Below are 144,179 nucleotides of genomic sequence, written 5' to 3' on the forward strand. Positions count from 1 at the left end.
TTCATATACAAAAATCCTCCCTTCACTTGCATTTGGCTCGAAAGAAATCACAATCTGTTTCCTGTGGATTCGACTCTGCTCACCATTACACTAATTTTATTTAAAGAGTAGGAATTTAAGTTTGGTGGCACAACGACAGCACACCAAATTTTGGCGCCGTTGCCAGGGAATGGTGCAAGGTTAGATTTTTTTCGAGTTTTGTTATTATTTTTTTATGTCTAATTCTTTTTGTACAGGTGATTAATCAAGAAAAGAAAAATTTGAGAAATTTTTGTTGTGAAATACTTCGAGATGTTTCATCGACAAGTATTCACAAGTTTTTCCCAACAAATCGAAGAGCCATTCTACGCAGCATGGGAGAGATTCAATAATTTAGCAACAACATTCTGGAATCATGATTTTCTAACTATGTTTTATTCGAATTTTTCTTAAAGGTTTGGATGCAGTTACACGAAGATGGTTATTTAATGGAGCTCTAACAACTGGTAGTCCACTACTTAATCGACGTGAAGACAATGTGATATATTTGCTAAATGATATGGCCGACTTTGACTACTATCAGTATTGGGATCTTTCGCTGCAGAATTGGAGCCACCAATACACTCCAGAAATTAGCCAATCTGATTTTACAGACCAAACTTTCGAGCATCAAGAAGATGAGGGATATAGTCTTGAAATAATCATAAGTCGATTGAATGATATGGTAAACAAGCGTGTGGCATTGAATGAGGAAATTGTTGAGCCCCAGTCTGAAGAAAATTGGAAGAAATATCAAACGAAGATGAGGCACCAATGAAGTTGAGAGATGAACAAGCTCCTGAGACTATCGATTTTAGCTCGTCGATAATATTATCATACATACATCTAGGAGATCCTTGTCTTCTCCATTGCTGATTTCTACAGATTTTGTTCTTCAAGAGCCAACGATGATACTCTCATCTCATGCCTATTATTTAAAGTCACGTTTCGTTAAGGAGACGAGCTTACATTGCATACATCAAACCAAACTCGAGGGCACATGGAACCAAGACCCATATATGGTGTCATATGACACGTACTTTGGGCGTCAGCCGCTCTTTGAATAAGTGCTTTTGAGGGTCAAGATGACGACTAAAAATCAAGTGTTTTTGGGAGGCCACCCAAATTTTTTGTTCTTATTATTTTTAATTTTTTATTTTTATTTTTTCAAATAGTACAATTTTTGTTATCTTTGTGCAGAAGATGTCTTCTAACAAGGCGTGATCATGCCTTATAAGAATATCACTTCTGCACCCAAAAAAAATTTCCCTAAACGCAGTAGATGTTTTTTAACAAGGCGTGATCACACCTTGTGAGAAAACATTTTTTGATTTTGAAACAAAAAACAGAATTTACGTTTCTTTTATCTAACCCTATTTGTTATCACCTTTTTCACATCTTCTCTCAACAACTTCCATCATCAATCCACCATTTCCCCCGCCACAACAATAGGAAGCCTTACTCTACGATGCCCAACAAATTTCAGGGGATTTCTCTAACTTCTCTTTCGTTTTTGCTGTCTACGTTGTGCATTTACTTTTTGTGTCATTGAGGACACTACCACATATAGGTGTGGGAGGGGGTATACAGCTTTATTTCTAGTTTCAATTTCTGCTTTTTCAATTTTTTGCATGTTAATTCGGAAAAAAATTTTGAAAAAAAAAAAGGAAGAGAGAGTATGGCAGAGTGAAGTTGATTGATCTATAAAGCATTTAGTGTTTATTCGTTATCTCTCTCATTTGAATCTTGAATGTCTTTGATGCGAGTCTATGAAAAAATTGATGCTTTATTTGTGTGCAACTGATTTTGCATTCTTACTGCTACATTTATGGGTAGTTGCTCTTGATGGTGTGTTGAAATGACAAGTATATGGGGTCTAACACACATACCATTCTTCTTTGGTGAGCTTTGAGCCTATGACCAAACACTATATCATGCTCCAATTTATTTTATTGTGTGTTGGTCATGCATTGTTGATTTTTCTAGAACTTGCATTGTTATACATGTCTTTGTTGACACCTTGTGATGGATTAGAGGCATAAACAAAGTAAAGGGCATTAGGTTCAAACCGTTTTCTTTCGCATCATCTGTGTCGTTCTTTTGAGCCTACGCTGATTCAGTTACCCCTAGTGAGCTAAGTTTGAACCTGAGCCTATTCATTGGAAAATAACCACATTACAAGCCATGATAAATCTTTCTTTTGGTTATTCTTCTATTTGAACCCTGAATTGGAGAATCATACAAACTTTTGCATTTAGCATCGGTTTGAGCTAAGAAAGTGCAAATTGTTGTGATCGAGTGATTAATACTCGAAGTCATTGTCTCAAAAAAAAAAAAACTTCTTACGCAAAAAAAAATAGAAAAGAAAAAAATAATAAAAGAAAAAAATGAGAAAGAGAAAATGAAAAGGCGGAATGAGAAGGAAAATAAGAGCAACGAAGAAAAAAAAATTCTCTTGGATGTTATATTGAGATTGAAGATGTTATTATTAGTTGGATGCAATTTTCTTTTTGAAAAGTGCATATGATTTCTTCAATTCCATAAACCCATTGTGCCTTCTTTCATACCTAACATCTAGCCATGGTACAACCCATTTACAGCCCTTGTTTGTGCATTTTAATTCATTCATTTGGTGGAGGATGTGATATATTTGCAAGTTTATGGTAAAAATTTTCAGTATTTTGACATTACAGCTCCTTGATACAAATATAGACACTTATTAGTGAAATGAGCGAATCATGTGAGAAGTGTTTGGACCCTATGCATTTTTTATTTCTACACATTCGGATGGAAGAAGTTGTTCATAATGTTGATATGTCAGATGCTCAACAATTAAATTTCTTTGGTGCATGAAATTTTTTTTTACGGATAAGCAGATGAAGGGGAAGGATGATAAAGAGTCGAGATAATGAATTGAGCTCTTTAATGCTTGAGGACAAGCATGGTTTAGGTGTGTGCTCATAATAGTTTGCATTTTTGTTGTCGTATCTCTTATTGTTACCATTTCCAACGTGCTTAATTGTAACATTTTTGTGTGATTTTATTGTAGGATGAAGTTTTCTGTTCATAGCGATAAATCTGGGCTAAAAAGGGTGATTTTATGTCACAATTAAAGTTTCCGATATGACCTTAGTGGAGACTTAAATCGAAAAATTCAGAAGTGGTTTTTGGATAAGGCGTGATCATGCCTTGTGACTGCTCATCTGCTGCTTAGTGAGAATTGAGGAATTTTCATATCAAGGAATAAATAAAAAATAGAGTTTTTTATGGAATAAACTCTATATTTTGGAGGATAATTTTTAATTATCTTTTAGTTTTAGTTATTAGGTTATTGTTTTAGATTATTGGGCTTTCATACGTGTTGGACCCAATATTTCCTTGTTGCCACTACTTACCTCACGTACATGACATATTTTTTTGTTCTTTTGTTGCTTTGACTACCATTCACGAAAAGAGTGAGGCGGCAAGATAAGATTCACAAGAAAAAATTCTCCCAACCTTCTCCAAAGAAAATTCACGTGAAGAGCAGAAAAGAAAGACGCAAGGATTTTCTCCACAACTCTAGGCTGAGTTTTATTTCTGATTTAAGGGTTGTTTTTACTGTTTAATTTATCATTGTGAGTTATTCGTTCTTAGATTTAATATTCTTGTTATTACAAGTATTTGTCGATTTATGATTTAATTATATGAATATTGTATATCGGTTAATCTGACAATTTAATTCGATATAGGATTTTCTACTGCTAACCATGAATTCAGTGATCCGTAATTGTCATGAATGATTGGTACATGAGTAACATAGATTAGATGTGTTGTGCTATCATAATATATTTAATCTAAAGAAATCAACGAAACTCGATTTATCAATTGCAGATATCTTGATTGCTAGATTTTAGGATTAACTGTTTTCACAAACCGGAAATGCTTTTTTTAATTATATGGAACGCTATCGTGCTCAGTTAATTATTAATAAATTTTGACTGGATGCTGGGTTCGGTCATTATTTTAGGAAAACACAAGAATTTTAGCGGCTATCCCTATAATTCTAAGGTTAATTGCTTGAAACAACTTGAATAGATTATTTGTTTGCCGATGAACAGTGATATAATTAAATAGCAGAACTCCTTTGAATCAGATCTTTCTCATATTAAATTCTTCATTTTATTTAGTTGATTAATTATCATTTTAATTTATTATTTTCCTTTCTTGGATAAATTTAGTTTATTATTTTATTTAATTTATATACAAAAATCCCCCTTTTACTTGCATTTGGCTCGAAAGAAATCACCATATGTTCCATGTCGATTCGACTCTGTTCACCATTACACTAATTTTATTTAAAGAGTAGGAGTTTAATTTTGGTGGCACAACGACAGCATACCAAGCACCCTCGAGCCAAGTCCAAATTTCATTGAGCCAAGCCCGAGCCACCCTGAGCCAACTTCTGACCAGACCTCCCCTGGACCCTACTGAACCCACTCGACCTCTAGGACTCGACCCTAACCCGCACTGAAGCCATCTGCACGAAACAAGCGATGCAGTCGATAATCCTAGAACCATTAGGACTCTTGTAACTCGGCTAGGACTCTAACCATCGAGCCAACACCTAACCCAGCCCCTCATGGACCCTCACAGAACCCTAGAGATCTAGCCTAGCCCGACCATAACCACCCTGCCGAGCCCAGTCACTTACGCACAGCTGCACCACGCGAATAGCCTCAGATCTAGGACTCCTTCCCAGCCCCTGTGCTCGAGTCTTAGCGTGGCTAAGACTCCTATCCTGACCCAACCATGTCCCATCCCAGCCCTGGTCATGCCAAAGCCCAGCCATGCATGGTTATTCCCTCAAAACCGAGCCCTTGACAATAAAACGTGTATCCATGTTCCAGCTTGTTTCAATCCATGTGCAGCCTAGAACCCTTAACTAGTGTAAAACGTTCCATAAACAGTCTCTAATCATGGCAACCTTCACGCAAGTAAACATCATGTTTTGGTGCAAAAATCATACTTTAAACACATGTATATGCATAAAAACGAAATAAATTAAAAGGAAAACTTGTTTTTCATGCAAATGATAATTAAATACATATTAGGGTGTGATAGATGAGAAAATAAAGAATTATGGCGTGCCTTTGCGTATATAACGCACAGAATTACGTTGACGATGCGAAGAACGGCAACGAGAACTCTAGGCTGAATTTTCCTCACAAAACCGAATCCTTTTCCTAGCAAAATATTTGTGTGTGCGTGTGTTTAGGGGATGCTAGGAGTCTTGTGTGGTTAGGGGGTGAGAGAGGCGTGTGTTTATAAAATAATGGGGTAGTGCTTAGGCTTAATTGTTTGGTGAATTACTTGTGTGCAAACTTGGGTCCATTAGCAAGCAATATTGGTCCAATAAGCCCAATATTTTATTTAAAAATTATTTCGTTTAGGAAAATTCGTAAAATTATTAGTCGAGTTGCCAAGAAATTCATATTTTTGTTGAAAATCGAATACCGATAAAATTTAAGTCTTGGCGTATAAAATCATCTCAAAACTCCTTATTTAAAAAAAAACAAAATCAAAAAGCATCAACCTTATTTTAAATAATTAAAAACAATTATTAATAAAAATATTTTCATTTTTCAGCCCTCTATCTCCGTTCCTCAATCACATCTCGAATAACCTTTAAAAATACTTTTTTAAGAATTCAAGTAGAAAACTATTTTAAAACCATATAAACATAACAAACATAATCAAGTTAAGCAATTAAAATAATTTAATTAGCTATTTTCCATTTTTCCTAAATTTGCATGTAGTTGGGTTACATCGTCTTAATTTTGGACCTCACACAATCAATCACATGATGTTTACAAGCTTATACTCAGCTATGGTCTGTAATGCAAAGATCTATCCTCCAAGGCTTTGAGAAGCCACTGGTTTCCTAAATGGAGAGTTTTCGAGTACAGGACTCTATTGCCAGAGCATGGAATTCAAATACCCCTAGCACAAGTGTTAGGTCGGGATCATATCCAGATGAGTCGGTTGAAACAAAAATTGAAACTCTATATTCAAATCTCGAGTCTTCAAGCCAACCATTCACCTCGGGGGTCGAAGAGGAAAAGATCAACTTTAGACCTAATACATACAATGGAAAATCTAAGGTTGATACTAATGAAGCTAAAATTTCTCCATTTCGGGTTTATCAACAAATGTGGGAGAAATTAAAAAAAAGAGTAGGCATTAACCCCGCCACAATCAGGGTTGATGTTTTAGGAAAAATATCCTAGGGTATGAATGAAACCAAATTCATATCGAAATGAAGTAAAAGCCTAGTATGAATTCGGGGCTCTTGCCTCGGTTTATAATACATCACTTAGCTTCCCCAAAATTTCAGGATTATCTAAATGGATTCAGGAAGCAATTCATGAAACATGGGCAAATAACAAATATTTGTCCATATGAGATATTCTGAAGCTATACTTCTTTAGTACAACACCATAACCAGTAGGAAAAGGCACTCACGAAACTTTTCATTTCATCAAGTTAAGAAGGCCAGATATTAATATTCAAAAATTCATCAAGGATCCTCTGACATAAGGAACACCCCTTGTTGCTTCAATAACTGAAGATGACATTTCTACCAGAAGAGCATGTGGTCTATGAGTCTGTCTAACCGAGATGGAAAAATTCAAGTTTTCGTTTAAATTTTATCACAATTCAGTAAACAGATCATTCCCGTTAAGTATTATGACAGGAAATACACCACAAACGCGCCGCTCCCTTCAAAATTTTCATGATCTCGTTATCGATATGGTTGCGCACTCGATATCATCCAATTGCCCTAAGGACAAAAAATTCTTCTCAGCCACTTCACATTTTGTATCATGTATTATGGGAATGGTGTCATCAAACTTTTTTATTTTGATGGTATGGACCCTACCGATTGCAAAGTCATTGATCATTTTCCATGAATAGAATCCTCCTTAAACTGACTCATACTGATCAAATCATTATGTCTAAGATGTCACGTGCCATGTCGCTCCAGAATCCATAATCCATGTGTCATAAAATTTGTGTCTTCCTTCTGCAACTATTGCTACTTCGCTGAATAATATTTCACCACCGTCTGAAGTACGAGCCACATTTCCTTGAGAATCATTCTCGATACTCGTACACTCTTTCTTGAAGTGTCATTTATCGTCACATTTAAAGCAGTACATATTTTTCTTCTTACTTTTCGACTTTAAAATACCTCGTATTTGGCTCTCACTAGAGTCATTATCCATAAATCACCCTCTTATCATCAGTGCGTTGAATTTCTTCTCCAAGAACGCAATTAAAATGTCGTTGAAGTATAAAAATCCTATGAGGGTATTGTTGATTAAATTGATTATAAGAATTCGATAGACTTTGAAGTAAAAGCTACGTATATTATTTTACCTTTATTTTATGCCTCATAGATGTGAGTTGGGCATAGAGTATTTAGAGTGATAATATGATCGGTCATTGATAAGAATTCCATCATCTGAAGAATATAAAGTCTCATCTTTAGTAAAATATTATTATGTAGTGACTTGATTCCATACATCGTTGTCAGAATATACCAATAATTTTTCTCATTTTATCTCATAGATATTTGATAGTACTTCGCCTGCTATGACCAAATGTAAATTGCCAACAATATTATCATTTATCTCATTCCACTTTCCATAGTTCATCATTTCCCTCGGTCTATCTCCAATAGTCGCCAAGAGATTTTTTTTCTTAAAATTGCTTGTATCTTTATTTTTCAGCAAAAAATTTCTCTCATTGAACTTTGTTATCTCATACATGTCCGTTATTATGTCTACGACAATTTAATAGATTAGACAAAATAGTCCCTTAATAAAAAAATCTCATTTTTTCAGATGTAGAAGATCATTTTAGGCCGCAACCACATAGCATACTCAGAATTTTAAGAAATTTTAAAACAAAGCTCTGATATTACTTGTTGCTCCTAAGTGCGACACCTTGAGATATAAATATGAAAATAAATAATAAAATTGGATAATGAAATTTTTATATAAAACCCCTAAAAATTATTAGGATAAAACAACGAGCAAGGTGAAAATAATTTCACAATAATATTTTAAGGTATACAACCACTCACCGTATTTCGAAGAAACGCACATTTTTTTAATACACGAGAACAAAACACCACACAAATATTATAGAACAACACACTCAAATAGGAATATATCGAGATGAGAGAAAAACTAGAGAATGTGATGATAAATAACGTGAATTGATGCACCTATTTACATGTACTCTTCCTCACGTAAACTCAGTGATCTTTCACACAATTTCATCGTCTGGACATTGATATAAATTCAAATATGCTGCCTAATATAATAAATATGCAGCCTTACCCTTTTTGAATTTGTGCAATTATCTCACCTAATTTGGCAGCACATAAGAGTCACTCCACTTAAAGGTGTCTTATTTTGTCATCGACCTCCTTCTATGCAGTCACCATCTTAACAATGTCTCAACATGCTGGTGATAATAGGATTGAAAAATAATTCGGAAATCTTGACCTAACCCGATTCGCTCTCCACTCATGTCCCGAAAAATCCCGGCGCCCATTTTGTCTGACCCGAGTTTTCGGGATTTTTCCTAATCTCGATTAATGTTAAGAGAGGGACCGAACCGACCCGACCCGATTATTTTAATTTTTTAAAAAACATTATCAACAGCATTCGGTTGGAATATTTTTATTTTAAATAAAATAATATTGGGTCGAAAAACCCATATACAAAATTGACTAATATATTTAAAAAATTTAGCCTATAGATGACAATTTTAAGACTTATATTAAAATGATTAACTAATTCATTCAAATAAAAAATTACATAGATAAATATTATAATTCAAATAAAATCATACAAAATAAAAGAGAAATTATCGTTATTTTCTCCCTTAAGCTAAACTGTAAAGAGTAAAGGAAGCAGATTGTTCTCAACCATGTATATATCACGATATCTCTTTCTACCTGATGAAATCTTGAAATTTCGTGATATACTCTCCCTACCCGACGCGATCCCGAACTTTCGGGTCTCGATATTATCAAATATGGGATGGAGAGAGAAAAATAGATTCTTGGTTCTCATCGAAACGATAATTGGGTAAAAAAGTTACGTTACATGTCCTTACTAAATCTCATCCTGAGATGATATCCAATCGATATGAATTCAAGATAAAATTAATCAAATCGAAAAAAATTAATTTGATTCACAATTTAGATTTAAAAAATCCAAACCAAATCAAATTTTCAATTATAAAAATATTTTATTCGATTTCTGTCGATAAATTTGTTGTGATTGAATTTATTTAATTCTTAAACCTATACATATTATTTCTAAAAAAAATTAAAAAATATTTAATTTTTAAGAAAATTGACAATTTATTTATTTTTTAACATAAGTATAAAGCATTACCATATACAAAATAAGCATGTGCATATGCAATGAACATAAATTTGTTTGAACACGAGATTGATTTTCAGAAGGAAAAATCGAACGAAAGACCATCATTAAACAAATTGAGGGAGAGCGTTTTAAAAGTCGAAAATGGTTGATAATTTAGTATTTCTACCACATCATTCTATTCTATGCCCATTTTCATAAAATTCCTTTTTTCTTTCCCAATACTAAAAAAACAATGTACATTAGCATTTCTTGGGTACAGTATTTAGACAAGTACCTCTCTACGAACTACACTCTAATTACTAACAAACACTCCACGCCCAAAAGAAATTTTTTTGGATGGTCTGTTTTTCGCTATCGATGAAATCCTACTCATGTTGAACATGTCCACAGGTCATCAAGATTTGCTCTTGAATTTTCTTTGAGATTTCAAATCCACTACGATAACAGATATATTATCCTCACTTCCTCTCTGAAGAGCAAGATTTGAGAGATACTCAGCTGCGGATTGTGCAGCGGGATCGACTCCCAGGCCTTGGTTCGCTATTGGTTGAGCACCATTCTTTTTGTGCCACATTAAAAGCCGTTTCCTAGCCACTTCGCACGCTTCCTCATTCGTCATCACATCCCATAACCCGTCGCTGGCCATGATAAGACACTCGTCTTCTCTAGCTCGCGGAACAAACATGACTTCTGGCTCTGGTATAATCGATGGCTTCAAGTATCTGTCACCTGTAAAATTTGAGGAAGCAGATGAGCTTCAGTTGCCGGTTTTATTTTCTGGATAGAAAATGTCCGAAGTTGAAGGTAGAAGTAATGATAGAAGATGCGTAAAACTCGATATAAATATAAAACTCGACGTTAACAGAGCACGTTTAATGCGCTCTTCTATATCAAGAACATATATTATCTTCGCAGTCGGAGCATTAGGCGATTAGGGCAGTCCACCTCTTTCAAAATGAGAAACAAATTAAATTTCACAGCAACTTTCCAGTATAAAAAAAATATTAATTCCACCCCCAAAACATATCAAATCGTCACACCTACATTTTTGAGTCAGTAGTTGGAATGTAAAAAACCTACCAATGGACCTTGACATTGCAAGAACACCAAAAACACGATGTCCATTCCACTCAAACACCTTGCCGCCTGACGCCTCAATCCTAGCATATTCGTCCTCTCGGTTTGGCTGGCACGTAAATTGAAGACACATAAATGAACCAATAAAACATAGTTAACTAAGTCGAACTTTCTCTATAAACATTGAAGTTCAAAAGTTTTATATCAAAAGTTTTACAGAAGATAATCGTTGCTTACTTTATGATCAGTAGATAACGGGATTGCTTCTTTGCCGCGACAAAGGACAGCTCTTGAATCTCCGCAGTTGGCAACTATAATATGGGATGAACAAACCACAGCAACCACCTGCGGTCGACCCAACAGTTTCTGGGGCAACAGGTTCAAAATTAAGATTAGATGAATCCACATGTTTATTGTGAACCCCCCTGCTCCTCGTCCCCCCAACTTCACCGTCAACATTTGCAAAGCAATTGGTGAAGACATTCTCCCAACAGACCTGCCGAGGGTCTCTATCACTTCCATCGACCAAATTATCTTTTATATTGCTTATTTCCTCTTCTAGAGCCATATGAATCTTGTCACGGCAATAATTTGCGACCTACAAGAGGAATGCAACTTATAATGAACGAACCGGTGAAGAATATAAATAAGGTTGCAGAATTGAATATTTCGAAATATTAATACACACAGATAAGTAAACATGACAAAGGGTGTTCACCCACAGCTCAAGAACTAAAGCAAGATTTTCTATATCAAAGATATCTCCAAAATTTGACAGCCTCAATACAACCAAAGTTTTTCCAAACAAACAAGAAAGGACTTCAAAAAGATCAATGTTTGATATAAACTATTTTATAAATTATCAATACATCGAGACCGTACACACCTGAGATCCACCGTGACCATCATACACCCCATAAAAATGTGAAGTTAGATGGCTCAAAGTCTGACTTATCCCATCTACTACCTGTCCTCCGATAAACATCATGATAGGAATTTTCATAAAATGAGGTACAGACATAACTGCATCTTCCATCTCTGTCGAATGTCCACGTATCGACACCGAACCCCAAAGTGGAACACATTCTAATTGAAATACACTCTTAACACCAACTTTTCCTGGGACCTTCTCATTGGCTAAACGAAGAGTGACAATAGATGCCTTTACTGTAAGTTCATCTAAAGAATTTTCGTCATTTGGTTTGGCAACGATTCTATCATCAAATGGTTTCTGCTGTATGTTTCTTTCCTCAAAAGAAATGATCTTTGCAACAATTTGACCATTCTCGATGCTCTCAATTTCGAGAGCAATCGGTGAGAGTGTCTCCGAAGGTAACTCGAAACCACTCATAAAACTGGGATCTTTCCCAATTACTGAGAGAATTTCACGTTCCTCACTTTCCTGAACTTCACGAATTAAACTACCATTTTCAGTCATGTGTATCATAATTGGCGCCACAGGTCTTGCTACATTTCCCACCGGTATTGACAAGTTAACCTCGTTAGTTTCAGGTTTAACACAAACGTCTCTGGTTTCCCACCTAGAATTAACAGTTTCATCCTGTATCAGAGCTGGATCTGACATCAAACCCGGGGTCTCGCTCAATAGTTTGATTCGTTTGATCTCTATTTTGTTCGAGAATCCCGAATTTTCACACACAGGATTACCTAAACTAAGTACCGCTGCAACTGAAGGAGACATGTCTTCCATCATTTCTCCAGTAACCACAAGTGAGGCGAATATATCAAGAGTTTTGATGTGTCTCAGTGCCTAAGCCAACTCTGACCATGAAATTCAAGAAACTAGGTGCACCACAAAGATGAAAACAAGCAAAAATGCATGAGGGATCTTCGGGAATCAGATTTTCAATAGACCGTTGGACTACTATTTTAACATTTCAATTTAAGACGGAACAGAAATGACACCTACAGTTCCAACTCTTTTCCTGATAGGAAGGAATTAAGCAAAAATACAAAATCACTTAAATACTCTGGAATTGTAGAAAAAGGACAAAATACAACCCAACCCTTATCCAAAACTCCGAGAAATGAAACCCATCGAGAATAACCCAGAAAAAAAGAACCACCAAAACCTTCAAGATTCGCATGAATACTCTTAAAGACGCCAACTTTTTTGCCAAATGTAAAAAATAGGTTTCATGGCATTGAGGCAACCCTTCTCAGCCTCTTGATAATTTGCGCTGGATTATTCATTCTTATACAGCAAACAACGCTTTAATCAGTCAAACTTTCTCATGAACAATCAAGATTTATTCTTCAACCTATTTGGTACAAATAGGGACTGCCATAACTGCATCAAAGAACAGATATTTAAAGTGGATAAGAGGGTAAGAAAAAAAGTAGGGGCTCTCCTACCAAGAATTCATTCGAAACACGGAAAAGGGCGAGAATTGAAAAGGGCTTTAAAATTAGTCGCCTTTGCAGATTATTTGACCCTTCGTTCTTGGCCGGAGAGATTGGGATGCTGTCGTTTACTCCTTCATATGACACATGTCGATGCGATCATTGGAGCCGAATAAATACCTCTGCGCAGGAAAAAAAAATGAAAAATCAAAGCAAACTTCATGCGACTCCTTCAAGAACCACGTGTCCTATATAAATATATTATGTCAGGCATGACACAACACACGTAAATAATTCAATTTATTTAATATTTATTAAAATAAATAATTTGAGTTCATTTCCAATTGAACATAAAATTGCAATTTTATTTTGTTTGATTTGAGTTTGGTATTGTAACTTGTCAAATTTTAATTTTTATTCGATAATTTAGATTTTATTTTGATTTTTTTTTCTTTTTTTTATATCTGAAATCACTAAATATATCGAATATAGTTTACTTGACATTGATTCTTTCCTACGTGAAAGTCTAACGTCAAAATCGGTTGGGACTAAGTGCACAAGGTCAAATTGTAATAAATCGGATTTAGAGTATGAATGGTTTTCACATAAACCAATATTTAATTATCAGAATTTAAATTACTTAACTTAGATAGACTATTTCAATTAAATGGGTGAACGAAATTATTATACTAAATTATTATTGAATCAAAGTAGTAATGAAATTTAACAAATCAAATTGAATGATGAGAATAAAATGAGGAATAAACCAAATTCAAGCCAAATGACTAACTCACACAATAGCGAACTCAATTATGTGACATGTTTTAACTCAATCATCTATCAAAATTTTTGTTTAATTATTCTGAAATTCCCTAAATTATTTATCAACTTATTTATAGAATTAATAAATATATTTTTATTTAATAGTCTAAATATGTATATTTGAATGAAATTAAATATAAAACGCACATCATAAATCTTCGATCCAATGCCAACGCACGTGCATGGGAGCTCTTCATTGGCCTTTCACTCAACTTTGACTGTTCATTCTCCATCTTTCCGATACTTCTCGTGAGCTTTGCTTATATATTCATTTGTTGACATTTTCGTCAATTTTCTCCTCCTTTTTGAGATTTCATTAACATCACATGATAAATAATTAAATTAATAACTGTAAAAATAATAAGATGGACACAAGGCAGATAAGCACAAAAACGACAGTGAAATTTATGCAAAACGACAATAGTTTTTGTGTTTATTAAACCTCTCAAATTTAGCTTTTGATCATCTTCGAGCAAAATTAAGAAAAAACAGAACAAAATTTTAAAAGCTTCTATCCAACACATGTCACAATCGGCCGCAAATTCACCCACCAAAACCCATCATACTCAATTGAAAGAAAAGTGCTTTAGAAATCAAGGAATTTGCCTTCAGTGAAACTTTGCAACTTCAAGAATCGGGACCTTAACTACGATCGATCAAGAAAATGAAACGTGAGTAGTGTGTTGGTCAAACATCATAATTCGCAATTTTGTTTGTGCCTCAGATTCGACGACTGTCCTCACTGTACCAAGACGAGTATGTCCAGCCTGCTTATGTCCACACTCACACGCACATTAGGAAACTTATCAGGGGTCATGCATCCCAAAATTTCCTAAATCAAGCACACTTAACTTTAGAGTTCTTATGTGATGAGCTACCGAAAAGAAGATACAAATTCTTGTTATGAGTAGTACCTATCAAATTTTTTAAGCACTCATTAACTGTATAGTCTTATATTTGAACAGTTTTGGAATCCCTCTCCTTCCGATGTAAGAACGATTCATTCATATTCTCTTCGCTTAGAAGCCTTCCAGGAGGCGCTTATTGTCCGTGCAACCTCATGGCACTGACGATCACCCTTCGCCCTCTTTGGTTCCGGGCCTCACATGCCCACCAGCTTCCGCTTGGTTCGTCCCTGAACCACAACGTAATATAAGAGGTAGTCTCTGATACCAACTGTAACCTCCCATATTCGACGACTGTCGCCACTATATCAAGAAGATTCTTTTCAGCGTGCTTATGTCTTCACTCAGACGCATCCTAGGAAACTTCCCAGGGGTCACCCATCCCAAAATTATCCCAAGTAAAACACGCTTAATTTTAGAGTTCTTATGTGATGAGCTGCCAAAAAGAAGATGCACTTACATGATATAAGTAGTACCTATCAAATCTTTTATGCACTCCTCAACTGCGGAGTCTCATACCTGAACAATTTTGGAATCCCTCTCCTTTCGGTGTAAGATCGGTTAATTCATGCTTCCTTCTCATAGAAGCCTGCCAGGATCCGCTCATTGTCCGTGCAACCTCATGGCACCGGCGATCACTCCACGCCCTCTTCGGCCCCGGGCCTCACATGCCCACCACCAGCTTCCACTTGGGTCGTCAACGAACCACACCGTTGTAAGGCTCGAGATGTATTAGTCTTCATTGATGTGATATTCGGAAGATATGAGTATGCATGACATGTAATGAGAAGCACTAAATGAGATTATGAAGTGGTGCATAAAGTCTAGACCGCACCCGCGCTACGAACAAGACCGCACCTGTGGTTGATGGACAGAGAGTTGGAGATTAATTATGGAAGTGACACCGCACCCGCGGTGCTAGACAGACCGCACCCGCGGTTCTGCTACAGTGAGGTCAGCGCACCCGCATTACAGGACTGAGCGCACCCGCGGTCGAAGCTTTCGGAAAAGTTGATGTATATCATTACACTGAGTGCACCCGCGGTTATTGAATGAGCGCACCCGCGGTGCGACGTGCAGCATGAAAAATAAGCCACGTTTCCTGGTGTTGCATGCAGTATATATATAAGAATTGCACGCCTTTCCTTCACAAAATTCAGAAAAGGGTCGAGGCTTTGAGAGAAAAATCCTTACGCCTTTGTAGATTTGTGATTGTGAAAGATCAGCCCATTAGAATTTTAATCCGATTTCAGTACTATGTTCCTATCGACGCAGGTTACAACTGGACGTAAGTTTTGTTACATTTAGACATGATTTGAATTTATGATATTGTCAGAATTGAATATGAATCAGATATGATGTTTCTGCTACAGTAGACATGGTATAAGAAGTCAGATTAAAGAATAGACTGTTTATGAAATTGTTATGAATTTCAGAGTGGATTTAGTTGAGATTCTATATCTGAGTTGTGTTATTATTCAGATTTTGAGTTGTACTGAATTCTGGTACTATATCCGTGATGTTGAGATAGACGGGATTATCGTGACTGTATTGTTATGCCGTCGAAACATCAGTAGATTGATATTGATCAGATTCAGTAATGATTTCGATTGTATCGTGATATCATTGATATGAATTAGATTGTACCTTGTTCAGATATGGATCAGAGTATATACTGAATTGAGTATTGATCAGAACAGGTTTTGAATCGAATTATATACTGATATTGTATTTATGCAATTGTCATTGCCAGACTGATATGGACATATTGGAATACAAGACTTCATCTTCGTCAGACCGGGAAGACAAAGGTATAATTCATGTTTTGTTTTGGGGGAAGACACAACTCAAATGAGATTCAATTTGAGTTGCCCAACAAAATCACATACTAGGGTTGTTGTTTACCTTTTGATATAATTGATTTGTTTATGAAATTATATTCAAATCTCTTGATATGACGATGCCTTGTTTATAGATTTATATTCAAGCATTTGACATAGGAGAGTCATTGGCAGACTTGCCAAACTAGATGTTCGGTGGTATCGACGCTTCGGATCAGATTCAATCCGATTGTAGACATTCGATACAGATAGGACCGAAGTCTAGGAATAAGACGTACAATTACCCCGATTGGGAGGGTAGGTGACAGAAAGTGACGTCTTATTCACACCGGGATCCCTAGAGTTAAAGTCGAGTCGGGTCAAGATATGAATTGAATTGAGTTGCATGCTTATGTTATTTTGGTTTCAGAGATTATGGAACCCATTGTTACTGCATGCTTATTTTGATTTAGTTTCATAGACTATGAAACCTATTGTTATGAATTTTATGCATGATAATATGCTTTATGATTTATATTGTGCATATGCATGTATACATGTTTTATATTGGGATTTATTCTCACCGGAGTATCCGGCTGTTGTCTTGTTTTGTATGTGTGCATGACAACAGGTGGGACAGGATCGGGGTCAAGAAGATGATGAGAGAAGATGAGTTAGAATGGCGATTCCGGACTTATTGTCGACTTGGTTTACTACTTGAAATTTAGTAGTTGAACCTTAGACTAGTTTGAATAATTGTTGTACATTATTGTACTTTTATACTGAGATGTATAATAGATTGATTCCATTACCTTCCGCATTTTAAAGAAAAAAATTTAGACCATGTTTATCTTAATTGATAATTAAATCCCAAAGATGATTAAGATGATAATTAGCGTACGGGTCCCCACAACCGTACTAGGAGAGGTCGTCTCTTATACCAACTGTAACGCCCTAGATTCAATGATTGTTCTCATTGTACCAAGACAAGTCTTTTCAGCGTGCTTATGTCGTCACTCAGACGCACTCTAGGAAACTTCCCAGGGGGTCACCCATTCCAGAATTGCCCCAAGTCAAGCACGATTAACCTTGGAGTTCTTATGTGATTAGCTATCGAAAATAAAATGCACCTTCTTGATATGAGCTGTACCCATCAAGTCTTTTAAACACTCCTCAACTGCGCGGTTTCATACCTGAACAGTTTTGGAATCCCTCTCCTTCGGGTGTAAGATCGGTTAATTCATGTTCTCTTCGCCTAGAAGCCTGCCAGGTGTCGTTCATTGTCCGTGCAACCTCATGGCACCGGCGATCAACCTCCGTCCTCTTCAGCAACGGGCCTTACATTGTTTTAGTTTAAGGCTGCACTCAAACATATCACTCATATAAATTTCAATCAATCTGTCGTGAAATGTTCCATATGATTGACATTCATACCATTCTTACTAAATGTTGGATGATTTTGGCTCGATAAATAGGTATTTATAATCTTATAATGTTAGACCACGATTAACATACAATAAAAGATATAGAATTAAAAAATGAGAGAAGCAAATAATTTTTACGATATAACAATCTCTCTTCTCTAATCTTCATTCTTTATCTCTAAACCTCATTCTTTATTTCCGTGTAATTAATTTTTTATCTATTTCATCATTCTCCATGAAAGGGCTGTTGATTATAAAGGTACATGAAATTAATATATTGTGTATGTATCAGAAATTGGTGTTATGCTCTGGTGTTGTCAACACGAACACACAACATGCAGCAGTAATTAATTATTTAACACACAAGTATAACTTGAATAAATAGAGACCCGATTTAAATTATGCACAAGTATAAAAACTTGTGCAATGCCTCATGACAAAAATTCACTAGAAAAATATGTTAAACCGTTTACATCAAAGCAATACTAGTGAGTATAACAAAGCCAAATTCCTTGACACTTCAAGAAATTAAAATACATCAAAATCAACCAAACTCAAAACTAGATGCATAAACTGAAGTTCCTTAAAAACAATAGAAGAACACTCTTCGATCAACACTATGCGTCAGTGTTGTTCTGCACATGTCTTCAACACCAATCACCAGCACGATATAATAGTGAATTAATCACACAAAATTTTCACACGAAAATCTCCAATACTGAACTTGTGTATGTTCTTAAAAACTTCAGCAGCTGTGCAAAGTGATCAACCGATCACACAAAAAACTTCAGCAGCTGCACAAAGTGATCACCCGATCACACAAAAGCTTCACATAAAAATAGGCTCGGCTCTCGTATTTTTCTTCTACGCAAGAACTTCTCTGCCGACCTTCCAAAGAGGCTCATGCATGGTTGTAAGGCTCTACCTATTTATACCCAATATTTGACCAAAAAACAATTCTATAAAAGAGTCCTATAAAATATAGAAACAAGATTTTCATTAGATATAAAACTCTTTTAAACAATGATATAATATCTTAGAGATAAAAAGAATATTAAAAACAAATCCTATAATATTTAGAGATAAATCAAGCAAGATCTTATCATCTAGAAATAAATCAAGCATGGTCTTTTAATCTAGAAAAACAAAATCATAAACTGACAATATCAATTTAGTAAAAAATAATAAAAGAATAAAATATTCCTTTCACTCCACAATCACCATTCTTATTTAATTTTTTTTTTCCAATCACAACTCCATACGTACCCATTTTTTTCCCTTTTTACAAACTTCATCTTCAATATAATCTTGTCTTCAAACATTGGAGTTTTGAAACTTCTAAGCGCCAGAAGACTGCTTCTCTAAAAAAATAAGTAATGTATGAGTCGGCTAACTTAGGACAGTTGATGGGATTTCAAAAAATCACACGTGAGGGCAAAACACACTCCAATCAATTTTCAAATTAGGCTCGAGGAGGATTCTAAGGATAAAAATGATGCATTTGATTTGCTTGAAAGGCTCAAACCGACAAAAATAAAAGTTATATGCATGCCTTATTTTTTAAAAAAGTTTCTAATTTTTTAATCTCTTTATTCTACTTGTGACCATTAGTTAGATATTATATGTTTAAATTATATATTTAAGTTTTTCGTATATAATAATAACAATAATATAGTATTTATTTCTATTGTAAATTGAGTTTGAATCGTGAATTTTCCTATATGTTTTTTTTCTATATTAAACATTAGTTTTGTTTTATATGCTTTTTTGGTATTTTACGTGCTTAGGTTGGCAAAAAAAGATATATTATCTTACATATTACAAATTCTCAATAATTTTTTAATCATGTAAATTTCTATTAAGTAATGATTTATCTTTGAACCATGATTTTTATATGCATATATTAAAAATAAATAAAATTGGTTCGCAAAAAAAAAAATCTTATCTTATATGTACAAATATTTTTCAATGGACGAAATGATTAATAATTTATAAATATAATTAAGTGACAAAATAATTAAAATTAAATTTTACTTCCGATTTATAGAATGTAGTTATATAACAATTTCTTCATATATGCTATATGGACCTTTATCAATGAGTTATTTAGTTATTAATTAATTGAATTAAATATACAGTTTAAAAATTTGTCTACTGGTTCATATTAAATATCTATATATCTAATATGATCGAATTTCAATAATGAATTCCTCATATAAAAGGAATAATATCGTCTTGATTTTAAAATTTTGATGTTACTATTTAATTTTATTTTTAATTTTTGCAAATTATGAGTTGTTGAGATATTTTGATAGTCATTGAAAATTGAGTATCAAAGTTGAGATTTGAATTTTTTTTTAGATTCTTGATAATATGCTTCGCAACATATTATTTTCAAGTTATTTGCATCATTATCGTGAGGGGTGAACATGTTTATTGCAATATATAACAATTATCATCTCTTTAAATTAATATTCACCTTTCATGTTTTATGTGCTTTAGGTTTCGGGAAAATGAGGAACAATAAATTTAAGCAAACAACCACACAAATTTAGGGGCGAAACCATGACTATATGATAGCTGGAGCTAAAATATAAATTAATAAAATTTTAATGAATTTTTCGATGTTAAGATGCATAACAAATCTTATATCATATATAAAATTTCAACATTATAAATAAATAAATAATATATAAAAAATATAATCAAGTAATATATTGTAATTGTATTTTATTTTATAGAATTTTTGTGAAACTCAGCGATTGTGGATTTAACTTCTATTAAATCAACAAAATAAAGAACATGTAAGTTAAACTAATTGAGTAACCATATATTCTTGAATTTTTAAATTAGTTTTTTTTTATCTTGATAATTTGTTTCATTTAGTATTTTAACTCATAAGATATCAAAATTAGAACTAAAGAAATGAAAAAATTTCAAAAAAGTTCTCATAAGGACTCAATTATGAAGTCATAAGGAAAAATAATCATCAGTATTATATTGAAAACTTTCTAATAATTAAGCACCTATGAAAATTTTATAATTAATTAAGAAACATTCATTTACAATAAGAATTTTTAAATTTTTTGGAATAACATCATTTGTTTCTTAAGATATCATCACAATTCTTTATTAGTATGTAAACTTTTTCTAAAAGTTCTTAAATAATTATTCAGTATATTTATTTGACACTTTAATATTAATATTTTAAAATGTATTAATTTTATATATATATTGTATATGTGCAACACTTCTAATCATGATTATAAAAATTCAGTAAAAATTCTAAAACATGAATTAGATAGGACATAAAAAAATTACACAATTAAAAAAGACAAAATAAAAACTAATAATTGTTTATGACATATAAATTACTAATCTCAACTTTATTTAGTAAAAAAATGAAAATCTAATGTTTGAATGAAGCACACTGGTTGACTGTCTCAATGCAAAGTTAGTGGAAGTAAAAAATGAAGAACAAAGCGAGTTACTAAAAATATTATAATAAACCAAGTTGAATGGAACTCATATATATAAGTATCTTACTTGGTATAAGTAGTGAACTCACATTATGTTTGTCAGTGCAAAAAGTGTGAGTTCATACACTGTAATGTTCTACATTTTCTTAATTTTTCTCTTGCTTTCAAATTTAATTTCATCAGCTATCGATCTTTAAATATATCTTAGAATTTTTTCTAAGCACGTAATCTTAAATCTTATCAATTTAACAAAATCATTATTATACTTTGAATACAACAATAAATAGATTAATATATTTGAAGATAGAAAAATTAATATATTGACAACAACAAAAACGAAATTTAGAATTAACATTAAGATTATTTAATGTAAATATTAAATTTAACATCCTACATCCGAAAAATGTTTATTGAGATAAAATATTTAGAATATGATGATAAACTAAAAATAATAATTTATTTATCATTAAAATGTAATAATAATGTGATTGTTATTCAGAATGAGAAACTGTTCTACTTCGAATTTTTCATTAAATTTTATGAACAATTATCTCAATATTTTTAGTTGGATAAACATGTTAAATCTATTAACATAAAATAGTAGAATTCAATGATGACTAAGAATATATTGTAAAATGAATAATTAATCTTTTTGTAAAATTTTAGTAAAAGTCGTGGAGAAAATATTGTCTCAAATTTGATTGAACTTATGGAATGCATTGAAAATTTATAGTGTGTCGATTTTTATGTTTTAGTGTATTGATTTTATGTCACACGGTAACTGTTAGGTCAAAGAAAAATGTAATAAATTTTTTAATAAAGAAGGTATTAACTCAACTTTCAATTTGAGGTTTCGGATTTTGTCAACATACCATGTATTTTTTTTTCCTGATTTTTCCTTTATCTCTAAAATATAAATTATCAAATAGATGAAAATGATTTTTTCTCTCTACTACTTATGTGAAATATCAAGTATATATTCTACTAAAATGTCTTATAAATTCGTATGACAAAGTGAAAGATTTGCATTAATTTATTTGCTGGAATAATAATTGTTCCTGCTGGATTATGTGGGATTAATAAGGAATTTGGTCTCACAAATACTTCACAAGTTAATAAACAGGTTGCTGGAAGCAAGAATTCTGTACCTAACCATAATCTTCTGATTCAAACCAAAGATAATTTGCTTCGAGTCTCATCTGGCTGGAGTTACCAATCTGAAGGGCACACTTTCCAGCCTGATGCCCCAATTGAGTTCATAGATCATCCCAGAATGTCAAATTTGTCTAGGAGTTCTACTAACTCCTCTCAAGCTGCTGTAGTACTTAAGAAATTTCTTTACTAGCAGGACTAAACACGATAACTTTAAAGCATGTTGATTAATCTTGGTTACTCAACGGATATTGCAGGAAATGGAGGATGAATTAGGCGATGGAAACAAGAATGAATACAAGTCGCAGAAAAGTACAATGCATCTGGTAAAGAAGCTGCAATTGCTAGAGAGAAGGCAATCGTTTTACAAATTTAACAGCGTTGTTAAAATATTTTCTTAGTTAAACACATTATGTTATTTCAGGTAAGAGAGATAGATCAATGGAAATCAGAGGATGCTAGTAAGTCGTAAGGTGCCAATAATTTGTAAGAATCGGCATTAGCCGTAGTTGAAAGAGAGGAGCGAAAGTGCAATGCTGCAGTTATGGTGGCGACTAAGGCTCAAATATTAGCAGAACTAGAGTTTGAGAAGAGAAGGCAAGCATAAACCAAGTTCAAACACGAGGCCGAGGAGAAGCAGAGGGCGATATTGGCCTGCGGTGTGACTAGATATAGGAGGTACATAATCGACGAATTAAAAGTTGCGACTAGTTACTTCTCTAGTACATATAAAATCGGCGAAGGTGGTTATGGACCTGTGTACAAGGCTTTTCTCGATCACACACCCGTGGCTATTAAGATTCTGAAATAAGGCCATAAACAATTCCAAAAAGAGGTAAGGTAAACTAGAAGAAATATATGAATCTGCTCTATGTAGTCTTATATGCAGACATATGGGAGAGGTCGAGGTTTTGAGCCGAATGAGACATCCCCACATGGTGACCTTTTAGGTGCCTGTCCCGACTATGGTTGCCTCGTTTATGAATACATGGAAAATGGAAATTTAAAAGATAGGCTTTGCTGCAAAAACGGCACGCAGCCTTTGTCCTGGTGAGCCCGTTTTAGGATAGCCGCGGAAGTGATCATTGCACTCAACTTTCTTCACCACACAAGACCAGAGCCGCTGGGTGCATCGCGATCTCAAACCCGCAAACATTTTCTTAGACAAGAACTACGTTAGCAAGATCAGCGACGTGGGCCTTTCCACGATGGTTCCAGCATCTTCATTTGACAGTGTCACTCAATATCACGCAACAGCTTCAGCAGGCACATTCTGTTACATTGATCCTGAGTAGCAACACACCGGGATGTTGTGTAAGAAAAAAGTGGCACATATCAATTTATATCAGAAGAAGAATAAACATGTAGGAAATGGCGAGGTCATAGCCAACAATTTTGATAAACGGTACATGCATCATCTCAACTTTAGAAAATTGAAACGCGCATGAGCCTCTTCTTTTGACAATAAGGCTCCCGCAATCACTCATTGATGGTATGAGAGGCTAATAAATACCGGTGATTAAGGCCCCTAAACACACACCTCATAAGAATAAAATACATCATCTACAGAGAGTGCTGGAGTGCTTATAAGACTTCAATCAGAGGAAAAGGAGAGAACTACAAATTATTCAATGGTTGGAGGTAACACTCGATCTGATTCCGTATGTTGTTTATTTTGTTCATAGTTGTGTAAAAATACGATTTTTTGAGAAAAATTCTAACATGTTGGGTACGAATCATTACTGCCAAGCCAGCAATAGACTTGACGTAGCATGTTGAGAGAGCAATCGAGACGAGGCCATTTGCCGACATACTTGATCCAAGCGTGAAAGATTGGCCTGTTGAGGAGGCACTGAAGTATGCAGAACTGGCTTGAAATGCTGTGAACTGAGGGACCGGCCTGAACTGAATTTGGTGATACTGCCGGAATTGGAAAGACACAGAGACCTGGAAGCAAGATTTAGTTTCGTTGATTCACAAGCTCAAAATATTCTAGAGGCAAACTTGTATCCGAGTCAGGAACATACTTAAGTATAGTAAATCAAAATTTTCAAGAAAGTAAGCTCATCTTCAAGTTGGGGTAACAAGTTTTTATGGCATTGCATTTGCACTTTTAAAATTTAATTTTGCTGGAATTCATAGGCTTATCGGATGAAAATTAAGTGAAGAAGTTAAGGAAAACTCGAAAGGTTAGCATCGAGGTTCGAACACGACTCACAGCACGCAAAGGTGCTGCCTGAAAATTTTCACGCAGCATGGCCTGGGTGGGGCGCTACCTGGAAAATCCAGGTATTTTCCAGGTAGCGTGGCACTAGAAATGGCTGGCGGAGGTACACTGCCTGGATTTTCCAGGCAATGAAGGGCGCACTAGGGCGACCAATTTTGGATGCCCCAACGGCGGGATGTTTTCACGAACATGTGTGTTTATATCTTGAGTTTTCAGACAGCAATTATTCAAAAAATGTCTTTTGATGATTTCTTCATGTCCTTTTGTTCAAGTGACATCTCATATGACAAGGAGACATGTCCCGACTTGTTGAAAACATTAAATACATGATCTAATATCCATATAACAGATTGATCATCAGATTTTGAATAGCATATTTTTTCTGCATGCGTTCATTTTGCTTTTTCTTATTTCTTTCTATGCAAAAGACATTACACTCTATTTCTAGCTATTGTTCATGCAAATTATTGTACAGTATTTACAAATGGATTTGTTATATCTTGGCAGAGGAGATTGTCACATAACCGAAGCATCGAAACGAGACAAATTTTTCTTAAGGAAAAATTATTCAATACTTATCTCAACTTTCATTCACCGCAAAAATCCTTCACCATCTTGAGGTTTATCAATGTATCACAAACAACAAATCATACATGATAATGGCTTGGAAACGAGCACGCATACTTTTGAAGAATTTTTTTATTATTTTATTTATTTAAAATTTTTCTAATTCTGCTTATAATTTTAAAATAATTTAATTAACTTCTTAAATTATGTAAATAGGGATGAATGTAGTGCTTCAAATAATTGAATTGGTACCAACGTCTTGATATATAATATGAAGTCGTTTTTAAATACTTTTATCAATTTTATAGTTTAATTATCTATGTGTCGTATATAAGTTACTATGATATTTAATTAATACAGCGTATATACACCCATTTTTTAAAATAAGTAAATGGATTGTCCCCTTGAAATATTTATATAAATTGTTTTAACGAAAATTTAATATGCGATATTCTAATAAAACTCCAAAATTTGATTGGTTTATTTTTATTTTTATTTTTGGTCCTAAACATAATTAATAGTTGGATGAGTCTCAATTCAATAAGTTGGCTTTATTTGTATTTCTACTTGGATATTACTATCATTACCAACATTCTGTGGAAAATAATTGAAAGTGTCACATATCAAACATTTTTTTGTTTATATAAAAGCATTCTAATAAAAAATTATAATTTTAATAATTAGAATATGATACTATTTTAATTATTTTTTCCCATCTATAATTATTCTCGAGGTGTGACATCTCATCTCCCATAGCCAAATATAGGACAAACACATGGATAAATATCCTAAAATCCATCGAAAACAAGAAAACATATTTATTATGTCATACACTCTAACAAGATCTATCGGATTAGCCCAGAAAATTTAGTCGAGTCGTTCACATTTTACTGTGGAGCCTTGCGAGAATTAATGACCGTTGCCCACCTAGCTAGCTCTCAAAATATTCTCGACCAAGTGGCCGATCCCTCGAAAGTATCTCCGTTTAGTATTTGATTGTTACAAGACAAGATGATCACAGTGAGATGAATACGTACGTAGAAATTAATTAATCTGGGGAGACAAGAAGCTATCTAGCTAATTGTTAGGCTTGGTTATGGGCTATAGAATGTCGGGCCACACTTGCATTTCCAGCCTTCTGGCTCATAATTAGTATACTGCAAACCCACGCGGCTGCTTGTGGTGGGAACTTGAATGGCTTCACAGGGCATGCATCCGTAGCATTTGTGGTCGCAGTTTGGTGGGCTTGATCCGATCATGTTGATTTCCTTGTATTTTGAAGCTCCCATTTCCAATATTAATCTTTTCTTCAACATGGCCCGCTGTAAGTATATATGTTGGAGGAAAAATCAAGAGTTGCAGTGTATTTTAAGCAGTATTACAAAGATGACAATGATTTAAAAGTTTGATTAATCATCAAGGCATACGTAATATGATACTAGGATCCATTATCGGTGAAAGAGAGTAAAGAAAGACCTGATTTGATGTGAGAAATGTCTGCAATGACTGGGGATTTTGACCTGCGACTGATAGATAAATATACTCGAGAATCATAAGTCGGTTAAATTAAATCAAGAAAAAAAAGTGTGCAACTATTTTACCTTTTCTTCTTGAAATATAAAATATCACCGCAAACAAGAAATGGTATTTCATAAAGTAAAAGAGCAAGAGTCGTTTTTTTTCCGTAAAAAGAAGTTTAAGAACTCACATTTAATATTGTTGATGTTAAGAGCAAAGCCATGATGATTTGAAGCAAAAGGCGAGGTTCTTACACAAACCAAACAAAGTATTCGCAGAAAGAAGACAAGAAAACAACACAAGATTCCTGCTCTCATTGTCTTGAAGCTCAAATGATAAGGTTATTATTAAGGTTATTAGAAAGACAAAAGTAAGCGCAAATTCTGTCTTAGTTTGTGTGACAGAGAGAGTGTTTTATATATAAAGGAGAAGTTTGGATCGGAAGTCTTTGAAAAAGGCATTGAATGATTGCTGAATGAATATTAGAAGAGGGCCTCAAAAGTCTTTGCCTAAAAAATAAAGTTTCCCCATGTCCCAAAAACCAAGAAATCTCACAAACAAGTTCCGTACTTTTTTCTTGAAAATCCCTCGTATATATATATATACACACACACACACACACACACATATACACAAGATTTGTGAATAAACCAAAAAATTGATATATTTTCCGGAATGAGAGCATAAGATATTATACGATCAGAGCTAGTAAGATCAATGTACTGAAGCTAAATCTAGCTTTGAGAGAGAAGAATAATTTTTTTTTTGAACTTTGAGCTACATAATTTTTTTTTTGTGCAAATATCAGTATCATCCTCACATGCATTAATGAAAATTTGAGATATTCTTCAAAAGATATCTGCAATATATTTAGATATAAGTACTTTTAAAATTTACATATATATAGTATTCAAAGGCACATTTTCGAGTGGCATGTAATAGAGGGACGCTTGCTTCACAAACAAGTGATTCTGAAATCTAATATAAATCTTGAATAAAAATATGAAACAACTCTTCCTAGTTAATTTTCCCGATACCAATCAAACAGAATATTAAAAAAACACAAGAAAATACGTATGGGTGGTCAGTGGTTCTGCGAACAAGTCAGGATTTAGAAGAAGAAAAATTTTGGAGCATAGACTGCAGAGCCCTTTTAACTTGCTGATAGCTACATTCCAAAAGTGGAAGAAAATCCAAAGTAAAAAAGGCTGCAGAAATGAATTCCCTCACGCACAGTATCAATGTCATACACATTTATTCAGTTCTTGGAAGCTGAAGAAGGGTAGCAATAAGTTAGCTAAACAAGAAATATAACTGTTTTTCATGTCTATTGGATCAGGGAATTAAGTAGTTTCTTCTACGCCATCCATTTAATTAAATTATGTACTACTTAGCTTTTTAGATTTCCTAAACTTTGATTTTGAACAAATAAATAATTATGTCCGTGATAGTCTAGCCCGGTAAAAAAAATATATCATTATTATTTATATTATGTTTGTTACAACCAACTAACTATTGTGTCGGACATCACATGGATATTAGTTCAAACAGCTTAACACGAAATGTTAGGTCATCACATGCTTTAAGCAACATGTTTCACCTATGCACGGGTTGAAGAACTCAAATTGGAAATCTCCAGCCACCATCTAGAAGGTCCACGGTAGGTGCAGCCATTGTTGATTCTCCAATGGCTGCCATCGTCCATTCACACCAATTAACATGTGCAGAATATCCTCTATAAATAGAGGCTTCAGCTTGTTGTTTAAATCATCCCATTCCCAGTTGAGGAATCCTAATCCCAAGTAGAGGAGATTGAGAGTGCTGTGAGATCCGAGAGTTTTTATTTCTTTCTGTAAATTAAATCTATGAATTGAATAGATTGATTTTTCTCTCAAATTAGTTTGATCTTTGATAGTTTAATTCCCAACAAGTGGTATCAGAGCCTGGTTAGAGGTATTATCCATCAAAGGAGAGCTCTCTGTGAAAAATTCGATTTCGTGAAAGTGTCTGAAATCTTGTTTTGATTATACCACGACGTAGCTCTCGTTCCCACGAGTCTACCGGTATTTTCAGATCGAAAATCGGACATCAAACGAATTTTCTGTGATTTTTCAAAAGTTCTTTACGAAGAAGATGATGAACAGTGCCCGCCACGTAAGCGTCCAGTCAGTGCCACGTCATCAGCACTATTCAATTTTCTGAAAATTGCATTTTGGTCCTTATATTTTCTGCTCGTTTCAAAATGGTCCTTTATCTTTCCTAAAGTACAGAATGGTCCCTGAACTTTTGGTAATGACTTAGAGACCCCTGAACTATCAGAAAGTTATATAGTGATCCCAAAATTTTCAGCAATAGAATTTCTGACCCCGAAGTGCCTATTCCACCATTTTCGGCCGTTCCGGACACAACGGTGTACTCCGTTTTACGAGATTCAGCTCCTATTTTGATAAATAAATATTGAAGATGACCACAGAAGAGTCAACATCATATTCTGGAGCTATGATTATGCTCACGGCAACCAACTACACGCTGTGGAAACTTCGGATGGAAGATCTCCTCAGCTGTAAAGATTTGGTCGATCCCGTAGAATTGAAAGGTGAAAATCCTGATCCAACCAAAGCGTCAGAGTGGAGGAAATTAAACCGGAAATCTATTGGTCAAATCCGACAATGGATTGATCATAGTGTCTTCCACCATGTTGCACAGGAGACAGACGCATATGCTCTCTGGAAGAAGCTGGAGGACATGTACCAGGCCAAGACCGCTCGGAATAAAGCCCTGTTGATGAGGCGGTTAGTCAATATGAAGTTCAAAAGTGGAACTTCTGTTGCCGAGCATACCAGTGAGTACCAGAGTCTGGTAAATCAATTATCGTCTGTAGAGATGCCGCTTGGAGATGAGATGCAGGCACTCCTACTTCTCAGTTCGCTTCCTGATAGCTGGGAAACACTTGTAGTTTCTCTCAGCAACTCGGCTCCAGATGGCAAACTTACCATGTCCATGGTTAAGGATGCCCTGTTCAACGAGGAGGCCAGGAGAAAGGATATGAGCACAGACCAGACTCATGCCCTTGTCACAGAGCCCCGAGGAAGACAACAAGAGAAACAACAAAAGGGTAAAGGCAAATGGAGAGGCAGAAGCAAAAGCAGAGGCAGATCCACCGATGGCAGAAAACCTTCGTATAAATGTCATCACTGTGGAATAGAGGGTCATATGAAGAAGAATTGCTACAAATGGCTAGAGGAGCAAGGCCAGAGCAGTTCCCAGTCGAAGAACAAGGGTGGAGAAACGCTAATCATCATTCCTGGAGATGTAGCGTTCTGTTCGACCCATAATGAGACATGCCTTCACGTTTCAAAAGAAGACACAGAATGGGTGGTAGATACTGCAGCTTCCTATCACGTGACTTCGCACAAGGAATACTTCATGACATACAAAGCTGGTGACTTTGGAGCAGTGAAGATGGGAAATTCCAGTTCCTCTGGGATTGTAGGAATTGGAGATATCCAAATAAAGACAAGTGTTGGAAGCACAATCACTTTGAAGGATGTCAGACATGTGCCAGATCTTCGGCTCAATCTTCTTTCTGGAATAGCCCTTGACAACCAAGGCTATGATAATCATTTCAGCAATGGCACATGGAAGATGTCAAAGGGTGCTTTGATAGTCGCTCGAGGACACATTTGTGGCACACTGTACAAGACTCACATGAAGATATGTACAGACACCCTCAACGTAGCTGAGAAGGAGGGTTCTCAAAATTTGTGGCACCAGAGACTCGGCCATATGAGTGAGAAAGGGTTGTCTACCCTAATAAAGAAAGAGCTTATCATCGTTGACAAAGATGCTGCGCCAGATTCTTGCATTCATTGTCTATTTGGTAAGCAGCACAGAGTCTCATTCAGTTCCTATTCAATGAGAAGATCAGAGTTGCTCAGTCTGGTACACTCTGACGTTTGCGGTCCCCTGGAGGATGAATCACTAGGCGGAAATAAATATTTTCTGACTTTCATTGATGATGCTTCTCGAAAGATGTGGGTCTATTTCCTGAAAACGAAGGACCAGGTATTCGAATACTTCAAAATGTTTCATGTCATGGTAGAACGTGAGACTGGGAAGAAATTGAAGTGTCTCCAGTTAGATAATGGAGGCGAATACACTTCCAAGGTGTTCGATGCATATTGCAAAACATACGGCATTCGACATGAAAAGACGGTCCCTCGCACCCCTCAACACAACGGTGTAGCCGAAAGAATGAACCGGACAATCATGGAACGTGTTCGGAGTATGCTCAGTATGGCTAAACTGCCAAAGTCATCCTGGGGAGAAGCAGTCAGAACCGCCTGTTACCTGATCAACAGATCACCATCAGTACCACTGAATTTTGAAGTTCCGGAGAAACTGTGGTCTGGAAAGGATCCATCATACTCACACTTAAGAGTATTTGGATGTTTGGCGTACGCACATGTATCCAAGGAGCTCAGACAAAAGCTTGATGCAAGGACCACTCCATGCATTTTCATTGGCTATGGAGATGAAGAATTTGGATACAGACTATGGGATCCAAAGAAAAAAAAGGTGATCAGAAGCAGGGACATTGTGTTCCATGAAAGCCAGACAATAGAAGACATTGAAAAACCTACAATGTCTCAGAAGTCAAATGTTGGTGCTCTAAATTCAGATGCAGCACTAAACTCGTTCGATATAGTGACAGAATACATGCCAGAAGCAGAAGCTGAGGAAGAAAGGGGTGTTGAGCAGGGGGAGCCACAACCCACTCCACCAAATGTTCCAGGATCATCACAAGGCCCAGATGATGGTGAATCTTCTCAGACTATTCCAGAAGTTCGTAGGTCTGAACGAGGACGGATTCCATCTAGAAGATATACGGAATCCGAGTACCTTCTGCTTACTGAAGATGGAGAACCAGAGAGTTTCCAAGAAGCACTATCTCATAAGGACAAAGAAACATGGTTGTCAGCAATGCAAGATGAGATGGAATCTCTGCAGAAGAATCACACTTATGAGATCGTAGAACTTCCAAAAGGGAAGAAGGCACTAAGAAACAAATGGGTGTTCAAGATGAAGAAAGATGGCAGCGGACAAGTGGTGAAATACAAAGCACGATTGGTAGTCAAAGGATTCCAACAGAAGAAAGGAATTGACTTTGATGAGATATTTTCACCAGTAGTCAAGATGACGTCAATCCGAGTTATACTTGGCTTGGTAGCAAGTATGAACTTGGAGCTTGAACAGATGGACGTGAAGACAGCTTTTCTTCACGGAGATTTAAAAGAAGAAATCTATATGGAGCAGCCAGAAGGTTTTGAGGTTTCAGGTGATAACCTCGTTTGCAAGCTTAAGAAAAGCTTGTACGGTCTAAAGCAGGCACCAAGGCAGTGGTACAAGAAGTTTGACTCATGCATGGCAAGTCAAGGCTATAAGAAAACTGCTGCAGATGAGTGCGTTTACATTCAGAAATTTTCAGACGAGAGTTTCGTTGCTCTTCTACTTTATGTAGACGATATTATGATCGTGGGAAAGGATGCAACGAAGATTAGTCAGTTGAAGAATGAACTCTCTAAGTTTTTTGAAATGAAGGACTTAGGACCAGCTCAACAGATTTTGGGAATGCAGATTGTTCGAGACAGAAACAACCAACGGTTATGGTTATCTCAGGAGAAGTACATTGAACGTGTGCTCGAGAGGTTCAACATGAACAGCGCCAAACCAGTCAGCATTCCACTTGCCAATCATTTCAAGATGAGCAAGAGTGCATGTCCTTTATCCAAGAAAGAGATCGGGGAAATGTCATCAATACCATATTCTTCAGCTGTTGGAAGTTTGATGTATGCAATGGTATGCACAAGGCCAGATATTGCTCATGTAGTGGGAAAGGTGAGTCGTTTTCTCTCCAACCCTGGGAAGCAGCATTGGGAGGCAGTAAAGTGGATTCTCAGGTATCTAAAGGGTACTACTAAATTATGTCTTTGTTACGGGAGAGCTGATCCAATATTGGAGGGCTATACGGATGCAGATATGGCCGGAGATATTGATAGTAGCAAATCTACTTCAGGATATATCTACACTTTCGCGGGGGGATCTGTCTCATGGCAGTCACGACTGCAGAAGTGTGTTGCTTTATCCACAACAGAAGCAGAATATATTGCTGTCGCTGAAGCTGGGAAAGAAATGTTGTGGCTAAAGCGATATCTTCAAGAACTTGGAATCAAGCAGAAAGAGTACAAGGTACATTGTGACAGTCAAAGTGCTCTCGACTTAAGCAAGAACTCCATGTACCATTCCCGTACAAAGCATATTGATATTCGATATCATTGGATACGTGAAGTTATGGATCGACAACTGTTGAGACTAGTTAAGATTCATACGAAGGAGAATCCAGCAGATATGTTGACAAAAGTGGTAACGCGAGAAAAATTAGAGCTATGCAGAGACATAGCTGGAATGCTTGTTTTGGATATGGCTGGAGGGGGAGAATTGAAGAACTCAAATTGGAAATCTCCAGCCACCATCTAGAAGGTCCACGGTAGGTGCAGCCATTGTTGATTCTCCAATGGCTGCCATCGTCCATTCACACCAATTAACATGTGCAGAATATCCTCTATAAATAGAGGCTTCAGCTTGTTGTTTAAATCATCTCATTCCCAGTTGAGAAATCCTAATCCCAAGTAGAGGAGATTGAGAGTGCTGTGAGATCCGAGAGTTTTTATTTCTTTCTGTAAATTAAATCTATGAATTGAATAGATTGATTTTTCTCTCAAATTAGTTTGATCTTTGATAGTTTAATTCCCAACACGGGTGTAGTGTCAAATGAGCTAGAGCGCTGTAACGATTTCCAGTTGCAGTGATAAATTGGCAAGTGTTCTCGCACCTTACTAGACAAGCACTATAAGAAAAATGATTTTTCGCAGCACATTGATGGTCAAGTCAATAGAATTAGTGAATGTCATGGGAAGAAGGAAGGTAAATATAGTTTGTCTTCAAGAGACAAAATGGAAGGGAAGCACGACTAAGGAATTAGAATAAGGTTTCAATCTTTTCTATTCAGGAACTGATAAAACTAGAAATGGAGTGAGAATATTGGTGTATAATGCCTATGGGGATGAAGTTGTTTAGGGATCCAGTTGTTGTGGTTAGAAGATTTGGAGATAGGATTATGAATATCACTTTAGCCATAGAATCGGAGATCGTTTATACCATTAGTATGTATGCACCACACGTGAGATTAGATTATGAGACTAAGAAGGAATTTTGGGATTCTCTCACATATGTAGTTAGTAGAATCTCCCGTGAAGAAAAGATTTTCTTAACGAAGACTAAATGGCCATGTAAGTAAGGATAGAGTTGAGTATAGTGTCCATGAAGATCAAGGCTTTGGGGTTCATAATAACACATAGGTTTCTATTATAGACTTTGTATTAGCTAGTGATCTTGAGATAGTAAACACTTTCTATAAGAAGAGGGAGGATTATTTAGTAACCTTTTGGAGTGTGCATAATATAACTCAAATCGATTATTTTCTTTTAAGGAGACGAGATCTAGATAGTTGTAAAAATTGTAAAGTCATACCAAGAGAATGTTTGACGATCCAACATAAGCTATTAATCTTAGATCTTTGCCTTAAGAATAGAAGAGAGTAACAAAGGTCAGATTAGGTTAATAATCAAAAGATATACTATGAAGGGAGATATATGCCAAACTCTTAGTAATAAGATTTTAGATATTCACTTAGTCCTCGAAGGATGTTAGGACGTAAGGCATAAGGATAAGACCAATAACTCTGATTTATTTGAAATCATGGATAATCATATAAAGAGTAGGGCGAGGGAAGTACTTGGAGAGGCTAAAGGTAAGGGATAACATGACAAGGAGACATGGTGGTGGAACAATAAGGTGCAACAATCCATTAGGGAAAAGAAAATAAGGTTCAAGAACTATCAAGAAGCTAGAGACCAAGGATCGTATAAGCTGCATAAACAAGCATAAAGACTCAGTAGTAGAGCAATGTGAGAGGATAAGAAAAGAAATTATGGTGATTTGTATGATAGACAAGGTACAAAAGAAAAAGAGAAATATATTTTTAAGTTAGCGAAAGACAGAGATTGAAACACTAAAGACTTGAGCCAGGTCAGGTATATCAAACATGAAGATTATAGAGTTTAGTGAAAAATCAAGTTATCCTAGACAGGTGGCGGGATTACTTTAATAACTTAGTTAATGATACAACTATGAAGGAGTTAAGCGTGGGTAGACATGAGATACATGAAGCAAGGTATCTATTGTTAGATCTTAGAGCCAGTGCTAAGGAAGTAACAGAGGCACTACAGATGATGAAAGTGGAAAAAACATTTGGACCGGATGAGATACCAATTGAGGTATGAAAGTGTACAAGGGAATTTGGGATTCAATAGCTGACTAGGCTCTTTATTATGATTCTAGATACTAGGAAATGCCGGAATCTTGGAGACATAATATTGTATTATCGACTTATAATAATAAGGGAGATATATACGACTGCTCAAACTATAGAAGGAACAAGCTTATGAGCCATATGATGAAACTATGGGAACGAGTGATAGAGCGAATACTTGAGAATATCACTACTATATCAGTGAATCAAATTGGTTTTATGTCGGGTAGGTCTACAACGGAAGCTATTTTCTTGATTAGAAAAATAATAGAGAGATATAGAAAAAATGGAAAATCATGCATATGGTATTTATCGATTTAGAAAAGTCTATGACAGAGTGCCTAGAAAATTAATCTGTTAGGTACTTAGAAGGAAGCTTGTGCCTCAATGCTACATCGAGATCATTAAAGATATGTATGAAGGTGTCGTAACTAGTGTTAGATCTATTGGAGAGATGTTATGTGAATTTACTATGACAGTATGACTTCATTAAGGATCGACTCTAAATCCTTACTTTTTTTCTTGGTTATGAATGAGCTGAAGGACATAGTCAAGATGTGGTATCTTGGTTTATGTTATTTGCAGATGATAATGTCCTGATAGATGAAACTAAAGAAGGTGTATATAAAATATTAGATAGATGGCGTAAAACTCTTGAAAGTAAAAGTTTTAGAATTAATCGCTCGAAAACAGAATATTTAGCTTTTAACTTTTGTCCTGAATCTTGACGAATGGGTAGCCCAATTGAGATTGAAGGTTGATAAGTTATAGGGTGTGAAACTTTCTCTATTTAGGATCTCTTATCCAAAAGACTGAGGAAATTAGAGAGAATATAGACCATATGATAAAAGCATAGTAGATGAAATGGATGATGACATCAGAAGTCTTAATTGCGATAGAAGGATATCTACGAGATTGAAAGAAAAATGTTATAAAACTATTGTTCGATCATTTATGTTATATGGCTCGGTGCTGGGCCACTACAGGACTATATATGCGTAAAATGACAGTAACAGAGATACATATGTTAAAATGGATGTGTGACAAAGTGCACAATGATAGAATTAGAAATGAAGGGATTATGAGTTATTTAGATATAGGCCCCATAGAGGATAAAAATAGAGAAAAATATTTAACATGATTTTGTCATATGAAGAAGAGACCAAACACAACCCTAATTCTATATATCTTAGATTGACAGGTCAATGAAAGAAGTAGAATGAAGGTATGCCATTGAAAAAACTTGGATAAATGTGGTTAATGAGACTATCTTAGATTATAGTTTAAGATGTGATACGTGAAAAAATCGTTTAGTTTGGAGAACTAATATATGTATAACTGATCCACAACTAACGAAAATATGTTATGATGAAGTAATTAATTAATATAATGTCTTAATGCCCATAACTCAATATTTCATTGTCATTATTTTTCTGAATTATTAGTTTTTTCCCCAAATGTTGAAAAAATTAGGATGTCAACATTATAGCAAATAAAAGACTAGGCGTGCATATATAGTTAAATTAGTGCATTAAATTTGATCAGTTTCATCATCATTGTAGACGCTCGTCATCCTTGTTCCTGAACACTAAAATTTGAGAAAATAAACTAAAGCACAAGCTCCTCTTTGAACCATAGCCGAAACGAAGCTAGCTAGAACTGAACCACAATCGAACCATATGATATTGTTACCCGAACCAAAATCCCCTTCCTCGATATTACAACTATCTGCAGTTCCGAAACCGTGTTACGCTCCACTGATATTAAATGTTTCGTCCAACGAGGATCCTGAGCTCAGAATCAGACTTTCAAGCCTAAAACATACCCGGACACCTACCTCTACGACAACTTCATTATATATCATATCTGATACTCCAATTGCTAGTATTGAAATACATACAGATTCAGCCGTTTGTGATTCTTGAAATTAAGATTTTAAATGAATATTGAATGTGAGTAACAAGAATAAAGGGCCGATAATCACACCACCTTTTACGAATAGATTTCATCAATTATGATCAACTGGGAAGCGATATTTGAAGAAAAGCTGATCCCATTCCACTCCCTCTATCTTTTCACTACTAACTATAGCTGAGTGATACACCAATAGGTTTCATCAGGGAGTTGGGATTGGCGCAGTAAAAATTATATCAAGCATCACTTTTTTTGGTTTTTTTGTTTTTTGATATCTGTGCATGCTTCGAATTATACATTTAGTTAGCCAAAAAAGGGACCCTTTGGATCAAAACATGAAATATTAACATGATTAGTAAAAGAGGCCATCATGTAATAATGTAATACAGCAGGCTTGCATTTGGTGAAAAGGGACTGAAACTCTCAGTGATGGAGTAAGCTGCGAGTCACTGTTTGGGATTTGATCATTCACTGTAACATTTTGCCTTCTTCAGTACACTGATGAATCAATCTCAGTCTTCAACTATTCTTTCGAGATAATTAATTACACCTCATTAATAAAATAAAATAATCGATGGTTTGAGTCACTAATGGGTTGATTTGGTCAAATAATCGAACGAATTTATCCTATAAGCTTTAATAAAAAATTAAACTCATACTCTAAATTTACTAAATTATTATTTTATCTTATTTTATCATATCATGTTTTCCAGTTTCAAAGTATCGCAGCTTTTCAGGAGAAAGTAATTCATTAATGGCAATCAGAATTTCATCGCAAAATATCACTGTTTTGGTCAAGATTCATGTTCACAAATTTAAATTATAAAGTTTGCAGAAAAGAAAAAAGAAGAGGGACAGAGTAATGACAATTTGTTCCATCCATTTGAGATTTAAATAATTTGTTCCATCCATTTGAGATTTAAATGTGGAATAAAATTTAGTTTTTCCTCGATTTTCATGTCACAGCCTGAAATTATAAATTTTCAATTGTTAAACTTGAACTAAAACTTCAACCCGAAAAAAATCAAGTTTGGATTTGGGATTTTCGGGTTCGGATCAGATCGGGTTGGACCCGATAGCTGACCCGAAAAAAATGATCGGATCTGGTCGGGTTGGGTTCGGGTCAACCCGAAATTTTTTTATTTTTTTATAAAAAATATAATTAATAAATATTTCTTATATTTTTATATATTGTATGCCTGAAAAAATATTTATGGTATATTTATATCATAAATTTTCATAATTTATTATTTATTTGAACATTTTTAATTTTAAAATAATTGTTTTTGATTTAGTAAATATATTTTATTTTTCTATAATTAAATTTTCAAATTTAAATAATATATGAGAGAGATTTTATTATTATGTGTTTAAATTAAAATATTAGTATTATTTTTTTTGAATTTTATTTAATTTTCTTTAAAAAAAATCTATAAAAAATTCAAAATCAGGTTATACGGGTTGATCGGGTTGATACGGGTTCAGGTTCGTGTTGAGAGCTTTCGGGTTGGCTCGAGTTCGGGTTGAACAATTATTGCGAAGGCACAAGTCTCAAATCTTTATATTAATGAAACTAAACCCACATGTACACTGGGAAGTCACGAATTTGAGAGAAAGGAGAGGCTACACCCGATTCAGTCCCAAATGTGGATCACCTGTTTTCCAATGGTTATGCATACACCCGGAGCGAAGATCTTCAGGTGCAGCATAGTCGAATCCAGGACTATATGCATTAGAGGTATTTATTAAATAATTTAGGAAAGAAGTAATTCTAACAAGATTTAAATAACATTAGAAAAGAAGATCGTATATTGCTCAAACTTGAGTGGAAACTGAGTTCGTGTTTCACCAATGCGTGCAGGAACTTGACTTCGTTCACCAGTTGAATGGAGAGTTAATCAAGTCAATCGAAAGCCATTCGCAAGCAACTTAATCGAACAACATACCTAGTGAACATGTATGGCAAAATAAAATCCTAGTACAAATCAAAACAAACCCAAATCCCCTCAAAAAGTTTAATCACCACACCATGGAGTGGATCGATTCCTCTGCCCTTCCCTAATTAGTAGGGCGGTCCAGAATCGTGTTCATGGAGGTAAATGATCACGAACTTCATTTTAAGTCAGTATGTTAACATGAAAATCATACAAGTATTAGAGAAATTTATGAATAAGAGGATCATTGGATCTGTTAGCAACAAACAAGAACACGAAGAACAAACGTTGAAGGATCAGTCCTTGCACGCCACAAACATTATTAGGTAGACTAAAACAGTTAGTATTTGAATCCTGAAGGCAATACAATACAAAGCATCGAGTAAAACATTTCAAGGAAACCAACTTCCCATAACATTATGTTGATATGATGGCCAAAACCCGAGGCCAGGTAAACTAACACTGAGACTATTTCTTTGGAAGAACTGCTCCCACCACAGCTTCAATCTCTTCCTTAGCTCGTTCAAGAACACTCGGTCCTTTCACTTCATCGACCGGAGTCTTCTCATCAATGTCATCACTTGTCCCGTGTGTTTCATTTTGGTGGCGAGGCGATTTATCATAGTGTATCTTTTGCTTTCGTGTTCCTACATCTCCATCCGCTACAACATAACAACACAAACATCAACTTAAAACGAAACCCTTTTCGATTTGTATTCTAATTGTAAAAAACAAGGTATGATCACATGATAATCATGCTATCTCCTAGAATAAACTTTCGCAATCCCACTATACCAGCCATCTCACGTTGTTTGTCCCACGAATACAGAGTTTACAATGAGGAACCAAAGCTTTTTGAATTCACATCATTACCATCAAGACTAAGCTTCAACGAATTTTGATAAAAACAAAAACACGACTTTCATAAATTTCACATATTTTCAGCTGTCTTTTCAAATCAAATTAAAGGCAAATTTTGACAATTTATCGGCCACAATTCAAACATTAAATTAAAAAAAAGCTTAAATATTTCAGCTTCTACAGAAAACAGCCTAAATTTCACAACAAGCAACAGGCACAAGCTAGAAGGAAAGTAAAATCCAAGCACCGATCCCGATCCCGATCCCGATCCCGATCGAGAAAGCAATTCTTAAAACACAAAAATTGCTAATCACGCACCACATAATAGTCTTAGAACAAAAGCGGGATAAATTCTTCGTACCTGAAGACTGAATTGAAGTGTCCACTTTTTTATTTTCCGCCATGGGAAATGTCTTTAATTTTCAGGTAGATGATCAACTTTCCTGTATCCGTCACTTTTGATCTTTATTAAAAGGCTATCGATGTAACGATTTCAGTAGGCACTGGACCGTAAAGAGAAAAGTGCACTGTAGAGAACTTGCTTTCATAACCGACTGGGTCCGTTTATCAAAAGCCCATAAGTATTGGGCTTCAAAATGAACAAGTTCGTGTCTCAGCCCTTTCATATTATGGGCTTCAGCAGCCTGGAAAAAAAAGAATATAAAAAATTATATGCCATGTATTTATATAATAAATTTTTTTATTATAAATTAATAAATAATTTTTTTACTTAAAAACAGAATGATAATAATCAATTTTCAATTCAACCATGTGAAAATTGGAGAATTTTTATGCGATGATTTTGTGTTTCTCGATATGTGAGATGATATGTGAGATTTGATTACGTTATGATTGAAGTTGAACGTGTCATGTATTGTATTAATGTTTGTAAGTTTATTATGTCAGCCAGTGGGGGATATGCCTGGTTTGACTTATTATTGATGGACTAGCAAGTGTCATTGTGTATTCATTTGACCAGTGGTACTCCCATGAAAGACCGGATCATGGATCCGAGATTATTAAATGAATTCCCAAAATAGGATCAATATGCAGAGTGCTTTCTTCAGTAACCGGGCAACCAGAAGCCCGGGATCTCATACAAACTCTCGGGTACCTTACCACCCGGGTTACCTCGAGAATCGCGCCACACTCGAGTGTGATTGATATGGGTTGTCTAATCTATCAAGCAATATGAGTTTGGTGTGTTTTAGAAGTCATCAAACAGTATGAGCAACCGACTTGCCATAGTTAGCAAGTAGGCACTGAAAACAAGGTACCTACCACGTTTTTCCTATAAATAGTAGACATACTTCTCATTTAAATGGTTGGATTCTGGATCCCTCTCTGGTTTTCTGGAGAATTCACCCTCACACATATGTTAACACATATATTTACACAAGTAGTCTTTATTTCTCTAAAAGCTACACTGGTTATTATCTTCACCTGCTGATTTAAGCATCGGAGTGGCCACACCGTACACCCCTCCGGCGCTCATTAACGACTTCATCTCCTTGTCTGCAGGTCACAGTGGAAGCCATAGTTCACAGATTCATCTCTTCGCTCATTTCCTTAAACAAAACACAAATCAGATCCGGTAGATTGCCCCGACTCCGCTCACCTGATTCACCCCGATCTCATCAACTAGTTTTCGATGTTGGTGTAAAATTATACATCAGCATTCGTGGCCGACACATGAGTAATTTTCGACGTGTTGAACTCCAATAAAAAAAAAGATAAAAAATTAGTTAGAATTTATATGACTAAAAATACAAATTTATTATAAATTTGTATTTAACCAGAGCATAAATGGAAAAGTGCAAATTATATGTAATTTTTTCTATTTTTAAATGTAAGATTTGTCAGCATGAGCTTTGAATTGGAGACCCGGAGAAGCGGGGGTTTTAAAAACTACGCCGTATACTCAATGTTGGAAAGTCATTGGATACTGTCCGTGGAAGCTTTCCATTTCATGCTTTGTTTTTTCAAAATTTCAAATTTCAAAGACGCTTCACTACGCTCCAGACAATTAAATTAATCCGATTTAAATCCCTTCAAGTTCCCATGATAATTATGCCATCTGGGTCTTTTCATGTTCTTGAGCTGAAATCCTCTCCGATTTTCGTATAACCTCCTTCTGTTTTGTCTTCATATACCAGAGTTTCCAAGCACAAATCTTGGAAAACCACATTTGGAATCTGTCTTTCTTTTTGTTGGATTGGATTAGATTTGTTTAATAGATGGGTGCTTCAGGAAAGTGGATCAAATCACTGATTACCCTCAAAAAGACCTCTGGAAATGAACCCGTGAGCTTAAAAACCATCGTTGTCTTGATTTATTTATTCTGTTGATTTTGTGTATCCGTATATGCATTTTGAAATTGTTTCCGATGCAGGAGAAAGTGGGTGATAAAGGGAGAAAGTGGAAACTATGGAGGAGTGCTTCTGGTGGGATTTTTGTAGCGGCGAAGAGCAGAAAAGGCGGCGGAGATGCACCCGAGACTGAGGGTTCAGAAGCTTCATCTTTCTCATTTGGCGGTGAAATGGCAGCGGCGGTGGATGCTTTGGCCAGAACTTCACCTCAGGACTTCGTAGCTGTCCGACGAGAATGGGCAGCAGCTCGAATTCAAACAAATTTTCGCTCTTTTTTGGTATTCTCATGCATATTCTTCTTTTCCAGACTTTAGTAGCTTTTTTTAGTGCAATTGTCATTGTTTTTACATGACGATGGGTTAAAGTTAGGTTGCATTTGGACACACTCACTTAACTTGAATTTCAAATTTATTCAAATATATTTTTATTATTTTAAAAAACAAAATCTTGAAATTCAAATTTAAATTTGCATTTTATATAAATTTTCGTGCTATTAAGATAGATTTTCAAATTCAATGAATTATAATATCATGAAATTCATTATAATTTGTATAATTAACTTGTAAATAAATAGAGAATGAATTTAAAATTTGATATATTAGCTTTCTTGAAATTGCAAGCTATTATTGCTTGGATTCTGTTGAGAAATTCACAGAATTATGCATTTTAAACCTGCGTTTGTTATCTATTTTGAAATTCCTTTCGTTAAAGATGCCCCATAAATGAAAATATTTTGAAGGCAAAACGTGCTTTAAGGGCCTTGAAAGCACTGGTGAGACTGCAAGCTATTGTTCGGGGACGATTGGTGAGAAAACAAGCTGCAGTGACACTGAGGTGCATGCAGGCACTTGTTAGAGTTCAAAATCGAGCTCGAACACAGGCTAATCAATCATTTGCTGAAGGTCAGCTAGAGAATCAAATTGAAGTCGATCCAGTGAAGCTGACTGAGGTATTATGAGTTACAACTACATATTATGACTTGTTATGACCAATTTATGTCAAGGCTAGCCTGTGTAGTTCTCTGTGTCTATGTCGATTGTAAAGTTGAAAATTCATCTTTCTCTGTCAATGTGATTTCAGAGTGGATGGTGTGATAGTCGTGGGACGGTTGAAGAGATGAGGTCTAAGGTTCAAATGAAACAAGAAGGAGCTGCCAAGAGGGAGAGGGCAAATGCATATGCCCTTTCTCAGCAGGTAATTGTAGGATATGTCATAATTTTATTTTTTTGTTGTTAATATTTTCGATGCATCTTGACTCGGTGATATATGTATGATTTAAATGTTTTTCAGCTATTAAGAAAAGACCCAATTTTGAACACGAGGATAAAGAGTGCGACTACACAGATTAAAGTTGAAAACAAGGGGCTGGAACTCGGCTGGCTTGAACAATGGATGCCTACCAAGCCATGGGAGGCAAGGACTATGGAAGAGTCCCATGTCGAAATATCTCGATTGACGGCACCTACTTCAATAAAAGACGGAACTAGAGCAAACGGTCCATTTTCAACTCCATTCCGTCAAGATTCATTGACCAAGAAACAGAATATATTCTCAAAAGTTCCAATGAGTTGTCAAATTTTGCGCTCATCATCTGAACCATGTCCTGGACTTGCATATTCTGATGAGTGCACAACCTCGAATTCTTCCTCCGGGACTTCCAAGACTGCAGGTTCGGGCGAAAATCCGAACAGCAATAGTTGCACCAAGCCTCACTACATGAGTTCGACACTGTCAATCAAAGCTAAGAAGAAATCATTTACTGATTCATCTAATCATAATTCCATTGAGAGGCATTCGATCGAGAATTTATCGTATCATGGGAAACCAAGTCCACTTTCTCGAGGGGTTGCTAGGAAGAGTGCTGATACTGATCTTTATTCAATCAAGGGTCACTACAACTCGATGCACACCTGACGAGATTACTACATGAAAAGCAATGAATCTTGATGGATTCTAAATACGTATATGTGTAGATTCTTTGGTTTTGGGATGCGATCAACACCTTGTTGTCTGGTTGGTTTCTCAGTATATGCACATCATGAATTTTCTAGTCATGTTGTACTCTTCATGGCTTTATTTTAGAGCAAATCAAAGACGCAAATTTTATATTTCAGTGCACATTTCTGGTATTTGGTATCGTTTATAATTCAATTTATCTTTAATTCTAGCTATTTCTGTTCTATTCTTTTTAATACAAAATGAGACATCAAAAAGGAAAATTGTATATTTTGATCAATCATTTCAAATTCATCATTCAAATCAAATTAAATCCTTCCATACAAGGGCAACACGAGGGATTGTGATAATTTCTAAAGTTGGATTAAAATTTACTCGGAAAAAAATAAATAAATTAATTTTTTTTTTTTTTTTTTTTTTTTTTTGCAAAGAGACGTAAAGAAGTGGTACTGCTAACCAATTTTGAAGAACAAAGTACAACAAAAATAATTAAAATGAAATTACACTAACAAAATAAAACTGTGATTTATTTATTTTCACCTCATCCCACAATCATTTCGCGAGCACATCAATGTCTCCAAAGTCGTTGGATTAAGTCTACTAAGACGAGGACCAACTATTCTTCTACTATTGCTAAAAGCAGATTCAAATGCAACAGTTGACCTAGGAATAGCTAAGACTGTTATGGTTGAAGTGGACTACTGAAAAAATGAAAAATTAATAAAACTAAACCCAAGAGTATTTATATTAACATGCGGGCATGAGGCGGGTATTATAGGACCCATGACTAGACCCATATCCGTACGAGGCTGAAAAATTAGACCCGAGACCCGTCTCATGACCTATTTAGTATGTCCAAAACAGCTCCATACGCGTGGATCCAATGTGAGTCTGAGTAAAACCCCGACCCAGTGACATCCCTAACGAAGAAGCGGTACTGCTAACCAATTTTAGGTGGATAAGGTGTTATCCAATCAAATTTAGGTAAACTTTAAAATAAGAGTTATATTTGTAATTCCCACTGTCCTATCAAGAGACTAAATTAATTTTTATAAAAACAGTAACAGATAATATACGAAAATTTTAGTATCCAACCCTCTTTCAAATTTTAATTACAGCTTTCAAATGTTGTCCTACATGCGCTATAACGCATTTTCCGCAAATATGAAGGTTATTAAAAGCCAAATGTGACGTGAATAACCAGAAAAGATAATGTTATTCAAAATCATTTATTAAACTCTCCCAAATTATTCGTGCACGCATTGAATGCTTATATATCATTTGTTTTTCTACTATTAACTTGATTTATATATATTATAAAATAGAGGTATGTCTATATATATATAGAGTAGATCTCTTGTGAGACGGTTTCACTTATCTTTACCTGTGAGACGGGTCAACCCTACCAATATTCACAATAAAAAGTAATACTCTTAGCATAAAAAATAATATATTTTCATGAATGACTCAAATAAAAGATCTGTCTCACAAAATACGACATGTGAGACCGTCTCACACAAGTTTTTGTCACAAACACATATGTATATATATATATATATATATGAAAATTAATTATTAATTATTTATAAGCTAACCTCAAAGTAGGAAAAAACAAAGCGAAACCTGAATCTATGTCCTACTATGGGACATCGAATAGAGCAATGGACCCTGCAGCCATTAATTCATGCATGTGCATGCATCAACTACATGATTTATTATCAATTTTTTTTAATTATTTTTTTTCCCTTTGATCACAAGCATGCGTATATGCTTTGAATTGCATTTGAAGCGACTTGGAAGCATGGAATGAACCAAAACAAGTATTGCTTAATTTTGTATGATCTCTTCATTCAGTTGGAAACTATCTTTTATCATCAAGGGGGAAATTTTTTTTTCCTCCCACGTAGTCAATTTTCGGCGTATTCATTATCATTAGGGAAGGACCCAAAAATTACGTCGAGAAGGCCATCACAAGTTTAGAAGAGGGATTTACAAGGATATTTTGTCGAAAGAGATGATATTAGGATATCATTTAACTTTTGTAAAGGACAGATTCGAAGTTGCTGCTACTGAAATTCATAACATATGTGCTAATTTGAACTCTTTGGTATCCACGAGAGCAAAAATTAGTGGTTTACCTAGTGATATAAGCAAGAACATCAAGAATTTGAGTAAATCAAAAATTAGTGGTTTACCTAGTTTCCATAAATTTTGTAAAGCGAATACGCATTAGAAACAGCTAGTAATGGGGCTAGAGCTCAAGATTTACAAACTTGGAAATAGACATTTAGTGAAAAATACCTCTTTCAAAATCTAGAATTGCCTCAGAACCACTCATTGTAATTAATCAAATATACGAAAAATTCCACTAATTTAACCACAACTCGAAACTAAATAAATAATTTTTCTAATCACATTTAAAGTAAGATTTCATAATTTTATGCTCTACCAATTCAATTATTTTTCATCATTTCTTTATTACATGTAAGATTATATATATATATAGCCTATCGTTTCCTTAACTTTTAATTAATCAACACTTAACTCTTTGAAAGTTTCACATGCAATGGTTTTTAATTCATGAATTATTATTTTTTGAGCAATTTTGTTTTGTTTTCTTTTTTTGGAATATATTTTGTACAAGGAGATTAATGTGTGTGAATTTGCATTGGATGGATCATTGTGCATGCACATCTTTCATCCGTATCTGTTGCATTTAATGCTATGGTTTGGCGATGACGAAATTATAAAACTGTTTGCTTTTCTTTCTGATTCGTGAACAATGGCAAGTTTCATATCACCACCACATGGAAGATATGCATTTATTCATAAAAATGGAAATTTGTGTGACATATACCCTTTTTTTTATTGATCGAATTCGTCTTTTATTTATTTATTTATTCATTCATTTTCTTTGGTTTAATTTGAATGAAAATAATAGATTTTGAGGAAAAGTTGACTTTTACCATAAAAATCTGCATAAGGTATACACTTTTACGATTACTCTCTCCATCCAAAATATAAATATCACATTTTTTTCATTGTCTCAAATACATAATATAGTTTCCATATTTAGTATTATTTTCTCTATTATTTTACCAGTCTACACTCGTCATTAAATATATTAACTTCTTCCAACAATTTTTTTATCTTATTAAAACATTCATTCGACAATGGTAAAATGAGATTCTTTTGTAATTATTTTTTTCAATAGCTTTTAAAATTCGTGTGAAAATACATACAAATCTAAATATATGGGACGGAATGAATACAAATATATATACACAATTCGCGTAGATCTGCCAGACCATAAAAGATAATATATATATATATATATATATATACACACACACACACACACACACACACATTTTAAAAATATATTTCCAATAATAAATTAATGTCATAGCTTTAGATTTGTTCCATTTTGTAGAATCATGCATCATTAAATGAGAATAAGATAGTGTCCTATAAGTACGACTGCTATTTTTAAAATAATGCAATTGATGAATTTTACATATCACAGAAGAATGATTTTAATATAAAAGAAAATGAAGTAATACAATAAAGACCAAAAAAAAAAAAAAGCAAAACTTAAATCTGTTTCTTGTTTTTCATTACTTAGAAAAGTCAAACTTTGAACACGATCTGCTCAAAATTTTGATTCGAGGAGCAGAAATTTAATTTGTAGTACTTTTTTTTTTGGGAAAGGATTTAATTTGTAGTACTATTCATACGTTTATTAGACGAGTCATGACTAAGCCATTTGTTGGTGCAATAATTGCTGCGAGAGAGTGATCGCAACAACGTGATGTTTGGATTATTATGTGGTTTAAAATTAGAATTTTACGGTTACGATAATTATAATTTTGAAAGATGACAAATGTTCAATTCGATAATCAGTATTATAACAAGCTTCTCTTGTTTGTTTCTCATGGATTTCAAAAAGTGTAATTATCGAGGAATTGTTGAGATACAGTGATTTTCCTTGCTGAGAAAACGATCAAACCATGAGTAGTAAAGTTTAAAATATTGTAGTTGTGCCGTTGCTGCTACAAATTTTGGTAAAATAACATATTTTGTCCTCCAATGATTTACCTTCTATGTTTTTCTTCTATCTAACAAAGGAATGAAGAGTCGTAGGTATTTATAGAGAAATCATAATCAAATAGTCAAATGAGGATTTTTGTTGATATTTAATGAGCCAAACATCACTCAATCTGTTGGATGAAAAATAAATAGTGATTTGGTGTCATTATATTGTTGTAGACATTTTTCTATCGTTTGAGGATATGGTGTCAAAAGTGAGTTTTAATTTTGTATATTTTAATTTTTGATAATTATTGTCATTTTTTAGCGGAAGTCCTAATATGACACTGTACACATGAGTGTCGTATCGGAAAAATAATGAAAACCACATAAATACAAAAATAATTTCTAAAATTACAATCTAACAATTCTAGGAATCGGTAGACCGAATATATAGTAATAGTATAGAGTAGGTCTCTTGTGAGACGGTCTCACGAATCTTTATCTGTGAGACGGGTCAATCCTACCGATATTCATAATAAAAAGTAATACTATTAGCATAAAAAATAATATTTTTTCATGGATGACACAAATAAGAGATCAGTCACACAAAATACGACCCGAGAGACCGTCTCACAAGTTTTTGCCCGAATTATGCCACACCGCAACTTCTACAAACTCTTCGTTCTCTCCACTATTTTGTCCTCCCTTACTATAGATATTCGCAAATTCTATAAACTCAATCCTAATACAATTTATTTTGACAAAGTCTATGTAAAAATGTGGAGAAAAGTCATATATATGAGATTAATTGGCAGAAGAGATCTATCTCGATTTTGCTTGTTAATCAGAAATTACAAGTTTCCAACTGCAAATGATTATTTCCATCTGAACCAAATCAAGATTTCGAAAAGAAAAAGGGAAAATGTTGTGGATTTGTAGTTCAATTTTTTAAATTATTTCAATATATTATTGTATACAACACCGTACTATTATTAGTTTTTGAAACGTCAGACGAATGCAAGAAAGTAGTATTGGAGTTCAAAAAAGTGGGACCTTAGGAACCTGCATGGCTGACTCGAGGACTACATTTTCATGGCAAAAAACCCTTACTATAAGTACTCTCCCTTCCGCAAGAAATACCCCAATATCGCAGCTTTTTGCCCCAAATCAAATCAGGGCCCTCGTAGCTATGGTGGTACAGCTCTTCATATTAAACACAGAATCTCAACGTACAATGCCATGATATCTTCCATTCCATCCCTCAGTTTTTCAAGCTTAAAGCTTTTCTTTTCTTTTTTCTTGTTTCTTAATTTGATCTTCATATTATATGCTGCATACACGTACCTATATATGTGTATCTGTGTGTTGCTTGTGTTTGCTTCGGTGCAGATATCTATGAGCCATTCATTTTAAGGAAATGGTGCATCATTCTTGTTGTAACAAACAGAAAGTGAAGCGGGGTCTGTGGTCACCTGAAGAAGATGAGAAGCTTATAAAATATGTCTCCAATTATGGACATGGCTGCTGGAGCTCAGTTCCAAGACTTGCAGGTATATATGCTGTTAAATCCTTCACTTGTATGTGTTAATGCATCCCTTTGTACAGTCTCTCCGCAAAGAAAAAATCAATGACAGTGCATGCATCCCATGCACACACATACATAGATGTACCGCGGATCGAGCCACTTGGGAGTGCTCGTGGTGGCTATCTTTCAAGTTAAATTAATTTAGAAATTATAAACCTTTGTTCCCAAAAACCCATGTTTTAAAAAGATTTAGAACCGGTGGACCATGCAGACACACATACATAAATGTCGAATTGCCGGCGTATCGAGCCACTTGGGATTCCGTGTGGTGGCGATCTTTCAAGTTAAATAAATTTAGAACTTATGAACCTTTTTTCCCAAAAACCTACGTTTTAAAAAGATCTAGAACCGGTGGATCGAGCCACCTTGGGAGAGGGGTGGCGATATTCTAATTAGTTAAAAAGATCTAGAACTTATGAACTTTCTTTCCCAAAAACCTACGCTTTCTCCTCACTCTATGTCACATCTCCATCCCTAGAATCTGGATTCGTGCGTGTCTAGCTGGATCAAGGATTTACCAAGGAGACGACGTTCTTCAAGTATTCATAGGGGTTCATATTAAACTCGTTTTCGTAGTTTGTATAGTTTTAACAATCTTTGGATTGTCATACTAACAGCAGATGATATGTGTGCTTTATATATTTAAATAATTTAGGGCTGCAAAGATGTGGCAAGAGCTGCAGATTGAGATGGATAAATTACCTAAGGCCTGATTTGAAGAGAGGCAGTTTCTCTCCCCAAGAAGCAGCCCTCATCATTGAGCTCCACAAGATTCTAGGAAACAGGTAAAACTCTATAATTATATGGAGCAAATAACTTAAATAGGATTCATAATTTTTCTAAATTTGATATTTTTTTCCAGGTGGGCTCAGATAGCCAAACATCTCCCTGGAAGAACAGACAATGAAGTCAAAAACTTTTGGAATTCAAGCATCAAGAAAAAGCTGATTGCTCATCAGAATGATCTTTCTGATCATCTTACTGCCACATTAATCTCTCCAAATCTTACAAACTCGATCAGCAGTAGCAGAAGCAGTCACTCTTCCGATCAAAACAATCTTTACTTTCTAAATTCCATCAATAATTTGACCCCAAGTCCTCAAATCGACCGAATTTGCATCACAAACCCTCCACTGGTCTTTCAAGATTTTGATCAGGTTGAAATCAGACAACTTGATGATCATTTGATGAACTATAATGCATCAAATTTCACCATTCCGCCACCATCTAATATTCACTTCAGTTCATCTGCATTGGATATTGAGCCCTCAATTCCATTATTATACCATCCTCAATTTGTTGATGATCATCAGCAATCCCTACTAAAACCGGAAGATGATTTCATTTTTAGCACTGAAAATCTCTCAAGTCAGATGAATAATCCAAAACTTTATCAGGGTTTTGATCAAGATTCATCGTTAACGATTCCGATTCTTCCGAAACTCAGCGATCTTCTGAAATGGAGTGAGTTAGGGGTTCCCTTTTCATCTTCTTCACCAGAACAAGTTCTTGATCCGATTCTTGGGCACTCGGGTTTCAATTCTAAGTGCTGTTCACATGGCAACATGGAGTACTTTGAAACTTTCACGGAAATATTTGCTACTGCTTCTTCTTCTTACACCTCCTCTCCCATGCAGTTACCCTGATTTCTTGAACCCTAATCTTATTTCAACCAGCTCGGATATTCCATTATCGTAATCAATGTTTGCTTATCTTTGAACTTTATGAATTGATATTTAGGTAAATGGCAATTGGCAATGGCGCATTTATGGGGAAAGAGCATGTTTCTTCCTGGATTTGGATTTCACGAGATCTTTCGGAAATTAATGTATGCTCATAATTAAAGATGATATATTTTTTAAAGATATCTATATATCTATAGTATATAGTTTATTTTTATTTTAGTTATAAATATATAAGTTTGTATCGTGAATATTCTTATTTTTCCTTTTTTTTTATTTAGTTCGTGGAAAGTTGTGGGAGACGGTAGTGTCGTTTCCACATAGTTTGGCCAAGATAATTTAAGGGAAAATAATTTATTTTGGTCTATTAACTTATTCAATGTTTTTTATTTTGAACTTTTTTATTTTTGTCCACTAAATTTTCAAAAATTAGTTTTGCTGCATTAACTTTATATATATCTTCGACTATTTTGGTGTAACAAATGATATAACACCGGAAAATACTGACATGGCATACAAAAATGTTGATGTAACATCGAAAATTGCTTACTTGTTAGATGTCACGTAAAAATTAGACCAAAGTAGTCGAAAGTAAAAGTTAATGTATCAAAACCATACTTTGAAAATTTAATGTACCAAAACTAAAAATTGGAAAAGTTAATGAAAACATCATTTTTCTCGTTATTTCATTCTCATGTAGTGTTGCATTAATTATTGTAAATCATAAACATTAAATTCCAACAACTTATAGACTATTTTCATCAACTTTTAAAATTAACCAATTCATTTAATCCACTAGATTCAGAAATTATAAATATTAATAGTTATGCTTCTTCTTTTTTGGCTTTCTTAACTTTGTTCGATTGTGGTTTCCTAATTGTTTGCCCAATGGCACGGGTAGAAGAACGGCTACCGTGCGAGTTATTTCTTTATCCGAGTTTGATTTGTGAATTTTCTCGTATGTTGTTCTCTATCTTCAAAAATTCCGACAAAAAAAAAAAAACCCAATCAATTAGATTTTCATATTTAAACTTCTATTAGGTAAATTCTATTTTTCCCATATATATATCGCTCTATTTCTTATCTACAAGAAGGTTTTCCAGCCATGCATGCATGGGAGAAAGATATCGTTTAATCATTTTAATAACTAATTAGTAATATATTAGTTTAAGAACCCAGTACAAGATTTTGTGTTATACTTGACGTAGGTGTAGTCAACAATGCCATGTAAGAATTTTTAAAATTAGTTTTTTTTTTTTGAGAAATAATAAATAGTCATTTAAAATATCTATGTAGAATGAATATTCATCAAAAAAAATCTTAAAGTAGGTTTTGTCTTCTTGGTTTTTCTTCCAGAACTTAGGCTACAGGCATAGTTTTAAGGTTGAATTACGCTTTACCGTATTAATATAGAAAACTTAACCATAATTGCAAAAATATCACTCTAAATTCATCAATTTTAATGTATCTCTAAATCCACCCACCCCTGCTAACATGGAAGTGTAAGCAAACATGATAATATATATATATTTTTAATATAGAAAAGACAAATCCTAATAAAGGTCAGATATTTTCTGTCTAGCGTTTGAATATTTGCGCTAATGAGGTATATTTGTGAGAAAAAAGACAAGTTCACACAAAATGGTTAAGCAGATACATAAATAAATTCGGGTCAAAGATGAGCACATACCCAACAAGGAAAAAAATAGAACCACCACCCATTGAAAACTCTTTCAAGATTTAAGTGATAGCTTCAGAATCCTGGTTTCCTTCTCTTATTGAGTAAAATTTGAAAGGTCTAGCTATTAAATGAACTCTTTTACCAAATTAACAAACCTAAAAGTTCACAGATCAAATTCGTCACACAACCTACATGGCCTGCATTCTTCTCTGTAGTAACAGTAAAAACCTTAAGAGATACATCCAACGTCAGAAGTGAATCTTCTTTTCTTCTAAATGCCTCAAGAGGACGTGATTCTTGATTTGATTAAAAGACGGCAACGCAGGAGACATCATTATGCAGTAATCCTTGATCGACCCTTGGCTATTCGTCTGGCAATAACCCTACGCCCACCTGTTGTTGCTTTACTGGCCATGATGGATAGATAAAACAGTTGTCAACAAGAACTGATCGATTTTAGGCGGGAAAAAACTTAACATCCTGACATGAATGTTTAAAAGCAAAGGCGACTTTCTAGGCTTTGTAAAATTCCAGAGACCACTGAATCATAATCTTGCATGCTTGGATACTATCATGTGGTTCATAATTCAAAAATTTCTTTGCCGAAAACGTATCTTAGGGTAACATAATAAAATTGAGGAACCAGTGTGCACCAGTAATGTAAGGAAGAGAGAGATACCGAGCAAAGAATCCATGAGTCCTTTTCCGTTTGATGTTGCTTGGTTGATAAGTTCGCTTTGGAAATAACTGCAATGGCTCACTAGATGAAGAATCATCTCCTGTGCAAAGTATTAATAAGAAAAGAAAATATTGTACACCAATGTACGAAAAAATTCCAGAACCATTATCAACAGCGACAAGTTGTTTTTTGTTTTTGGTAAAATAGAACTTAAAAATACAAAGGACGGACAAGAAATCCGCACAATAGGAAAAAAGACAAGAAAAATCCTTGTCAACTCAAACACAAATAAAACTCCAACTTCTCACTAGATCTAAAATCGAGAAGCTCTTAAAATCTACGCGCTTCCCTATTCAACTGGATACACTAATCATAATTTTTTCCCAAACATCTTCCGCGGTGTCTTCGGAACCGTAAAAAATTCGTCTATTCAGTTCCAACCATACCGACTAGCACATACAATGTACCATTACTGTCCAAAATGTTCTAGCCCTCTTACCCAGCTTGCGTCCAAGATCTGCCACAAAAAGCTCGGGCAATGATCTCGGGACTACCCATACCAAATTCATCTCCTCCAAAGCTTTGAACCAAAGAATGCTCGTGAAAGAACACTGAATAAGTATATGATCCTAATTCTCCACCTCCTTCTGACACAAAACACACCAATAGGGCACAGAGCACACGGAGACCATTTCTTTTGCATTATACAACGAGTGGGCAATTTACCCAACAATGTAGTCCACGAGAATATTTGAACCTTAGATGGGATACGGCTTTTCCACATGACATTAAGAACGGTAATAGAGGGGAATCCCTAATCGGAAAGAAAGACTCATAGAACGATTTGACCGATAAAACTCCTGAAGGATCCCCAACCCACACCCTGGTATCTTCAACCCCCTCAACCAATCTGATACTCTCTAAAGATCCTAACAAAGAGCTCAGTACGTTCACTTCCTCATACCTCAAATCTCTCCGCAGATGCAAATCCCAAGATATAGAAGGAGCAGAGGAATAATCCTCCAACAATACTTTTCCTCAATCATAAATTAATTGAAAATACAAGTTGTTTGCTTAGTATTTTCTATTAATTTATGATTGAGGAAAGTTGTAGTAACTACCGATTTCATCTTCAGCACAACAGCTACCACACTTTTAAAGGCCACTCATGACTCACCTCAAAACAGCTTATGAGTCGCGTATAAGAAGTATGTGCCTTAACTGCAAGAAAAACAGGACAATCCCACTAAGCCCATTTCAATCATATGACCCTTGATGCATAATTCTACTCTACCGCGGTAGTAAGAGTTGTAATTGCATCACAACGATGAAAATACAAAGTAATGTGATTGATGCACATATTTTACAATCTCAACAATGTTAAGAACTACTCCACGAGTGGCATTGAATGAACCACTTCAATCTTGTACGCCTCAACAATGATAAAATTCTAATAATCTCTTCCAACATCGAGAACTGAATCTCAAAAGGTGGGAATATTTCATGGACGTCAATGAGCCAAGAACCAAAAGAAAACATCTTCACAACTTAAATGCTACTTCAGCTACACAAGAGTGCCACAAGAAATACTCATTCACCAGGGGCACGTAAAGATCCCATTTCTAATCCAACCTGAGCGTTACAATGAAATCCAAATATATCACACCAACACAGATGAACAAGCAATATCCCAAATAATTTAAACATATTGGCTACAGACAAGCAATCATGGAATTTCCCGCAGCGGTTCAATGGGTAACAACTACTTTCACAAAAATCCAGTTTCCCCAAAGTCAAGTGCCACCAATCAAATGATAATCCATATGTATAAAAGCAAGACTCATAAGAGTTCCTACAGTGCATCTCACCCATTCACCTAAGATCAATAATTAAGCTTAGAAAAAGCTGTAGCATAAATGCAGACCCGAAAAGAAACATGACCAAGGAACACAAAATTGGCTCAAAACTTAAAAACCAAAACCGATGTATTCACACACACGGGCATTTGGGGCTCTTGGAATTACCTTCGGGTAGGAAGAACGGGAGAGAAGGAATGCCCGAGGGGTAAAGGAAGCCGTTGGACGAAAGCTTTCTGATAGAATCGGCGTCATCTTGATACCGAGGAAAATGTAGCGGCGGAGGAGACGGAAGTATTCTCGGAGGCGCAGCTACAATCTCGGTGGTCCTGGAGAGAAATGGGCTGGGGTCGGTGTAGATAAACCGCTTCATCAGAAAAACTCCGGATCGAATTAGGGTTTTGGAGGACGCCATTTTTTAGCGAGGATCAGTCAGTGCAGGAGATTATAGCGGGTTTTGGATTGGAATTCTTCTATTGGCAATTTTTGGAACTAAAATTGGTATAATATTAATTTAGAGAAGAGAATGGATAAATTAAATTATTTTAGTGACATCTCAAACATTAAAGTATGAATAAATTTCTTGTGAGACATGGATAAATTAAATTATTTTAGTGACATCTCAAACATTAAAGTATGAATAAATTTCTTGTGAGACAGTCTCACGAGAGATTTATTTGTGAGACGGATCAACCCTACCGATATTCACAATATAAAGTAATACTCTTAGCATAAAAAGTAATATTTTTTCATAGATGACCCAAATAAGATATCCGACTCACGAAATTGATCCGTATTACCGTCTCACAAGACTTTTTGTTTTTGTGTTAATGTATGCCCATATAAAAGGATTTGTGGATATGGAATTTGTTTTTAGTGGATTTCCTGTTTAGCTGATAATGTTATATAGATGAATTTGGAAAATACCCTGATTCAAAATTTCAAATCTCTTTACGAATTAAATCTATTTCTCTAATAACATCTTTTAATCCAAACATATTAAAAATAAATTTTGTCACAACCCTTCTTCTTTTATGACTAAGAGATAATACTCGATCTAACGACGATTAACAAAAATTGTACTCAATTCAATATGTGATTTTGAGACTTAAATGTTTAAAAGCCCTTAGAATTAAAATTCATCAAACATATTATTTTAATAGTCCGTGTTTAGCAGACTTCTCACATATTTTCATAAGGTCTACTGAACTAAGAAAGACGGTCTCAGCTGAGTAATCAGACATTTATATTGTCTACTGAACTATATAAATGTCCAACAATCAATATCCGATTTGTTTCCTTGTATGTAAAAACATTTTAGCAGCAAATCTATTTATTAAAAGAATAATCAAATAATACAAACAAAAATATTCTTGCTGTTAAATGTCGTAGACATTAATTGATGCATACTATATTTAGAATACGAATTATATATGACATCCAGTACTATTTCTGTTATGATCATTGGTACGACTGAATTATATTCGTTCAAATCTGAACATTGGAATTCATCTATAAAAGATCATCTCAGGATTCAACAAACTCTTTAGACACTCAATCAATTAAATATCTGTTATTCTTCAAAAACTCAAAGCTTTGCTTAAAATTATTCAGGCATACGCATAAAGATTCAGACGTACACATAATGATACATAATATTTTTTTAGAGATTATCTCTGTTGAAACACTCACATTTGTTTCAAGTTTACATCATATATTTGTGTGAGTTTTACAACCGACGGAAAGAGTATTTCTAATGAACTTTGAAGATTGAGATACGGTTTCAGCTGCTAACACTGATTGATATTACTGTTATTCAGACTTAAAAAGAAAAATTTTGTGAGGTGTTTATTCACCACTCCTCTAAACACCTACACAGATCCTAGCAGCGAGCATGTTGATCCTTGCTGTAGCTGTTGAAGTCGTGCTATGATGATTGAAGGTGTTTTTTGATTGAGTAGATATGGTGGTGCAGTGTGAGCATGAAGAAGGATGCATCTCTGCTTGAAATATTGGACATTTGAGAATTTTTGGTGCATTCTTGATAATGTTTATAGACTTTCTTTATGTTCTCGATCGCCCTCTTATTTCTTTGAAGTTTTTTTTAATAACATCTTCTTCAGAGAATCATATTTGATCTTTTTGATACTCTGTATCGTTGTCTATAAAAGCTAATGTCATTTGTCCTCAATTTGTAGCCGCATTTGGTATTTTTGTCCTTTGTGTTACACGGACTGTATTGATATTGGTTCATCGATTCTAGCCAGTTCCTTCTTTAAAGTTTGGAACATCAGTGTTCAAGACATATATCTTGATTTATCAGTTTTTTTGTTTACATCAAACTTAATGTTCTGTAATAATAATAATAATAATAATAATAATAATAATAAAACACATAAAAACTGATTTATGTTGTCATTGACTTGCATCGGCATAACCCATCTGGGTATACCTAGTACATCCGTGCTCGTTTTCGATTGATGAATTTGATTTTATTGATTAAAAAAATATTCTATTTGTTTTGCTCCAATTGAGCCTTCAACGCTTCAATCACCGCTGAGAAATCGTGGTCACTCAGACCCCGTGATTTCGCTAGCTTGTATAGTTCATTTGCAGCTGCTGCAACTGGAGTTGGCTGAGAAACCGATTCAGCTAATCCTAGAGCGAGTCGAAGGTCCTACACAAAAGACACTGGTGTAAAAAACCCATCGAAAGATTCTAGCAAGAATCCGAGTACACAGTTTTAACAGAAATTTCACTTAAAAATAGCAGTGTGTTTGAGAAAATGAGTGTCTGATAGACACGACATTTACAAGTTAACGTGACATAACATTTTCCAAGATTGTGCACCTTCTGCTGATGCTTTAACGGAAATGCAGTAGGATACATAGATTGAATCATGGAAGGGCCTTTCACCGAGTACATTGGTGCACTGATGGCTCCTTGGGAGATAACCTGCACATTTGATAACAACGTGCCATTCAACCGGTTTTAACTAATCTGGTATGTGCACTATATGTCACTATCGAGGAACTATAGTTAATTGTTACAGTGAAACTTAAATATTTTAAATTGTTTGGAGCCCAAATGCTATGTTTTGGCAGTCTCAAGAAACATCGTGTCTCTACCAAGTGGAACAGAGGTCACAACGATACATCTAAAACTCCTCCCGAGACCTCTATTCCTAGGCGGGACTCTGTTAAATTTGGTGGTAATTGAAATGGTTAGCAATCGCCCGTTGTGGAAAGAATGAAAATCATCATATATTTTTAAAAAGATGAGAAGGAAAAAGAATGAGAAAACCTTTCAACTGAAGTAGATAAATAGAGCTCATACCTCCACCAGCACACTTGGGTCCAAACCAAGTTTCTCACTGAGAAGCAATCCCTCAGAAAAGGATGCCATCATACTGCAAATTGTTCGGCACAAAAAATAATTTAAAAAGGAGCAAGGAACATTCTTGAACATAACATATAAAAAATTAATTTCATGAAGTGAACAGGCCAAGAACCTTCCCATTATCATGTTGACAATTAGCTTCAATGCAGCTCCACTACCAACATCACCAAGATAAAATCTTGACTAAAAATTGTGTGAAAAAGTGAGAAATTTAATAAGACATTCACAAAGACAGAAGGAGAGAGTGTGTGATTCACCTTTCCCATGACATCTAAAAGTGGGCTGGCAGTCTCATATAGCGATCTGTCACCTGAAATATTGAAGAAGTGATTATTTCTGTTGCTGTAAGCCTAAATTTAACTGAGTATAGAACATTATACCATGATGAGGTAAAATGTGCATAAGGACGACAAATCGCTAGTAAATACGATCAAAATCAGAACCAGAAAGTAACAAAAAAATTGCATCACTTATTTCACAAACTTCAGTAGTAAATTACAAACTGTTTGTCTAGTACAGTACCAGCAGTAAGAAAGATTAACTTCCCATCTTCAGCTGGTTTTTTTGAGCCTGAAACTGGAGCCTGTAGGGGAAAAACTGTGTTGAATGCATTTAACAAGAACGAAGGAAGCATTGTGAGGACAATAGCGTGCATTAAACCATTCAATATGGATATGCAGGATCAAGAAATGAAATATTTCTATTTATCTATCAATACATACATAAAAATAAACATATGCACATGTGTGTGTGTGTCTGTAGGGGACTGCATTTATGTCAATTGTTTGCATGGAGAAGACAACATAAAACTAACCTCCAAAAATAGAGCTCCAGTAGATCTGATTTGCGTGCTTATCAATTTGGAAGTGGTACCATCTACAGTGGAGACATCTATATAGCTGCAGCACCCATGTCAGAAGTGCATGCGATAAATATCAAATTTAGAGAAAGAGGGAGGGGGGGCCTGGGAAGAAAGATCCCCAAATTGGGTTTTCGGTATCCTAAATAATGAAATTTTGGATGACTTATACCCAACCAAGTTTTCGATATCCTAAATAATGAAATTTTGGATGACTTGTACCCAACCAAGTTTTAAAGACTCAATATTTTCCATGTTTTTTGGTTATCATTGACAGTAAAATTAAAGAAAGCTAACCCTTTCCCAGGACTCATACCACTTGCAGCTCCATGCTCACCACATGCAATCTCTACCTGGAAAAAAATTTGGACATCATGGGAATTTTCCATTATCACCAACACAAAAATAAGAACCAAAAAATTTACACTCACAGCACTTTCGGGATCGGCAAGCATTGCAAATGTGATCCCACAGGAGGCAGCTACTTCCTCCGGAGTGGATTTATATCTGCACCGAACAATTTCTCAGGCACCAAGACCAATTCAGCTTATCACATAAATTGTAAAAGATATTCTTAAACACCCAAATGAAGCTTTTCAGCGTCACAAACATATAGAATTTCTTACACCACAAAGACTTTCAGAACACTGCAGACCGCATATTGACATACAAGGAAATGTTTAAGAAAGACTGAACTTGGCGAACGAATTTGAAGGGTCACTTCTTTTATCTTGAAAATTTATAATGTTTTCTTTTTGATGGAAATACATAAAGAGGTTGAATTGATGATCTATAGGGACATACTCTAAGAATTAATAAGCTCTACATTGGATAAAAAATGTCTCATATGAGCTATATAAATACTTACTGTGCACCCAATGAGATGAGTGGATCACATTTGCTTCTGGTCCTACTCCAAACCGCAACATCATATCTTCAACATCAGTTCAAGAAATTGTAAAAGTTAGAAGGCTCGTTTGCACATTACAGCTGATATAAAGTTCATAAGAAACTCAAATATTGTCTTTTGGATCTTGATAGGAGTGATCATTTTATGAATTTAAACGTTTGAAGAAACAGTCAATAACTCCTCCAGAGAAAGAGACATAAAAGTTCAAAAAAAGGAACATTGAAGCATCTATGAGAAATATTTACACGATGATTTAAAATATTGGTACTTTGTAACCAGTATTAGTTAACCATCATTACATGAAGATGCTACATATGACAAACCGGATATTCATGTACTCTGCCACCAGTGCCATGGTTACTAAAGTTTTATAGTTGAGATAGATATGACGAATTGATTAGCTATAATGAAATTCTACATGCTGATACATGGAATTTTCCACTCATATAAATAAATGGTAACTCTAAGACCATCAAAAATTCAATAACATATTCAGTTTCTGCATCAAATACACTATCATCTCCAACTTATTTACCTCCTAACTAATGCTAAAAAGAATATTCTTTTTTATTTTACTTACATTATTTCTTATCATATATTTAATACCAATTTAACAATATAAATATGGTTAATGTTTATATGATATAATTAATATTATATTATTAATAAATGTAATTATACTATTATTGAAATTGTTAATTTAATTATTATATATAGATATCATATGAATTAATACACATAAATTATTAAAATCGATAAATAACTTGAATACATAAAATCAAATAACATAACACAACTTCAACCATTTGAGCTATTATATTAATCTCATAAATGATCAATCAAAGTATTTTTTAGTGCAAAGAGAACATCTTTGTCTTTTATTTTTTTTATATCGATCGAGAAATTCTTGAAATCTGATATGCTCATCGACAACCATTTACATGTCTGAAGTCGATGTTGTGCCTCATATCTTGAATAGGTGCACTCGGGTCACGTTCATCTTCCATAATCATATTGTGCTTTATAATACATGTTATAATGCAAATGATGCTTCTGCCAAACACGTGTTAGAGATGCCACAATCCCAAATCGTGATTGAAGCCTGAAGAATGTCAAATGCACGTTCCACTTCTTTTCTGCTGGACAATTGTTCCATGGCAAAATATTTCTTTTTTAGACTATATGAATCGTTTCATAATAGTTGACCTTTTCAGATAAATACCATCAACTGAAAAATATCCCGTATCATATTCTTTTCTTTCAGTTATATAATGAGCAGAAAGAACAATATGTTGTGCAAGGTTGGAACATAGATTGAATGTCTCTAAAACATTTATATTATTGTTATTAGATCCTGACATACCAAAGTATGCATATCATATCCAAATATTGTTATCAACTAACACTTCTAAAATGATGGTTAGAAAACCACTACGACCTATATATTAACCCGTCCAAGTCGTGGGGCAATTTCGTGGGGCAATTTTTCCTCCAATGTATACAATCAAGACTTTTCAACGTTCCAGAGATTTCTCGTTGTTTACCAATACAGAGCAGTCATCCAACATCATTGGTAGTAGGTGATCTCAAGCATCACTCCAAAAAAAATTCCACTACAACTCGACAAAAGTGTTGCATACACAGAATTGCATTAGATTTCCTATTCTTATGTTTTCATTAGTAGCATATATGTGTAAGACATATGCTAGCATTCACAACATAGTTGTTGCTTTTTGATTAGTCGATTGCCTGACTAACCCTACACAATCACTTCATTGTATGAAATTAGGCATCGTGATTCTTTAATCACAACTACCATACGAATAAACAAATTTCGAGACATTCGAAATCATTGTCAGAACATTGCTTCATTATATTTTTTATTCTGAGCAAAGTAATAATTGAATAGAATACGATCGACGATTTTCCCGCCACGATGTATTACTACATAACCTGAAATTGAATCTCTGTGTGTCTCCTTGATCTTGTTTGATGATGTAGGCAGCAACAAACATCAACAAGCAATTGAAATAACTTCAAATTCTAGAATTGCTTTTTACAAAGTTGAAAAATACAAGCTCATATATCATATTTATGGCATGTGATAAAAAAAATAGAGAAATTCTAGGCTGACATCAATCTATTAACCAAAGTAACTAAAATACATGTTACAAATTTCTTTAATATCAGCCGATAATTTCTCAATATTTTTCATTATAGCCCATACATGATCAAATTTGAATTATTTATTGAACTTAGGATCTTGCATGGATTGATCTATTTCTTGATTCAACTGAACAAAAATACCCAACTCATATAAAAAATTAGACTAGTAATATCAATAATCTTTTGAGTAAGATACTTCAAATATCCTTTTCAGACGCATCACTCGTTTGAGAGTTTCAACTTGACAAATACATCCCCTTAATTTTCCAACTGCAAGGAATATAGCTTTCATGTGACTCTGCAAGGATATTTTGTTATGTACTTGTAGGTTGTTTGATTTGCTGGTGTTGTAAGTTTCTTTGACACGAGTCCAAAAATTATCTTTGGATTGGTTTATATATATAGTAGGAATTTGTGATATGTCAAGATACACATGACGTGGTAGTTTGTCTTCTTCAACATTGTAAAAAGTAGTTCTAGACTTGGATGTCAATCAACTACTTGGAACATAGAGATTATAATTGTTGGTGTAATTATTTTATTAACCAGCGATAATTTACTTGTAATGGAAAGACCATAAATTGTAATCTCATCAAATGATCAAGACTAGATGTTATCTCATCCAACAATCAATTTCTAGATAAGATTGTAATATCATCCAAAGGTCAAAATTAGATGTAATCTAATCCAACGATCAATTTCTAGATAAGATAGTAATTCATCCAACGATCATAGTCTAGGCAAGAATATAATTATCCAATGGTCATAATCTATATAAAACAATTGAGATAAGATTGTAATATATCCAACGATCAAGATTAAAGTTATCACATTCAAAAGTCAAGATTAAATATAATCTCATCCATCAGTCATTTTATAGATAAGATAATAATCATCAAATGGTCAAAATCTAGACAAGATAAGCTAAATAATCCCTGTGACGGTCAAGACCTAATGCAATCATGTCCTATGGTCATCACATACTCCTGCACATCTAATATTATCTTTAAAAACCATTATATAATGTGATCACATTATCCTACATTCCCACGCGTTTTACATTCTCACTGAGCTGAAAATGAAGTTTTATTTGTAATTGCATGCATCATCCTCTAGCACATCTTCATCGCCCGAAAATGAAATGAAAATGAAAGAAAGATGGATTGGATGAACGTTGTTGAGAATATTGAAAATAGAAGAAGAGCAATATAGAATGTTATAGCTCAAGAACAAGACTTGGTTGTTACCTACATCATCCAACCAGATTAAGAAGTCACACACAAATGTTTAATTTCAGGTCATGTAGTATCCATCGTGACCGGGAAATTGCCAATCATAATTTGTTCAATGATATAATGAAGCAATGTTCCGATGGCGATTTTGAAAGCATCGTAATTTGTTCCTTCATATAGTAGATGCGATAAAGAATCTCGATGTTTATTTCATACAACGAAGTGATAATGAGGCGGCTCGAGAGATGGACTAATAATAAAGGAACAATTGCATTGCGAATGCTAACATATGTTTTACCAACGGATGCTACTGACGAAAACATCAAAATAAGTTAATCTACTACAATTCAGTGAATGCAACACTTTTGTCGAGCTATAGTTGAAGTTTTTGCAGAGCGATGCTTGAGATCACCTACTGACAATGATGTTGCTGAGCTACTCTATATCTATAAACAACTATAATTCCTTAGAATGTTGCGAAATCTCAACTGTATGCATTGGAAATAGAAAAAGTCCCCGGCGACATAATTTAATTTAATTTAATTTATTCAAGTTATATATGAATTTTAGTAATTTATGTGTAATAATTCGTACGATATATATAATTTAATTAATATATAATAATTTAAATATTATCATAATTACATTTATTAATAATATAACATTAATTATATCACATATTGAACATAATTATATTGCTAAATTTATAGATAAAAATAGAATTTGGGTTGAAGATGATCAAACAAATATAAGATAAGCTAAAGAATTTATGCATACCCTGCTTTTACGAGATTTTGCGCCATGGGAGACCCCATAATTCCAAGACCCAGAAATCCGACGCGGGATGGCGTCTCATCTAGTTCACGCACTTAAACTTCAGAAAACAGACGAAAATTCCAAAGAATTTCATACAAAGTACCTTTTTTTAATAAAAAACAACACAAATACTACAGTCTAATGAGATTCTTGTGCGGTAAAGCAGAGCAGAATTCAAAATGCCCAAAAATAATCACGAATGGCCATAAAGGAGATTGTGAATAGAAAAAGAATTGTACATTTTGCAGTTGAGCCGGACGCCTGAGAAGAGCTAGCCTTAAAGCTGGAAGAGAATCGAAGTTTAGAAACAGGTCTGGTTTTGAAGTGGGCGGGAACTCCCGGGCAGAGTCTTGAGCACATAGCCATAGCCATGGCTTCAGAGGCTGCAGCTGTTGTGAGACAATGAAGTTCTGGAGGCGATCGAAAATGGCGCGCTTCAACAACTGCCATTGATAATCTGGATAACCTGATACGTCGCCCATATTCTTACTATCTTCCTCGTTTTTGAACCTTGTCAATTTTTCGGAGAAACTGCAATTTCATCCCCTAATTATTACCAATTTGTGATATTGACCTTATATCATTTTGGATACGTAAACATGAATGTTTTAATTTTAATCATTCTGTAATAATTTTATTCTCATCTACAAAACGTTATTATTTACATTTTTATTTATTTTAATTAATTTAAATCTCCCATTTTGTTGTAGACTTGTAGTTTATATTAGCTTTCGTGTAGTCCACTTTTTATAATATTCATGCATTTGATAGGATTTCAAAACTAGGGTCGGTCTTAAATTCTGATTATCAAAGGAACACAAATTCAAAGTGAACATTTAGCTCATTTGTAGCCCTTGAAGAACTCAAACATTCCAAGATTTTACATGTCAAACGAGAAAGTTGATCCAAGACCGCAAGCGCTTCAATGAGATCAATCCAATCAACTCCATGAGTAGATAGGACTCGTCGTTAAATAATAATACATCACCATGTAAAATTGCACAATAAATATCTTTCACTTTCATTCTGAGGTACCACCAATGAAAAAGGAATAGTTTTCCCATTGTGGATCCAAGCAAATATGGTTTTTCACAATCAATTCGACAACCTTAAACTCGGGTAAAATTACGGATCTATGCCAAACGTTCAGTGGCAGACCTCACTTCCTGTAAGGATGGAACCTCCCACCAGTGAAATTACCGTTTCCATATCCTTTACCACTTCCATAACCGCCGCCGCCACCATAACCGCCGCCGCCGCCATAACCATCGCCGCCATAACCGCCGCCATAACCTTTTGCCGGGCCATACCCTCCACCGCCACCTCCTCCAAAGATTTTACCACCGTCATATCCACCACTGGAACCACTGTACCCTTTACCTGCACTATAACCAGTGGGCCCACCACCATATCCAGTGGCGGCCCCAAACCCACCACCTCCATATGCACCACCGTTGTACAAAGGCCCACCAAATCCGTAACCATAGCCATATCCACCATATCCTCCATAAAATCCTGCAGAACCACCGCCATAATTCCCAGAGAAGTTTCCATAACCACCATAGCTATCATATCCGCCATAGGGTTTATCCATCTTACTGTTGTAGCCACCTCCGAAACCACCTTTTGAACCACTAGCAAAATTACCGCTAAATTTTGAACTACTACCTCCAAAACGTGAGCGACTTCCGGTAAAATTGTCAAAGCCAGATCTTTTTGGCTCAGCCCTCTTTATTTCAACCTGAAATTTTTTTACATTCGAGAGATCAGTCAATGAGTTATGCCATAAGATCAATAAAGCCCATGGCGTGTGATCTGACTCACTTGCTTTCCACCGAGTTCATGCATGCGACCATGAGCAAGTATTTTATCAATGGCATCTTCATTTTCAAAAGTTACAAAGCCAAAACCTCGGGACCGACCAGTTTGATGATCCAGCATAATTTGATGCTCCACAATATTACCGTAAGAAGAGAAATACTCCCTCAAATCGTCTGAATCGAAATGTTAAAAAAACAGCAAGCTCAACATAGGCCACACATGTAAAAACAAGTAAAAGAACATAATCATGAATTACCTTCATTTATTGACAATGGAATACCACCCACAAATATTTTCTTCGTCTTTGGCACTCCTCCAACTTGGGTGTCCTCCCTAGGGACTGTTCTCTTTACTTCAACCTGCCATGTGAGTTAAAAAAATAAGATTCCATATATAGTTGTAAAGTATAATCCGGAAGCTGCATCAAATAATCAATAAAAATATCCTACCGCTCTACCATCAATGACATGTTCTTCCAGTAAAACATTTTCAGCAACTTCTGGATCACCAAAAGTTACAAATCCAAATCCCCGTGGTCTTCCAGTAAGTTTATCCATCATTATTACAGAATCTATAATTTCTCCATACTTCCCAAAGTACCTGCTGAAGGATTCTGGAAAGAGAGTGCCAAGGATATATTTTAATGATAGCTATAACCTAATATTACTTCAATGATATATCACAACAGACTTGATATGACATTGGAGAGAGATTCCAGTACACCGAGAGAGTTCAAAATGATACACCAGCATTACCCAATTAACTAGTTGGATATAGGGAAGACAAAACAAAAGAAAATAATTAACTACGAGGGCAAAAAAATAGAAATTAATAAACATAAAAAGAAATGACAGATCACACATCCCCAAAAGTGATCCAGAAAACAGCAATCGCATTCTGATACATTCCCAATCAGAAGTCACCTTCTAATGCTCAAATACCATAATCCCATTTTTTCCTTTGCCTCCATGATAACTACGTAAAATAATCGAGCTTCATGATTGAAGAGATTTATTTGATATTTCTCCACACTAATTTGTTTCTTAACATATATTTGTTAAGTACATAAACTAAAGATTAATTTTACATGCGGTAACTTTTTTTCCGAACAAGCCCATTGACTGACTACCAGAACAATATGTATCCTCAAAACTCAAATCAAATTAATCATATATCATCTCTTTCAGAAGCTGGAAACTGGTGATACCAACAATAGTTAAGTGACAATCAAAATCAGAAGCATACTCCTACTTTTAACAGATTGATTATGTTTTCTTTCTGTTCCACCATTGTCTGTCTTTCAGTTAGTCTTATTGTTTCTCCACCACCATTGATTACCAGAGTAATATGTATCCTCAAAACTCAAATCAAAGCATTCATATATCATCTCTTTCAGAAGCTGGAAACCGGAGATACCAACAATAGTCAAGCGACAATCAAAATCAGAAGCATACTCCTTTTACCAGATTAATTCTGTTTTCTTTCTGTTCCACCATTGTCTGTCTTTCAATTAGTCTTATTGTTTCTCCACCACCCTCGTATCATTTACCCACCTTTCTTACTGGCAGCTTTCACAAATATTTTTTGGAAGCAAACAAAGGCTTTCCATCAACCCCATCTAACACATCTATGTTTAGACCAACTTCAACCATGTCTTCCCAACTCCCGCGATACAATAAGTAGTGAAATAGAGTGTCTAAAGAGAACACTCTTAACATACACAAATATATCATTTTAAAACTCAACCTAAAATTAAAAAAAAAAAAAAGAAAAAAGAAAAAAAAAAAAGCAAATATCAGTATGGATACTGGAAATACATATGATGCTCACACTACCTTTTGAAGTCTCCCACGCAATGCCTCCGACAAAGAGTTTTCTATCACAAGAAGAGAAACAAAAAACCAGCAGTTACTACCATTTCTCATACCCCTCACCATTTCTTGGGATGGAAACCCAAACCCATCTCACCTCTCAGAATATGCACAAGCTAAACTAAACAAAGCATTTCAATCTAATCACATAAACTCCTATGGACCTATGACACAAACTAGCACAACTAACCCTGCTGACGAAGAAGAATCATGCTTCAACTCATGACGGCCTGCACTATCATCTATTCTATCAATTGACCCGTAGTTTCCCTCTTCTGCTTCATTGTATTGCCCTTCGTACTGTGTTTCCTCGTCATGTTCGCCGCCATAAACGGCGGCGTTCCGGTCAGCTACACCATAATCCATCTGTTCTATCCTACCTATCAAAGAGAAAACTTGGGAGTAAATAAATATTATTCCAGCATTTCTTGCATTTTCTTTACCTTTCGAGGGCTTGCGATTGATTGTTTTACACTAAAAGTAAGGAAAATCCTAAGAAAAAGCACCTGCACCTGATGAATATAATCAGCAACCCGCTAGCTTCTAAATTTTTCAATCACTGACAAAGGAAATAGAGAAGAGATATAGCGCCTGTTGTGTGATAATATCGAAATTCGAAGAGGGTTTCGAAAACCCTAGCTTTCGCCTCTTGTAATTTACGGCGAATTGTGGATTCTATTTCGAAGGATCACTGTTCACTGTGAATGTTTTTCACGGTGGGCTGAACGTGGGCCTTAAGATATGATCAGGTCCCAACGTGGGCCTTAATTTAATCAATCCAGTTAGGTCCTTACAGAAAGAAATCATTTGAGAGGTCAAATTATGAAATATAATTATATAAATAAATAATCTATTTGCATTTTTTTTAATCTTATTTGCAAATTTTTTTTATTTTTTTTTTTATTTTTTTTTCAGATGGCCTGTACAGAAAGTTTCTTCATAACATCTGGGCATGGATCTTCGCCAAATATCTCCGGTGCTATGGGCACTGAGCAAGACTGTAGCCCTACACAATACCGCCAAACGAAAACAAAGATTAAGGATAAGTTGAATACACAACAGCTCGACTAATTAAGGGTGGACGCAAGACGAGTCCCTTGTAAGTCAGTCATACAGATAGTAGGAAAGAAATGCATGACAACTTCCCCGACTGAAATTACCACAAAATCTCTCAGGAGTTCCAAAGCTAGCAAATTTGATCGAAGAGATCATTTGACCAGGTGCACATGAAAGATGAGCTTTAGGCGGCAAAGGTTTCTTCACTTTTTTGATGCTTTCATTTGCCAATTTACTAAGGTTGGCTGCCACTCATATATATTTGCACATATGCTTTCTACTTCCCGTTTTGCTAACAAAATCCCATTAGGATTCCCTCCCCATTCTTCAAACACAACCAATAGATTTCCTGATGGATAGAGCCATGACCGAGGGACGTGATGTCAGAATTTTTCTCCAAAATCATGTTATCATGTATATATAAACATGATAAATAATATGCGGAAGCAGATCGAATGTTACCTCCGGCCATTGAAAATTTGTAAGTTCTCTGCTTTTCCTCTGATTGATGTCTTCTAAGCACTTCACGCTCTCTATAGATGGTGTATATTTTTCTTATGAGATATGTGCTTAGGGACCTCAATCGCTGCTATTTATAGGCATCTCATACCATCAACGAGTTTATTGTGGGAGCTTGAATGTCAAAAGAAGAGGCGCATGCCGTCTCAATTGTCAAAAATTTGAGGCTGCATGTGTTGTTCGTCAAAAAATGGTAGGTTTCTTGGCCGTCGCCAATTCCTACACGACACGCCTCTTTTAGTATGTGTCATATTTCTTACATTCTCCCACTTGACACATATATCTCATTTATCGTAGGAGAAAATAAAATATATGAATCATGGCGATAGGTCATCTAAAAGCGAGTATTATCTTCCATGTATCACAATACATTATGTATCTCAATCTGTATAACTTCATGAATAAACATTATGTTTATTCGAGGTCCAACTTTATTGATATTTCTCTAATCAATGAATGTGTGCACAATATATATGAGAAAATATCACATCATAGTTTCATTAATTTGTTCTTAAAACAAAATTACATAAAGAAACCAAGTGCCATTCTTTCTGTATGATTCTTAAATTTCAATGGTGGCATGTCTTTAGTCAAAGGATATGCAATCATCAATTCAGTGCTAATGTGTTCGATAAGTAACTTATTATCTTTAACACGTTCTCGTATGGCTAAATACTTAATGTCGATGTGCTTGCTTCAACTACCACTTTTGTTATTTTTAGCCATAAAAACAGCAGCTGAATTGCCACAATATATTCTTAATGGTTTAGATATAGAATCCATGATTCTAAGCCTCGAAATGAAACTCTGCAACCATACACCATGTTAGGTTGCCTCAAAACAAGCTACGAACTCAGCTTCCATAGTGGAAGTAGCAGTTAATGTCTGCTTTGCACTTCTCTAAGATACAGCTCCGACCAGCTAGCATAAAAATACATCCTGAAGTGGATTTTCGTGAATCAATGCAGCCAGGTAGTCTGAATCAGAGTAGCCAATTACTTCCAAATTCTCAGTTCGTCTGAACATAAGCATATAATCTTTGGTCCCTTGAAGGTACCTCATGACTTTTTTTGCAGATTTCCAATGGTCTAAACCTGGAATTACTCTGATATCTTCCCAACATCCCAACAACAAATGCAATGTCAGGTCTAGTGCAAACTTGAGCATACATCAAGCTTCCTACATCAGAAGCATAAGGAATGTGTTGGAACATTTCATGTTCGCAATCTTGATTTTGATGTTAACAAAACTTGTTATTGTATTTCTAACATATTTACTCATGTGTGAAGTTGCAAACACAAAAAGCAAACTGAAACCGAATTCTGCACAAACTGAATTTCTGGCAAGTTTTGGTGTTTTGATGATATCTCTCAACTGGATGATCCAAATTACAATCCGTCAACTTGACTGATTAGAAAACTCAATTTAGAACAAGTCGCATTTCATGTCAGTTGGGCAAAAGCGGATGTTATTGATCGAGCAAAACTTGCACTGTGGAATCCTTAATAAAAATATGGTTTTGTATGCTCAAAAATTAATCGCAAGTGCACGATGTCAAGTAATAGTATAATGTACGTGAGTACGAATATCGTTCCACTGAAGAGTGTATTTGACAATTATTATTTCTAGTTATCAAATCTTTAGCAACGAAAATTTGATTGATTGATTATTACTACTATGCTCAAATAAACATGAAAATAAAAAGATTCAAGAATTAAATAATGATATATGATATCTAGGATGGTTGATTAAAATTCAATGAGAAATGAATTTGTTGGGAATCTCAGTTCACATACCCCTCGTTAATTTATTAATTCGTTCGATAGTGATTGTATGCTTCCGACAGGATTTCCTATTCAATTGAACACATTCTCTCGAGCTATGCCAAACTAATTCTACTCAGTGAAGTAATTAAATGTCTTTAATTATTTATCAAGAGCGAATTGCATGTCGATCTATGAAATCCCCTAGTATTCGACCCTTAGGACTATAACTATCGGCGCGTATCCAATTTCATATGTCTATGTAAATTATAGATCCACGGATTATGTTACTCGTTCCTATCACAAGCTATTCTCTCGAACTCACTCGCAATATAAAACGTTGTTAAAGTTAGCTACGCTCTAACAACACAATGAAAAACAGTACAAGAATAAACCAACAACTGAAATATGAATTAACTAAATCAGAGTTCGGGGTAGGATCCCCTTAAATCCCAACAAATATTTTAAGTAGCTACTAGAATTCATAGTAAAAATAAACAGAACAATGTTTAAGGGATAAAAACTAAATTAGAAATACTAGACTAGACGAGATCTGCGAAGAACTGTGCTCGGAAATCTTTGAATCGTCAACTCCAAGCACTTTTTCCAAGCTTTTCTCCCCTACTCAGACTTTTTATTTTTCTTTGACGCGCCCGGGGGGACATAAGTTTTCGCCCGGGCGCATGAATCTCGCAAATCTTGATTTTCTCCTCTCTTGCAGGCGCCCGGGCGGATGTGAATGTGCCCCCGGGCGGATTGCTTTCGAATTTCTTCTTTAATTTTCATTTTATTCACAATCCACCAGCATTTTCACCAACTAAACACATGATCAACAAGAAAACATAAATTATGCTAAAATAACTCAAAATGTCTGCAATCTAAATGATAAATGCAACCCAACGGGACATAACACGATATGAAAAACAAGTAAAATCCCCCTATAACAACCCCCCAATACTAACCTTTTGCTCGCCCTTGAGCAAAACATGTGATAAGACAAAATGCAACATGACACAAAGTAGCTCGACAGTGAATTCATAGTCATTAAATAGCCTCAGCGAAACTCAACATATTCCCTTGTCGATCAATGAAAAACCACAATTCTTCGCACTTTCTTTTGGTCTAGACATTGTTTCAAATAAAACTGAACGTGTATGTGTGTGTCGTTAGTCCTAGTATCATAAATGACAAATGGATCCATTCTCAACCATGGTCAGGGATTTAAATCAGTCTGTTAGTGTAAATCTTACTCTCTTTTATTCCTATGCACTCAGTAATCACCAGCAGCAGTTTATTTTTTTTGACTGAATTGGAATACAGTAATAAAAGGACTAAATTAGAGCCTTTCATCTCAGATTCAAATCCACGTGTTTTACATTTTTAGCCAGGAATAGGATTTCATTCCTTTATTTGGCTCTCCAGCACCTTACATCTCCAACTTTAGCCAGGAATAGGATTTCATTCCTTTATTCGGCTCCCCCACACCTTACATCTCCATCGTTCTCTTTTTTTTAACGCTGCTGATAGATACCTCGATTCAAGAGAATATCGTCAAGTTCAATTTACACCTTCAAACATCTTCGTTCCCCATTTTAGTTTTAAATTTTCACCATCTTATCATGAATGCTTCTAGTTCTAACATTCGTGCAAAGAGGATTCAGCATTTTAAATAAAACTTCATGTCTTTACCACAGTATGTGCTAAAGGAGTGCGATTATACGACAGACAGGGCATGTCTCATCACCTCTTAATCATCCTTGGCTAACAAGTGCTACTTCTAGCACTGTCGGCTGACACACTCCAATGCAAAAACGACTAAAACTAAATGCCCACAAATAAAACCAACAGAGCAAAAAAAATGAACACATAAAACAACACCCATCCACCCCCCAATACTAAAGTCGAGCAGTGTCCCCAATGCAACAGACGATAGAAAAAGAGGCAGATAGTGTGTAACAAAATAGATGCAATATGACCTACACATGCAATAGAAACAGAAATAAACAAAATGATCTAAACGGAATGCAGGAAATAAAAAGAAGGGACATAAGTGTCTCCCCTCTCAAAGATCATCCTCCTCGTGCGCCTCTGGGGGAATGACACCAGCATCCGGCTCTGGTGCATCGGCATAGTGGAACTGAAACGGTGGCGGGAAAGCTGGCATAGATGGTGACATAAGGGCCGGGTCAATACCACTGTGGCTTCCAGGGACAGACGCAGCATGGCATCAGTGGCGGCCTGATATGTCTGACTCACAGCCTGCCACTGTAACTGATGGTCAGCGAATGCAGCAAACTCGTCCATCCGGTCCTGAAAAAGGCAACGGCGAGGTCTGGGGGCCGGTGGTGGGGGCTGCTGTGGCACGGGATCGAAAGTCAAACCGTCCCATATAGGGCCAAACTGCGGGAAAGCCTTCCGCCATACTGCCATTTTCTGTATCCAGCTAGCGTCATCAAGGGCCTTGGTCGGTGGCAACCACTCATCGTCATCCTGAAAAACGACCTCAGTGCCTGCACATAGCTCGGTGATAATGTGGGGGAAGAATAATGCCACATTCGGATTATGAATGCTCAGTTGGATCTGCGAATAAATAATCCTGTCCACATTGAGTGGCATGTGAGTGATCAGTGCATAAAGCAGCAGCCCCCCTCTCCCTCGGTACTTCGCTAGTGTGCCCGAATGGCATCAATCGTGTGCCCAAAAATGCATACCACATCGCAGCCGGGACTAACAAATATTTTTCGACGAAGCAAGTGTACGATCCAGGTGTCTTCCACGGAGACCCCGGATAGCAGATTCTGCGCATCATCAGGTCTAAGTTGGGTTCTGCTGCCCATGCCACATATACCGAATCATCCACAGCCGGTGTCTCAAGCACCCTATTAATTTTTACCGAACTAAAATCTACCAGCTTTCCTCTCACAAATGCTTTACTATCGCTTCTCTCAGCCGCATTAGCATAGAATTCCCTCACCACTGGTACCATCGCGGCTTGCGGTTGGCTACAAAATTTTCCCCAGCTTCTATTCTCAATTTGATTTATAATAAATATGTATTGCACAAGCTGGAAACCACGTTCGCGAAGCGGAGCTCTATGTATTTTCGCATGTTCATAGCATTCCCTAGCGGTATCATTCACAAATAACTGAGAATTACGCGATGAAGACGAAGAGGCATGACTTACCCGAGCTTTCTTAGGCGCCATCGTGGATTATTTGAGAAGCACAAGTAGCCCGGAGTAGGAGGCGTGTTGCCGGACGTCAGTAGTGGCCGGAAGCTTTAGCGGCGGCCGGAAAAGCGCAGAGGTGGCCGAAAAATTTCAGAGGTGGCCGGAGTTCCTTCAGCGATGGTCGGAAAAAAATGTGGTGACCGGAAAATTGATGCCTTGGTGTTTGGTGAAGGTGGTGACACTTAATTGTACCTGAAATTGACACAAGACAAGGGATTTGAGCGAGATTGAGAGAGAAGGGGGCGAAAATCGAAGGGGAAGGAGTAGGGTTCGAATGGGAAGAAGAAAAGCAGGTTGCAGATTTTTAAATCTGCGCGATCCGCCCAGGCGGATGTGAGTGGCCTCCCGGGCGGATGACTCTCGGCTTTTTTTTAAAAAAAATTTGAAAAGGGCGCGCCCGGGCGGGTGTAAATGTCCGCCCGGGCGGAAACTTCACGGCTTTTCACAAGTTTTTGGAAAAAGGAGCGTGCCCGGGCGGACTTAAATTTGCGCTCAGGCGGAAGCTGCACGTTTTTACAACCCTTTAAATTTTTTTTATATATAAAAGTAAAACACTAAGAACATAAATAAAGATCGAATTAAATGCAAGATAAGGGAAAGAGATGTAGTTCTCAATTTATAATCGAGAGCTTGACTTTCCAAGTTGTGTCTAAACTGCGCCACCCATGTAGTGCTTCAATCGCTGGGCATTGACCGTAAATGTCTCATCATTTCCATCTTGCAATTCTACAGTTCCCAATGGGTAAACTTTGGAAATTACGAATGGACCAGACCATCGCGATTTCAATTTTCCGGGAAACAGTCGCAACCGGGAGTTGTAGAGCAGGACATTTTCACCTTCCTTGAATTCCCTTTCAATGATTTGCCTGTCATGAGCCCTCTTTGTCTTTTCCTTGTATGATAGTGCGAGATCATATGCCAGATTCCGAAATTCCTCCAACTGGTCCAATTGAAGCAGACGTCGTTCACCTGCATCAGTAAAGTTAAAGTTCAGTGCTTTTGTTGCCCAATATGCCCGATGCTCTAACTCTACAGGTAGATGACATGCTTTACCAAACAATAACCTATATGGTGTAGTGCCTATAGGTGTTTTGAACGCAGTCCTATATGCCCAAAGGGCGTCATCTAATCTTACAGACCAATCTTTTCGACTAACACCTACCACTTTTTCTAAAATCCGCTTGATTTCTCGGTTAGACACTTCCACTTGACCACTCGTTTGGGGGTGATAGGGAGTAGATATCTTATGTGTGACACCATATTTGCTCAAAAGTTTTTCAAAGAGTTTGTTGCAAAAATGGGTGCCACCATCACTAATGATTGCTCGTGGTGTCCCAAACCTGTTAAAAATATTTTTCTTTAAAAATTTCAAGACCACTTGAGCATCAGTTAGTGGCATATGCTTCTGCCTCTACCCACTTAGACACATAGTCGACCGCCCCAAAATATATTTTTTCGTGAACGAGCTGGAAAACGGTCACATGAAGTCTATTCCCCACACATCAAAAACCTCACACTCAATAATATTATTTAAAGGCATTTCATGACGGTTAGAGATGTTACATGTCCGCTGACATTTATCACAGGTAAGCACATAAGAACGAGCATCCTTAAAGAGGGTTGGCCAATAAAAGCCACATTCAAGTACCTTGGATGCCGTCTTGGTTGGTCCAAAATGACCACCACCTCACGGTCATGGCAATGGTTAAGGATTTGACCAAACTTTTCCTCTGCAACACACCTTCTGATCATAGAATCTGCACAGATCTTAAACAAAAATGGTTCCTCCCAAAAATAATGTTTCACGTCAAAAAGAATTTCTTACGTTGATGAAACGATAGATTGGGTGGTGGTGTGCCTGTGACAAGAAAATTAGCAAAATTTGCATACCAAGAATAGTGTCTCACCTCCAATAGCTGCTCATCAAGAAACCAATCATTTATAGCATGATCTACACAGTTATTACTAATCAGCTCCAACCTAGACAAGTGATCCGCTACTACATTCTCGACACCCTTCTTATCTTTTATTTCTAAATCAAATTCTTGCAACAATAAAATCCACCGAAGTAGGCGTGGCTTTGCATCTTTCTTAGCAAGTAAATATTTCAGTGCAGAGTGATCTGTGTAAATAATGATTTTGGACAAAACAAGATATGCATGAAATTTGTCAAGCGCAAACACTACTGCAAGTAATTCCTTTTCAGTTGTTGCATAATTCAATTGAGCCTCATCTAGGGTCTTACTTGCGTAGTAAATTGTATGAAATACCTTGTTTTGCCGCTGGCCAAGCACAGCCCCCACCGCAGTATCACTGGCATCGCACATGACCTCGAAGGGTATATCCCAATCTGGTGCCACCAAGACAGGAGCCGTCACCAAGCTCTCCTTCAAATCCTTGTATGCCTGTAAACATTTCGAATTAAAATCAAAAGGCACATCTTTCATAAGTAAGGAAGATAGAGGTTTGGCAATTTTAGAAAAATCTTTGATGAAACGCCGATAAAAATCGACGTGGCCTAGAAAACTTCTAACTCCCTTTATGGATGCCGGAGGTGGCAAGTTCTTGATAACTTCAACTTTTACCTTATCCACCTCTATTCCATGCCTGGATATCTTGTGCCCCAATACTATTCCTTCTTGTACTATAAAATGGCACTTTTCCCAATTTAGCACCAAATTCGTCTCCTCACATCTCATCAATACCACCTTCAAATTCTGCAAACAATCATCAAAAGAAGAGCCAAAAATCGAGAAGTCTTCCATAAAAATTTCAAGGAAAGTTCCTATCATGTCGTGAAATATAGCAGTCATGTATCGTTGAAAAGTGGCAGGGGCATTACACAAACCAAAGGGCATTCGTCTAAAAGCAAAAGTGCCATAAGGACAAGTGAAAGTGGTTTTCTCTTGGTCCTCGGGCGCAATCATGATTTGGTTATACCCTGAATACCCATCTAAAAATCAATAAAACTCATGACCCACTAACCTCTCAAGCATTTGATCAATGAAGGGCAGTGGAAAGTGATCTTTATGGGTAGCATCATTTAATTTCCTATAATCAATGCACACACGCCATCCCGTCACTGTCATAGTGGGATCAATTCATTTTTTTCATTTGTGATCACAGTAATCCCACCTTTTTTTCGGCACACACTGAACATGACTTACCCATGCACTATCAGATATATGATAGATAATACCTGCATCAAGGAGTTTAATAGTCTCTGCTTTTACTACCTCTTGCATCTTTGGATTTAATCTTCTTTGAGGTTGCACAAGAGGTGAGTACTCGTCTTCCATCAAGATCTTGTGCATGCAGACTGATGGGTTGATCCCTTTGATGTCCGCCACCTTCCACGCAAAGGCATTCTTGTGCGCTTTCAAAACTTCCAATAGTTTGTCCTCCATCACATCTGTCAAAGCAGCAGAAATAATGACAGGTAAAGTGTTATTCTCGCCTAGGTATACGTACTTTAGGTGTTGAGGCAATGGTTTGAGCTCAAGCGTCGGTGGCTCCTCCAGGCTTGACTTTTGAGGGGTCAAGTCTCTTCGATCTCCCAAATCCTCTAATCTCATCCTTATTGGCCTCTTCCATGGCTGGTTGGCATTGAGGTATGTCATTATTTCGGTTTTTTCTGCATCCAATTCATCTTCTCTCAATTCGGTAGTGAGAGTGGCTTCCAAAGGGTCCCTAAGAGCATCTTGCACATAGTTAGACACAAGAGCATCAAAAGCATCAATTCTATAACAACTATCAGAATGCAGTGTGTGCTTAAGTGCATTAAAAACATCAAAATTAATCTCTTCCTCCCCCACTCTCAATCTCAACTTCCTTTCTTGAACATCAATCAGGGCCTTGCCAGTTTCAAGGAACGGTCTCCCCAAAATCAAAGGCATCTCCATATCCTCCTCCATGTCGAGCACCACGAAATCTGCAGGAAAAATAAATTTGTCCACTTTCACTAGCACATCCTCAATCACTCATCGTGGATACTTGACAGATCTGTCAGCTAGCTGTAAGGACATCCTGGTTGTCTTAGGCTCTCCTAATCCGAGTTTCCTGAATACAGATAAAGGCATAAGATTAATACTTACTCCAAATCACATAAAGCTTTATGGAAAACAACATCACCAATCATGCAAGGAATAGAAAAACTCCCTGGGTCTTTTAGTTTCGGTGGGATTTTGTTTTGCACCAAAGCAGAGCAATTTTCGGTTAAGTTCATCGTCATGTGATCCTCCAACTTCCTCTTATTAGCTAATATGTCTTTCAAAAATTTAGCATAACTAGGCATTTGCATCAAAGTATTGGCAAAAGGAATATTGATATGCAATTTTTTAAATACCTCAAGAAACTTACCGAATTGTGCGTCAAGTTTTGCTTTTTTCAGTGCTGCAGGGAAAGGAGGAGGTATAAAAATTTTAGATTGTGCAGTGGGTGCTGGTGTAGAGTTAGAAGACTTACCTTTAGATGTCTCAATCTGTTCATCCGACACTTGATTTTTTTCTTTTTCTCTCGACTCTAAAATTTTTCCACTCTTCAACTCAATGGCCTTCACTTGCTCTTTTGGATTGGTCTCGGTGTTACTTGGCAAGGTGCCCGGCTCTCTACTTGCTATCATCTTTGCTAACTGTCCAATCTGATTCTCTAGCCCTTTTATTGATGCATCTTGGTTTTGGAGTCTAGTTTCAGTAGATGAGATGAACCTAGACATCATCTGCTCCAAATTGGACTTTTCTTCTCTAGGAGGGTCAGATCTGTACATTGGTTGTTTCCCATATTGTTGTCCTCTCTGAGGTCGATTCTGATTGTTTTGACCACCCCATGAGAAGTTGGGATGTTGCATCCTTCCAGGATTATATGTGTTTGAGTACGGATCATTCCTTGGACGGTTTTGGACTCCCACTTGATTCACAGGTGCCCCTTCTGGCACATAAAAAGGACCACTGTCTTGACAGTCCTTAACATAGTGTTCTCCTCCGAATTTTTCACAAAATATCTCTTGAAGACGCATAGCCATGCCACCCATATTCAACCCATCCAACTTCCTGTTCAAGACATCAAGTTGTGCAGTAATAGCGGAAAGGTTAGTTACCTGGTGAACTCCTGCACTTCTTCGCTGGTTGTTCCTTTCAGATTGAGGATGATAGCTGCTAGCAGCCATCTCCTCCAACAGCTCATATCCTTCCTCAGCAGTTTTCTCAGTAGGTTTCCACAAGCATCATCATCTATTATAGTACGATTAGGAGTAAGCAAGCCATAATAAAAGGTTTGAACGACTAACCCAAGTGGTAGTTCGTGATGAGGACATCTTCGTAATAGATCTTTGAAACGCTCCCATGCTTCATATAAATACTCCTGCTCGAATTGAGCAAATGTGGTTATGTCCACCCGCAGCTTCATGGTCTTAGATGGAGGGAAGTATTTAATGAGAAACGATTTCGCCATGTCCTCTCATGTGGTGATCGAACCTACAGCCAAACAATTTAACCATGCTTTAGCATTATCACGTAAGGAGAAAGGAAATAAACACAGTATAACAGCATCATCAGAAACTCCATTAAATTTTAAAGTATCGCAAATTTCAAGAAAATCTGCGATGTGCGTGTTTGGGTCATCTACTGCAGATCCTCCAAACTGGACTGTATTCTGAATCATCTGAATTATAGCTGGCTTGATTTCGAAGTGATTTGCTCGCACAATAGGCCTCACAATGCTGGGGCGTGCACCATCCAAAGAAGGTTGGGCATACTCGAGCATTGGTATGCGGCGCGGCATCTCAACTTGTCTATCTTCACGATGTTCCTCCTCATGCTCATGTTTGTGTCTCTCCATCAGTTCCTTCAGTCTCTGCTGCTGTCTTCTCTTGCGGAAAGTTCTTTCAATTTCAGGGTCAAACTGCTCAAGCTCCACGTCAAGTGACTTTAGCATGCACTGGACGAGATATCTGTAATAGAATATGGAGTGTTAACTTAATAAAATGAAACAATGCTAAAGAAAATAACTAAAAATAAAATTGTGAATTAACAGTCCCCGGCAACGGCGCCAAAAACTTGATCGATCAAACCTTACACTGTGGAATCCTTAATAAAAATATGGTTTGTATGCTCAAAAATTAATCGCAAGTGCACGATGTCAAGTAATAGTATAATGTACGTGAGTATGAATATCGTTCCACTGAAGACTGTATTTGACAATTATTATTTCTAGTTATCAAATCTTTAGCAACGAAAATTTGATTGATTGATTATTACTACTATGCTCAAATAAACATGAAAATAAAAATATTCATGAATTAAATAATGATATATGATATCTAGGATGGTTGATTAAAATTCAATGAGAAATGAATTTGTTGAGAATCTCAATTCACCTACCCCTCGTTAATTTATTAACTCGTTCGATAGTGATTGTATGCTTCCGACAGGATTTCCTATTCAATTGAACACGCTCTCTCGAGCTATGCCTAACTAATTCTACTCAGTGAAGTAATTAAATGTCTTTAATTATTTATCAAGAGCGAATTGCAGATCGATCTATGAAATCCTCTAGTTTTCGACCCTTAGGACTATAACTATCGGCGCGTATCCAATTTCATAAGTCTATGTTAATTGTAGATCCACGGATTATGTTACTCGTTCCTATCACAAGCTATTCTCTCGAACTCACTCGCAATATAAAACGTTGTTAAAGTTAGCTACGCTCTAACAACACAATGAAAAACAGTAACACAATCAAGAATAAACCAACAACTGAAATATGAATTAACTAAATCAGAGTTCGGGGTAGGATCCCCTTAAATCCCAACAAATATTTTAAGTTAGCTACTAGAATTCATAGTAAAAATAAACACACCAATGTTTAAGGGATAAAAACTAAATTAGAAATACTAGATTAGACGAGATCTGCGAAGAACTGTGCTCGGAAATCTTCGAATCTTCAACTCCAAGCACTTTCTCCAAGCTTTTCTCCCCTCCTCAGACTTTTTGGCTGATGAATAATGATGCATAAAATCTAAATCAGTCAAAAATCGTCCAACAAATCAGCCTCTTCTCGGAATTTAGGAAAAAATCGGCAGCAAATCTTTCCAAAATTCAAACGCGCCCGGGCGGACGTAAGTTTCCGCCTGGGCGGATGTCTTGCGCAAATCCTGCATTTTTATTTTTCTTTGACGCGCCCGGACGGACATAAGTTTCCACCCGGGCGGATGACTCTCACAAATCTTGATTTTCTCCCCTCTTGCAGGCGCCCGGGCGGATGTGAATGTGTGCCCTGGCGGATTGCTTTCGAATTTCTTCTTTAATTTTCAGTTTATTCACAACTCACCTGCATTTTCACCAACTAAACGCATGATCAACAAGAAAACATAAATTATGCTAAAATAACTCAAAATGTCTGCAATCTAAATGATAAATGCAACCCAACGGAACATAACACGATATGAAAAACAAGTAAAATCCCCCTATATCAGTTATCATGGTCTAACTGATCGCTGAATTACCGAACTGATCACACGAAAACAACAATCAGTTGGGTTTGAGCAGTTGCGGTATTTTGGTCATATCTCTCAGCTCAGTTATTGAAATGAAGCGATTCAGTATGCGTTGGAAAGATAAGACAAAGATCTACAAATCATCTTCAGAAGTAAAAGTCTGAATTGAAGTTTAAGATGCTGATAAATGACGATGAAGCTACTGGTTCTGTGCAACTGAAATCAGCTAGGCTGATTTCAGCACACCAGCTGAAACTGAACCAACTGAACCAGCTGCTGACCAGCTGACCAACCAACTGAACTGAATCAGCTGCTGACCAACTGAAACTGAACCAGTTGAACTGAACCAGAGCAACTGAACCAGTTGAACTGAACCGAACCAGCAGGTGACCAATTGAACTGAACCAGCTGCTGACCAGTTGAACTGAACGACCAGTTGAGTTGACCACAGTTGACCAGTCGAGAAAATGTCCAGCAAGGCGAATTTGACCGTTGCAATTGCAGAAACAGTACATAAACTTTCTAAACGGTCATATTCTTGTGTCTAACGTATATATCATTGTTGGGACCTATAAATACAACATCTTGAAGATCAAACAAGAGCTTTGGAAGAGGATTCAAAGCATGGGCAGTTAGCATGAAGAAATTAGCTAGTTGAGAGCACAAGCCCTTGTGTGAGAATACATTTAAGATGTACACTGTAGAAAAATTCCTCACACACAATCACTCACACATATACAAGAGAGTTGAACTTCAAAGTTTAGTTGAGTGTGTGTTCACACAAAGATTTAAAACAATGTGTTTGTAGTCTTTGCATATGAGACATTAAACAATATGCTGATTGTGAGGTGCTGCCTACAATCTTGAGTGCTAGGAGTTCAGTTTAGGCAGTGGGTAAGTCCTAGCTAAGTGGATTTGTACAAAGAGTTGTATAAATCAAAGTCTTCTAGTGAATCCTTTCCAAGGGGAAAAAGGGGTGACGTAGGAGCATTTGAAGTCTCCGAACATCCATAAACAAATTCGTGTCTATTTGTTTATTGCATTTACTTATTCCATTATGCATTGTTGAAGCATTTTATGTGTTCTTCAAATACCAAAATATTGGATACCAAATGTTTGATAAAATGCTTCAACCAAAAATATTTTTACCATTCAACTTGCATATATTTTAAATGCTTTACAAAATATTTAATCGGTTTCTACGAAGGATTATTTCGAGTATTTTCCGCTTGGTTTTTAAACCAAACTCGATTTAATTCATCGGTGTTCAATATTTCAAGAACCGAGCTATTGTAGCTCAACGATTTACCCCCTAATCGACCTTATCAGAATGTTTTCATTTGTTCCAGCTCTAGATCATTCTTTGGGCATTAGCTCAAATTGAATTTATCGCCTTTCACAACGGGAGCTATACTTGGTGAATAATCTTTCATCCGATATCTCTCTAAAACTTTGTTGAGACAGACCTAGAATACCTCTAATTCGGTCTCTATGTATCTTAATGCCAATGACATAAGATGCATCGCCCATATCCTTCATATCAAAGTGTTTAGAGAGGAATTGTTTTGCCTCATATAACAGACCCTAATCATTGGTTGCAAGTAATATATCATCTACATATATACTAAGGAAACAAATCATGCTCCCACTGACCTTCTGGTATATACATTGATCCATGAGGTTCTCAACGAATTCGAATGAAGAGATAACATCATGAAATTTCAAATACCATTGACGGGAAGCTCTTTTCAATCCATATATAGATTTCTTAAGCTTACAAACCAATTGCTCACCATTACTAGAGAAGAATCATTCATGTTGTTTCATATAAATCTCTTCCTCTAGTTCTCCATTGAGAAAAACTGTTTTCACATCCATTTGTTGCAAATATAAGTCAAAATGTGCAACCAATGCTAGAATGATACGAAGAGAATCTTTTTTAGATATAGGAGAAAAAGTCTCCTTATAATCGATTCCTTCATGCTGAGTGAATCCTTTAGCAACGAGTCTTGCTTTATACCTTTCTATGTTGCCTAATGAGTCTTTCTTTGTTTTGAAGACCCATTTACATCCAATGGCTTTTACACCATCAGGCAACTGAACAAGATCCCAGACTCTATTAACTGTCATAGAATTCATCTCTTCTTTCATAGCATTAAACCATAGTTTTGACTCATTACAACTAATGGCTTGTGAAAACATTTCAGGATCATTTTCGGCTCCGATGTTAAAATCAGATTCTTGTAAATACACAACATAATCACTAGATATAGCTGATCTTCTTATTCTAGTAGATCTCCTAAGGTTGTTTGGTTGATCAATAATTTCTTGTTGTTCTTCATTAACAACATGATCTACTGGATTTTCATCAGCGATTTGTGTATGATTGTCTAACACACATTTGGTCTTGAGGAGTGTGAATAACGACCAATCTGTCATTTGAATAAGAGGGTTGTGCATTAATGTGATCATTCTCAAAAACTATGTCATGATCACTCCCACTAATCAAGTCATTTTCAAGAAATTTTTCATTTCTTGATTCCACAATTCTAGTGTTGTGAGATGGACAATAGAATCTGTACCCTGTTGATTTTTCAGTCATACCCAATGAAATATCTACTTATAGTTCTTGGGTCCAGTTTCTTTTCATATGGGTTGTAAACTCTTATTTCAGAAGGACAACCCCAAATGCGTATATGTTGCAAACTCGGTTTCCAACCTTTAAATAATTCAAATGGCCTCTTTGGGACAGCCTTTTTTGGAACTCGATTTAATATATACACAGCTCTCTTAAAAGCTTCAGTCCACAAGGATTTAAGAAGTTTTGAGCTACTAAACATGCTCCTCACCATGTCCAATAATGTTCGGTTTCTCCTCTCAGCTACACTATTTTGGTCCAGAGAATCAGGCATACTATATTGGGCAACAATCTCATGTTCTTGGAGAAACTTCGCAAACGAACCAGGTGCCTATCCATTCTCAGTGTATCTACCATAATAATCTTCACCTCTATCAGTTCTCACTATCTTAATCTGTTTATCACATTGCTTCTCCACTTCAGCCTTAAAAACTTTAAAGGCTTCAAGTGCTTCGTTTTTGTTATGAAGCATGTAGATATACATGTATAGTGAGTAATCATCAATGAAGAAGATGATGTATTTCGGACTTTGCATGTCCATATCTGGACAACAAATATCTGGATGTATAATTTATAATATTTATGTACTCCTCTTGGCACCTTTTTTAGACTTATTGGTATGGTTTCCCTTAATGCAGTCTACACAAGTCTCAAAATCAGTAAAATCTAAAGTACTGAGTACTCCATCATTTACTAATCTTTTAATTCTCTCTATGGAGATGTGTCCCAATCTCCGATGCCATAGTATAGAGGAATCTTCATTTATAACACATCTTTTGATACCTCCTTGAACATGCATAGTGGTGTTATTATTTTGTAAAGAAATAGAGAAAAGACCATCAAACATTATAACATTTCCAATAAGATTTTATTTATAAAACAAATTTATTGATTTATCCAAAAACTGAAAGAAATAACCAAGAGGTACAAATTTTGAAACCGAAATTAAATTCTTAGAAAAACCAGGAACATAAAATGTCTTTTTCAATTTTAAAATAAAACCACTATTCAACACTAGGCAGCAAGTCCCAATAGCCTCCACATGCGAAGACATCTTGTTTCCTGAATAGATGCTCCGCACATTTTCTATCGGCTTCCTTAGGTTTTGCATACCCTACAAGGTATTTGTAACATGGATTGTACAACTAGAATCAATCCAGCATGTGTTATAAATCATATCAACCATATTAGATTCATAACAGACAAATGAAATAGGAATACATTTCTTTTCAAAGCCAGTATTTAAATTTATTGCAATCCGTCTTCATGTGTCCCGTTTTTTTACAGAAGAAACACTTGGATTCTTTCTTAATGTCAGGTTGGGGTGGAATTATTCCTTTCCCTTTTCCCTTGACTTTGGCTTGCTTCTTATACTTTCTTTGTGTAGTCATAAATACATTATCACTCGTTTCCATTAACAACCTTCCTTCTTCTTGAACACACATGGTCATTAATTCATTGATTGACCATTTATCCTTATATGTGTTGTAAGAAATTTTGAAGGGTCCATATTGTTGTGGAAGAGTGCATAAAATGTAGTGCACAAGAAAAGTTTCAGAAATTTCCACTTCAAGTGTCTTTAGTCGAGCCGCTATGTCCCGTATTTTCATTATGTGCTCTCGCACACCTCTCACACTGATGAGCCTTAATGAAGAGAATTCCATAATTAGGGTGCTGGCAAGTGCCTTATCTGAAGACTGAAACTGTTCATCAATAGCCTTCAGTAATTATTTGACATTATTATGCTGATCAACAGAACCACGCATGCCAGCAGAGATTTTGGTCTTTATGAACATTACGCAGAGTCGATTAGATCGCTCCCATTTTTCATAAAGATCAACACCATCCGGAATGCTGTTTTCAGTAATAGCAGATGGTTCGTCTTTCCGTATAGCATAATCAATATCCATCCACCTCAATTGAAGAAGAATTTTTTCTTTCCATATTTTATAATTCTCGCCCTTCAGTTCTGGAATGTCACATTTCATATCAGAAAAACTCGTAGTTTGCATAACTGCACAAAATTTCATATGCTTAAAATTTTGAGACAATATCATGTTTTACCAATGTAATTCATGTTTTAAAAATCTAGTGACATAAAATTTCCCTGTGGGCTAAAATTTTAATTCAATAAGATTTTTCTACAACTTTATGATAAAACTATCAAAATATATTTTCTTTAACTTATGTGGATAAATTAAAAAAAATATAATTTGATATTTTAACCTAATTAGTTATATAAATATAAAAAAAATCCATGTGGGATAAAATTTATTATGTTTATATAATTAATTATAATTGATGTCCATTATGTGATCCAAATCCACTTAATGCACAATTTTTCGTAATTAAGGATGTTGTCGCTATTTCTCAATTATTTAAAATTATACGGTTCACCTGAAAAAATTTTGACTTTACTTTAATACTTTATATAATAATTATTTAGTAACATAATCAACGTTTTCCAAGAGTGCTATCAGGAAAGATATGTAGTGCTAAGGCACTTTAAATACCTAACTCCTAGTCAGAGCAACATTCCTCAGGGAGACCAATGACTAGTCAAGGCAGTTTAAACCGATCTATGAAGAACTCCCTCAGATAATGTTTTCTTTCGTCACCTTATAATTATTATTCACTTTAATTATCCACATTTATGTGAATCTTTATAAGCCAAATTTTTTCATTAAATAACTTTATATTCACATTTTTACTTAATATGAACAAATATGTTCCCCATCAGTTTTTCTCTTCAATCAGAGTAGTGATAAAGTGAGGATCACATTTATGTGAAAACATGGGCTGCTCATCAGTTTTTCTCTTTTATCAGAGTAGTAATAAAGTGAGGATTATTTGTTAATGCGTGAACATCTGAAATATTTTATTTTATAATATTATATTCACATCTTACTTGATATGTTCCTTTCAAATTATAAACAACTTAATATAATTTAATATGAACATAATGTGAATATTGATGTACCAATTATTATTATTATTATTATTATTATTTTTAAATACTATTTACATTTTAAATTTCAAGAATAAATGCAAACATAATATTAAATTTGCATGTACACATCAAATACTTATCCATAATATTTGACATTATATTTAACTTGCAAAAATAATTTCTAAACATGTATTAAAAATTACGTCGAACTTAGAATTATTTTAATGTGTACAAATTATTTAACGAAATGCTATATGTATACCGAATTATACATATAACTTAATAACACATTAAATAATAATAAATTTATTTATTTATTATTATTTTTTAAAAAACAATAATAATAAAAACCGAATGCATTCAATTGTTAAATAAATGTGTGGATCCCACATTATTATTATTATTATTATTATTATTATTATTATTATTAATTTTAAATTAAAAATAAAAAATAATAATTGAGAAACTTTAGGCAGACAACTTTCAATTACTTTCTTTCAAGTGGGATCATCATCAATTTCACGTGGATCAATAATCAAATGTCTACATGCACAATTTCATTATTTGAAGCTTTTCAATTATTTTCTTTCAAGTGAGGTCACCATCAATTTCACGTGGATCAATAATCAAATGTCTACATGCACCATTGCATTATTTGAAGCTTCTTCTTCATAATCTCATAAAGTTTTCTGCATATTTTCCTCCCGAAAAAAAAAAAATTCTCATTTCATATAAAAATTCAAGAATCTCTTCAAGACTTCAAAGAAGAATTTCAAGGTACAACCGAGAACATGTAAGTTTCTTATACAAAAACTTCAAAAGAAATTGTATGATATCGCTTATTTTCAGAAAACAAATTTTCAAGGTAGATGTATCACGGCCCTGATACTAAATGTCAGAATTTTTCTCCAAAATCATGTTTTCACGAATATATAAACATGATAAATAATATGCGGAACAGATCGAGTGTTACCTCCTGCCATTGAAAATTTGTAATTTCTCTGCTTTTCCTCCGATTGATGTCTTCTAAGCACTTTACGCTCTCTATAGATGGTGTATATTTTTCTTATGAGGTGTGTGCTTAGGGACCTCAATCGCTGCTATTTATAGGCATCTCATACCATCAATGAGTTTATTGTGGGAGCTTGAATGTCAAAAGAAGAGGCGCATGCCGTCTCAATTGTCAAAAATTTGAGGCTGCATGTGTTGTTCGTCAAAAAATGGTAGGCTTCTTGGCCGTCGTCAATTCCTACACGTTACGTCTCTTTTAATATGTGTCATATTTCTTACACGTGATACCTGAAAAATACCAGCCCTTTCTCAGAAAAATATGTTGTATCTGAGACAGAAAAACATTCATGCCACTTAGATATCTCTATTACCATCTCTGAGAAGCTTCATTGCAGTTGCTTGAACATTTTTCTCGTCAAACCAACCAGAATAATTACAGGCACCACAATCGCCGCCTAAAGCTTTGTACTGATTCCAATAGCGTCCAATGCTCTGCCCGTTTATCCAAACCTGTCCCTTACTCATGGTATTCATATCTATTGCCAATGGTTCATTTCCATCCAAGGAGTCAAAAGTAGCCTTCAAAAATCAATAAAATATCAAAATGTCCTGTACAATAGAAGAAAATTGATCCAAAAAGCTAACATGATGATTATGATGGAGGTTAATAAATCCAAGATACACTTTATTGTTGTATAAGAAATAACTGACTTCATTTTAAAAAGAATGCGAATAAAACTAACATCTTTTGAAGGGAAACTCAGTTGTTTGAATGTTTTCAACTATTTAATAACTCAACTGAGGGAAGTGATTTTTCTTATATCTAGACCACTTGGTTCCTGGAACCACATCATCCCTAGACTAACAAGGAATCAAGCCAATTTAGTCACATCAAGGGGACTCCATTCATAAGACTTGAACTCAAAGCACTAGTCTATGGTGAGAAACAAAGGCGATACAATAAGCCCAGTCCAGCCCAGCCCAGCCCCTATGTATATATATACACACACAAAGTCATATCTACAATAAGCCCAGCTCAATCCATATGTATTTATATGTATATGTATGTATATATATATATATTTATATGTTGGGTAAGATAGCCAATTAAATAATTTTTCTTACAGCGGAAGGGTTGATTCTTTTCCCTTTAGCGGTAATATCGGATCAAAATATTTTCACGATATCAACAATGATAATAATTATGAAGAAAACAACACAAGGATTTTTACGTGGAAAACTCAAATTAGGGAAAAACCACGATACCGAAGTCCAACAAAAGAAATCTCAACTATATCAATAATGGGTACAAATCGTTCCTACAACAATAGGAGATAACAACAACTCTCCCTAGAACAATTTAGGGGACACCAAGAACTTCAAGAATAATTATTCTTGGATAACATATTCAATCTCACTTTCAAAGTGGAACTCACATAACTCTAATCACATAGAAAATTCTTTCTGATGTGGAAGATCGGACATTGCCGCAACCACAGAGCATACTAAAATTTATCTAAATGACTAGGCTATACAACACTCAATTGCTTGTGTTTTTGCTTGTCTTGGGATGAATGCAAATTTATGGCTATTTATAGGAAAAATTTTGGGTTTGGTGAAGTGTGAATGATGGATGTATTTTCAAAGTTTGGTAGCCTAATTTTGAAAAATGGTTTGAACACAAATTATGCTTGAATGGTCAACAATTCTCCCCCTCAAGCTTCATTTTGTAGATTCAAATAGACCTTCCACATTTCTACAGCTTTCCAGCTTTTCTTTGGACAATGACTTCGTAAACATATCAGAACCATTATCATCGGTATGTATCTTCTCAAGATGTAACAATTTCTCGCTCAACACGTCTCGGATCCAATGATACCTTACATCAATATACTTTGACCTTGAGTGTAAACTGGAGTTCTTACTCAGATGAATTGCACTCTCACTATCACAGTAGAGCGTAAATTTTTCTTGCCTCAAGACAAACTCTTGTAGAAACTTCTTCAACCATAGTAGTTCTTTACATGCTTCAGTTGTGGCTATGTACTCGGCTTCTGTTGTGGACAATGCCACACACTTTTGAAGTTTTGATTGCTATGAGACTGCTCCCTCTGCAAATGTCATAAGTATCCGGATGTGGACTTTTTAGAATCAACATCACCAGCCATATCTGCATCAGTATAATCTTCTAATACAGTTTGACTAGTTCCAAATCTCAAACAAAGCCTAGAAGTACCTCTCAAATATCGGAATATCCATTTCAGTGCTGACAAGTGATCTTTGCCAGGATTCGAGAGAAATCGACTTACCATGCCAACTGCGTGAGCAATGCCAGGTCTTGTACATACCATCGCATACATCAAACTGCAAACTGCTGAAGCATAAGGAACCCTTTCCATTTCTTCCTTTTCTTCATGACTTGTGGGACATTGAATGGAACTTAGTTTGAAATGACCTGCAAGTGGAGTACCAACAGCCTTTGCTTTATCCATTTGAATATTTCAAGAACTTTCTCAATGTATTGTTCTTGAGAACCATAATTTCTTATTGGCCATATCCTTGGAGATCTTCATTTCAAGAATCTGTTTTGCCGGTACTAAGTCTTTCATTGCAAAAGACTTGTTAAGCTCCCTCTTAAGCTTTTCTATCTTGCTTGGATCATGACCAATGATCAACAAATCATCAACATACAACAATAATATGATGATATCATTCTGATCATATTTCTTAACAAATACACAATGATCAGAACTGGTTCTGTTGTACCCATGATTCATCATGAATGTTTACAAACTTTTTGTACCACTGTCTTGAAGCTTGTTTCAACCCATACAAACTTTTATTTAGTCGACACACCATATCTTATTTGCCTTTAACTATGAATCCTTCCGGTTGCTCATATATATTTCTTCATCTAAATCACCAAGAAGAAATGCAGTCTTAACATCGAGTTGTTCTATTTCCAGATCCATACTAGCTGCAAGTCCCAGAACAACTCTGATAGAGGACATCTTCACCACTGGTGAGAAAATTTCATCAAAATCAACACCTTTCTTTTGTCTGAAACTCTTCACAACTAGCCTGGCTTTGTACCTTAGCCGTGATTTATTTTCTTCAGTTTTCAACCTGTAAACCCATTTATTTTTGAGTGCTTTCTTACCTTTTGGTAGCTTTAATAAGTTTTAGATGTGATTTTCATGAAGCGATTGCATCTCTTCTTTCATCGCTTCGATCCACTTATCTTTTTGTGTATTTGATACAGCTTCTTTGAAACTCTCTGGTTCTCCGCCATCACTGATCATCACATACTCATGTGGGTTGTATCTCGTAGAAGGTATTCTTTGTGTAGTGGACCTTCTAATCTCTGTTTCTGAAGGTGGAGTTGAAGAGTTGTCTTGAGCATCTATCGGCTCAACTAACTCGTCATGCTCAGTTTGTGTTTCTCCCCCGTGATCCTGAATTGTGGGGAAATAATCTGGATCTAAATTTACAGGAATTTCTGAATCGGATGATTGTGATTGTTTGTTGTGTTCCACACCATAACCAATTTCATCTTCGAGGAATACAACATATCGGCTTCTAACAATCTTTTGATTTAATGGATCCCATAATCTGTATCTGAACTCTTCATGGCCATAACCCAAAAATATGCACTTTTGGATTTGTCATCAAGCTTGGATCTTTCATCTTTTGGTATATGAACAAAGGCTTTGCAACCAAACACTCTCAAGTGTTTGTATGAGACATCTTTCCTTATCCGAACTTTGTTAGAACATCACTATCTAACGAAGCTGATGGAGAAAGGTTGATCAAATCAATTGCAGTTCTCATTGCTTCGCCCCAAAAGGAATTGGGCAATTTGGAGTGTGATAACATACACTTTATCCTTTCACAAATTGTCATGTTCATTCTTTCAGCTAGACCATTGTGCTGAGGGGTTTTTGGAACACTTTTCTCAAGCCTGATACCATGAGTTATACAGTATTGCTCAAACGGACCCCTGTATTCACCACCATTGTCGGAACAAATACACTTCAGTTTCTTTCATGTTTCTCTTTCAACTTTTGCGTGAAAATGCTTAAAGACCTCAAGGATATAATCTTTAGATTTCAGCGCAAAGCACGAGACCTTTCGTGAGAAATCATCAATAAAGGTCACAAAATACAGCGCACCACCGAGAGTTCTGTCTTTCATTTAACACAAATCTGTGTGTACTAACTCTAAGCGTTGAGTTTTTCATTGAAGAAGAAAAACTTTGAAATGCAACTCGATGTTGTTTTCCGGCCAAACAATCAACACAAGTTTCCAAATGTATACCAGATACTTCAAGAAGGAGTTTTCTCTTAGCCAAAGTTTCCATTCCCTTCTGGCTAATATGTCAAGTCTCTTGTGCCACAACTCAATGGATGAGGTTTTTGTAGATGCATGAACCTCTCCATTGATATTTTTGCTTGCATGAGGTAAATAGAATTTTGCTTCATACATCTAGCAATAATAAGAGATCCTTTGATAAGTTTCCATTTTCCTTCACCAAAGTGACTGGAACAACCATAATCATCAAGCTTGCCTGTAGAGATGATGTTAAATCGAATATCTGGGACATGTCGAACATATCTGAGAATGAGATGACACCTTGTATCAGTCTCCAAGACAATTTTCCCCATACCAACGACCTCATTCATACCTTGATTGGCCATTCTAACTTTGCCAAAGTTTTCACTTGAGTAGGACGCAAACAATCTCTGTGTGGAGTAATATGATATGAAGCTCCCGAGTCAATAATCTAATCAGTTTGCTGGTATGATATACTGACACATGCATCATCACCAAGGATGATAATATCTCCATCAGATGTAACTGCAGTCGTGTCTTTCTCTTCTGACTTTGTCCCATTCCTTTGATCTCTTTTCTTTTTTTTTTTTTTTTTGCACTCTCTTTCATAGTGATTTGGACCTCCACAATAATGGCACTTGAATTCATTTCTGGTCTTGGACTTTCCTCTAGATTTGTCTCTTCCTTTATGAGGTCCTCTCGTGTAATTTCTTCCTCGATTATCAACGATTTCTGTAACTAATGCCTTAGTTTCAAAGTTGGATTCTTGCTCCTTTCTTCTGGACTCTTCATTTAGAAGACAATCTTTGACTGTTTGTAATGTCAGTTTTCCATCAGGAGCAAAATTACTGAGCGAAACCACAAGAGTATCCCAACTATCTGGCAAGGAGCTTAGTAATAATAGTGCCGTAACTTCGTCATCTAGGGTAATCTTCATGGTGATAGATTGGTTGATTAGACCCTGGTAAGCATTCAAATGCTCTGTCATATTTGCATTTTCTTTGTATCTCAGTCGTGCAAGATTTCTGATAATCGAAGCTTTGTTCAAGGCATTCTTTCTCTCAAACATAGCTTCAATTTTGGTCCACAGAGCATCAACTTTATTCTCGTTCACGAAGTGATGAAAGATATTGTGTTCGATAAAACGTCGTATGAAACCGACAACTTTTCGATGCAGTATAGTCCATTCTTCTTTTGATAGGTTTTATGGCTTGGCACTATCACCACTCAATGGCAAATACAGATCTTTGCAATATAGCATGTCCAACATGCTTGCCTTCCATATGGAATAATTTGATCCGTTGAGTTTAAACATCCTTCCCATGGATTCTTCCATGTATCCTAATGTGGTTCTGATACCACTTGTTGGGAAAGATAGCTAATTAAATAATTTTTCTTACAACGGAAGGGTTGATTCTTTTCCCTTTAGCGGTAATATCGGATCAAAATATTTTCACGATATTAACAATGATAATAATTATTAAGAAAACGACACAAAGATTTTTACGTGAAAAAATCAAATTATGGAAAAACCACGAGACCGAAGTCCAACAAAAGAAATCTCCACTATATCAATAATGGGTACAAATCGTTCCTACAACAACAGGAGATAACAACAACTCTCCCTAGGACAACTTAAGGGACACCAAGAACTTCAAGAATAATTATTCTTAGATAACATACTCAATCTCACTTTCAAAGTGGAACTCACACAACTCTAATCACATAGAAAATTCTTTCTGCTGTGAAAGATCGGACATTGCCGCAACCACAGAGCATACTAAAATTTATCTAAATGACTAGACTATACAACACTCAATTGCTTGTGTTTTTGCTTATCTTGGGATGAATGGATGAATGCAAATGTATGACTATTTATAGGAAAAATTTTGGGTTTGATGAAGTGTGAATGATGGATGTATTTTTAAAGTTTTGTAGCCTAAATTTGAACCAAACTTGAAAAATGGTTTGAACACAAATTATGCTTGAATTATCAACAATATATATTACATCGAGGCGTATCTACAATAAGCCTAGCCCAACCCCTATGTATTTATATGTGTGTGTATATTTTATATTTTGCCTACTTTTCTATAGAATATGATGTTAGAAAGAAATAAGTTTCCAGAAATTGAATTAGTTTTGATAGCAAGATCGATTTCCTTAAAGAAATATTGTCCCACTATGTTGCTGCTGAGGTAATGATAATTTCCTTCCAGGAACTTCAAAACCAAGAACAAAATTTATAGACATCAATATCTATAAATTTTCCCAAAACAAACTAGAGAAAATTCGTACAACACAAGTCAAGAAATGAAATTATATTTATAACGTTGAAACATCTTCTGTAAGAGGATGTGATTGTCTGTATAGACAGACCCTTTTTGTGAACAAACATTTCTTCATTCAGATCTTTTCTGGAGAGAATGTTTCAATTCGAAAGATTCCAGTGGTTGGTTCCAATTTATTATGGCATCTTATATTATTTAATTGCTAAAATACTAATAGTAAAAATAATAAATCCAAATTAATATTAATTAATTCTGATTTAGTGCCCCAAGTGCCTAAGTGCTTATCTTTAAATATATATATATATATATATATATATATATATATAAGCAGAGTTTTTGCCAAAAATAGTAATTTTTCGCCAAAATGACATTTCTAAAAAAGAAAAGATTTATCATCAATATTGACATATGTGCACTATAATAAATGATCACTTCAATTATTGTTTGCACTGATTATATCAATCATTTAATTCAATTTTAAATTTAATTAATTTTTATATTAATTCAAATGTAATTTATATATTATATGTTTTTTATTTTTTTACTCAAATTACTCAAATTAAAACTAACTATATTGAAAATATAAACTATATTCAAAAATTTTCGTTGATTATATCAATCAGTTTAAGTAAATATTGTATAAATAAATTTAAAATACAAATGATTGCAATGTTCAGTATCACTCATGAGGTAATTTTGCTATTTTAAGTAATTTACTGCCCAAATTACTTACTAAAAAATATAATATTTAATTAGTTTGTCTAATTTTCTAAAAATAAAATTGGTTGAGTATTAAAAGTTATCACTACAACAAAGTTTTCTAATGGACATTAATTTACTATTTAATAATCATAAATTTTTGATATCAAATACATATTATTTCGAAACTACCTTAATTTGAAAAAATTAATGCATTGTAGATTTCTTCCAAAACCATATGTCTATCGTATATCTTGAATTGTCTTCTTAAAATTCAAATAAGAGAGCTCAAGAAAAATAAAAGAGATAGATTCAAAAGAGTTTCAAATGGACATTAAATTACTATCAATAAACATGTATATTACCCTCAATAATCAGAAATGTTTGACACCCAATGCATGCAATTCGAGATTTCCATAATTTGAAATAGTTAATGTATGGTATACTTCTGTCAAAAGCATCCAATTTATAATTTTTGTCCCTTAGGATGTCTTATTTGAATTTTAAATAATGCAATATTGTATATTATATCACTACAAAAAAAAAAACAGTTGTATATAATTATTGTACAGTTTTTGATAATAGATTTTAAATAAATTAATATTTAAACATTTGTAGGCTTCAATGGCTAACACAGATAGAAGTTAGATGTATCGTAGGTTGGAGAATGGGTTACTTAAGTAGTGAATTTTGTGTTGGTGTTGAGACATTTGTGTCATTTGCACTAGGTCATCCAGAGTGTTTATTGGATGGGAAATTACGATGTCCATGCAACCGTAAGAAGTGTCAAAACAAATGTTTTGAGGATGCCGAGACTGTAAAGTTTCATTTAGGTAGATATGGTTTCGTACCGAACTATTATTGTTGGCAGTTTCATGGTGATCAGTACGTCCCTCCTATGTTTCCAAACTTCAATATGGAGGCTCCTTCTTCATCTTCTTGTTTCGTACACAGATCAACTCAACAAGAATTCATTGACCCGATTCAATCTGATCAATATTTCTGTAATACTGAACATGGAAACCAATACTTCGAAAACACAAATCAAAATGAAACAAATGAATTTGCGGAAGAAAATCCCCGTACAGACTCTGGCAATGATGATCCTCAAAGTTCGAACAGTCCTATAAAATCTCTGTACGAAATGATTAAGTCTGCTGAGAAAGAAATTTGGGATGGAAATCTACACGGTCATTCTTTGTTGTCTGTGTTAGCTCGGTTATTGAAGATGAAACAAGAGCATAACATGTCTGAGCGAAATTACAATGATATGTGTCAGTTAATGTCTGAGTTATGTCCTTCCGATAACTCAGTGCCAGAGATTTTTTATGCGACAAAGAAACTTATTAAAGATCTTGGACTTCCAGTCGAGAAAATAGATGTATGTCAAAATAACTGCATGATATATTGGGGGGAAGATGACTCGTTGACAGAGTGTAAGATTTGTCAACATCCTCGGTACAAACGTAGCAGATGTCGATCTACTAATCGTAAAACTCAAACTCCGTACAAAAAGATGTATTACTTTCCCATCACTCAACGTTTGCAACGATTATATGCGTCAACAGCTACAGCCTCACATATGCGTTGGCACAAGGAACATCATTTCGATGGTGACACAATGACACACCCTTCGGATTCTCCAGCGTGGCGTCATTTCGACGCGATGCATCCATCATTCGTGTAATGCCCGAGATTTTGATTCTGTTAATCTGATATTATTGATTTTAAACTGATATGATTATCGACGGATCACTCCGAGACCAGATTGGGTAAAACATAAGAATTGTGTAAACTTTGGACAGAAAGTCTGGCGCCCGAGCGGTAGAAAATGACCGCCCAAGCGCCAGTGTTCAACAAGATGAGAAATCAGACAGAGAGTCTGGCGCCCCGAGCGGTAGTTTTTGATCGCCCGAGCGCCAGTGTTGCACAAAATGAGGGCTTGGACAGAACGTTCCGCGCCCGAGCGGTAGTTTGCAACCGCCCGAGTGCCGACGGAAATGTATGAAAATAAGACACGTAGCTTTGACATGCAAGGGATATATATATGTGTATTCCTTCACCTCCCAGCAAAGAAACGAAGAAAGGGAAGAGAGAAAGTTCGTAGAAATCCTTACGCCTTTACATTTCATAGATTTGTGATTTGTGCAAGATCCGCCCGTTAGATTTTCAATCCGACTGCGGTACTATGTTTCTATCAACGAGAGCTCCAACTGGACGTGAGTTTTATTACGTTTTGTTATGTTTTGAAAATATGATATTGAAGGAATCAGATATAACTCATATATGATGTTCTTGATATAGTAGACATTGTATAATCGAAACCAGATTGAAGAACGGATGCCGTATGAAATTGTTATGATTTTCAGAGTGATCTGATTGAGATTTATATCAGATTTGGGTTGTTATTGATTCTGAGTTGTGGGAATTGATATCTGTTGATTTATATCACTGAGTATATTGAGATTGTGCAGTTATGCTGTTGAAACAGAATTTGATTAAGTTCTGATAATATCCAGTATTGATTGACTGGGGTATTGATATTGTACTCCTCGTTATTGTCATTGTCAGATTGAGTATTGACAGATTTGAGTCCGAGACTTCGACAGAGTCAGATTGACAGAAAGAAAGGTATAAACCAATGTTGATCCGGGATTGCACAACTTGAGTTAGAGTCAACTTGAGTTTCCCAAAATCACATACAGAATGATTATTGCATTGATATTTGCAATTCTTGATATTGATATGCTTATTCTATTGATTTATAGCAAAGCATGAGTAAGAGTCTTGGGCAGATATGCCTAGTCTTTGGCAGAACCTCCAAGTCACTGGACTTTTGGGTATATATCGATGTGCTTAGGAGTAGATCGATTTCTATTGCAGATATTCGATATAGATAGCCAAAGTCTGGGAATAAGAACGTACCACCATCTGGCTGGGGAAAGTAGGTGGGAGAACGTTGCATTCTTATTCAACCGGGATACCTAGATTAGAAATGAGTCGAGTCTGAAATGACGAGTCCAGAGTTCTATTGACAGCTTTATATCGATACATGTCTTTCTGAGATGATACATGCTATTGATATGTGTTTCATGCTTTTATATATGCTTTTATATGACTGCATGTTTACATTGTTTATATCGGGATTATATTCTCACCGGAGTTATCCGGCTGTTGTCTTGTTTGTATGTGTGCATGACAACAGGTGGGGCAGGATCAGGATCAGGAAGAGGATGAGAGATTCAGAATTAGCATGGAGATCCGGACTTAGAGTAGATTGATTTTCAGTACTTGATATAGTGACTGAACTTTAGTTTAAGATAAATAAATGTTGTACAAGACTTGTACTTTTATATTGACATGTATATCAGATCGAGTACATTACGTTTCCGCATTTGCATTTTAAAAAAAAAAAAAATTATGTCCCACATTACTTAATTGTTATATTGATTCTTAATAATGGTTAAGAAGACGAATTAGGTTCGGGTCCCCACAATTCACATCTGAGATTCGAAATGTTAGGTTAGGAATGTCAACCGATGGATTTCAGCCTTTTGGTCAAAGTGGTCAGCAATATTCATCATGGCCTGTCATTGTCACGCCATACAACTTACCCCCTTGGATGTGCATGAAAGAGGAATACATGTTCTTGACGGTGATTGTACCTGGGCCAAATAACCCGAAAGACAAACTCGACGTATTTCTTCAGCCGTTAATTGCAGAACTACAATCACTGTGGTGTTCAGGTGTGCAGACATACGACATCCATCTGAAACAAAACTTTAATCTAAGAGTTGCTTTACTCTGGACCATAAATGATTTTCCAGCCTACGCAATGTTATCCGGGTGGAGCACTGCAGGGAAGCAGGCTTGTCCTCATTGCATGTCTGATTCAAACGCTTTTACCCCACCATGCAGTGGCAAAACAAGTTGGTTTGACAACCACCGAAAATTCCTGCCTGGGGATCACCCATTGCGTCGAAATAGATTTATGTTTATTCGTGGAAGACGAGTTCTGGGCACAGCGCCAGTTGTCAAACAAGGTGATGAGTTAATGAACGAGTTGGACGAATACGGATTCAGACCTTCGTACGAGGTTGACTCTGAAACGATAAACAAAGAAATTGGTAGTTATGTGCAATGTGGATGGAGAAGAAGAAGTATACTGTGGGAACTTCCTTACTGGAGTACAAACTTGATTCGACACAACTTGGATGTGATGCATGTAGAGAAAAATGTTTTCGACAATGTCTTCAACATTGTTTGTAACATACAAGGACGCACAAAAGATAATGCAAAATCAAGGGCAGATCTCGTCGAAATGAATATAAGACCAGAGTTACATCCCGACGGAGAGACCGGTAAATATCCTAAAGCATCGTACACTCTTGACAGGAAAGGCCGACAAGTTTTACTCGGTTGGCTTAAGGATGTTAAATTTTGTGATGGTTATGTCTCCAAAATGGCACGTTGTGTGGACATGCAGAAATTGCGAATGTTTGGGATGAAAAGTCATGACTGCCATGTGTTCATGCAACGTTTGATTCCTGTTGCATTCAGGGAGTTGTTACCACGTCATGTTTGGGAAGTATTGACAGAGCTAAGCCTTTTCTTCGCGGACTTAACCTCCAGAAACATCAAACAAAGTGATATGATGCGTTTAAATGATGATATTGTCCTCATTTTTTGCAAGTTAGAGAAGATTTTTCCCCCTAGCTTTTTCGACTCCATGGAACATTTATGTGTGCATCTACCATTTGAAGCTCGCATCGCAGGTCCTGTTCAATTTAGGTGGATGTATCCGTTCGAAAGATTTCTTAGGAAGCTGAAGAACACAGTTCGTAATAAGGCACGGGTTGAGGGTTCCATATGCAATGCCTACTTGGTTAAGGAGGCCTCAATATTCTGTCAGTACTACTTCAGTGAGACATCGACAGCTAGGGGACGAAAACGTAGACAACATCAAACAACTTACGAAGACACTGGAAGCACGGAGATGTTGTCTATTTTTCGCAGTCGAGGACGAAAGATTGGAGCGGGAAGGTCTAGATGGCTGACTGCTGATGAATATCAAGAACTTGCCACGTACATTTTACTGAATTGCAAGGAAATCACACCATTTGTCAGGTCATTATTTCAATTAAAATTTTAATAAACTTATCGATTAAACTAATTACAAGTTTCATGAACAGAATGTACGAAGACTACTTGCACCGATAGAATCCACACTTAAACGACGCTGATATTGACTCATTGTTGCATAACAATTTATTTGGGTGGTTCAAGAATTACGTAAGTAAATATTTTCACAATATATAAGTTTGTGGACAATAACTCGATAAGTGAAACCTTAATTTTTTTCGTAATCTATTTATAAATGTAGGCTGAATTGCAGAGCGCGGAATCTATGTCTCCATTGATAAAACAGGTTGTAGCAGGTCCATTTCAAAAGGTCAATACGTATCGAGGATATAATGTCAATGGTTTCAACTTCCACACAGTTAATGATACAACTTATAAAGCAACAAACAACTCTGGCATTCAAGTTAGCGGTCAGTACAAACGTGGAGAGTGTACAGAGTATTATGGACAAGTCCAAGAAGTAATTGAAGTTGAGTATTCTGGTCTCCCACTGAAGCAAGCAATACTATTCAAATGCTCTTGGTTTGATATCAATCCTCGTTCAGGCACGCGCGTACACAGTAAGTACAAGATTGTTGATGTTAATTGTAACAGAAGTTTAGGTTCATGGGAGCCATTTGTCTTTGTGACACAAGCGTAACAAGTGGTCTATTTGAGATATCCTACGACAAGAAGAGTTGTTTCAGAATGGATGTATGTGAGCAGTTTGCGTCAAAGAGCTTATGCACCTGATGTCACCGCACCTGTTACCTCACCCGAGGATATCACGAATGCTTTTTAGAACAATGACAGTGAAACACATGCTATTGAAACTCAATTTCTGTTAGCATCGCAAAATCTTGTCGATGTCGATGTTGTGTATGACATTGAAATGGATGTACACTCCACTGATAGCGAAAGAGATGAATCTGTTCCAACCGACAATGACGAACGACGATGTCATCATAGTGACTAGGTTTGTTTCACAACGATTAATATAAATTTTAATTGAACCAAATGTTTTAATACTGTGTATTGCATGTTTAAAACTTTTATTCAGTATCTGAAGTCTTTATATTAACTAAATTTTTGGGTTTGCAGTTTACACACTATGTCTGGACATCGCGATGATTCCCCGCCTCCTCCACCGCCTGATGACAGGATTGAGCTCACGATCAGGGATGGGATGTAAGTAATTTGTTTTTTAAAACTTAAAAGTAATTGTTTGAAAATATTTCGTTATAATTATTGAATACTTTTAGAAAAAAAGATTACAACGACATGTTTTACTGGTTATAGATTTTTCCCACATAATAACCGTGTCTCGAGATACATATCGGCTCAGTTCTCACTGCAGACATGTGATCCCGGCTGGTCGTGGAGGTATGTGACACCTGAGCAGCGGCAGTGGTACTGGGAGCAGTTTTGTGTAAGTCTTTATTAAAACAATTAATTTTTACAATAAAATGTTTAAATTTTTATGAAACGATTAACTTACTTAAATAAATAATATTGCAGACGAGGTATACATGGGCTGCTGATATTGATGCTCAGGTACGGGACTTGTGGTTCCGTACCACTGCCACCCTATACCGCCAGACCATTCACAGCTGGAGAACCAGTGACCATCATCCACAGACGATCACGCCTGAGAGATGGGCTTCTTTGACAGGATTGGCAGGACAGAGCCGCGAAGAACAAGGCCAACAGGAACAGCGAGCCTACAGGTGAAGGTACAGGGACGACGGAGCACATTGCAGGTGCGAAGACGTACAGTGCTCACGGACAGGATCTGGTATTTAAACGAATTTAATACTTTTCAGTTGTACGTTAACATATATATATGTCTCTCATTAATTATAAATGTTAATTTTTTACAATCAATGAATTTATTTTAGCGAGCACGACATGGCAGAGATCCGACGTCATGGGAGCTATACGTTCACACACATCGACATGATGATGGATCGTTCGTTGACACGCGATCCCGCCTGATCCACGTAAGTTTATGAAATTTCGTTATTCACATTAACGTTACATTAAGAAAAATCGATTTGATTAATTTTTTATCAAAATCACAGGAGGAGATGGAGCGATACATGGCTGAGTCGATGACTCCCACAGATGATGGATCAGAGCCTGCTGTCCCCAGCCCACAGTCGGTGAATAGCATGTTCAAGACTGTTGTTGGGGGGAAGAAGAAGGGGAGGATGTACGGTTGTGGGTCGATGGCCAGCACCTTATATCCAGATGAGATGGCTCCGGGTCGACGTGGTGGGTCATCGGGTGTCAGTCAGTCATCTCAGTCCCAGCAGATGGCAGACATGCGACAGACTCTAGACTCATCGTTACGACGTAACGATGAGCTTTGCGAGAGGATGTAGGCTACAGAGGCGGAGAACGCCATGCTGAGAGATCGCATGGTGTCACTAGAGGATCAGGTCCGAGTCCTTGTTGCAGGCATGTCACAGGGAGCTACTGCGCATACATCAGGTTGCACGCTGCTTGGATCAGGCACTTCTCACAGGGGTCGATCCCGTGGCGCAGCAGTTGCTTCTTCATCTCGTATCCACAGATTATCACAGAGTTATGTTCCTCCGACGCAGGGGTACGGGGACGACGATGACGAGACCCAGTCACCGTAGCCACGTTTTTTTTATTTTTTTAATAATATTTGTATCAAATTTGTAGATTACTAAAATGATTACATTTTTCAAATTATTTTGTTAATTTTTTTTCAATTTTACGGGACAATATTTTTATATATCTAACGAAATTTTAAAAAAAAAAATCTAACATAGCGACGGTTATTTCAAAAAACGTCGGTTAATAGCGACAGTTTTTAAAACTGTCGCTTATTATAGCGACGGGTCTCACGTAAACGTCGCTTAATTGAGCGACGGTTTTATTATCTACCGTCGCTGAATATAGTGACAGTTCTGCTAAAACCCGTCGCTTAATATAGCGATGGTTTGTTTGAAACCCGTCGCTTTTTTAAGCGACGGTTAAGATCAATCGTTGCTTAATATAGCGACGGTTCTTTTGTTAAACACCGTCGTTTAATTTAGCGACGACTTATATATAATCGTCGCTAACATAGCGACGGTGTTTATCAATAAAACCGTCGCTATTTTGTTACGGTTATTGAGAAACTGTCGTTAATAGAAGGCGACGTGACCTCCGATTACGGACCAGGCAACGGTTTTAGCGACGGTTTAAACCGTCGCTAGCCTCTGTTTTTTTTTTTTAGTGTATTAGAAATCAATTTTATTTTATTTATCTTATTATATTTATCTACTCCAAAATTGAATTCTGAAATGACTCCTCTTTTCACCATCATATATGAGTTGAATCCTTCCAAGATGTAATGTTCGTTTAAATTTAGATTTGTTCGTTGTCATGAACTACCTATATATGGAAACAACGAGAACAACGATATATTAAGTTTGAAATCTATCTTTCATGATTGAGAAGTAAAAAATTTTATTCTTCTATTTGTACAAAATTTTAATTATTACGCATTACTAATGTGATAATTTTCTTCTATATTACGAAATTCACGGATACATGATAGTATAATGTCCCGTAATGGAAATGATTAAACCAATTCTAAATAAAGAAATCATCTTATTATAAGACACCTTATAAAATTTATTGACATTGTTTTGGAATAGACATAGTAAATGTTAATAAAATAACTTTTCTGATTTATACATAATCAACTTATGATCACATGTTTCATTTTTATTTCGGAATAATAGGCTGTTGTGTATATCATGAAAAGATTTTGTAAACAAATCACAACCTATCTGGATAAAGATATTGATGAAAAAATTATTGTTATCATTCAAATGTGTCAAACGCGTGTCATGTCGCAAAATTGTTTGTGAATATGGATTTAGACGAAATTACTGAATTTTTAAAAAATATTTCTCATTGATTTTATTGAATGTGATTTAAAAATATTTTTTTATCGCATGTTAAAAAATAATAATATATAACTTATCGAAAATTAAATAATTAAATATGTATTAAGGTTGATGGCCGACATTAATACACTACACACGATAAGCATCATGTCATTGCCTTAGGCTAACACGATCTAAAATTTTGATATATGATAATGATTGTTTGTCAAAAAAATTAATCAACATGCGTTGTATTTAAGAAAGTTTTTGAAATTAGAAAAAAAATAGTTTTTATTTTTATTTTTTATAATTGTATTATTTTTTAATTTAAATATCTTATTCATTTTTCACTAATTTTTAATAATATCATCCCGTGCATCGCACGGGTTAAATACTAGTTAAATTAACAATGGAGATTTCCTCCACACTACTCAACACCCAAATACATTTCGTTTGATGCATTTCCACATATAAGCATTTCATTTCTTTTTCCTTTTTTCAATGTGAGACTTACTTTATATAGTTATCACTGACTATTTCCAACAATTCCCCACTCAGCCAGTGATACGAGCAATCAAATATAAGTTTTTGTACATATAGAAGGTGTCTTTGGACTTAAACCTACTACTTGTATAAAGTTTACTTCAAAACCTTGTCGAAATATATGGCAGCTTATTAACTTAAACCACAATTTCTATTTGACAAGATTGGAAATGTCATACACACAAAACATTAATTTCCCTAATATATTCACCATGAGCTTTAGCACCATATTATGGCCTTGTGCTACTCCTGGAATATTCATGAACACTTGCAAAAGTTTTATTCCTACTTATGATAGAAGTGGCACCACTTCTTGTGTTCACATAGGTGAAGGACCTTTGAAATCTCGTTTCTTCACTACGAATACTTTATATTCAACGTCTTTTCATAAGTACTATATTGGTTATAGCACTTGCTACTCGCCGCTAATAATTTGTTGTTAACAATTAAACCTTTAGAATTGTTGTGCAATAAGAAAGGTAATGTTCATGTTATTAATGACAAATCAGAATGGTTTTAGACCCATTGCAGTTGTAGTGTTTTTTTATTATAGCTCTTGAGAGTCCCTTTGTTAACGGGTCAGCTAGGTTCTTACTAGACCTAACAAAGAGAATTGTTAGAATACCATCAGAAATTAGTTGTCTAATATTTTAATGCCTCAAAGCAATACGTCTAGACTTGCCATTATAAATCTTGTTAAATGTTTTTGACATAGTTGCTTGACTATAACATTGCAAAGAAACTATTGGCATTTGTTGTAATAATATAGAGTAGTAGATTTCTCAGCCATTCCGCTTCTCAGCCTATTGTTGCTAAAGCAATGAATTCAGATTCCATTGTAGAATGAGTAATGCACGTTTGTTTCTTCGAGACCCATGATATGGCTCTTCCACCCAAAGTGAAAATCCAACCAAACGTCGGCCATTGACACTTGTTATCCAACTAGCATATGTATAACCTTCTTGCATAGAGGGAAACTTGTTATGGAACAAAGCCAATGACTTAGTCTTCTTTAAATATCCGAGAACTCTTCCAATAGCTCTCCAATGTTAAGTGCTAGAATTATGAGAGTATCTTGAAAGTTTGAAAACAGAAAAGACAATATCATGTCTTGTACAATGCATAGCATACATTAGACTATCTATGGCACTAGCATAGTCTAACTGGATGATGGATCTGCCCAAATTTTCTACCAATTTGTTTGAAACATCGAATGGGATATTAGTTTATATGATTCCTAGGTGATTAAACTTAGACAGAACTTTATCTACTAGTGTGACCGACACAAAGCAAAACCCTCACTATGTTATCAACATCTCCTAAATCTTTCATCTTAAACTGAGAACATAAGTAAGATTTGGTTTTATTCGCTCCTTGCATGTTTGTTACTATAATCAACATGTCATCAACGTACAGACATATAATCACACCAGAATATCTGGTAAAGTTAGAATAAATACATTTGTCTGCCCTATCATGACAAAATCCATGTGATAAAATCATTAAGTCAAATTTTTCATGTCACTGTTTAAGGGCTTGCATTAGTCCATATAAGGATTTCACCAATTAAAGACTTTCTTTCATTCCATGGAAGTATGAATCTTTCTGGTTATTCCATGTAATTTTCCTCATCAAGTTCACCATTTAAAAATAATGTTTTCACCTCCATTAGATGAATATGCAGATTACAAATTGATGCTAAAGCAAACAATACTCTTATTTAAGTAGTTCTCGCTACATGAAAATATGTGTCAAAATAAACAACACCTTCCTTCTGTTTAAATCCCTTGGCTGTAAGTTTCGCTTTGAATGTTTGTAGAGAAACATCAGTGTTATATTTCCTTCTAAACACCCATTTAAAACCAATGGGTTTTGAGTTAGAGATTGATTAACCAACACCCATGTTCCATTTGCGAGAAGGGAATCCATTTCATCATTTATTGCTCCTTTCCAGAAGCTGTAATCTTTTGAAGCCATTGCCTCATCATATGTTTTTGGATCATCTTCTAAATGCAAAACATTAGGTATTTTATTCGACACTTCATCTCTACTGCCTTCAACAAAAAGACCAATGCTTGTGAGGAAATAAAATCAGGACCCGATGTCATTTCTCTTCTTGCTCTTTGACTTCTCCTTGGTTCACTAGGAGGTTTTGCAAATTTTTGTTTCTTACTGGAAGAAGAATCAAAATCCATTCTAGTGTTTTGGCACACATCTCTAGGAATTTCTTTGTTTGATTGTGGATTAACTATTGAATCCTTAAGAAAGCGTTTCTAAAAATTCAACATCCCTAGACTCTATAATAGTATTAGAGTTTGAATCCAACAAATATTTATACGCTTTTGAATTTCCAGCAAATCCCTTGAAAACACTTTTGAGAGCTCTAGGTCCTAACTTGGTCCTTTTAGGATCTGGAACTCTATAATAGGCTATACAGCCCCATAACCTCAAAATATGGAAAAGTTTTAGTCTTCTTTGATGGAATTCGATTGTGTACATGACAGGATGTTAACAATGTCTCTCCCCATAGATTTGTTGGTAAACTAGCATGCATAAGCGTAGGATCATATCTACCAACGTTCTATTTTTCCTTTCCGCCAAACCATTTTGTTGAGGGGTGTAAGGTGTCATCACAAAACGCAGTAAATTTGATTGGAAAATATTCACCACCGCGATCACTTCACAAGATCTTAAATTTCTTCTCAATTTATTTCCAACCAAGACTTTGTAGCTTTTAAATACACCAAATGCTTGATCTTTTGTTATCAATATATAAACATGTGTGAATTTGGAATGATCATCTATAAAAGTTAAAAAGTATCTATTTCCGCCTCTAGTTAAATGTCCATTTAATTCACATATGTTAGTATGTATTAATTCAAGCGACTCGATTGCTCTCATTTTTAGGAAAATGTTTTCTGGTCATTTTTTGATTGTGTGCAAATTTCACACTTTCCAGAGTTTTCATTTGGACAGAAATTAAATCATGCTTTGAGATATAATTAATTGACTTGAAATTAACATGAGATAATCGAGCTTGCCATAAATTAAAAAGAGACTCAAGCATATAGGCAGAAAAATCAATTTATTAATACTTAGTTTGAACATTTCATCACATGAGTATCCTTGTCCTACAAACACACATTCTTAGAAAGTATAAGTTTATCCGCTTCTATCACAGTCTTAAACCCTTCTTGCACAACAAACTTGCAGAAATCAGTATTCTTCCTTACAGCCGAAACATTAGTACATTCATCCAGATCATTTTATTTCCAAAGGTGAATAGCAATTTGATGGTTCCCCTTTTCAAGTACCATGGCTGTTGGATCTCGGTTTTCTCATGCCTTAACGCAGCGGAAGTTTTAAAATTTTTATTTTATTTTGACAATCAAAATATTTGTTTGATCACTTGTATGGTTTTAATAAAGATAAACATTAATAGGGTGTTAAAATTTATACATTTGGAGAATACTTGGCTCCAACTACGTCGGTATTAGCGGACGTAGCTCTTGTTGTGAATCCCTACGAACGTTCTTCAAAAAATAAGAGGAGCCTCCCATTCGAAAATCACACCTCAAAAAATATACCAAATTTTCGAAAGTTGCTCCCTAGTGCTCTCAAGAAATTTCGAGATTTTGTTCTCCCAGTTCTGCCGAGTGTCGAAGCTCTGCTGCACTCCAGATCTAGGAAGGATTCGAAAATCCTGGTAAACGAAGTAGCCCTTCACGTTTTTAGCATCCAGATCTAAGGAAAGTGGGCTTGATTTAAAAGTATGTATTCGATTATACGTCCTTCCGTTTTTGAAAGTTTCGGTCGAGCACAGTTGTTCTGTTTCTACCTCTTCTTGATATGATTGTTGTATGTTTTTGGCACTGTGAAAATTCAACTAGATATGAGTATGAATCACAATGCATGATAACTTATGGCCCTTACACGGTGGAATTGTAACCTTTATATGGTCTCACCCCTTAGAGGAGTAAAAATTAGGGACTGATATCAGTAAACCATTGAAAGTAGAGTAATATCAGTGCTTAGGCCAAAATATCTTTATGTTGATGTGCATAATATGTTATGCGAATTATGTTATGCATGATATGATATGTTGTTTTCGAAAATCATGTGTATTTGTTATGTATGTACTCAAACTACCCTCACTTGCTGAATAACAACCATATCATTCACCTCTTACTCTCCTCTCTTCCTCCCCGGACAATCCAGAAGATCAGTTAGAGGAAGAAGAACATGACCAGTTTTGGGGCTAATGATGGACGAAAATAAGAGTCATTGTAGTTTATGTTTGTTTTAAGTTTTATTTGAGTTTTCGTTGTAAGCGCTTTCACATATTTTCTTTTACGTTGTAAAGACAATTTAATGATTAATTGTGAGAAATAAACTTGTTTGGTTTATATTATACTACGAGGCTTGTAGTTTGACGATTATGTGATTGTTGAACAACACCAGTGTCGACTAACCCCGATCTTGGGACATGACAAAACTTCGTCCTCTTCTCGTTTCTTACATGATGCTTTGATCTCATCAGCGTATTTATCAGATGTTGCAGGGATTTTGGGCAGGTCTTGACTCAACAAGTATCCAACTCCCAATTCAGTGAGTACGAAAAACAATTTGTCCTTCCAACTAGTGAAGTTAGTCTCACCGAATTGTACCAGAGATCAAGTCTTTATTTTTTATGTCATACAGCGACATTAAAATAAAATATATTTAAAAATGTATATCTTACGTACCGAAAATATTATAAATAAATAGTTTTTCGATTTATTTAATCAAATTTTCACACATGAAATTTAGAAAACAACAGTATTGTAAAATTCATTATATTAATACAATAAATTTAATTTTTTTGTATAATTATTGGTGAGTTTATTATTCAAAAAAATATTAGAGATAAATATGTAAGAGAGTATGCAGAAATTTATTTTTTTAAAAAAATAATAGATTTTGTGAAATTGATAAATTTCTATTCAACTCTATAGAATTCCACGTAAATATAAAAGATTTCATAAATCTAGTGGATTTACTTTGAAGGAACATTTGTAAAAAATTTCATAGATTTCAAGCTCGACTTTAAGGGTATAAACTTATGAAATCTAAACTCTAAATTTTATATATTGCAAATTTGGATTTTAAGTGTCAATGTTTAAAATTCATATGTAGAATTAAATTAGAGAGAAGGAAGAAGAAGAATTGATGTGATGCAAATGAGAGATAGTCTTATTTATAAAATATAAAAAGTTTTGAACGAAAGACATGTTTCATGAAATGGTGCAATTCATGGCCAAGTCAGTGAATGGATGCGGGCCTCTTTAATTGAGGTGCCGCACCATGCACAATTGGTTGGATATCGATTTTCCTGTGACCAAACGCAGCGGAAGTTTTAACATTTTTTATTTTATCTTGAGAATCAAAATATATTTATTTGAGCACTCGTATGGTTTTACGATCAAAACATTCATAGGGTGTTAGAATTATACCTTTAGTGAATTAAATTACTTGGCTCCAACTAATCCGGTATAGGCGGATATAGCTCTTGATTAATTTTTTACGAACTTTCTTCAAGAACTCCTTCCTTCAATCCTTCTATCAAGTCCACGAATGGAAGATTTGTTCCTCTTCCAAATAGCACTAGAATATTTGGAAGAAGTTTCAACGTTGGAGATAAAAAACGAGAGGCGACTCAACCCTTCTTTCAAGAGAGGGTGGCCGAAATTCTTTGAGAGGAGAGGGGAGAGTTTTCGAAAATTTGGTGTCAAATGGAAGCTAGGGTTTTCAAATTATGAGAGTTAATTAATTAACATCAAACCTAATACAAATATATATATATATTTATATACAGTTTTGATATCCTGCACACCTACCGTGCACGCATTTGTAAGAACCGATGAGGTGTCACTCGCCCATTGGATGTGATGAAATATAGAAAAATTGCGCATCCAATGGGTGAGTGACACCTCATCGGTGCTCACAAAGGTGTGCACGGTAGGTGTGCAGGATATCAAAACTGTATTTATATATATATTTATATATATATATAAACTTAGGGCACATTAATTAAATCAAACACTTAATGAACTTAATCAATTAATTAATCTAGTCCAATTTAATTAATTAATTAATTATTTTTAAAGCCCAATTAAGAACTTTAATAATTTGTATGTTGGTTTTGTACTCCTACAAGCCTATAATACATACACCCATTACATTTAATTTATATTCATTATAAATTTAACATTTGAATTTAATATTTAAATTATAAATTCAACTCCTTGAATTTATCACCTCCAAAATTTAATATTTAATAAACTCAACTTTTTAGTTTAATAAATTAAATTCTCAAATTTTATAAATTCAACTCCTTAAATTTATTATGTCCAAATTTCATAAATTCAACTTCTTGAATTTACTATCTCATAAATTCAACTCCTTGAATTTATTTTTCTCAAAATTTAATTATCATAAATTTAACTCCTTGAATTTACTATATCATAAATAAATTCAACTTCTTGAATTTATTCTCTCAACGGGAACAAATAATCCAGTGCTTGTGCGACCCTCAATGGTTCAGGGATACAGCTAGTCGTGGGTTCACAACTCTTTGTGATTCAGGACATAATCCTTTATTCGGGCTTACCATAATTTGCCTCATTCTATGTATCAACAATTGATAATGAGAATGTCAGAAATCATATTTTTGATTAAACTCATCGAATCATGGTAAGAGCGTCTAGTAGCATCGCCCCATGATTCCCTAGGTATCACTGATAGTGCCTGCAAGAATCAGTCGATTATGATTAATGTACAGTACGGGTCCCTTCATCTCATATATCTCGATCGAATCTGCAACCATTGGTTCATCGAGGGTTGTATAAGAATTCGATAACTATGTGACACAATAAATAGTGGCATCGCGTGTACTATTTGAGAACTCCTTTTCCAATGTACATCTCATACTCTGACCAGATATTCACGCACTATTATTTCATCATATCACATAGGATATTCATACCTCTAGGTGAGCGGTGAATCCCCGACTACAATACACTGGCTCCTACATGTGTCGCAACTGTACCCAACCTCGTCACCTGATTACTCTCCTGGAGCCGGTAAACGAGTCAAAGCACAGCCCTAGCATATAGAGCCTCAGTGTTTTCCCGGGTCGTAAGGACTAATGGTGTACAATCATAACCACAGACTTGTCATCTCGATGAATGATAACCACTTGGAAAGTCCGAGGGAGGTTTGTTCGGTATAATCATCATATGACTACTCATCTACATGTTTGGACATCTCTATGCCCTTACCAAGAAATGAGGTACACAACATCACAGATGCTAGTCTCGAGCTCAAGCGACCTTTATCCATGTTTTAGGCGGCTTTAGATCATACAGTGTTTACAAATGAGTTTCAACATCAATTTACGATTCATTTGTATTAAAATATAATCAATGTCTTTATCTATATTTGATATCATGGGTATACATATAAAGAAATAACAAACCATGAAATAATGAATTATATTTAAATAAAGATTGCTTATTACAACTGAGTCAATAAAATCCATAGTCAACAATTGGCTTGCAGGACATCTACTCTAACACAATTCACACGGCAGTTCAATTTTGAATTGTCGTGTGAATTATATATATTATAATATATAACAATATATATAATATTTTCGATTACATTTTTTTCGGTCGATAAAATTCGAATTAATATTTATGAACTATTAAAAATAATATATAACAATAAATATAATATTTTTGATTATATTTTTTCCGGTCGATAAAATTCGAATTAATATTTAAGAACTATTAATTAATTTTTCATTCATCTTAACTGATAATCGAGAAAAATTATGTTCGTTGCGCAAATCGTTCGAATTATTTATCGATTCTAATTAGTAAAAAAACTCATTTTTCCAACAACCCCACATTAAGTTGCGCAAATCGTTCGAATTATTTATCGATTCTAAATTAGTAAAAAAACTCATTTTTCCAACAACTCCGCATTAATAAAAATTAATGCATTTGACTATACTAACTCGACAAATATCGTTCTAGCAAAATATTATTGTATCGAGATAGATAGCTTTTGGATTTGAACCTTCCTTAGTGAGATATAAAAGTATTTACTTGGCAATTAATGAATATGATGTCTTGAACTATATATCCGCGTCGTTCTATGTAAATCAAGACAATTATATTTACACAATAAAATTTCTAACGTTCATTAAATTTTCACTGTCGTGTCCATTTCGATCATGGACACCGCTTGATTCCGTGAGTGCTTTCCATCTTTGAAGCGGCCACACTTCGCACTCATGTTGGTGATCTCTTAGAAGAGTATCACACTATACTCTAGCATACTTATTACTATGTCTTATGAATCATTGAAGGTAAATATGTAGCTTCATACTCATTTTGTGGGCAATACCCTTTATCACATGAATATGCTAGATATTTTTACATGGTGTTTCTATCAATCTCGTAAATTAATTGTTCATTTTAAACCTAGATCTTGGGACCTCCAGTCAAATAGGTTGGGTTTCCACTATAAGATTAAATTTTGGGGTTTTAATCCAATTCCTCTAGATACACATTTCATTTGATCTATCGGTATACATTTTGTAAATACATTTACAAGATTCTCCTTTGATTGTACATAGCAATGGAGATAATGTCATTAGAGATCAACTGTCATATGGTATTATATCTACGATGGATGTGTCGAGACTTATCATTATACATACTAGTTTGTGTACTTCCAATTGTTGATTGACTATCACCATGAACTATTATTGAAGACACATGCTTATTCCAACATGAGATTTCTTCTAAGAAACTTCGAAACCACTCAGCTTTTTCTCCAGCTTTGTCCAAAGCTATAAATTTCGATTTCATTGGGGATCGAGCAATACAAGTTTGCTTAGAAGACTTCCATGATATAGCACCAACATCGATGGTAAATACGTAACCACTTGTGGATTTTGAATCATTTGTGTCAGATAATGCGAATAAATTTTATTAATTTATTTTAGGAATTGAGACCATTAATAAATTTACCAAAAAAGAACAATCAAAGGGTAACATTGTCCATTTATGTTGTAAAAAATTGGAGTGTATTTAATAAAATGGAGTGATTTTAGGTACTGTTTGGTTCAAGTACTTATAAATACTAATATAAATAGTCCTATCATATCACTTGTTTTGTAGAAATATTATTTATCTCGATTAATCAAATTATTAATTATTTATTTCACATCAATCAAATTCGTAATAATTTATCTCACATCAATCAAATCAATAATATAAAATTACGATATTACCCTTAATAAATAATATTATTAATATTCTATTAATATTTTCAACAATGACAAAATGATAATATCATATTATCTCAAATTTAATCAATCAAATCAAACAATATATTAACTATCATTTACTATTTATTTTATTATTACAAAATATTACTTATCTACATACTATATATCTCATACCATGAACCATAAATATCTCAAATCAAATACTATATTAACTATCATATATCTCATACATATACACATCAAATATAATTTCTTATTCCATACAACATAAATAACAATTTGTTTTAATGTCTAATTAAACTTCATCGATATAATGCGAAATTTTCAGTCCCAAAATAAACATTTGATTACTTTTACTTTATATTTCTAATAAAATATTTACACATAACTCTACTGTATGTAATTTCACATCTAATGTATTTACATATCTTGTTTCCTTCTTTTTATGTACTTGACAACGTACATAGAATGATGAAAAATTTCACGATGTATTCGCCAATGCAAATTAATCTTAAAAGGAATGATATATTTATATCTAAAACAAAACCAACATCTAATGTGAATCAAAATCATCTCATATTCTAACTAAATACAAAACATAAAAGAAAAAAAAAATCATCCAACATTCCAACTCAAAAATATCGTTTGGCTCATAAGTTTGGCTCGTAAGAATAGATGGTGAATGATATGATACTAAATTGAAATACAATGATAACATAGCTATTTTTTACTTTAATTATTATGGTAGGATATAATGTTTGTCATTTTACCAAAAGTTATAACTAGAATAACATTACAACTCAAATCAAACACCATTTCGATTATTTTACCTAAATAAACAATTATTGCAATCAAGAATCTCTCTCTCAATAATTACGCTCCTTGCAATCCGTTGAGCCATAGGTGAGAAGATGCAAAGATTTAACCTCATCCTTCACACTAAATACTAACAGGATGATTTAGCATATCCAGGTGAAGGGAGACCCTACGTTTTCAGAAAAAGGAAAAAAAATAATATACACTATTTTTTTTCTTCCAAGTTTCAGTTTGAAAAGGAGGAATAACAATACTCATTATCCAATCAATACCCATATTTTTGCTACTGAATAGACTATGACACAGTAAATCAAATCACCAGAATAGTAGTCAAATTACTGCCTCATTTTTCTTGTGGCAACATGGTAGAAGCCTCACTAGAGAAACCCAACTTTTGCATTATATCTTCCAACCGTTGCACATTTGTTAGGTACAAATAACCAATCTGCAATATATCACATAAAAAAACATCAATCACTCTTGGTGGTGGACTTAAGAATTGAATTTCATTGGGGATGACAGTTTAATAATATATTTTAGGGAAGTCATATGTAAATTAATACAAGTTATGTGTAAATTGAAAATGTATCTTATTTGAGAGATTGGGATCTCCATGTTTCTATTTTTATATTTTCACGATCAAATTACTCAAAACAGCTCACAGTTTGAGTTGGAGTATGGTCAGAAGCTTGAAAAGGATGGCAAAAATAACAAGTATACAACATGAATGAAGTCGATGCAAACTAATAACAAATCCTCTTTTAGCAAGATGAATTAACTTGCTAGTCCAAGAACTTATGTTTGTTTCATCATAACATCCTGAGAAAATCAATGTTCTTTGGAAATTTACATGTTTGAAATGAAAAGGAACCTCTTTAATAGCATGACAAATGATGTAGTCTTGTTCATGAGGCCGGACTCGAATCCATCCTAGAATTTCCGATTCATATTTACACAAGTTGATGCAGGGTTTAAATTACGAAGTTGCCCCAGTGGATCAATCAAATTTTCCAATAAAGAGTGGACACCATTTTCTCTAATGGATATAACTAATACGATGTAACCATCTATATCAAAACACACTTTTACTGCAGTAATGATAATGGAAAAAAGGCCAAAAAAATCATAAGGTAGAATAAAACTCACAAGCGTCTCCAATGAAGATGCCCTATTGTAAACTGCCACACCTGCTCGCTTCTTTGTTCTTGTTTTAGCAGAGGCGATGTTTTTCCCCCAGCGTAGCACATCCCTGCTTATAAGATGGAAGGACTTAACAATAACTCACATCAAAAGGCATTAATTAATCATCACACAGACCAAATATTTTATGTTCAAGAACGTAAGATACAATCCATAGACAATTACATGTTCCACAGTCCATTTGTTTGAGTATAAGTAGAACCAACTGCTTCCTGCCAGCAACTCAAAAAAGTTTTACAGTTCTCCTTATAAATCACAACTTTTTACTTTAAGATTTTTTATCCTTTTAGAACGGATATAATGACTTCTTATACGTTAAAAAATAAAGCAAGTATCAGCAGCACATGAAGCAAATTCACATAAAATAATAGAAAGAAGAATTAAATCAGGCAATCCCAAATCTTTTGCAAAGTTCTCAAATTGCTTACCTCTTGTTAGACCGAATCAAAATGGAAATCCCCACCAAGGACATTGGCATTCAAATACATTATTACACAACTTTAGGCGATAACGGAACAATATTTACATGGAGGATCCAATAAATGAACAAGAAATTGTGGGAAAATCGTTAAAAGGGAAACTATTGAGATATATATGTCTAAATTCAATTTCTGTGTGCTAGTAATTTCAGCCACTCTTGGATTTTTCTGAGATCAGTGGCAGACTTCGGTTCGGCTTATGAAGTGGTCAGATGCTTTCTTCATGAAGAATGGTGACAAATACAAATGTGTAAAATAAGAAAAAGATGCAATGAGCCATAGTTCCAACCTCTCTTCTTTTGATAAAAAGTCATCGCTTATAAGTTTCTGCAGCATCGCATCCTGAAACATGAAAGGTACACCTGATTCTTTTAACTTAAAATCTTCTGAAAGTCCGTACTCAACAGAATAAATGTAACGCAGAGAAATACTTAGCTGCCAACACATCTGTTGAAAACCACATATTGTTGTAGCACAAGTATTATCACAGATTTATAACATTGTGTTTCTATTTCCTTTTTCGAATTAAATTCAATGAAATACATCATAAAACAGATAGATTTGGTTTGAGCCAGCACACAATTCAAAGTAAACATATTCATCAACATTCTTCAATGAAAATGGTAAAGAAAATGAGAACATAAGGTTCCTTATTTAGGAAAATAAATGTTAATCTGCGACGCATATATATATGATATAAATATTCTCCATTAGACACAAAGGCGAAAGCAACAATTAACTTTTCATTTTGTCACTCATGTAGATGAAATGTATAGGACATTCTATAAGGCAAGTTTGGGCGTGATGCAATGTGAACAATGCCTACAGCAACTTCCTTAATATCTGGAAAGAAGGTGTCTGACATGAAACCAAATGTCAGAACAAAAAAGAGAGACACAGCCAGGTATAACATCAAAATTAAAAGGTAAGTTTGTCATATAGGTAGATGGACCTAAATTTAAAGGTCAGCTTATGGCTACAGCAATGTAAGACCACCGATAACAAGCAAATGCTTGAAACCGAAACCGCAACTATAAATTCAAGAAGCACTCTAGCACCAAGTAAAATAACTAGCAGCAATTTGAAATACCTCAGAATATATTTAATAAAAGAAAGACATTCTATATTTTTTTTTAAATGACAAGAGTGAATGCAAAGGGACAATAACTCTGGATATAGAAACATTGATTGTTGAAATGAAGTAGGGCTTTCAATACATGGCCAGCAAAAAGCAAACCCTTTTGAAACCTCAAACATTAGAATCTGGTAGACATACCTGAGCTTCACAACGCACCACAGCCATGACTCGATTGTTAAATTCCTCTATATCTAAAGGTGGTAACAAAAAGTGCGTTCGAGCATATAGCTGTTACCAAAACAAGAGTGGAGGGTAAAGATTATCAAACCAACAATATCCAAGAAAGGGCAACCCTAACACTTGATCTAAAAAACTGAACAAGTTAGAATAAGATATGCAAACCTAAGTAACTACTAAACAAATCAAAGGAACTTTTTGACTTTCAGATTCATAATCTGCAACATTTTAAAACTTTTTTAAAGTAAGAACACTGTGATAGGCAAAGAGCTAATAATGTTAACATAGTAAAATTTTACCAAACAATTCATTTTCCTCGATCCATAAATCGGTACTCTCTTTGAACATCTTCTAAGCCGATTAAATCTTTGTTACAAACATACTCGAACTCTTTTTTCAGTTCGATTTGAAGAGCCAGAATGTTGAAATTTAATTATATCTCATTTTTCAAGCTAAGAAAAGCAATATCACCTCAAAGAGGAACATAACAAAAACTTTCTTTTACACTGAATTTCAGCACATTCCTAGCAATCATATGCTTACCTCATAAATGCAATCACCAATATAAGCCAATAATGCGGGATTGAACACAGACCGCGGCTTCTCCACTTTTGGGGGTGTAGGCAACCATGTCTCATAACCCAAATATGTGTCACCTATCTCCAATAGGGCCACACAAAAAACTCAATAATCACCAAAGATATCAACTTTAAGAGCAGGACACAAGCAAATGAATTGTGCTAGGCAAAAAACATATCACAAGCTCGCAGGAATTATAAGCTCCTCGATATCGCATTACTTTTAATTTGCCTAATTAAGAAACACCGTGAACCAAGCAAAAAAAATAAAACAAAGAATTACCTTGACCAGTTTTATAAATATCGCGCTTGAGTAGATCCGAAATGGATATACTCGCGATGTTTTTAAGAGGTATGATGGTTGAAATGGCCGTTGGTACGGCGGTTAGAGAGTCCGGTTTCTTTGGATATGTACGATGGGGATTGTAACGCAGTCTCTTCTGGGTGTCAACTGATGAAGCTCTAACGGCGGAGATAGGGATGGCCACCGCCATGGGGCCAGCCGGGATGGTAAATCAGTCTCCCCTAGTTTTGATAATTAAACAACACTTCAACAACGAGATATGAAGTCTTACTGTTCTTGATTGAGTATTATACAATATATAAATCAAACAAAAATCATCTATATATTTGATTATTCTAGATTCATTTTCCTTGGCTTATTTTATGTCTTATTATCTAGGGCTGGCAAAAAACCCGAAATTCCCGACCCTACCCGATTCCCATCCCATTCCCTTCCCGCAAATTTCCCGACCCGATTATGTCCCGACCCGCAGGTTCGGGATTTTTCCAGTCCCGATTTATTTCGGAAGAAGGATAGAGTATATAATCTCCTCCCGACGAGATTCCCGTCCCAACCCGAAAAAATATTATTAAATTTTATATTATTTTTAATTATTAATATAATTATAATTAACATTGTAATACCCCAATTAACAATAAGTGTTCGTAAAATAAAATTTAGTGATATATTTATGTTAAATAATATAAGTCTAATTTTTAGACAATAATTTAAAAACAAAAAAATCATGAATATGATTTGGTATTATCTTATAACTAATTATGAGTCTTTTTATAAATATCATTAACAATTAGGTTAAATGAATATTTAATTTTGGGTTTGGGCTTGAATATCACCCTGTTGCAAGGCATAGAAGAAGAAAACCCAAGAATCTTCCATCTCAAAAAAAAAAATTCAGGATATCACATCCCTACCCGACGGGATCCCGAACATTCGGGTCCCTACACTTGTCGGGTACGGGATAGGGGAAAAAAAATATTCTCAATTTTTATCGAGACGGAGATTGGGTATGATAGTTACGGGACGGGTCCCTACCCGATCCCACCCCTAGTCAAGCACTTTTACGCCTTTTTTCCCCATTTGTTAACAATTTTTTTTTAAAAAAAAAACCGTAGTCGGAACTGTAATCGGAAACGTTGCTAACATTTTTACGCACTTTTACGCCTTTTTTCCCCATTTGCACTATTTTTTTTTTTAACATGAAGGGTTCGAACCGTAGTCGGAACTGTAATCGGAACCACTTGTTAACGATGTCTAATTATAATGATCTATAGACAAATAAATTAACGTTGGAAATGTGTCATATGATGAAAGTTGCTCCCCAACATCAAACATCCTAGATGAACAGTATTTTTCTCAATTGGTTAAGGTTGTGAGTAAAGTTTAAAATATATCTTTTTAATTGTAAGAACACATAATAAACATCAGAAATTTATATTGGTTCCGACAAATCCATCTTACGTCCACTTCGACCATCCAAGAGATCAATCCACTATGAACCAGTTATCACTTACAAGAAGTTTTCCCTCGCATACAATCATTCAAGAAGATTACACACACACTAGAGATTTCCCACTGGTGACAGACTACGGCTCTCACTGTACAAGAATAGTGCTTACTTAGTTCATTCATCAATTCTTCAAGTCTGTACATATACAACAACTGGAATCAGGCCATCAACTGTATTTTGTATAGCCAGCAATCCCACAGTTTGTTGGTCATTATGACCATTGGGCAAGCTAATGGAGAATTTCTTGAGATATAAGGAGTAGAGGCAGGCTATTAAAAGTGGACGAAAATTCACGGTCCAGTCTTTTTTTTTTGGGGTCATTTTCATTTTAGTCTCAAATAAATTTAATGACCCAATTTAGTTCCAAACGTTTTATTTATTTTTTTTTCTCAATCCACTCTTTCCGTCAATTTGATGGTTAAATTAGACTGGTGAACTTTTTCACGTGAGACACCAGTATTAGTTTAAAAAATCCCCAGATCAATTATTCCCTGATTTATTATTCTCCCAAATTCCCAGATCGCCTCCTTGTTGCTGCGGATGGAGCAAGTCGCCGCTTCACGGACAATCCATGGTCATGGTGTCTTCTTCTTCTTCTTCCATGTTATGTGTACACGATGGTTTTATATTGTTCGAAATGCAACCAAAGTTGCACACGAAGAAGATCATTGATCAATAAGATGGAAAATATCTACATTGATATGAAGTATTTTCGATAAATTCGTAAAAACTTAGGCCCAAAATCGAGAATATCATTTGTGAGTTCACTTATATAACTCGTTATGATGTTATTGTTAATGTTTGTGCACAATATTTTCCAAGTGGCATATTGAAGCCAATGATTATGATTTACGAACCCTTTGTCGAACTTCTGGAAATTCAAAAAGCATGCATATACATGTTCTGTATTATTCAAGAAACTGTGGAACGAGGCAGTGGTTAGAATGAGATTAATTTTCTTTACCTTTTAGTGTCTTGTTTTGCTGTGGTTTTGTGAATTTACTTTGTAGATGAGTTCTTCTTGTTTGATAGTCTGTATTTGTGGACTCATTTACGTCTACTAGCTTGGATCCTTCTTGTGTAGGATGAAACATAATTGCCAAATGATGATTGTTTGGAAAAAAAATAAAGTAAAATTATGATATGTTAACTTGATTTTGAAGTTAATGGGAATTGAAAATTTCGAGAAAAGCGCAACTTTGGTCCTTTTTTTTTCAAATATTTCCAGAAATAGGGTGAATATGGAGTCAATTATTTTTCAAGATTTTCTTATTATATCTGGTATTTACAATAATAAAATGGATATTAAAAGTTAAGTCTTTTAGGACTTAATGAGAATATAAATTTGGCAGACTTATTATAACAATTGAAACTATAATGTAACAATATAATAATTCAATATGTTGTATCATAAGAAGAAAAACTGTAAAATGCTATAATTCAAGTGAGAAGTAATTGTCCTGGTTTTTAAACTGAATATTATGGGCTAAACAGGTAGCTCCCACTAGTATTCTATGTAATAATTTTCCCCATGTATTCAATTACGATTCCACACAATCGATCATTTACGAACTCATGTATACTCACATTTTCGGACCGAAGTCACGTTGTTCAGATGAATCATATATCCGAGTTGATAAATTGTTGTTTATTGGACTCACTTTCCGAGCAAATCAACGTTGTCCAGTGGACTCAATTTCTGGTACGATGATGGTTGTCCATGACTTCAAATTATTATCATTCATTTACTATTCCGAGAATAATTAGAATCACTTGCATTATTGCAATATCAAACATGCCAACAAAATGACCAAAAGAATGTGACATTTCAATATGATGCAATATCTAAGAATGAATCGATATAAATTTTTATCATAAATACCAGGCCAAATGCCAAAAGACCATATATAAAGATTTCTGGTAGTAAAACCTCACATTTCTAAATTACTAGACAACTTTCTTCTTACTCCGATTACTTCAATGATCCCTAAAAATCATAATTTTTATGATGTTATTTGTGTTAGTCTCATACTTTGACACTTAACTCCTCAAATTCTATTTCTATCAGAAAAACAACTCCTGTATTATTTTAAATTTTTTTAAAAAAATCATGAAACTTATAAATTAGGTCGGAAATGTCCTAAAAAAATCTTCGGGAATCGAAATTTTTTCACCTGGGGATGCGCGTTACTGCATGCGCCAAAGAATCGGTGCGTGGCTGGCCTCCGGCCACAGCGTGCAGCCCAATTTTTTTCCAATGTCTGTGTCTCATTGAGTGAGCTCTACAACTTTGGTGTAAGAGTTTTTCCAAATTCTTGGCCGATTTTTGCCCATAATGCGTATTTTTACAATAGTTTTCAAGGGTATTTAGTCGCTGAAAAAAGTGGCTACCGACGGCTTTTGGAACTTTGGCCGGTACTTTAGTATACTAGGTAATAAGATTAATAATTTTTATTTTATACTTATTTTCAAAAACAGTATGCATGATAGTAAAATGTAAGCATCAAAACAACTCCCAAATCATAAAAAATTCATATGATAAAACCATTATTTTTCATTAAAAATTCATATTAAAGCGTATACTAATCAGAAAAATCTGAAATTTGGACACAGCCTAAAATTAGTGCAAAAAACTTCGGCTAAAATCAAAGAAATAAAATGATATGGCACATGAAGGGCACGCACCACCTTGCCGGCGCGTGGGGAAGCTCCACGTGCGGCCGATATTTTTAGGGTGGAACCATGTCGCTTGGGTTTGTTTCAATTAGTGCCTGCACGGGCAATGAACGGCCCGGATCACTCCACATGAGTGATCCGGGCCCACCTCCCTGTAAAAAAAAAAAAAAAAATTGGCTCGAAAAAATCCGGGCCGTTGGATCGACCCCTGCAGGCAGTGCCCGCAGGGGTAGGGTCGACCGAACCTGTGGCTTGTTTAAATTTTTTTTTTTTTTTTTTTTGAAAAGTGTTTCAAAATTCTAAGCCGATGCGTTCCAGATTTTGAATTTTCAAAATTTTTTACATGTGTTTCCGGTCATCTGAAAACAAGTAGCCGACATTTATATAAACTAGACATCATAATGAACAAATTTAGTTCCAAAACCAGGTATATATTTGTTTGGGAAATATGAAATAAAAGAGATTGAGCATGCTACCTCTGCACTGATTTTCTGAAAATTTCCAGCAAGTTTTCTTCGAACTTTTTTTTTTCTGAACGCTTTTGGATTTTGATTTTACCACACCTCATGGTTCCTAAAGCATTTTGGATAGCTCAAGAGTGTTAGAAAATGTTGGTTCGAATTTTTAGGGAAATTTATATGGATTTTACCATTTTTCTCTCAAAATGCACTCATTTTTTCCAAACTTATTCCTATGGGTTCACAAAATTTACGGTCTGTGTTTGATGATTTAGAGGTGTTTTTATAGCCTAACTTGCATTAAAAACCTATCTAATTGTTTGTGAATTGTTGATTTAGATTTTGACAAATTTTTAGCTTAATTGATTTTATTTACTTATTGTCTAATTTCTCATTGGTTTAATTCCTACCAATGAAATGTTTCCTTTGTGTAGCTATATTCACTCTCCTTTTTTGTGTTTATTGTATTTTTCTTAATTTTCGGAACATTAGTTGTGCCAAATCCTATTTTTCCAACCGTGTGAAAATTACTTGAACTTTTTTTTTTGTTGAAAGAATTACTTAACATATTTATAAGTATTAGATTAGAATTAGCTTTCCAAAAAAAGAAAAAGAAAAAGGAAAAAAGGTATTAGAATTAGGATATTTACAAAAGATAGTACATATATCTTTACTGGGAAAAAATTTGTGTGAGACGATCTCACGGGTTGTATTTTGTGAGACGGATATCTTATTTTGGTTACCCATAAAAAAATATTATTTTTTATGCTAAAAGTATTACTTTTTATTGTGAATATCGGTAGAGTTGACTCGTCTCATAGATAAAGATTCGTAAGACCGTCTCACAAAAAACCTACTCTTCTTTATGATCGTTATAAATTGTGAATTTTTATCTGGACTTCATCTAATCAAGTTACTTATCCATTTCAATTATTTTCTGTTCGTTGTTCAAATTTCTGCAACCTATATATCATTTTTAGATTATTAATTTTATTTTACTTATAAATAATCAATTTTTGGCTATTAAATACTATATTGTTTCATAAATATAAAATCATACTGCTAAATCTTATAAATATCATAATCAAATCAATATTTCAAAATAAAAAATATTCCACAAACAACCAAAATTGGATATACATTAATATATTACACACACGCAACGCGTGTGCCTATGTCACTAGTACGAACGATACGTTTGGCGAAACTTGTAATTGTATCTTTCTCGAAATTCTTACAAACAAAATAATGACAGCCTTGGATATCCTAAAAGCATTCGTAGAGAGATGATGTCATTTGAATTTGTGTTTATCTTGTACTCGATGAATGAAATTGTAAGAATCTCTAATGTCAAACATTACATATGAAATCCCAATATTGGAGCAACGTCATGCAGAAGTTCATCGACAAATATCGTTAAGACATCATGTCACGCCCCGGGACGGGGGTTGGTTGACACCGGCGTTGCTCTCAAATTTACATTCTAAAACAACAAGCCTCAGAAGTACAGAATTCAGAAACCAGTCTTTTTATTCATAAATACTGAATATTTCAATGTCTGATACAAACTCAATGCCAAATATTTTACAGCGGAAATGTAAAACCAAATATAACAGTATCTTAACAGATGCAGCGGAATAAACATAAACCAGAACTAATAAGCAACGGCCTTCTTCACCAGCCCCAAAATTGAATCTGCTCTTTTCTTCTAACTTTTCTTCCTCGTTCTTATCTGAGATGGGTTTGGTGGGTGAGTGATATGGTTGTCACTCAGTAAGCAGGGGCGGGAATAACTCTCAGTTTTCGAAATCGTTTTCAACAGAAATAGTAATACAATAATATACAGAAAATTCGTATTTTCAAAACAGAAATCAGAATTCAGAAATCACAGGTTTCATAACATAAATCAGAATTAGTAAGCACTGAGCACGTTAGTGAATTTCATGGCTAAACTGATATCAGTCCCCTATATGTTCTCTCCTCTAAGGGGTGAGGCCAGAATCAGAATCAGAATTCAGAAATGTTCAGAATATATATTCCTACCATTAGTTCACTAGGAGTTTCAGTGCTTCAAAATCATATATCAGAAATTAAACATACAGAAACTGTGCTTTAAAACAGAATTATCAAACTGATTTCAAGATACTTATATATAAGCCCACTTACAGTAATTTGCTAAAGTTTCGATTGAAGTCTACTGGAAATCTGGTTGCTCTCGCTACTAGATTTTACAGCTCGAACAAGGCACTCTCTTAGCTCGAAAATTTAAGTAATAATCTCAAGATTTGTGTAACACCAATTCAGAGACTTGAGGGTGTTATTTATAGGCCAAAATCTGACTGTTAGCATCCCATTAATGTCCATAATCTGTCATTATGTGCCATTACAGCCTTTATTCCATGATAAATGCTTCAGTTACAAGTCATAAGCAAAATCAGTAGCTGTCTGCTGCAATCTCGCGCTACTGAACTCTTCTGCTGCTGGATTCTGTCTGCTGGAAAAATATCATCTTCTGAAATATTAGTTTCTGCTGGAAATGCTAGCTTCTGGAATTGTTAGCTTCTGCTAAATGCTAGCTACTGCTGGAATGCGATTTCTCACATCCCTCCCTCCTTATGAGAAATTTCGTCCTCGAAACTTGCCTATACATGATCCTCAAAGAGATAAGGGTATTGTGCTCGCATCTTTTCTTCCAACTCCCAAGTAGCTTCTCTTTCGGTGTGATTGGACCATTGTACTTTTACATATGGAATAGTTCGTCGCCTTAGTACTTGTTCTTTGTTATCCACAATCCGAATCGGATTTTCTTCATATTTCAATTCTTCATTTAGATTGCCCTCAACCAACAGTGGTTCAACGTCAAGAATATGACTTGGATCGGAAATATATTTTCTTAATTGTGACACGTGGAAAACATTATGGATCCTTGACATATCAGGGGGAAGTGCTAATCTGTAAGCAAGTTTTCCCACTTTCTCAAGAATTTCAAATGATCCGACGTATCTGAGATTCAGTTTCCCAGCCTTATTGAATCGGATTACACTCTTCATGGGTGACACTTTCACATATGCCTTTTCTCCAACTTCAAATTCCACGGGTCGTCTGTTCTGGTCAGCTCAGCTTTTCTGTCGATCTTGTGCAGCTTTTAATCTCTCCTTGATCAAAGCAATTTTATCCACTGTTTCTTGGATCATTTCGGGTCCAACAATGGCTTTTTCCCCTACCTCATCCCAACACAGTGGTGATCGACACTTTCGTCCATACAAAGCTTCGTATGGTGTCATTCCAATGCTGATGTGGTAACTATTATTGTACGCGAACTCGATTAAGGGCAGATGTTCGCTCCAATTACCACTGAAGTCTAGAGCACATGCTCTCAGCATATCTTCTAGAGTTTGTATTGTCCTCTCAGTTTGACCATCAGTCTGACGGTGATACGCCGTACTAAGAGTAACTTTTGTCCCCATAGCTTGTTGAAAGCTCTTCCAAAATCGGGATGTAAACCTAGGATCTCTGTCGGATAGTATGCTAGCTGGAACTCCATGCAATCGTACGATCTCATTCATGTACAATGTGGCTAGCTTGTCCAAATTATAGTTCATGCGGACAGGTAAGAAATGCGCAGATTTTGTGAGTCTATCTACGATTACCCAGATGCCGTCATGACTTTGTCTAGACTTTGGTAACCCGACAACAAAGTCCATGGAGATATGTTCCCATTTCCATTCTGGAATTTCTAGAGATTGCAGAAGTCCTCCAGGTCTTTGGTGATCTGCCTTGACTTGCTGGCACACGTGACACTTGGAAACAAATATTGCCACGTCTTTCTTCATTCCACTCCACCAAAAATTTTTCTTCAAATCTCTGTACATCTTGGTACTACATGGATGGATTGAAAATTTTGACTTATGTGCCTCAGACATTACTTCTTTTCGAAGGTTATCGATGTCTGGTACGCACAATCGTCCTTTAATCCACAAGATTCTTTTATTATCCGTCTCGAAATCTAGTGATTTTCCTTCTTTAGCTTGCTCTTTTAGATTCACCAAAGCGGAATCTCTATCCTGACTTATCTTGATTGTCTCTCGAAGACATGGTTGTGATGAAAGTGATGTCAGGATCTCACCTTACTCATATTCTTTCGACTTAAAGCATCTGCTACCTTGTTGGCTTTGCCTGGGTGGTAGCTTATCGTCAAGTCGTAATCCTTCATGAGTTCGATCCATCGTCTTTGTCTCATATTTAGTTCCTTTTGAGTGAACAAATATTTGAGACTTTGGTGATCAGTAAAAATCTCACACTTGGCTCCATAAAGATAATGTCTTCAATTTTTAGCGCGAACACCACTGCAGCTAGTTCGAGATCATGCGTTGGGTAATTCTGTTCATACGGCTTCAACTGTCTCGACACGTATGCTATCACCATTCCCTCTTGCATGAGTACACATCCTAAACCTTCTTTAGATGCATCACTGTAGATGGTGAAGTCTTTGCCTTCAGTTGGCAATACCAACACTGGCGTGGAGGTAAGCTTTTTCTTCAAAGTCTCGAAGCTTTTCGCACAATCTTCACTCCATTGAAATTTAGAGTTCTTCTGTGTGAGTTTGGTGAGAGGTATTGCTATTGACGAGAATCCTTCCACAAATTTTCGGTAATAGCCTGCTAATCCCAAAAAACTTCGAATTTCTGTCACAGTCTTTGGTCTAGGCCAATCTGAGATTGCTTCAACTTTCTTAGGGTCCACAGATACTCCTGCTGCTGATATTATGTGTCCCAAGAATGCGACGCTCTCTAGCCATAATTCGCATTTCTTGAATTTGGCGTACAGTTCCTTTTCTCTCAACTTCTGGAGGGTGAGACGAAGATGTTCATTGTGGTCTTCCTCACTTAACGAGTATACCAGAATATTGTCGATGAATACCACAACAAACTTGTCAAGAAATTGTTTGAACAACCTGTTCATGAGATCCATGAATACTGCCGGAGCGTTTGTTAACCCGAATGGCATTACCATGAACTCATAGTGTCCATACCTCGTTCTGAAGGCTGTCTTCGGAATATCGTCTTTCTTGACCTTGAGTTGGTGGTAGCCTGACCTTAAGTCGAGCTTGGAAAAGACTGAAGCTCCTTTGAGTTGGTCAAACAGGTCATCTATCCTTGGAAGCGGATGCTTGTTTTTGATTGTGATCTTATTCAGCTCTCTGTAATCAATACACATTCTCATGCTTCCGTCCTTCTTCTTTACAAATAGGACAGGAGCTCCCCGTGGAGATGCGCTTGGTCGGATATGCTTCTTATCCAACAATTCTTGAAGTTGCTCTTTGAGTTCTTTCAACTATGTCGGAGCCATTCGGTACGGTGCTTTTGAGATTTGTATAGCATTGGGCACTAAATTAATCTCAAATTCCACCTCGCGGTCGGGAAGTTCGCCAGGGAGTTCTTCAGGAAAGACATCCGGAAATTCTTGTACTACCGGAAGTGCAAGTGTGGTTTCTTTCTTTACCTCGCTTAACATAGCTAGGTAAAATTCTTCTCCACTTTTCATGGCTTTCCAAGTTTGAGAAGCAGAAAGAAGAGTCTTTCGTTCTTTTGTCTTACCATGAAATAATAGTTTCTCTTGGTGTGGAGCTTGGATGGTTACCGACTTTCCATGACAGTCTACTAAAGCATGATTCTTGGCTAACCAATTCATTCCAAGAATTACGTCGGATTCCACCATGTTTAGTTGAATCAGGTTTGCCTTGAAATTCTGATCTTCTATGAGAACACTAATATCCCGATATAGAGTGCGAGTTTTTAAAATTCGGTTTGCAGGAGTTGCTACTCTATATGGTTCTTCTAAGTTATCAGTCTTAGCTCCTAACTTCTTGGCAAATCTCTTAGACATGAATGAATGTGTAGCACCACAATCAAATAACACATACGCAGGCATATCATTGATTATAATGGTACCTGCTACGACATCATTTGAGTTGTCAGCCTCTTCTTGAGTAAGAGCATAAACTCGAGCATTTGTCTTGTTTTCCTTAGGCCTGTTTGGAGTTGTTCCTCCTACTGGACCATTCCTTGGATCTGGAAGAGGGCATTGAGCAATGCGATGGTCCATCTTTCCGCAACAAAAACAAGCTCCAGAATTTCTACGACATTCACCAGTGTGAGCGAATCCACAAGTTTGGCACTTGACTCCCTCTTTGCTTGATTGAAAAGACGTGGTTCCTTTAGCTGGAACACTGGTGAATTGATTGCTTGAAAATCTAGCCCTCTTGAATTGTTGGCCCGGTTGGTATTGGCTTGACTGAGGATGTTTGAGTTTGTTCTCACCTTCACGCCTCTTGATGTCATTCTCAGCCCTGATGGCGGCTCCCATCAATTCATCAAAACTATTGGGCTCGATAACGGCAAGGTAAGATTGAATACAGCTGTTCAATCCCTTCTTGAAGCGATGCATCTTCAAGGCCTCGTCTCCCATGATGGTTGGGGAGTAAGTTCCCAATGAGTGGAACTTAGATGAATACTACATCACTGTCATGTTTGGTTCTTGAACCAAGCTTTCAAATTCTGACAGCTTTTGCACTCGAACTGTTGTCGGGAAGTACTGCTTCAGAAATGCCTCTCGGAACCTTTGCCAAGTGATAGGTCCCGTCCTTACCATAGCTGGTGAGACTCTTTCCCACCATTTGGCTGCTTTGTTCACAAAAAAATGTGTAATTACATCTACCTTGATCCCTTGTGGAACCTCAAGTAGTCGAAGATGATTCTCCACCTCTTTCATCCAATTTTGTCCAACATCAGGATCGGAGCTTCCATCGAAGTTTGGGACTCTTGCTCTTCGGAGAGTCTCATAGTGCTGCTTCGTCCCATTCTGAGCTGGAGGTGGTGGCGGTGGCTAATTAGCATTAGGGTTCACAAACCCTTGTAGCGTGGTTGTCACAATCGTGGCTATAGCCATCAAGTCCACCTGACTGAGGCCAACTGCTGGTGGTGGTTGTGGTGGTTGTTATGCATCTTCATCATTGCGGTTATTGTAACGAGGATTACGGTTGTTTCTCACAGGTCGTCCATCCATTCCCTACAATTATGAAAGTTCTAAGGTTGATGGCAGAATAGAGACTAAACGAAGGAAGAAAAATGATTGAGTAATTGCTCAAAATTTAATTATGAAACCAATGGATAGAAATATATTTTTATTGATTTCCCAAGAAAGTGCAATTACAAATAACCTTTGAAAATGCTAACAAAATGCAAATAGAACAAGTGCTATTACAAAAAGCTACTACTGAATGTCTAATCTATCACTCCTCCTAATCCCAAATCCATAGGATCCTCCTCGACTTCTTCATCTTCTTCGGGATCCTCCTCAGGTTCGTCTTGATGGTTGGCTATCACTATTTCAAGATGTTCAATATGACCATGCAGAACTGCATTCTGGTCGCTAAGCACTTCGACAGTGTCCTGCAGCTCTTGAATCTGAGCATCAGTATGTTCTCTATACTGATTATGCTAGTGTACGAGTTGGTGATTTTGATCCTTAAGTATTTGGATCTTCTCAACTAATGTATCACGTAACTCGATGAACTCTGCAACAGTCTCTTGTGAGGTTTCGAACTCTTCTTGAGTTCTCCTATTCTTCTCTTCTGCCTCATGCAGATAATGAGCATAACGTTGAACATCACCTCTTAAGTGTTCTGTTCGACGCTCTAATTAATCTTTTTCCAGCTCTAGACAGTAGTTATGTTCTTTTAGTTTCTCTAGCTTCCTCTCTAAGCTCTTAATGTAGCTACTCTGGTCAGCCATATCCTACATCCAAAACATGAGAATGAAGGTTCAGAAATGATATCAAGAGTACAAGTCGAACTATAGACAATTACTGGAATGAACAGAATCAGTAAGCCTATAACATTTAGTAGAAGAAAATAGCTCAAAAATTTTTCGGTCTCAGAAAGGAGTGAAAAATGTACTAAAAATCCCTCACATCAAGAACATGAAGTGTACCAAATTTGGTGCAAAAATACTGAGCCGTTTGGAAATGAAAATTCCTCAAAGTTTCAAAAATCTGAAAAATTTCACGGAAATGATGATATCACTATCTAAACGAAGGATTTTGGGGTTCGTCGGCGGTGCTAGAACGAAAGTTGGTTCTAATTTAAGTTCTTCTCGTCGAGAGCTTTCCAACGCATACTTTTAATAGTAAAAGTCCTTCTGGATCAAAAGTTATGGCCGTTTGAAGTTTGCGCGAAAAACACCTCAACTTCCATGCCATTTGCAAGGTCTACTGCATGCGCTTGCTGGAATTCGTGGTCTACTGCAATTCTGATACTTCTGCAATCAGTCTGCTGCTTTTCCAGCACTGTCTGCTGCTTTCCAGCACTGTTAGAACCAGTCTGTTGCATTCCGAGTCTACTGACCCAGTCTTCTGCATTCAGATCTACTGGTTTCCATCTACTGTTTCTGGTTTCGGACTACTGATCTGATACTACTGTTTTTCGGTCTACTGGTTATGGTCTACTTGTTTTTCTGTTATCTGCTGGTTCTGGTCTACTGATTTTTTTGATCTAATGATTTTGGACTACTCATTTCAGTAGTCTATTACAGTAGCTTATTTTCAGTAGTCTATTACAGTAGCTTATTTTCAGTAGTCTAACCCTGTAACTTTCAGGACTTATTTTCAGTAGTCTATCAGAACTTATTATTTCTACTTCCTCCTCCCCAGATTATGAAACCCGGTTTGCTCTGATACCACTTCAATGTCACGCCCCGGGACGGGGGTTGGTTGAAACCGGCGTTGCTCTCAAATTTACATTCGAAAACAACAAGCCTCAGAAGCACAGAATTCAGAAACCAGTCTTTTTATTCATAAATACTGAATATTTCAATGTCCGATACAAACTCAATGGCAAATGTTTTACAGCGGAAATGTAAAACCAAATATAACAGTATCTTAATAGATGCAGCGGAATAAACATAAACTAGAACTGATAAGCAACGGCCTTCTTCACCAGCCACAGAATTGAATCTGCTCTTCTTCTTCTAACTTTTCTTCCTCGTTCTTATCTGAGATATGTTTGATGGGTGAGTGATATGGTTGTCACTCAGTAAGCAGGGGCGGAAATAACTCCCAATTTTCGAAATCGTTTTCAACAGAAACAGTAATACAATAATATACAGAAAACTCGTATTTTCAGAACAGAAATCAGAATTCAGAAATAACAGGTTTCAGAACAGAAATCAGAATTAGTAAGCACTGAGCACGTTAGTGAATTTCATGACTAAACTGATATCAGTCCCCTATATGTTCTCTCCTCTAAGGGGTGAGGCCAGAATCAGAATCAGAATTCAGAAATGTTCAGAATATATATTCTTATCATTAGTTCACTAGGGAGTTTCAGTACTTCAAAATCATATATCAGAAATCAAACATACAGAAACTGTGCTTTAAAAAAGAGTTGTCAAACTGATTTCAAGATACTTATATATAACCCCACTTACAGTAATTTGCTAGAGTTTCGGTTGAAGTATACTGGAAATCTGGTTGCTCTCGCTGCTAGAATTTACAGCTCGAACAAGGCACTCTCTTAGCTCGAAAATTTAAGTAATAATCTCAAGATTTGTGTAACACCAATTCAGAGTCTTGAGGGTGTTATTTATAGGCCAAAATCTGACTGTTAGCATCCCATTAATGGCCATAATCTGTCATTATGTGCCATTACATCCTTTATTCCATGATAAATGCTTCAGTTACAAGTCATAAGCAGAATCAGTAGCTGTCTGCTGCAATCTCGCGCTACTGAACTCTTCTGCTGCTGGATTCTGTCTGCTGGAAAAATATCATCTTCTGAAATATTAGCTTCTGCTGGAAATGCTAGCTTCTGGAATTGTTAGCTTCTGCTAAATACTAGCTACTGCTGCTACTGCTGGAATGCGATTTCTCACACATCATTTCGCAATAAGATGGACGATAATTTTCTTACAGATTGCACGTTTCGTATGCTTGCCTATAAAAAGGCCCCATTAATTATTAATACAATTTGAGGATGAGTAGATTTCATCGCTTAATGTGTTGCTTTTATTCTTATCAAACTATAGCTTTTTATTTTTATCAAACTATAGAATCCAAACATAATATTAATCATATAGTTAAGAGTAGGTTTTTTGTGAGACGGTCTCACGAATCTTTATCTATGAGACGTGTTAACCCTACCGATATTCACAATAAAAAGTAATATTTTTTCACGGATGACACAAATAAGATATCTGTCTCACAAAATACGCCCGTGAGACCGTCTCACATAAATTTTTGCTTATAGTTAAAAGGGTAAAAATATAAATGGTTTCTTTATTCATAATCTTAAAAATTACGCAATCCAAATATATTATTGTTATTTATATATATCAAAGCCAATCACTTTAATAATAACAATGTAACTATTCATTATATATTATTTTCTTACCTTTTATTAGATTTCATGGTTGTTTAAATAATGAAATATCTATTGAAAAATATATGTAATAAAAATGAAGTCCTTATATACCATAAATATTCAGTCTCTTAGATCGATCATTATCTTCTATTGTACTAAGCGAGAGGATGTCCGATGGCTTTTCAACGTATTTTTTAGAGTGTCACTCTTAAATAAAATTATGGTTTCTCTTCAATTTTTAAAAAATTGTACAAGAACTTAACATGTGCATCCGAATACTAGGATTTAATATCTTGTAATGGAAAAGAGCATGGATCCTTATATTTTTAATCCATTATTTCAAAATAGATTGATCCCCATATCAAGGGACTAACAGAATGATCTCTAAAATTTTCACAAAAACGTTTGCGAGAGCATCTCAATGGTCAATTTTATGAGACAAATATTCAATCCAAACCAACTCATGAAAAGTAATATATTTGAAAAAAATTTATTTTTATACCAAAATTATTATTTTTCATTATAGATAAGGGTCGGATCGACATATTTCATGTGAAATAATCTCACAAAAAACCTATTGAGTTTGAGCAGAGAAATTCTCAAGCACCACGTTTTGTCAAATCTCAAGGGCATATTCATGTATTTAGTTGATTTAGTAAAAAAAAAATTTTACCCTTGATTTTATTTTTAAAATACAGTAATTTGTTAGTTTCATCACTCATATTTCACGCATAAATTATTTTTGACTTCAATCGGTAAAATAAATAATATAATGTAAATTATATAGTGTGAAACTAAATTCCATGACAAAAATAAATTGCTTCTAAGTCCTAATTTATCTTAAAAATATAATATATTTTATTATATTAATTTTATTCAAATTCTTACATAATCATTTTAAAATATCAAGTCAAGTGTATATATTAGCTCACTAGTTCTATCCAAGTATTTATGCATTTTGGAAAAAAAAAAACAATTTCAAATGGCGTTGAGAAAATACATTAACATCTAATAACTATTAAATTTAACTAAAATTTAGTATAAAATTTTATTCATCTCTTCTAAATTCTTTCTTCAAACTTAACAAATTCTTATATAAATATTTAATTAATTATTTTTTGAAACTAATTTAATTAATTTTATATGAATTGAATAAGGTAAAAATTTATGTGGGACAGTCTCACGGGTCGTATTTTGTGAGACAGATCTCTTATTTGGGTCATTCATGAAAAAATATTAATTTTTATGCTAATATTATTACTTTTTATTTTGAATATCGGTAATATTGATCTATCTCATATATAAAGATTCGTGATATCGTCTTATAAGAAACCTACTCGTTGAAAGATGACTTTTATCTAATTAGGAAACAATGGGCAGCTTTTTCAGCAAGTCACGTGGCGAAAGTGACGGACCCCACAGAAAGTTTGGTTCTCCAATTGGGTCCAACAAGGAAAAGGCCCAACAGCCCACGTCCATATGGTTAGTTGAAAATGTATCAACTTTACACTGCTATCGTTTCTTAGTGCCTCAGACCTTTAAATTCTTTTGTTTGACTTTTCCCCTCAATTATATTTATTTTTTTTCCTTTTATTTGAGATTTGTTACTTGTATGCATCACACACACAATTTTGGTGGCCTTTTGAATTTTTGAAAATTATATACAATATATATTATACGGATCGTGCCACGCGAGTTTATTAGATGGACGACTACGAAACACCGCAAATGCTTGAGAAACAATAACCAGCTAGGTTGCATTGAAAACCTAATTTAGATTCATGGATTTGTCTATTAGGCGAGGTGGGATTGAATCTTGCATTTGAAATTTAGTTTGATTTTCATATCCTTTTGTGTCTATACTCGTCACAGAAATTTAAGAAAAAAATTAAGTACATAATTGACTGAATGTTTGCTAAACTACTATTGAAAATTTTAAATTTAAGTAGTCGATTGTTGGTCTAGTTGATATATGTTGACGATTGACTAATTGATATCTGCTAAATATATTTTATTATTATTTTTTAATCGGAAGAACTCGCTAAATGTACGAACTAACATTTTAGCTTGCAAACAAAGTTGACAAATAAATTATGAGTAGGTTTATTGTGAGACGGTTTAACGAATCTTTATCTGTGAGATGGGTCAACCCTACCGATATTCACAATAAAAAGTAATACTCTTAGGCTGCGTTTGGTTGAAGGATAAAATAAACTAATGAATAGTATGTAAATGATAAGAAAATGATTGTCGTAGAAATGTAATATATGGTATAAAATAGTATTATGTTCGGCGGCGGCGGTGTTCCGGCGACAGATCCGGCGGCCGAGGTAGCGGCAACTGCGGTGCGTGGCGGTCCGGCGAAGGTTCGACGGCGGCGGTCCGGCGGCAGATCCGGCAACCGAGGAGGCGTCGACGGTCCGACGATGGCGGTGGCGGTCCGACGGCGACGGCCCGGCAATGGCGGTGGCAGTTCGACGACGGCGATGGCGACGTTCCTACAGCCGAGGTGGTTCAACAGCGGTGAAAGAGGAAGAGTAAAATTGAAAAGAGAGTAGGGATAGAGGAAGGATTAATAATCCCACGGAGTAAGAAGGTATTATTTAATCACACCTAATACAACCTAATCATTCATAGGAGAGATTGACTTGGTTAAATAAAAAACGTATTAAACATGAGATTAGGTGGGTTAAAAAAAATAAACACACCTAATCAAAGCAACCAAACGCGGCCTTAGCTTAAAAAGTGATATTTTTTCATGGATGAACCAAATAAAATATCCATCTTATAAAATACGATACGTGAAACCGTCTCGCATAAATTTTTATCATAAATTATATTAGACAAATCTAACGTAGATTCTAACGTAAATGTACCCAAATTGTTACATGCAATAAATAAAATATCAGATCTCGACGTTGGTCTAACACACTGCGTCGCACCATAACATTTCTCACACTGCCTCAAATCCACAGCCCCTTTCGTCTTCTTTACACACTCGCATTTCACGTACCTCTCACTTCCCGATCCAACACAGATACCGCCGACGGAAATGACGAGCTACGGCACCATCCCCGCGTCTCCGGGAACACCCTCCAGGCTCGAATACGTCTCCCGCGCCAAGGAACGCATCAAAGCAGGCCTCGGCACTCGCCGCCCATGGCGAGAGATGTTCGAATTCCACTCACTCAACCTCCCATCCTCGTTCTCAGACGCGGTGGAGCGGGTGAAAACCAACGCATCCTACTTCACAATGAACTACGCTATAGTGGTTTTGCTAATCATCTTCCTCAGCCTCCTATGGCAACCGATCTCGCTCATCGTGTTCATCGTGATGATGGTGGCCTGGCTAGCCCTCTACTTCCTCCGCGACGAGCCGCTGGTGATTTTCGGCCGTAGGATCACCGATCGCGTGACTCTGATTATTCTGTCAGTGGTGACGGTTGTGGTTCTGCTGCTGACAGGCGCTGTGGCCAACATACTTGTGGCATTGCTGGTAGGAGTGGTGGTTGTGATCATTCACGCCGCCGTGATGAAGACGGATGATCTGTTCTTCGACGAAGCTACCGGAGGCTTGTTGAGGTCTTCTGGCTGATCTGAAAATTCCATATTATTATCTAATTTTGTATCCTCTGTTTTGAATTTTTATGTATTTGTAGTACCGTTTGCAGTTTGTGCTGACTGCATCTTTTATTTAATTAAATTTTCTGAAGAAATTTCCTTAAGTTTCTCAAAATGCGAAGAGTCTATTTTGTATGTAATCCAGGTCGAAAGAAAAGACGAACCATGAATTTTTAGATGTCTAGTATGAGGTAAGTATATTCTCACGAATCTTCTCCATATTTACTATAAAAATATTATTTTTTATGGATAATTTAAATAAAATATCTTTTATAAGATTAAAAATCAATAAATCTATTGACGAGTGCATACCATTAAAAAGACCATTGGGATAGTAACATGAGAGTAACATCAAAATACCTTTGCTCTTTAATAAATATGGCAAATATAGTACAAATATAATTTATGAAATATATTCCCTACTGTTAGACCGTTAAAGCTTGGCTCGATTTTATGGGATGATTGCGGAGTGCCATGAAGCAAAGTGTTGATGCCTAACACTTAGTTATGGTCTACATAACTTAGGCATATTGAGTTGGCTAAGTATATGAACAAGTTGGCACATTGTGGGGATGTGTTTGGTGCAGAAAAAATGTCGGCAATATTGAGCTTGGTTGCCATTTCGAGTTGGCTGATTTAGGGACACATGGCATTCATTTCTGATGGTTTGAAGCAGTTGTTGGGCAGTTGAGACACTTGGCAACATTCACCAACAAGTGGCATGCAGGCAGGGCACTTATACATGGCAGTTACACTTGGCTCCATGCAGACTTGACAGGTGTCCTAGACAGTTAATTTCGGTTTTCTGCATTGTATGGTGTTTATATGCTTTGGCCTTGAGTTGCACAAGGCATTCACGAGTGTGAGCTTTCATTGTATGCAAACCTAGGCTTTCTTTTGTAATTCTGATTGAGGATGAATGCAAAGGTTGGGCATTGCCCGTAATTTGTTGTGTGCCTTACATTCTGCACGTTTTGGCTTGGTTTGCTTGGCTTTGTGAGTTCGATATTCCATTAATACTTAAACACGAGTGTTGAAAGGTTGGCTGATTGAATCAGTGCGTGATTCAAGCCGCACAAGGGTTAGAAACTCGAGAAAAAGTTGCTGCGCAAATAACCCGTGACACCTACCATTCGGTCAAATATTACCCAATTTTTCAGTTCATTGTCGAGGGGTTTTGATCGATCATTTCATTTGGAAAAAAATAACAAGTGGGATATGTCATATTATAATTCAGTCGGATTGGAGTGTGAGTAGATCTCATAAAGTTTAATATTTAATTACTATAATTTTAATAACTTCACTTAAGTTAGACCAAATAATTTAATCCAAAAAAATACAAAATAATAAATTTTAAATTTAAAATAAGTAAATAATTAAACTAATGAAAGATTCAACAATCAAATACGTAACAACTAAATACTAAGAGAGAAAATCACTTCATACAAACAAACAAGATACACATACAAAGACTAAGTACTCAACAATGTAACACATATATAATAATAACTAGTGTATCGAAACATATTTTTTATAATTCATTTGGTTTATATTTAAATGAACATCAAAATATAATTATAAGAAATAGTGAGAGACTACTCTGTAATTTTGATACACAAATTAAAAAAATAAATAGAAAAAAGAAAGAGAAAAAAAGATCATAGTAGGAATTGAACATACACATTGAAACTTAAAAAATAAAGACTTTATCCACTAAGCTACACATAACTTTATTAATATATATAATTATTGAAACATACTATGACATTGACACCAAAAGTTAGTTACTTAAGGGTCTCAAATTTAATAATATACTAGTGCACCGACGCATGCGTTGCATGCTTGTATAATATTTTTTATAATTCATTGAGTTTATATTTAAATGAGGATCAAAATTTAATTATAAGATAGAGTGAGGGACTACACTGTAATTTTGATATATAAATTAAAAAAATAGAAAAATAAAGGAATAAAAAATGACCCCAGTAAGAATTGAACCTATAACTTAATGTCTAAGAAACAGAAACTCTATCCGCTGAACTACATGTAACCTGCATTTTATTAATATATATAATTATTAAAACAGATCATGACATCAAAAGTTAATCATTTTAAGTGTGTCAAACTTAACAATATAATATAGATATTATAGATAGTATAGATAATAATAAATAGAGATATAAATGAACCATACTAATTGTGAGCTATTCGAAGCTCGATTTGATAAAAAGCTCGTTTAATGAGACTCGTTAAGATAAACGAATCAAGCTCAAAATTTACAATATTCGACTCGTTAGCTCGTGAACATGTTCATTGGTAAATTTATAAGTCATTTCTTAGATTAAAAATAATAGTTTTGATATTTGATCTATTGATTTAGCACATTACTTATGAAATAAATAGAAAAATTATTAAATTTATTTATTATAATAATTTACAAATTTAATAAAAATGTTATATTTTTCTCTAAATATATAATTTACTTTCTTGTGAATTTAATGATGATTTAAATGTATAATACATTTTTAGTAAGCTCGTTGAGGTTCGATAAAAGTTTGAATAAGCTCGTAACCCATGAATATATTCGTTAAAAATAAAGCTCGAGCTCGGCTCAATTATAAACGAGTCAGGCTCAAACTTTCAAGATTTCGGCTCGGCTCGACTCGACTCGACTACATCCCTAATAATAAACAACTATGTAACACGTGGTATGATCCGATAAATCAAGTTCCATTCAATCACAACTAATTTCTCCCAATTATTCAATAAAAGTATTTCTAGTATTATCAAACATAATTAAATTTAACTTTCTAATTTTTATTTATAATTAAATTTAAATAAATCAAAGAACCATGAAAATTCGGTTTTCAAACCCAAGGCCGTACGATAAAACCGAGTACTATTTCTAATCGATTTAACATCATGTTGGTTGATAATACGAAGCAATATGATATAATATCATCTTTTGACTCGAAAATAACCAATAAAAGTGTGAACAAGTGATCGATTTATTCACACAACATAAGAAACAATTATCAATCAATAATTGGAATAAAAATTACGAATATATTAAAATCAAAACCAAAACATCACATAATTTAATATCGGCCCAAAACGCGACCTTAGTCAACAGAAAACCGTTGGTCTCATTTGCGGCAACTTGAGATAATAAAAAAAAAATAAAAAATAAAATTGGACATCGAGATTTCGCAAAAATTTTCGATTGCATTCTAACCTCACAGATTATTTTTGACGGATTTTATTTTAGTTTTTTTAATGTTTAAGTTGACTGAAATGTAATGGGATGGAAAGTGCCAGTGAAAATTTTCACAATCCAAAGATCACCTGACCCAAGCCAAAATCTTCAGTGCCCAGCCCAAGCACAATATATTCGGAACCAACCCAATTCAAAACACTAATTTAGAAAGCATCCATCTGACCTTACCTTCAAATATATTCGGAACGGACCTGGAATAATTAGTAAATTTAGAATCTATTAATTAAATAATAATATACATGATTTTCATACAATATTCTATAGTGGTCTAGAATTGATTAAATAATTGATTAACAAATTAATTAAGAAATTAAATAAAAGTTATTTAGTTTCGCGCGCGCACACACACGTATATATATATATATATATAATGCATTATCAAGAATTGAATTTGCATGATATATTAAACATTAGAATTTTAATTAATTAATGAAAATAAGAATCCTAATGAGACTAAGACTGTGAATCCTAATATGAGCGAGATTCCTGATGTGATAAGGAATCAAAGCTTATAAATATTTCTTTGAGGATCATATAAAATAATACAAGTTTTACACACATTTTTTGGCCAACAAAATTTTCCCTCTCTTCCACATAATTTTCCGCCATCATATATTTTTTGAAGAAAGATGGCTACTTCTACTATCAGATTGCCGCAAGGTCTCTGGAATTCAGGCGATCCATTCTCGAGAAAATTGTTTAAGATTTCTATTGCAATATAAACAAGAATTCCGTCTTCGATCATGGACCTGATTAGACGATCAAAAGGAAAATCTGTTCGTAGAAAATTACAAGGAGTGATCGCATAAAAACAAAATAGTTGGACGGATATTAAATACACAAAGATAAACAGATCTAAACATCCTATTAATATTTTAAATCATATGACGTACAAAGAACGTTTTGAACGTCAAAACAAAAATTTTAAACTTCTGACACGCTTTAAGTGCGAGAAAACAATACACCAATAGAACAAAGACTCCATCTTCCCATTGCCAGAGTACAGCTCGTCCGGTGGGCTTCTTTTCTCGCGCAAACCGTGCCCAAGCCACGAACCAGCTTGTGGTAGTGCTCGAGCTCCGTCATGGATGGAGTATAATCAGAAACAATTTCTGTTGAAGATGGACTTTTGGATTCAATGATTAAAACAAATTAAATGTTTGGAATTATAGAGCCTCTGAAATTATTCGGCTAAAAAAATTATTTTCGATCAAATCAAAACACTACGGAAATGATATAATTTCCTAAATTATAATCGAACATATAAATATAAATAAATGATGAATTTAAACAAAATTATTTTCTATAAAACTAATATCTTTTACATTTCTTTCTTTTGTGAATCTTATATACATAAAAACCACAGTTTTCCAATATGATCCGGTAGTGTGTGGACATTTGAAAATCTAAAAACTAGAAATCAAAATTTTATTCTCTACTTTATTTTTCACCTTTTGAATATTAGGTAGAGTAGGATTTTTCAAATTTGAAAAAATATCCTTTGTGTACCGATCCCTTTAAAAAAAAAAAAAACAATAGGCCTTTCACACAAACATTCAAATTTGTAGCAAAATTTGAGTTTAGTTGATTTTTTTTAAAAAAACAATAGGCTTGTCACACAAACATTCAAATTTGTAGCAAAATGTGAGTCTACTCGATTTGACAACTATTGCCTCGGACAAAATTTATGGGATTAATTTGACAATTTTTGTCTAAAGTCAAAATTTTCGCTTGACATGTTTTGGCTGAGTGTAATTGAATAA

At 35.2% G+C, this 144,179-nt stretch overlaps 12 protein-coding genes, 1 long non-coding RNA gene, 1 other non-coding gene and 2 pseudogenes across 17 annotated transcripts; 8 read left to right on the top strand and 8 right to left on the bottom strand.

Moving 5' to 3' along the window:
* Nucleotides 1-9,555: 9,555 nt before the first annotated feature.
* On the bottom strand, nucleotides 9,556-13,112 carry LOC142546239 (protein phosphatase 2C 50-like; annotated as a pseudogene).
* A 9,658-nt stretch (nucleotides 13,113-22,770) lies between these two features.
* On the top strand, nucleotides 22,771-23,821 carry LOC142511606 (U-box domain-containing protein 52-like; annotated as a pseudogene).
* Nucleotides 23,822-26,121: 2,300 nt separating this feature from the next.
* LOC142546245 (polygalacturonase-like) lies at nucleotides 26,122-28,085 on the bottom strand. Its single transcript, XM_075653860.1, has 3 exons — nucleotides 27,013-28,085; nucleotides 26,781-26,830; nucleotides 26,122-26,626 (listed from the first exon to the last, which is right to left on the bottom strand). Exons 1-3 carry the CDS (start codon nucleotides 27,137-27,139, stop codon nucleotides 26,399-26,401), a joined length of 405 nt encoding a protein of 134 aa, XP_075509975.1. The 5' UTR covers nucleotides 27,140-28,085; the 3' UTR covers nucleotides 26,122-26,398.
* Nucleotides 28,086-39,335: 11,250 nt separating this feature from the next.
* LOC142519273 (uncharacterized) lies at nucleotides 39,336-40,516 on the bottom strand. Its single transcript, XR_012813746.1, has 2 exons — nucleotides 40,324-40,516; nucleotides 39,336-39,763 (listed from the first exon to the last, which is right to left on the bottom strand). It is a non-coding gene; the product is annotated as an uncharacterized LOC142519273 (long non-coding RNA).
* A 1,389-nt stretch (nucleotides 40,517-41,905) lies between these two features.
* On the top strand, nucleotides 41,906-44,462 carry LOC142546251 (protein IQ-DOMAIN 6-like). The gene is made up of 5 exons (XM_075653873.1): nucleotides 41,906-42,265; nucleotides 42,355-42,609; nucleotides 43,071-43,280; nucleotides 43,412-43,525; nucleotides 43,622-44,462. The coding sequence occupies exons 1-5, from the start codon at nucleotides 42,200-42,202 to the stop codon at nucleotides 44,243-44,245; spliced, it is 1,269 nt and encodes a 422-aa protein (XP_075509988.1). The 5' UTR covers nucleotides 41,906-42,199; the 3' UTR covers nucleotides 44,246-44,462.
* Nucleotides 44,463-49,480: 5,018 nt separating this feature from the next.
* On the top strand, nucleotides 49,481-51,924 carry LOC142519280 (uncharacterized). 2 transcript variants are annotated; one of them, XM_075622256.1, is made up of 4 exons: nucleotides 49,481-49,514; nucleotides 49,709-49,869; nucleotides 50,560-50,689; nucleotides 50,767-51,924. In XM_075622256.1, the coding sequence occupies exons 2-4, from the start codon at nucleotides 49,737-49,739 to the stop codon at nucleotides 51,548-51,550; spliced, it is 1,047 nt and encodes a 348-aa protein (XP_075478371.1). In that variant the 5' UTR covers nucleotides 49,481-49,514; nucleotides 49,709-49,736; the 3' UTR covers nucleotides 51,551-51,924. The 2 variants fall into 2 exon arrangements, with proteins under 2 accessions (XP_075478371.1, XP_075478364.1); XM_075622249.1 differs by having other exon boundaries at nucleotides 49,487-49,869.
* Nucleotides 51,925-53,287: 1,363 nt separating this feature from the next.
* Nucleotides 53,288-56,284, bottom strand: LOC142546255 (uncharacterized). The gene is made up of 3 exons (XM_075653887.1): nucleotides 55,971-56,284; nucleotides 53,947-54,046; nucleotides 53,288-53,674 (listed from the first exon to the last, which is right to left on the bottom strand). The coding sequence occupies exons 1-3, from the start codon at nucleotides 56,215-56,217 to the stop codon at nucleotides 53,602-53,604; spliced, it is 420 nt and encodes a 139-aa protein (XP_075510002.1). The 5' UTR covers nucleotides 56,218-56,284; the 3' UTR covers nucleotides 53,288-53,601.
* A 1,810-nt stretch (nucleotides 56,285-58,094) lies between these two features.
* On the bottom strand, nucleotides 58,095-65,707 carry LOC142546263 (glyoxylate/succinic semialdehyde reductase 2, chloroplastic). The gene is made up of 12 exons (XM_075653898.1): nucleotides 65,424-65,707; nucleotides 65,146-65,224; nucleotides 60,929-60,994; nucleotides 60,492-60,567; nucleotides 60,358-60,413; nucleotides 60,016-60,100; nucleotides 59,724-59,784; nucleotides 59,459-59,511; nucleotides 59,314-59,384; nucleotides 59,139-59,211; nucleotides 58,653-58,757; nucleotides 58,095-58,479 (listed from the first exon to the last, which is right to left on the bottom strand). The coding sequence occupies exons 1-12, from the start codon at nucleotides 65,632-65,634 to the stop codon at nucleotides 58,315-58,317; spliced, it is 1,101 nt and encodes a 366-aa protein (XP_075510013.1). The 5' UTR covers nucleotides 65,635-65,707; the 3' UTR covers nucleotides 58,095-58,314.
* A 398-nt stretch (nucleotides 65,708-66,105) lies between these two features.
* LOC142546271 (uncharacterized) lies at nucleotides 66,106-69,586 on the bottom strand. Of its 2 annotated transcripts, none has more exons than XM_075653905.1 (7): nucleotides 69,389-69,586; nucleotides 69,067-69,256; nucleotides 68,841-68,881; nucleotides 67,455-67,618; nucleotides 67,262-67,364; nucleotides 67,009-67,178; nucleotides 66,106-66,925 (listed from the first exon to the last, which is right to left on the bottom strand). In XM_075653905.1, the coding sequence occupies exons 2-7, from the start codon at nucleotides 69,240-69,242 to the stop codon at nucleotides 66,344-66,346; spliced, it is 1,236 nt and encodes a 411-aa protein (XP_075510020.1). In that variant the 5' UTR covers nucleotides 69,243-69,256; nucleotides 69,389-69,586; the 3' UTR covers nucleotides 66,106-66,343. The 2 variants fall into 2 exon arrangements, with proteins under 2 accessions (XP_075510020.1, XP_075510029.1); XM_075653914.1 differs by having other exon boundaries at nucleotides 69,383-69,570.
* A 6,506-nt stretch (nucleotides 69,587-76,092) lies between these two features.
* On the bottom strand, nucleotides 76,093-80,891 carry LOC142511637 (uncharacterized). Its single transcript, XM_075619655.1, has 10 exons — nucleotides 80,728-80,891; nucleotides 80,075-80,491; nucleotides 79,437-79,502; nucleotides 78,643-79,193; nucleotides 78,429-78,525; nucleotides 78,029-78,305; nucleotides 77,714-77,848; nucleotides 77,269-77,359; nucleotides 77,092-77,187; nucleotides 76,093-76,412 (listed from the first exon to the last, which is right to left on the bottom strand). Exons 1-10 carry the CDS (start codon nucleotides 80,889-80,891, stop codon nucleotides 76,093-76,095), a joined length of 2,214 nt encoding a protein of 737 aa, XP_075475770.1.
* LOC142521260 (small nucleolar RNA R71) lies at nucleotides 80,737-80,842 on the top strand. The gene has a single exon (XR_012814113.1). It is a non-coding gene; the product is annotated as a small nucleolar RNA R71 (small nucleolar RNA).
* Nucleotides 80,892-97,523: 16,632 nt separating the features above from the next.
* LOC142511668 (uncharacterized) lies at nucleotides 97,524-98,543 on the top strand. Its single transcript, XM_075619656.1, has one exon. It carries the CDS (start codon nucleotides 97,524-97,526, stop codon nucleotides 98,541-98,543), a length of 1,020 nt encoding a protein of 339 aa, XP_075475771.1.
* Nucleotides 98,544-100,364: 1,821 nt separating this feature from the next.
* LOC142546286 (uncharacterized) lies at nucleotides 100,365-102,551 on the top strand. 2 transcript variants are annotated; one of them, XR_012820452.1, is made up of 3 exons: nucleotides 100,365-101,983; nucleotides 102,049-102,148; nucleotides 102,240-102,551. XR_012820452.1 is itself a non-coding variant. In XM_075653929.1 (2 exons), exons 1-2 carry the CDS (start codon nucleotides 100,386-100,388, stop codon nucleotides 102,074-102,076), a joined length of 1,626 nt encoding a protein of 541 aa, XP_075510044.1. In that variant the 5' UTR covers nucleotides 100,365-100,385; the 3' UTR covers nucleotides 102,077-102,179. The 2 variants fall into 2 exon arrangements, 1 of the variants encoding a protein (XP_075510044.1); XM_075653929.1 differs by lacking the exon at nucleotides 102,240-102,551 and having other exon boundaries at nucleotides 102,049-102,179.
* A 370-nt stretch (nucleotides 102,552-102,921) lies between these two features.
* Nucleotides 102,922-104,655, top strand: LOC142511684 (uncharacterized). Its single transcript, XM_075619658.1, has 7 exons — nucleotides 102,922-102,953; nucleotides 103,079-103,165; nucleotides 103,277-103,406; nucleotides 103,496-103,531; nucleotides 103,650-103,772; nucleotides 103,876-103,977; nucleotides 104,059-104,655. The coding sequence occupies exons 1-7, from the start codon at nucleotides 102,922-102,924 to the stop codon at nucleotides 104,359-104,361; spliced, it is 813 nt and encodes a 270-aa protein (XP_075475773.1). The 3' UTR covers nucleotides 104,362-104,655.
* A 12,017-nt stretch (nucleotides 104,656-116,672) lies between these two features.
* LOC142546296 (uncharacterized) lies at nucleotides 116,673-120,746 on the bottom strand. The gene is made up of 6 exons (XM_075653942.1): nucleotides 120,440-120,746; nucleotides 120,122-120,234; nucleotides 119,540-119,629; nucleotides 118,553-118,605; nucleotides 117,731-117,833; nucleotides 116,673-117,029 (listed from the first exon to the last, which is right to left on the bottom strand). The coding sequence occupies exons 1-6, from the start codon at nucleotides 120,648-120,650 to the stop codon at nucleotides 116,928-116,930; spliced, it is 672 nt and encodes a 223-aa protein (XP_075510057.1). The 5' UTR covers nucleotides 120,651-120,746; the 3' UTR covers nucleotides 116,673-116,927.
* Nucleotides 120,747-138,467: 17,721 nt separating this feature from the next.
* LOC142546313 (PRA1 family protein F2-like) lies at nucleotides 138,468-139,311 on the top strand. The gene has a single exon (XM_075653966.1). The coding sequence runs from the start codon at nucleotides 138,571-138,573 to the stop codon at nucleotides 139,111-139,113; it is 543 nt and encodes a 180-aa protein (XP_075510081.1). The 5' UTR covers nucleotides 138,468-138,570; the 3' UTR covers nucleotides 139,114-139,311.
* Nucleotides 139,312-144,179: the final 4,868 nt, after the last annotated feature.

Source organism: Primulina tabacum, chromosome 1 (genome assembly GCF_025594145.1).
Source record: "Primulina tabacum isolate GXHZ01 chromosome 1, ASM2559414v2, whole genome shotgun sequence".
Lineage (NCBI taxonomy): Eukaryota > Viridiplantae > Streptophyta > Magnoliopsida > Lamiales > Gesneriaceae > Primulina > Primulina tabacum.

Excerpts from the sequence above, each read along its gene's own strand:
- LOC142546296 (XM_075653942.1), bottom strand. The coding sequence starts at position 120,650 with ATGGCGGTGGCCATCCCTATCTCCGCCGTTAGAGCTTCATCAGTTGAC. Across the intron at positions 119,630-120,121 it reads TTGGTGATTGCATTTATGAG|CTATATGCTCGAACGCACTT; the intron begins GTAAGCATATGA and ends TTTTGGTAACAG. Across the intron at positions 117,030-117,730 it reads CATCTTCATTGGAGACGCTT|ATTGGTTATTTGTACCTAAC; the intron begins GTGAGTTTTATT and ends GATATATTGCAG.
- LOC142546271 (XM_075653905.1), bottom strand. The coding sequence starts at position 69,242 with ATGGATTATGGTGTAGCTGACCGGAACGCCGCCGTTTATGGCGGCGAA. Across the intron at positions 67,365-67,454 it reads ATGTCATTGATGGTAGAGCG|GTTGAAGTAAAGAGAACAGT; the intron begins GTAGGATATTTT and ends CTCACATGGCAG. Across the intron at positions 66,926-67,008 it reads ATGAACTCGGTGGAAAGCAA|GTTGAAATAAAGAGGGCTGA; the intron begins GTGAGTCAGATC and ends AAAAAATTTCAG.
- LOC142546255 (XM_075653887.1), bottom strand. The coding sequence starts at position 56,217 with ATGGCGTCCTCCAAAACCCTAATTCGATCCGGAGTTTTTCTGATGAAG. Across the intron at positions 54,047-55,970 it reads CCCGTTCTTCCTACCCGAAG|GAGATGATTCTTCATCTAGT; the intron begins GTAATTCCAAGA and ends TACTTTGCACAG. Across the intron at positions 53,675-53,946 it reads ACTCATGGATTCTTTGCTCG|TAAAGCAACAACAGGTGGGC; the intron begins GTATCTCTCTCT and ends CATCATGGCCAG.
- LOC142511668 (XM_075619656.1), top strand. The coding sequence starts at position 97,524 with ATGGGTTACTTAAGTAGTGAATTTTGTGTTGGTGTTGAGACATTTGTG.
- LOC142546286 (XM_075653929.1), top strand. The coding sequence starts at position 100,386 with ATGTCAACCGATGGATTTCAGCCTTTTGGTCAAAGTGGTCAGCAATAT. Across the intron at positions 101,984-102,048 it reads GAAATCACACCATTTGTCAG|AATGTACGAAGACTACTTGC; the intron begins GTCATTATTTCA and ends TTTCATGAACAG.
- LOC142546251 (XM_075653873.1), top strand. The coding sequence starts at position 42,200 with ATGGGTGCTTCAGGAAAGTGGATCAAATCACTGATTACCCTCAAAAAG. Across the intron at positions 42,266-42,354 it reads AGACCTCTGGAAATGAACCC|GAGAAAGTGGGTGATAAAGG; the intron begins GTGAGCTTAAAA and ends TTTCCGATGCAG. Across the intron at positions 42,610-43,070 it reads CAAATTTTCGCTCTTTTTTG|GCAAAACGTGCTTTAAGGGC; the intron begins GTATTCTCATGC and ends AATATTTTGAAG.
- LOC142546263 (XM_075653898.1), bottom strand. The coding sequence starts at position 65,634 with ATGGCAGTTGTTGAAGCGCGCCATTTTCGATCGCCTCCAGAACTTCAT. Across the intron at positions 59,385-59,458 it reads TTTTAGATGTCATGGGAAAG|TCAAGATTTTATCTTGGTGA; the intron begins GTGAATCACACA and ends CACAATTTTTAG. Across the intron at positions 58,758-59,138 it reads ACCCAAGTGTGCTGGTGGAG|GTTATCTCCCAAGGAGCCAT; the intron begins GTATGAGCTCTA and ends TCAAATGTGCAG.
- LOC142511684 (XM_075619658.1), top strand. The coding sequence starts at position 102,922 with ATGACGAACGACGATGTCATCATAGTGACTAG. Across the intron at positions 102,954-103,078 it reads GATGTCATCATAGTGACTAG|TTTACACACTATGTCTGGAC; the intron begins GTTTGTTTCACA and ends TTGGGTTTGCAG. Across the intron at positions 103,978-104,058 it reads CGCGATCCCGCCTGATCCAC|GAGGAGATGGAGCGATACAT; the intron begins GTAAGTTTATGA and ends TCAAAATCACAG.
- LOC142546245 (XM_075653860.1), bottom strand. The coding sequence starts at position 27,139 with ATGAGAGCAGGAATCTTGTGTTGTTTTCTTGTCTTCTTTCTGCGAATA. Across the intron at positions 26,831-27,012 it reads TAACATCAACAATATTAAAT|TCGCAGGTCAAAATCCCCAG; the intron begins GTGAGTTCTTAA and ends TTTATCTATCAG. Across the intron at positions 26,627-26,780 it reads CATTTCTCACATCAAATCAG|CGGGCCATGTTGAAGAAAAG; the intron begins GTCTTTCTTTAC and ends ATATACTTACAG.
- LOC142511637 (XM_075619655.1), bottom strand. The coding sequence starts at position 80,891 with ATGGCGAAATCGTTTCTCATTAAATACTTCCCTCCATCTAAGACCATG. Across the intron at positions 79,503-80,074 it reads CTAGAGAATCAGATTGGACA|GAAACTCGGATTAGGAGAGC; the intron begins GTTAGCAAAGAT and ends ATCTGTATTCAG. Across the intron at positions 79,194-79,436 it reads CTAGCTGACAGATCTGTCAA|TTGTTATAGAATTGATGCTT; the intron begins GTATCCACGATG and ends GCATTCTGATAG.
- LOC142519280 (XM_075622256.1), top strand. The coding sequence starts at position 49,737 with ATGGTGCATCATTCTTGTTGTAACAAACAGAAAGTGAAGCGGGGTCTG. Across the intron at positions 49,870-50,559 it reads CTCAGTTCCAAGACTTGCAG|GGCTGCAAAGATGTGGCAAG; the intron begins GTATATATGCTG and ends TAAATAATTTAG. Across the intron at positions 50,690-50,766 it reads CACAAGATTCTAGGAAACAG|GTGGGCTCAGATAGCCAAAC; the intron begins GTAAAACTCTAT and ends ATTTTTTTCCAG.
- LOC142546313 (XM_075653966.1), top strand. The coding sequence starts at position 138,571 with ATGACGAGCTACGGCACCATCCCCGCGTCTCCGGGAACACCCTCCAGG.